The sequence below is a fragment of the Tachypleus tridentatus genome, chromosome 9 (assembly GCF_004210375.1).
Source record: "Tachypleus tridentatus isolate NWPU-2018 chromosome 9, ASM421037v1, whole genome shotgun sequence".
NCBI lineage: Eukaryota > Metazoa > Arthropoda > Merostomata > Xiphosura > Limulidae > Tachypleus > Tachypleus tridentatus.
The window spans coordinates 144,235,717-144,379,895 of NC_134833.1; the positions used below are offsets into that span (position 1 = coordinate 144,235,717).

Genomic DNA, 144,179 nt, shown 5'->3' on the forward strand with positions numbered 1-144,179 from the left:
AGGCACCGCTTCCCTTCAATTACTAGTCAATTTGGAATGAGCAATTTCATAACAAGCCTTTTCCAGATGAAACCCACTATTGTTGTTTGGACGCCCAGCTGTTATAATGAAAGGAGGGATGAAGTTGTCTCATCTTGGTCTCTGTTTCGTGAAAGACCAGCCAGTTTGTGGTTTTTATGACGCTCAACTTATAAGTGCCCAAATACTGCTTTCATGCCATCAATTAGATTGCAAGCAGTGACACTACTTTCGACATATTTGTTTTTGGGTGTGCCTTCAACATTGCATAATGTCATTGGGGATTGTTACTCTCCAGACTGATTGTGTTTTCACTTTTTGGAGGCCACTGGCTTTTTCATTATAATTTTATTTTGCTGCTCACTGTTTAGCTTTCAACTTAGTTTTATTTTTACAGTTTGTTTGTTTGTTTGTTTTTGAATTTCGCACAAAGCTACTCGAGGGCTATCTGTGCTAGCCGTCCCTAATTTAGCAGTGTAAGACTAGAGGGAAGGCAGCTAGTCATCACCACCCACCGCCAACTCTTGGGCTACTTTTTTACCAACGAATAGTGGGATTGACCGTCACATTATAACGCCCCCACGGCTGGGAGGGTGAGCATGTTTGGCGCGACAGGGATGCGAACCCGCGACCGTCAGATTATGAGTCGCACGCCTTAACACGCTTGGCCATGCCGGGCCTATTTTTACAGAGATTTATTCAGTTTTGAGTACTTAACAGTTACTTGGTGCAACAGCTGTGTTGATTTTTGCCAGTAAATTCCAACCAACTTTTTATTAATGTTTTATTTTTATTCCTCTTAGGACAGTAATCTTGACACAACTGTCAGTGAAAGGTGATGTAAATGTGGGATGTTATGGGTTTGAGCACCCACATTTTGTTCTGATATCTTTTTTTATTTTTTCTTATTTTATTTTTTTACATTGAATTTATCTTTACATGTAATTCTGAGTACAGAAGTTAAAACTCACAGCCAGTTTGTCCTCCACTACATAGGTCCCACTTCCACATTGACATCACAAATCAGGACACATCTTGTTCCCTACATTACAGCTCGTGTTCTAGTGATTTTGTTTTGCAGCATGTTGGTTAAGACATTGTATTATGAACACATTTCATTTAATGGTAGGCTCGGTCTTTCTGTTTATAATACATTCCTTTGTTTTTAAGGTAAATAATTACCTGTGTGGATAACGTTTGTTTACCTCATATTCATACAGGTAAGCTTTTAAAAATATTTCATACAGGTGTTCTAAAATCAATTAATGTCCACGAAAATATGATATGAATGGTAATAAACTTATATTACTCCTTACTTTTATAAATATTACTACAGTAGTCCTTCCATGGAGCTTATGCATAGTGAGCAACACTCCCATGGAATAATGGTCATACCCAAGGTGTGTACAACTTAATATGAGTCTATTTTATCTTTTGTGTAAAAGTGTATTGATCACTGGCGTAGGTAATCTAGAAACGTTGGATAACATATTACAAATCTGGTCTGACTTAATGCATTATAGAATCGATTTTCCTGCCTGAGACAATCCTATGTTTTGTAGAAGAGATTTAATTGTTGGTCTTATTCCAGTAGTTAATTTTATTTCAATAGCACTGAATCTAGTTACACAAAAAATGCACGTGTTAAATGAAAACACAGAACACTGCTTCTTCGTGTGTCTTTTTTCTTATTATTTTGGTTTACAATAGAATTCGCGATTTTCCTTCTTTTCTTTCTTCAAGTCCATATAAACACTATTGTTATTGCGATACTTCTTCATTGTTAGTATCAATGAACTTGAATATCCTATCCTTAAAAACTGAACAACATGGTAAATAAAGTAGAAATATAACAAAACTATAATTTTTGTATATATAAATTACATATTATAATCATAGAAATCTAGTAAATTCCTCGATTTCAGTAACAGTATTTGCGGGTCGATTCTAATAAAGTCTTGAAAGTACGTGTTTAGCTTAAACCTAAAGAGGAATAAATAAATCGGTATATACTTATAGCGTCAATCAAAGAACATTAGGGTACTTCAAATTAATTTTATGGTGTTATTCACCCACTTTTTACACTTTGCCTCATCAAACCACCAACTATGTAGTTCTTGAAACTTATGAAAAAAACGTCTTTCACTAGGTTCAGTATAGAGCTTTTCACACAAGTCACAAAACCAATGAAAAGATATTGATTCAACGTCGAACAGTTTCCTCCACTCGTGATAGCTGTGGATTAGTTGCTTACTTTTTGAGACGGTTAGTAAGTAGTTTGCTAGGTTACTTGGAGAAGAAAAATTCAGAGCATCGATGTATGAGTTTGGAGGTAAAAACGAACTGTAATTCGCACCACCAAACACCACAGGTATCAGACCCACGTTTAAAGCCATAAACAATTTCTCCGTAGCATAATCCTTGCAGATTGAGTTTTCAAACGACAAATAAAACTTGTATCTCTGTGCTAACCTTTTGTAACACTTTTCCCGAGGAATTATTGGGTAACACCTGTTTCCATAACACTTTCCGTACACGTCGACTGATATAAACCGTTTTAGCTGTTCAACAAACTTCTCTCTATTAGATGTGGTTTTACAATTACTCACTAGCCACACAACCAAGTTATTATTTGAAATATTCTGGTCATCCCGAGTATTCTGACCACTAATGACTCCAGTCATATTCTTGGGGATGAGTTTTCCATACGGAACAAAAACATCAGAATCAGTACGGTAGGTTATCGTCCAATTAATATTATCTCCTAAAGCCCTGAGAACTGCGGCAGATGTGTGAAGGGGAGACTCCAAATTAAACAGAGCCCATCGCTGAAAGGGTAGATGAGTGGATGGGAGATCATGTACATTGATATCTCTCCAGTGAAAAACCACAAGATCACTATAAGTAAAATGGTTTCGGTCTCTGGTTATTTTACACTGACTGAACGAACACTTCATATTTTTTAATGAAATCCTTTCCCATTCTTGGCTGCTGAAGTATGGTGTCCACAATAAGATCACTTTCTCAGGTTTCGTTGTTAAAAACTTTATAGATATATTCGTATCATTGGAACTGATCGAATGAAAGAAATGTTTGTTTAAATATGTCCATTTTGAACTGAACAACAAACTGCTTAGTGTTAATAGAAATAGAAAAAAGACTAAGCCTAGAACAACTGTAACACGCATGTCTTGTTCAGTGATGTAATACAGCACTAGGGAGAACATATACACTGTTACGCAGCTCATATCGAACTCGTGCCCTGCGTGAAACATGTTCTTTATCAAAACAGCTGAATGTATTTACGTGTAGTGTTTCGATTAGGTTAATGATAAATATCGAGCAACAAGTTGTATAAAAACAATTAAATCACTCTTCCAATTGAGTATAGAAGAAAATATTCTTTGTTATAGGTCGTACAACAGTGTGTAAATATTTTGATTTTGAGAAATACCTATCACATGTTTTGCTATGTAATGATCAATTTTGACGAGTTATTGTTAATATTCTAACGTTTTGTGAAAGTAAATAATTCATTGTTATAAATATTAATTTACTGTTCTTAATGTGAACTAATTCTGCTTACGGACGTCTGTTTGTTTTGTTTTATTGAATTTCGCACAAAGCTACTCGAGGGCTGTCTGTACTAGCCGTCACTACTTTCGCAGGGTAAGACTAGAGGGAAGGCAGCTAGTCATCACCACCCACCGCCAACTCTTGGGCTACTCTTTTACCAACGAATAGTGGGATTGATCGTCACATTATAACGCCCTCACAGCTGAAAGGGCGAGCATGTTTGGCGCGACGGGGATGCGAACCCGCGACCCTTAGATTACGAGTCGCACGCCTTAACACGCTTGGTCATGCCGGGCCTACGAACGTCTGTCTTTAAAGTTAGAAATGAATACTAAAATGATGTCTTATGAAAGTTTTATATATCTTATTAATGCTCTCGTAATCACATTATGACCATATGATAGTTTTAGATTTGATCATTGTTTATGATGGTGCATATATGGTTGGTAAACAATGAATTTTGTTTTTAATGTCACTAAGATAATGGGTGAGTCCTTATACAATGTACATGTACTGGCACATGTGGTGGCAGCTGCACGAAGTAAACAGTACATTCCTTTCTTGTTGTAGTACAACTACTTCTATTTGTTTAAATTAGTTGATTTTATCAACACATTTATATTAGAGTGTTGATAAAACGACGGCTTTCAATGTACCAGTTTCTGTACGGTTTTACAAAATATTAAAATTGTTATTATTATCTTTGAAAGTAAAAAAAATTCATATGGCTGTATAATCTGCTTCAAGATAAAATAATTGTTCAATGTTTTGCCTCCACCATTGTCTGCTTTACGCCACATGAGTAGTTTTATAAATATTCATTATATTTTATTATTGAACTTCTGTGATATAGTGTGAAAAGGCCCGGCATGGCCAGGTGGTTGGGCGCTCGACTCATAATCTTAGAGTAGCGGGTTCGAATCCCTGTCGCTGTAAGATGCTCGTCCTTTTAGCCGTGGTGACGTTATAATGTAACGGTAAATCCCAATATCAGCAGATAAAAGAATAGCCCAAAAGTTGGGTGGTGGGTGGTGATGATTAATTGCCTTCCTTATAGTTCTACACTACTAAATTAGGGACGGCTATCGTAGATAGCCCTTGTGTAACTTTGTGTGAAATTCTAAAGTATATACTGATATTTAGTATACATTGATATCCAGTATTCACTGATGTCTACTTTATACTGATACCCATTATACACAGATATCTTGTACATACTGATCTATAGTATACATTGATATCAATTATACAGTGATATCTAGCATCTGTGATTTACTCATGGACTCTGCCTTACATTATTAAGGGATTTTGGCTTTGCAAGAAGGCTTTCCACACTTCTCCAGTCCAGAATCTGGACATTTAGTCCTATAAACGTACTTCACCTTAGACATTCCTTGTAATATGCTGCAAAACTTCTTTCCATATCACGACCTAACGTTCTGTTTCCATACCCTGGTGGACTTTATTTTTTGACAATCTACAATCGGCCTTCGTGTATAGGCAGGGTTGATTGAAATTGAGCTATTGTTGGATTTCATTGCTGAATCTAATGATGAACCCATTCTAATGCGGTTTGTAATCACCCCTACGGGTTACAGCATCAGTTACTCCTGATTGGAAGCTGAATCATTTTTCTGTCCCAGTTTGATGAATGATTTGCTGTGATAAGAGATTTCGTAAAGAATCATCTCTCCAGATTTTGTGATAACTGCTGAGTTATATGCTAGTTCTCTTGCCTTCGAGCATGTAGAAGCTAAGATCGTACATTAACTATACTATTTATACTGACTTGCTTAGTTCTTTGACAGCTATGGAATCACCAACATGAGTTCTCAACCTGCGATCTTGTACATACAGAAACGCCTTCCACCACTACGAATGCCAGCTATTTCGCCATATAAGATATATTTTTTCTCAGAGTTTACCACTGTCGTTGGACTGCATCATTTGGCCATGATGATAATGCCCAAATCTATCGTGTTTTAACTTTTTTACGAGGCATTGGTCTGTTAAATTCTATCAATTTTTTTGTACCCTCGTTTCTAGGCAACGTAACGGACAGGCTGGGAGGCTAGCCGTTGAGTTCAATTATTACTACCAGTCACAATTAATATATATTAAGTGATGATTGAGTGGCAAGTGGCGTTCACAAGCACTATCAGAAAGTTTACAGTTAAAGTAATAAATCTTACTTTGAGACTGAGATTCAAGGCAGTGAAACACTTTTAACGTATTTTTCACAACATTCACTGTTACAATCGGTTGGTAGAATAACTTGGATCAAGCTAACAAAACTCTTTTAACATAACTAACGGGCGTTTCTGAATTACATTTCCAGTGCTATCGCTAAACTGAGTTCACTATTTGTTAACTATAATACTTGATGCAATGAAAATTGGCAATATGTTATTTACAGAGAGCTCAAGCGAGAAACTCTGGGTAGCTCCATCACAAGGGTAGTCATCTTTCATCTGTTGGAATCTTTTCTTAATACTACAAGTGACAAGACTTTGGCTTCTTTTCTCTACTGCAGTTTATTCTCGACTCTTCAACTGACTTTTGAGACTCAAACATGGGTTTTTATACTAAACCCTTCTTTTATTCTTAAAATCTTCCAAATAATGTACACAACTACCCGCAAGTAGGTCTGGCTTTTAATTGGTTATTTTGCTTTGATCGTTTCGTAATTCTCAAAACGAGAACCAAAACCACTTATTCATTGGTTGCAGGTAAAGCCGGTCAATCAGCAGCCTTCTCACTTGTATTCTCACACACATTTTTTGGTATGGATATTACATGAAAGTTCCGACTTATTCTTTCCCTGGTGACTTTTAAGCACGATAATGTAAACATTCGCCGTAGCTTTCTCACTGCTGCAGTGGCGAAGGTCTGCAGATAACAATTTAATTTTCCGTCTCTAATGAGGCTTTCTTGATCTTTCTCATGACCTTGGTAGCGTCATTTGGGAAATGTACAAACACAGATGTCTTTCAACAAGTCTTTCTTATTAATCAATTATCGTTATTCAATCATTTTTTCTCCCATATGAGCATGTATCACTCTTTTCTATATTGGGTATTATTACTCAATACTTGAAGCATTTGAAATGCCCAGAAATGCCAGCGTTCGGATCTGACTCCCTGTATCATCAACTGTGTGATCCCAGTATTGTTCTTCTGGTCTTTACTAAACTTGAAGGCCCGGCATGGCCAAGCGTATTAAGGCGTGCGACTCGTAATCTGAGGGTCGCGGGTTCGCATCCTCGTCGCACCAAACATGCTTGACCTTACAGCCCTGGGGGCGTTATAATGTTATGGTCAATCCCATTATTCGTTGGTAAAAGAGTAGCCCAAGAGTTGGCGGTGAGTGGTGATGATTAGCTGCCTTCCCTCTGGTCTTACACTGCTAAATTAGGGACGGCTAGCACAGATAGCCCTCGAGTAGCTTTGTGCGAAATTCAAAAACAAACAAACAAACAAAACTTCAAAGGCAACCCTTTGGGATGCCATTTGTTTCCGCTTATTATACCTCCCATGTATCCCCTGTGTGTTGAACAAATACGTTAACTATTATTATAATAGTAAAATTCTTTTTAAAATTATAGTAAATAATTCCTTTATTTTATATGAAGACTCGTTGTCGGTGGTTTATCAGTTGTAGAAGTGATTTCTACGATCTATCATACGCGACGAATCGAACCAGGGACTTTTAGGCTTCTGGTTTTAATACTTACAATTGGCCCACGGAGGTGAGGTGTTGCTTTTCTAAAGAAAAACAGTCCAGAAACTGAAACATCAGAATAACATTTACTTCTATCGCTTCCCCAGTTGGTATAACACATGGGTACTTCTTCTGGGTAGAGCACAGATAGCCCACTGTGTAACCATATGCTTACCAACCAACAACAACAGCAAACTTCTAAAACATATACAGTTGGTTTAACTTTTTGTGATTTAAAACATTTATGTAGATCAGTTTCTTAATTTTAGAACTATATCTCCAATATTTTCCTACCCTAAATACACCGATGTTATTGTTTTGAAATTCGCGTAAGCATACTCGAGGGCTATCTGCGTTAACACACTTGGCCATGCCGGGCCCCCCATGTTATTATAAAACGTTAATAAAATCGATAATAATAGATAACCGATCAATCACTTTATTTCCTAATATTACTTCCAACCACATGGTGTAAAAAGGTGACTGTTGTCGTTCTTTGTTATTAAACATAAAGCTACACAATAGGCTATCTCTGCTCTGCCCACCACGCGTATCGAAGGCTGACTTCTGGCTGTATAACCACGCAGGCATACCGATCTGAAACCGGAAAGCAGGGGTAACAAACTGTAGTTATTTCAAGTTAGACTGGTGGGCTAATGAAAAGATAGCTAGTCAACAGTAGCTCTTGTACTACTTTAATCTGATACCCAGTGACATAGCAGTATGTCTATGGCCTTACAATGCTAGAAGCCAGGTTTCGATACCTGTGTTGGGCAGAGCACAGATAGCTCACTTTTGGTTAACTGCAAACAAAACCTGTCTCCCACGGATTCTTACGAGATGCACTACTTAAACAACTTTCCACTTTACCTCATCAAATCTCTGATTTGTTCTTAATGATACTTTATTAAATTTTTAATGATATTTAGTCAAACATAAGATAATGGAATATGAAGAAAATGATCAAATATATTAACAAAGCATAGAAATCCTGATCTCGCATTCTAGAAAATATTTAGCATACTTTACTAAGTAAAATAAACGCAGCGCTCGCGGTCTTTTTAGCGTCCTGACAAACATTTAATTGCATTATGTAACAGAAGTTTCACTTTTTCTTGTTCCTGGGCAGAAAGTGCTATTTTCCAATTGCTTATGCCTAAAGTAAATGGAAAAGACCTATTTGTCTCTTGAAACTTTGCTTTTGTGACCTGGATAATGAAATTTTCACATTTACCCATTTTCCAGAACATTCCAGGTAGATTCAGTGCTGAGTAGCTGATAGAGAATTTTCTCAAACTTACAAGAATTTTGAAGAATTTTCTAGAATGTTGTAGAACTTACAAGAATTTTGAAGAATTTTCTGGAATGTTGTAGAACTTACAAGAAATTTCTAGAATATTATAAACCTTACGAGAAATTTCAAGAACCTTTTATAATTTTCTAGAACTTTCCACAGTGATAGATATATATATATATATACACAGAGGCTCACCATTCTCCAACTTTAGTTTAGTTCTAGCTGCCTAAATGAACACGTAGACCTATCTGATTTTATCGGAGATGGCATCAAGAAGCTGCAAGCATTCTCCAGACGCATTCTGCTATGTATGTGGCCAATTTATCAAGACAAGAGCAAAAAAGTACACTGTGACAGCATTTGCTGAAATGTGTGAAGCCAACAAGGCATATTTCGACATGCCTGTCGAGGATCAAGACAAACCCTGGGTCTCCAAGAAAGCTTTACCAGGTTTCCTGTTATCTTTGCCTTTGGGATAGCAGGGACACCACAGCGCACTACAATAGGAAGCACTGGCCACAACGGACCGAGTTCTCTGTGGGGTGGCACAATGTTAAGTGTGAGCCACTAGTGGACCTCCAGAAGATATTGTTTCTACCATAGCACATAAAATTGGGTCTTATAAAACAATTTGTCACAGCTCTTGATAAGGTGTCTGCAGCCTTCAAGTACCTTCGAGACTTCTTCCCTAAGCTGTCTGAAGCAAAAGTCAAAGCCGGTGTATTCGTTGAGCCATAAATAAAGAAGATCCTGGAGTGCACAGAATTCCCCAAGAAGCTCAGTAGGAAGGACAAAAGCTTGGGGCAGCTTTATTTTAGTAGTTCGGCGCTTCTTGGGTAGTCACAAGGCCGAAAATTATGTGGAACTGGTTGAGGCTCTGGTGAAAAACTACGGCAAAATGGGTTGCAGAATGCTCCTGAAAGTCCATATCTTTGACGCTCATCTTGATAAATTCAAGGAAAGCAATTTTAGGGGAACGAGGCGAGCGTTTCCCCAATGATATACTGAACTTTGAACGCCGCTACCAAGGAGCGTAAAAATGTATATAGACATAAATTAAGTTAAATTCGTAATTGATAACAATATAATAAAATTTTTACTTTTTCTTGTTCCTGGGCAGAAAGTGTTATTTCCCAATTGCTTATGCTTAAAGTAAATGGAAAAGACCTATCAAACTTTGCCTTTGTGACCTGGGAGCGTATAACGAAAACATGATGGGATACTATATTTGGGGGCTGATACGTGAAAATGATTTACATTACAGTCGCAAATCTCGAAACACTACTCACTTCTAAACATTTTTGTATAACTTTAGAATAAATACATGTAAATCTTGATTCATATGTTGTTTTATTCAGACCTTATGTAAATGAAAATGTACAAATTTTCCCGTTTTATATAGAAAATAGGTTAATTTCTAAATTTCATTATCCAGGTCACAAAAGCAAAGTTTGAAGGACATAATGGCCATTTTCTGTACTTTTACAAGATAAGCAATTAAGAAATAACACAAACTATCCAGGAACAAAATTAATGTTACATAGTGTTATGGAACATCGTATACTACTCGAATTAATATACATGTATATGTCTGTGTGGATCTCATCGTGCCTAGCTCAAAATTCTGTGTGCACTCTATTTGCAACTATACGTATAATTCCGTTGCAACTGTACATTGAAATTGGAGAAGGCTATTGCATTACTTGTGTCAAAGTTAAGACAATCACGGTACATGTTTAAACTATGTGCATATTTTTAATCTTGTTCCCAGATTGCTTAAATAAAATTTATTATCGAACCATATTACTTTCTAGTTTGATTTTTGCAAGGTTTCTTCGTGTTTGAGTGTTTTTTTTTTTTTTTAAGACAAGTAGTAAATCTTTGTAATTATACATATATATTTGTTCACATTTATTTTCGTATCTTATGCAAGATGAACAAAAACAGTTTCACTGTCCTGAAACCATTAATAATTAAAGTAAGCATTTCCGTAAGGTTTCATCACCTACATGTCAACCTCTGCAATAACATCCGGCATAACCAGGTGTATAAGGCGGTCGACTCATAATCTGGGGGTTGCAGGTTCGATTGTCCGTCATACCAAACATGCTCGCCCTTTCAACTGTGGGGGCGTTATAATCTTACGATCATTCCCACTATTCGTTGGTAAAAGAGTAGGACAAGAGTTTGTGTGTGTGTGTGTGGGGGGGTGATGACTACCTGCTTTCCCTCTTGTCTTACACTGTTAAATTAGGGACGGCTTTCGCAGATAGCCCTTGTGTAACATTGCGCGAAATTCTACAAACAAACAAACATCCGCAGTTAATATTTAGAAGTTTCATGTATTGCACGTTATCCGTTGATATACCAGAAAGGTGAATCTAGAAATATAAATATCTGGTTCTAAACAACATATGCCTTTTTTGTTCACCAAAATCTCATTACTTCTCGGAAAAATAAAACTGTTTTTAAATTATTTTCTTTTACACAGCACAGAAATTTGTCTAATATATTTCTAATTGTAAAATATGTCGCTTGGTTTTAGGTATAAAACTTTTAAGCACGCTTTGACATACAAAGTTTTAAATTATTTTCTTTTACACAGCACAGAAATTTGTCTAATATATTTCTAATTGTAAAATATGTCGCTTGGTTTTACGTATAAAACTTTTAAGCACGTTTTGACATACAAAGTTTTATTTTTTTTTTTTAAGCAACAATGTATAATCATATTAATGTAATTTCACAAAGATGTACACAGTTTACAAGAAGCAAGGGCCCGGCATGTCCAGGTGGTTAAGGCACTCGACTCCTCGTAATCTGAGGGTCGCGGGTTCGAATTCCCGTCACACCAAACATGTTTGCCCTTTCAGCTGTGGGGGTATTATAATATTAGGGTCAATCCCACTATTCGTTGGTAATAGAGTAGGGCAGGAGTTGGCGGTGGGTGATGATGACTAGCTGCCTTCCCTCTAGTCTTACACTGCTAAATTGGGAACGGCTAGCGCAGATAGGCCTCGTGTAGCTTTGCGCGAAATTAAAAAAACACACACAAAATGTTGTAATATTAATTATTGTATTTTCTACGAAAAGTCATGTGCACAGTTGTATTGTTACATCACCTTTCAGGTCCATGTTCGTTATATTTAAACATTTTCTTGTTACTATCAATTGTGACTTGATTGCCAAGAAAAATATATCTTTATTAGATGTAACGTTTAGCAAACATTTGGAAATCATAAGCTGTGCAAATACCTTTACGTCAGAATTGAACCTGTTTATCATGAATTGACTTCCATTTCTGTTGATTTTTATTGTTGTTGTTTGAAGTTAAGTTCTACATAGTGAGCTGTTTGTGCTTTGTCCACCAAGTAAATCGAAACTCGGGTTTTGCATTGTAATTTCGTATTCCTGATTTCAAAACTCAAGCGAGTTTCTTATAATTTTAATTGAAATAAAATGAAATGTGATAAAAATAGCCCATTTACTTGTTGTTGTTTTTGGAATTTTGCAAAAAGCTACTCGAGGGCTATCTTTGCTAGCCGTCCCTAATTTAGCAGTGTAAGACTAGAGGGAAGGCAGCTAGTCATCACCATCCACCGCCAACTCTTGGGCTACTCTTTTACCAACGAATAGTGGGATTGACCGTCACATTATAACGCCCCCACGGCTGGGAGGGCGAGCATGTTTGGCACGACTCGGGCGCGAACCCGCGACCTTCAGATTACGAAGCGCACGCCTTAACGCGCTAGGCCCTAAGAAGCCCATTTACTAATTAATTCTTATAGGTTACTGTTAGTGTATTTACCGCAAATATTTTAACCAACTAAAGCTCATGGTCGTACTGAATAAATACGAAACTTATTATATAACAGTATCGGGCGGACCAGCTAGAGAACGACAACAAAAGTACAGTAAACGGAACAAACTGTAAGAACTGTTGGTATCAGAGAAATTAATTTGGACATATTCTTGTCACGTTGTTTTATGGTAGGAAAACTTATCAACAAGGCGATCGATCTTATTGAGACAGTAGATGGCGCTGCTATATTCCATTTAATGTCTGAATGTTTCATGAGGAAGTCGTGACAATTTGATTATACGTTTAATTTAAAGTAAATATACTAAGAATTATGCATGTAAAGAATGGACAAATATGCAAATAAGTACAGGCTTATCGCGTTCAAAAAGTTCGAAAAACAATATTGTTTAGAACCTTCTTTTCCAACTTTGAAAAGGTGTAACTTTAGACAATAAAAATTTTGTTATGAAGGATGTTACGCATTTCGAATTTTGATGAAGGTGATTAGTCGTTTGTTTTTCGATGCCATAATAATAGTTTACCATGGAATACGACCCCTCCACAATTAAAAGTATTGATAATTTATATTATATGGCCAACACTATGCGGACACCTCTTCTAATTAATGGGTTTGGCTATTTCAGCCATATCCATTGCTAACAGATGTATAAAATCAAGCATACAGCCACGCAATCTCCATAGATAAATATTGGAAGTAGAATGGGTCGGAATGAAGATCTCAGTGACTCTCAACGTGGCATTGTAATAAGATGCCACCTTTTCAAGAAGTTAGTTCGTCAAATTTCTGCCCTGCTAGAACTGCCCTGGTCAACTGTAAGTGCTGTTTTTGTGAAGTGGAAACATCTAAGAGCAACAACAGCTCAGCCACGAAGCGGTAGGCGACACAAGATCACAGAACGGGACCACTGAGTGCTGAAGCGCGTACCACGTAAAAAGCGTCTGTCCATAGATGCAACACTCACTATCGAGTTTCAAACTGCCTCTGGAAGCAAAGTCAGCACAAAAACTGTTCGTCAGGAGCTTCATGAAATGGGTTTCTATGGCCGTGCAGCCGCAAGCCTGAGATCACCATGCGCAATACCAAGCGTCGGCTGGAATGGTGAAAAGCACACTGCCAGTGCTCTGAAGCAATGGAAACGCGTTCTCTGGAGTAATGAATCACGCTTCACTATCTGGCAATCTGACGGACGAATCTGGGTTTGGCGAATGCCAGGAAAATACTACCTGCCTGAATGCATAGAGCCAACTGTAAAGTTTTGTGGAGGAGGAAATGGTCTGGGGCTGTTTTTTATGGTTTGTACTAGGCTCTTTAGTTCCAGTGAAGGGAAATACAGCACACTGTAAGATTTTCGAGAGTTATGTGCATTTAACTTTTTGGCAACAGTTTGGAGAAGGTCCTTTTTTGTTTCACCATGATAATGCTCCCGTGCACAAAGTGATGTTCATAAAGACATGGTTTGTCGAAGTTGATATGGAATAATTTGACTGGCTTGCACGGAGCCCTGACGTCAACCCCATTGAACACCTTTAGGATGAATTGGAACGCCGACTACGAGCCAAGTCTTCTCGCTCGACCTCACTAATGCTCTTGTAGCTGAATGGGAGCGAATCCCCGCAGCCATGTTCCAAAGATATAGTGAAAAGCCTTCCCAGAAGAGTGGAGGTTGTTATAGCAGCTAAGGGAGCACCAACTCCATATTAATGCCTATGGTTTTGGAATGAGATGTTCTACAAGCACATATGAGTGTGATGATCGGGTGTCCATATACTTTTGGCCATGTAGTGTAGCTCATACTCTCGTATCTTCCCTTTCTTCAGCTTGTTTTTAATACCTTCCAAATGTCCATTATCATGCACACAAACCTCCTTTACCTCACCAGGCTATTTCTCTGGGACATTGGTCTGGTGTTTTATTTCGTTAATTTCAACATTTTAAAGATCATGTGGTCTTTAAACAGCATAGATACGAACTGCTCATAAGTTTACTGTTGCAGCAAAGGAACTAGAATGACAGCGAACATGCATCAAACTATATAATAATTCTCGGTGATGAAGAGAAAACCCACCTGTAGAGAAATATATATGTAAAAACGTCTGGTTTGGGGTGAGAAATTTTTTATGTAGAGGAACGAACAACGTTTCGACCTTCTTCAGTCATCGTCAGGTTCACACTGAAAGAAAGAGGTAACTGACCACATGTTTGAAAGGGTTTGTGTAACTGAGTATAGAAATGTAGAGGGCGTGCTTAGATTTTTGATTATATTTATTAATATAGGTATAAAGATGTTCCTTTGTGTTGGTTTATTTTGGGCTTGAGTTATTGTATAAATGAGGCTTCTTTAATTTTGTGTTTGTTTATGTTTGTTTCATTATTTAGTATTTGGGTATTTTCTATGGTTATGTTGTGGTTATTTGATTTGCAGTGTTCGAAAACGTGTTCTTTGTGAACCTGACGGTGACCGAAGAAGGTCGAAACGTTTTTCGCTCTTCTACATAAAATTTTTATCAACCCAAACCAGCCGTTTTTACATATATATATAATAATTCTCTGCTAAACTTATTTTAAGTGGTCAATTAGTCAATTTCACTCTTTTTCTTAACCCGTTGTTGATGATGACGTCATTTCTGCTTCTTCCTTAAAGAAGGACATTTTCTTAAATAACTATTTAAAAACTGTTTTGTTCAAACACCTACGTCTCAAGCTTCTGACATTTCCCATCTTGCAAGTATCTACATTCCACATCTTTGCAAAATATGGATGGGCGTATTTTATTTGTTGTTTTGTTTTAACAGTGTCTATTAGTGCCTTATATTCATTATGCTTTACATATGAATAAGTACAGTACCTGGAATGGATACCATTACACCCAATCTGAAATGTACAATTCACAAGTTCTACTCATGCCTGGTCATGTTATTATCATTTTACGCACCAGATTTATCCTTACTCATGGAAACCTTCGACAATTTTTTTAATTTCTGAAACACAATAAGCCTTTTTACAAATGACTTCTCATTGTTCTTTAAGTCTTACCAGTACTTTAAGCAGAGAAAGAATATTTTGTCCAGTTCGTAAACTGATTTTCAGAGTAGATTTTCTACTCTGGACAAACTTCTCATGCTATCACCAATCATTTCAATATCATTTACTCAATTTTTCTTTTGCTTTTTTACGCTGAGAATGCATTTGATGCTGACTGGTACCTTGGATTAATCTATGAGCTTTGCGTCATGAAACCGACTATTACTTTTGCCTGACTTGTAACTTCTTATCTTCATGACCATCAGGCTCACATCACTGGAAAACGTTATCTCGACCCTCCCACCTCTCTGGAGTTGTTCCATGAGATTTTGTTTTATCACCATTACTTTATGTATTTCTATATTGCAGATATACTACAACTTGGCTATCCTTGTTCATTATTCCTACATCGAGGGGAATATGTGGTTGGACTCAATGGAATGTTAATATTGAACATTCTCATGGGCGTTGTTGACATAATATTTGGTGCTGGTGTTAAGGAATAACGCCCACGAAATCTTGGAGTGGCTGCATTCTCCTAGTTTGACAGTTTGGCACATCTCCCTGTAAGAGTATGGTGGATGGTATCAGTGGGTATAATTTTTTTCTTATTTTTTGGGAGTAATTTAAAAATTAAAATAAAAATCAAATAAAAACTATAATTGGAAAACGATCACGAAGAGGAAACTCTGATCTACAATCATTATCTCTTTATAATCCTGTATTCTGATTTATAATTCTTCATTATTTCTCTAACAAATATTTTGGACAAATATCTTCTTTTTCTCTTTTAGAAATGATTGGGGAGGCACTTGCAAAATCCTGCTATGAAATTACATTATTGGGACATATTCGTTAAAATATTCTGACCATAACATAGTGAACTACTTTTGAGGTTGAAGTGCATCAGGCATATACCTGTTAAGGTTACTTCCTATGTTACTTTGAATTCCTCAAGACGTGAAATTGTTTAGATTGATTTGCTTAACATCCCAGAGTTGGAATTCCCACTGTTTATTTAGTTAAGGTGTTTCAGCCATGTAGCATATATCCACTTCAGAATATGGCCTCTCAGTGACCTTATTTTGATATTTACGTTGTCATGCCAAACTATTCCTGTAAAGGCAGGTTACCTGCACTTTCAGATGAGACCATATATTCCTAAATATCTTAGATGTTTCCATTTCTAGTGGCTTGGATACTCTAAAACATATTATTATGGTTCCATGATGTACACTAATTTTAGTAGTAATGGTCATGATAGCCATGAGAGCCAAATGGAATAATAATGTGTTAATTATTATGGTTTTCACAACTTCTACTTTCATTTATGACCCAAAGGGGTGAAGAAAAAAGATGCAGAGCAGTTGAGGACTGTAAATAGCATTTTTTAATCCAAAAGCATAAGAGTTATTGTCCCTTCTTCCGTTCGTACATGTGATGCCCCATTCTGTTCCATTGTCACAGTAGAAGTGCAAATATATCTCTCCGTTTCACCCACAGAGTCTTTCTTTCACCATTTGAAGAATTTTCCATTCTCTATGGATACAAAATTGACACATATGTCTACTCCAGTTTCCGTCCTGACTGCAACATCCAAGGAATGCTCAGGTCCGTCTCCATTGATCATATACTCACAGGTCCGTGGAGATTAATATTTTTCTTTCTAATTAGCATAAACACTATGGCTGTAAAAAAATAAAGTTTTCCACCTGGTTCTCCTACCCATTCTCAATGGAAATATCGAGAATTTCATTTTCATTTATACGACACTGAGACCTTTACTGAATTTTGCCATGCTGTGTCTCAATATTTCAGAGACATTCATGAGACCTGTTTCCATTAGGTTTCGTCGTACAACAAAAAATATTATGTAATGGACACATTCATAGGTGTGTGTGTGGCACTACTGGTTAAGCAGCTTCCATATCTATGATGCTCAATATATCACTGGAATGTGGTGACATTCATGTTTCCAGTTCATACCATCACAATTGGTTCTCTATACCAATGATCAAGAAAGAATTGTAATAAAGTAGATTGATATTGGTGACCTTACTGAATAGTTACCATTGCCATGCTTCATTTTGGGAAACTTTAATGCATACAACCCCTTTTAGGGTGACTTGTTAATATTGGGATCTGTCATTCTGTGGAGTATGTTTTCTCAGATCACAATCATTCTCTCTTCAGCATTGGTTCATATACATATTTTTTACAATGACTCAGTCTTTTACTACCAATGATCTAGCCATTTGTCCTCCTTCATTTCTTTTGTAGCGGACGTGTTGGCAGCTCGTGGGTTTAATCGTTGGGTTCGACTTCTTGCTACCTTCTCTCTGTATCGTTAAGACACTGCATGGGGTGTCTTGACAGCTATTTCAGACCCTAAGTTTGATCAGTATGTTCATTCTAGTAGGTCCCTTATCACATGCATTTGATATAAGTATGTGGGAATTCTAAAGAATGATAAGTATTCTCACCTTGGTCATTCAATTGTCAAGAGGAATCTGTGACGTTTACCATAGTGTTGAAAGTTACATTCTGTAACGGCATTTATAAAAGGGAAAGAATGACAAAATATTCTCTTGTCTCAACTCTTTAACACAGTACTGTACATTATACATTATTGAACCTTAAGTGAAACACTGTTAGACAAAATCAGAAATAAGATATTTACAAGGAGTTTATGCAGCGAACTTCTAGTAGATTCTGGATTACTACCATCTTCTTCTGGAGTTGGATCAGGTCTTCGGGAACAACTTGATAAGTGCAAAGAAGTCGGAATTATATACAAATTTGTTAGTGTTTTTCGGGTTGTTCAAGACGTTTAGTTGATATATTTTTTAAAAAAATATTTTATCACTATTTTAATACCTGTTTAGAAATAATTCCAGTTGTTATTCAGATAGGTAAACTGATTGGTTTACGTAATACACGTTCGAAGTAACGAATCCTGAAAATGGTTAGTTTATCCTTCTGCAATAGGTAAAGGTAAAATATTTCTATTGACCCAGTAAACTTTCGTACAAATAAACTGTATAAAATGTTTTAAAAATTAGTTAACAAAGTCTCAGGCAGTTCTAATACCTGAAATGTGTGCCACATAATACTGCTAATAATTCGATTAAGAATTAATGTTTTTCTTTTAATGATAAATAAAAAGTTTAAAACGCTTCCAGACTGTAATATCTTTACAACGTTTCTCTTTCAGTTCATTTTAGGTTCTTTGAATCCATACCTAACAATTTCCTAATTACGCTCCAAATTCTTTTATTTCTAGATTCAACCATATATAGCCTAGATTATTTCCTGTTCATGTTCTCCAAAAGACAGACTGTAAACCAAGGAATTTTTCTTCATTGAACTTTAATTCCTAATATGCCTCAAGTTCCTTTATTGTATTTTGAACAGCATTAAAATCTAACCTCTTTCTAATATGAATGTTTATATCGTCAGTTTAAGAAGATGTAATAAGTCTTTGATGATAACTGTAACTTTCTTAAATTATAAACAAAAGGTTCTATTAGTAGTGCAAATAAAAATCCACTTATTAGATTTTCTTACCTTACACCTATGTTAAAATGAGTAGCTGAAGTTAAAACTGGCCCAAGAAGTACATAAAATATAATATTTTTATATATTGTTTCAACCGCCTTTTTAAATATCCCCATCAAACCAAATTTACTAAGTATTTTTTAACTGATTTTGATTTACGCGGTCAAAAGCTTTTTCAAGATATAAATTAACAATAGCTAAACATTCGTTATTTTGATTTTCAAGATTTATTACATCACGCATATTCAAATATATACATCAATCTGACTGTCACCAATAAACTGCTCATAACAAGTTTCATTATGTTTGTTACGGCTTGCAAAAATACATTATAATAAATGTATAAAACTTATGCTGGTTGTCAATGTTTTAGTTCTGTTAAATCTTCTTTTTTTAGATATTAACTTCACTACTGCTTTTTTCATACTTATAAAATATTCGCTTGTCTCTAGAGCAGTGGTTCCCAACCAGGGGTACTCGCTTGGGGGTGCAAGATAATATTTTTTCTTTTCCAAATGTTTCGTTTTTGTTTATATATCATTAATTACAAATTATAAAAAATTGTTTTGGCCACCTTCACCTTTATTCTTAAATAATTACTGTGAGGGGCGCGAGAACATATTACAATTTTTTAGGGGTGCCGGGCATAAAAAAGGTTGGGAACCACTGCTCTAGACATTCGATAAAAATCTCTGGTAGAGAAATAAATCTTAGGCTAAAATTTTATTAACCACTCAATCGTTATACCATTAATTTCTGCGAAGTAGTTTCATGGACATACAACAGACATTAGAATTAAACTTTTATAGAATACTTTCGTCTTTTTAGTATTCTGTTAATTAATTAAACATTGTAGCTTCATGTACGCAAGAAACTCTCATAAATGCTAGTTAAACTCTTGATAATGATGTCAATTATTATACATTTATTTATTTGAATGCAATGGCCCGGCATGGCCAGGTGGGTTAAAGCATACGACTCGTAATCTGAGGGTCACGGATTCGAACCCCCGTCACACCAAACATGCTCGTCCTTTCAGTAGTGTGGGCATTATAATGTTACGGTCAATCCCACTATTCGTTGGTAAAAGAGTAGCCCAAGAGTTGGCGGTGGGTGGTGAAGACTAGCTGCCTTCCCTCTAGTCTTACACTGTTAAATTAGGGACGGCTAGCGCAGATAGCCCACGTGTAGCTTTGCGCGAAATTAAAAAACAAATAAATATAATACACTAGTACTGTCTGTTGTCTATGTAATTACTTCGCAGCATTTGGTTGAAACTTCACCCAAACTTTAAATAGAAGTTCATTAGGTTCATGTAGGTGTGCATACAAATTTTTAGTTTTGCATTTTGCTGGTTTTATGCGCTATTTTTACAATTATATATAAGGAAAGCAGCAATCGTGTTCTAAGATAAACCATCATTAATCATTAATTTACATAACTTCCTTCCAAGGTACAGGTGCTCTACCTAGTCCTGTAATAAAATTTATATTTATTTGTCATAAGCCTATCTTTTTTTTTTTTTTATAATACTTGAATATAATTCTTATCAAGAAGCATTTAGTTATTGTGAAGGACAAGATTAGTTTTAAATTTAATATGAATAATTTTAGGTGTATTTGTCTTGCGCAATAAATATCACCATAATAGAAATTATTTTCTTTTCTGAAGTCATGAGCAGGATCACATAGAAAAGTACACATGGCTGATGCACTTGCTACAGATCTGTTGAACATTTACCAGATTAATTCGTCTTTTACAATTCATCTTGCAAATATCAATACAAAGTTATTAAGATGTGATTTTTATGATAACACACCAGTTTCATATTCTGTTATATTAACCCCTTATCTTTAGGATTTTGCAACACACTATAATATGAACTCAACTTTCAACATTTGATTTAAGAATATGCTAAATTGCAACAGCATTTTTAAGGCTACACTGTTCATAAACTAATTTTTGCAGTTAAATAAGTTTTGCTTTCGATAATATTTAAATACATAGATAGCGTAACATTTATTTTCGTAAAGTTATGACACATTAAGTTATTACTTGAATCACGTTCCCTCTTCTTTCGTTGGGCTTTCATTTCAATAAATAATTTAAAGAAACCAACATTATTTTGTTTACTGTCAATGGTGTCGTTATGTTTAAGAAGAATGTGTCGTTGCAGCGAGCATATAACATAACATTTGAGGGACAACAAAAGGCCATTAGGCCAATCGTGGATTTTCTATAAATTTATCCGAAAGACTACTGCCTAAATCAAATCCAGATTTTCCTAAAATTCGTTTTCATTTTGTGGGTGTCAGTAAGAAACTTTGGTTCTATTATGGCGGAAGAGTCGATGTTTTCGGTGCAGCCTTTCAGAAGGACAGGCCATGTTGCTGTTACCTATAATAAATGTATGCTAGTTTGGGGAGGCTACAAGGTAATCTTTATGGTTTTAGTGATTTAATTTCCCTCCTTTGTGGTGTATTTTACTTTCTATGTTAAATACCAGTTACGTGGGACATTACTTTGCATTGTTATTGTATTGCGCCACGTAATTGGAAATTCGGGTAATTGTTGTGGGAGTGGGAGATTGCTGTAGTTGTGTAAATTTTGTCTGACGTTAGATTTAATATTAATTCATGTTATACATAGTTAACTGTAGGAAACGTTGAGCCTACAATTATAAAGGGCGAGACTATAGTTTTAAACGTGAAACAACAAATAACTTGTGTTCTCATTTTACTTCGAGATGTTTTTAACTTTTTACTATTTTGTGAAATATGACTTAAAATGTTTTTTATGAGTCTATACTCGGATCTTTATTCACGTCGATTGCGTCTTGAATATTTCAGAATGTTTTGGGCAAGGTAGCCCATAAAATATATCTATATTATATATGCAGCATTGTTTTATGACTACAGCAAGTATTATTTATTGAACAAGCAATTTATTATTTGTGCATGTAGTAATTACGACTTGTACATCATTAGTAACAGTACCACAATAAAAGATTCTTTCAAAGTTTCATTTACATTTGTTAGAAAGTTAGGATGGAGAATGAAGGTAACTTAGTGACAGGACATTTTTGAGCCTGTCAGAGTCACCAATTCTTTTATCTTAAAGTTAAATCAAATGCAGTGAAAAGATGTTAAGTCAGTAGATATTTAATGGTAATTATTCATGTTTGTGGACAACTATACCTCATTCCAAGGGAACCCTGACTCTGAGACTTAACGTTTAGTCTACTTGTTTGTAGTGTGACATTCGGGTTGCATTTCTAGTAAAAGCTCACAAGAATTTATGCTTACCACAGCATTAGAAATAACTTTCCACAAGTTTATAACTAATAGTAATACTGAAATAATTTTATCTTTAGAACATATGTGTATCAATATTTCTAAAGCTTAAAATATCACCCTGTATTAAAACTTGCATATTCACCCTTTATTCCACTACTAAACTTACCAGACATGTGCATTTTTAAAAAGTTTCATATAGATAAATAAAAACAATCCCAATATCCATAATTACTTTTTATAACTTTTAATTTCTCCACCCTGACAGACCATACCATAAGCACCCTTTATTCCACTACTAAACATACCAGACATGTGCATTTTTAAAAAGTTTCATATAGATAAATAAATAACAATCCCAATATCCATAATTACTTTTTATAACTTTTAATTTCTCCACCCTGACAGACCATACCATAAGCACCTATCTAAGTTTCAAGGTTGAAATAATTTTAAATATTATTATTAAGTCACTGCTTGTTCTCCTGATGACAATTTCAAATTTTATTGGTTACTTTAATATAGTGATAATATGTTCTTTGTACAAAGACATAGCTATCTATGTAGATAAAATAACCCATATATTTTTGTAACCTTACAATCCCTAATCATATTTTAATATAGTTAACTATTTTGGTATGGTAGCATGTTATATCTTTATTTTCTAATATATGAATTTAAAGGAATTATTTTATGTAATATATATTTTTGGTATTATAACTTTATCTTATAGGATATTTATTAGTAGTAAGTTTTTATCATGGATCAGTTGGAAAAGTATTTTAAAAGTTTCAATTTAACTTTTAAATTCTTAACATAGCTTAAGAAGGACATTTTTTTCTTAATAATCTGTTTGTTTTTTGTTTTTTTTCAAATAGGATTTTTACCCATCTTAATGTGTTTATTTCATATCTAGACTTGTAGAAGGCTTTGATAAAGTAGCCAACAACAGATTCATTAGTAACTTAGATTCTTACAGAATTGAGAGTAAAAACTCCTAAAACATGGATTAAAAATTGGGTTGAATGTAGAAAGTAGAGTTTGTTAAATTATTTCCATTCTAGTTGGGAACATGAGAGTTGTGTGATCATTCTTGAGATGTCAGCCTGCCATTATTTATTTCAGTGGTATATAACACTGTACAAGAAGTAAGATTTCTGTATTTGCTGTTGACAATAATCTGTTGGAAAAGGCTTCATTAATGCAGAAAAACTTGGAAAGCTTTCCTTAGTGGTCTAGTTTATGTAAAACAAGCTTCAACATTTATAAATATGAAGTGATGCACTTAGGGTATGGTAAATTGTGTGTAAGAGCTACTGGTGTTATAAAGACTGGAAGATTTGGGTATTATAAATGACAGAAGACAGTAGCCTTTGGCTGAATGTTTGAAAGGGGTGAATAGAACAAATAGAGTTCTTGAAGCTATTTATAGAAACACAGGTATCTGGAGTAGACAGGTAATATCTCATTTAAAGTATTGTGTTGAGTTTGTTCCCTTATTATGGAAACACTGCTGTCTTGCTTTCTAAAGTTTACAAGATAGGCTAATAAAGTGATTTGTAGTTGGAAATATTAAACTCCAAGGACTGACACAAAGGTTTTGGTTTGTCTTTTGGTCTTTATTTTGGTCTCTCTTTATTAGGAGAGTTATTGATTTATATCAAGCCTGTAACAAGAAATCAACATAACACTTAAAAAAATTCATTTTAGTTTTATTCTTTCTTTTCAAAAAAATCCTGATCAGAATCGTTGCACGTTCTCTTTTTTCCTCCTCCTGTTGTTTTATATCCACTAATCTGGTTTTTCATAATCTAGAAATGTCTTAAATTTAGTTTTGTTGATTTTGACTGCAATTTTTTTTGTGTGCTTCATGAATGACTATGTGAAGACAATGAGCTGGAACTATGCTGCATAAAGAATTTTTGTAGATAACATTTTTGTTTTCCTTGCAAGTATTCAAAATTTTTATGTGATGTGTGACTGAATATGGTATTTTATGTATGTGAAAACTGGCTACCAATTAATTACTAAAGTGTAACATCAGAGAGAGAAAAGAGAGAGGTGTTTGTTTTGCTTGTTTCAATACAACATCCATTGGCTTTTGAAGTCACTTATAATTTATGTATGTGCAAAATTGTGTTCCTATTCATGCATCTACTAAATAAAAAGAACTCCATTTTAACAGTTATGTTTAGTATTTTGATTACTTGGATCATTGGCATAACTGAAAATAGCAGTAACCAGAAACTATAGTTTTGATCAGTTGATTATTTTTATGACAGTCAATATTATCAGAATTTGAAATAATGAATTTATGGAATAATCAAGAACATTAATAATCTGGCATACTAATTTTGATTAATTAATTTAATCAGCATTTCAATAGATTAAACTGTTCACCTCTTGTGATGATCCTTTAAAATCAGTTTGAATGTTTATCTGATCTTTTACTGACTTTAAATGTTTGTCTAGAAATACTCAATGGCTAACCATCACAAGAAGCTGTAGAAACTGTTTTGTACCTAACATTTTCCTGTAAGTTAGTAATAGTAGTCATATCGAAGAAGTTGTATATCATCACCACGACTTGCATCAGCTGATGCAGTATTTATTTGTTGCATCATTCTCAAGATCAAGCTAAGGCAAGGTAGGTTCTAAGAGGTAAAATATCCAATTCATAGGGAATATATCTTGGGGTAATTCTCATGTTTAGCATTACTAAATCTGTGCTAGTTATGAATGTTATCTTCAATGACTAGATCTTCCACCATGAGGGTAAAAAAAAAAATTAAAAAAATACAGTAAACAAATTATCACACCAGACAAGGAGTAGGGTCTGATAATTAACTAAATCAATACATATATAATCATTTACATTGAATATTGTTACATAAAATTACCAATTAGGGTTTCAGGTTATTGCTGTTCCCAGTTATTATAATTCACTAATTAAAATGTTGTCATTATGATTTATTAAGTTTGATTGATGCAAGTTGATTTGACTTGATTGATTAGTGTTTTCACCTATTAATTTGATAATCTAATATAAATTAGGGTTTTTGGTTATAACTATTTTTTATTATTTAAACTATCCTTCTAATCAAACTATTGCTATTATGTTTGTTTCTATGAAGCACAAAGCTATTTAATGGGTACTCTGTGTTCTGCTCATAGTGGATATTAAATACCCAGTTTTTAAACAAATTTTTTTCTACCTATCTCATTGAAGTCTATGATAATTTGTTTAGTGAATTTGAATCATTGCTTAGCTCTAATTGACAGTTATATGTATGAAGCTGTCATTTTGTTGTCCCAAGTGTTTTTTTTTTCCCTTTTTTTGGTTATACAGTTATAAAAACAGATTTGTTAAATGAGACTTTATCATTTTGTGTTTTTTTTTGTGTGACTTTCTATAATTTTCTGAATATTGGACATTTGTATTTTACTGTTTTCAGAATTCTACTGACGACACAGATGCTCGCTATCTTCCGGGTTCAGAACTTTGGGTGTTTGATCCTCTTGCAGAAAGATGGTAAGTTGGAGAAACTTAAGCAATTGCCATTCTTTGGGAAAGCTAAATAAACTACGTTTTTAGCATTTTAATGTCAAAGAAAAACTGGTTTTTGTATTTCATTTACTTAAAATTTTCTATTTTTACAAATCTTTTATGTTTTTATTATGAACAGATTTCCATATTTCAATAGTTAATAGTTCAAAACTACCCTTTAGAGGCATGTGAGAAAAAAAGACTGATATTTAAAAAAAATTCAAGCTTGTAGAAAGCTAAAAGTGACTTTTTTTTTAACTTTTGAAGTGGCATGACAAATCATTTCTTTTTAATTATGTAAGTAACAATAATTAACATTGTTCTGTCTCTAATAAAATCTACTTGGGTTACAAAAATTTAAATTTTAGCACCTAGAAAAAAATAAGTAATAGAAATTGGCTTACACAGTTTATATCATTTTTAGCTAGTAATTTTAATTAGATAAATGTTCCTGAGGTTATGGGAGTTGGCATTAACTAAGTTGGAAAACTAGGAAATCTTTATGATGTACAAGTAACTGCTTGCTATCAAACAAACTTAATATCTTTCACTTCTGCCTAGGCAGCTGAAACCATGTGAGGGTAGTGCCCCACCTGGTACCTCTGGAGCAACAGCTATTGTTGTATCTGATTCTCTTTACATCTTTGGTGGGTATCGGGACAATGGCAACACAAATGACTTGTATCGACTAGATTTGGATTCTTTAATGTGGGAGTATGTGGTTGGTGAAAATGTACCTCCAGTGCCATGTGACAAACTGGTGGGATGGCATTATAGAGATAAGTATGTGTTTTTCAGTTATGTTATTACCCTCACACACACACACACACACACACACACACACACACACTGTTTATACTGATATATAGTTTTAATTTTATCAGTAAAATAAAAAGGCTTGAAATGTATGTTTTATAAAAAAAAAACACTTAAATTTTCATATGACATTTATATAAATACTAAGTGTGTGTGTGTGTATAATCAAGAAGCTATAGAGTTAATTAGGTAAAAACTTAACTATTGGGATATCTCCTTCAGTTTTATATATAATGAAGTGGTGATGACCACACATGTGGGGTTATGGTTAACACTGGTTGAAAGTAGATTTCTAAAATATTTTACCTGAAACAAATAATTTAAACTTATTTGATTCTAATTTAAATATTCAGTGAAATAGTATTAGTTTAATTTTCAAGTATTTTGAATGTAGTTACTTTTGATGAAAATGTTTTAATTTTTTTTTTAGTAACTAGATCACACACAAAATATACCATACATTTATAGAATTGTCCAAGGGCTGCACCTATACTGTATGTAGTTACAACAATAGGCTGAATTGTTGCTATTGTAATGCCTGAAGTATAAGAAATAAAATAGATGACTTTATGGCTCTGGTAGAAATAGAATACTTTAATGTAATGGTAATAACCAAAACATGGTTAAATGTAGATGATTTCAATGACAGATTTCTTTGAAGTACATGGTTATAGGTTATTTAACCATTTTGTAACAGGCTCAGTATAATATACACAAATTTGTCTACACATCTACACATGTTAAATATTTACACTATAACTTTTGATACAGCATGTGTATCTTTACAAAATTTAGTAGACGTTTAGTAAAGATTACAAGCTTTCTATACACAAAAAAATCAGATTATTTTTAATGAAATATTTTTATTACAGAATTGTTTATGAAAATAGTATGTTTTGTTACTAGTCTGAGTGCAAAGTGATTTCATATTATGATTAAAAAAAAATTTTTCATCCCAAAAATTTCAAATATTTGTACAATCTCTAAAACTTCCTAAATACATTTAAAAGGTTTGTTTTCAGTAAGACTTTATATTTTGTTATTTTATATGCTCTAATTATTTGAGGTTTGTTATTTGACCAACCTTGTAACCATCATAAAATTAGAAAATAAAAAAAATAAAGTATGCTATTTTCATGCCAGAATGATTACTTGTTATAACACCAAAATCTAAGTAGCTTAAGTCTCATAATGCTACATATGAACATATATATTTATTATTTTTATTATAATGATCTTTCAGTTACGCTTACTTAACATTACATAACTTGCAATGATGCAGTGCATGTGCAATCATCTCACCTATCCGGTAATATAAAACTGACCATTAGTCTTCCCTGTTTTGATCGTGTTTTAGTGGACTAGTATTTTGTAATATACAGTCACATTTTAATTATTATACATTATATATATATATATATATGTATGTAGATTATTACTATTTATAAATAAGTTGTTATACTTATTTTTCTTGAAATATACAACAATAAATCAAGAAGTAAAGCAAACAATTCTCTTCTTGCTACAACCTCTGTACTTGGTTGCTGCTGGACGTAGGTTTTTAAGCCTTTTAAAATTTCATACATGAAGGACATCGAACAAAAAATTTTTTTTAGATTTTATAAATACAGTTGAATAACCAAAGTATCTCAAAAACTACACTGATACCATGGAATTACACCATACTTTATTAAATGAGCTAACAATGAAACATCGAGCAGACTAAAGACACAACCTACCTCATTGAAATCTTGGATAAAAAAAACATGGAAGCTTTTTTAATGATTAAAATGGTGGGGAAAACCACTCTGGGGACTTTCTAAGCAGTTTATTGGTAATTCTTATGTCGTATATTGAAGTAAGCGTATATAAGAAACCATCTTGTTTGATTTGGTACATAAGCTGTTTCTCAACAAAATGTAAAACAAATGTGATGACATTGCCTTTGACCCCTAACCCATTGTGAAAGGGTTAATAAGGTCAGAGCAGTATTAATAGGATAGTAATGGCTCTCTATGTGAAGTATGATAATAGCTAAAGGATAATAGCAAGGAGTTTGAATCCATTTGGGTTTCTTTTTGTAGATATCAAGGAAAAAAGCTCTTAGTAAGAATTTACTATTGACCACCATAATGAATCTTATGAAAGTAATGTGAAACTTTATAGTGAGGTTAAGATTTCAGCTGTTATTGAAGTCATAATTATGGGTGGTTTTAATTTCAGCCATATTGATTGGAAATTCTGGAGTCAAACCAAGAGGGAGGTTTCTGGAAACTTTTCAAGATGCATTTCTTCACGAATTGATGAAGGAATCTGCTAGAAACAATGCTATTTTATATTTATTGTTAAGTTCCAATATAGAAATGTTTGAGAGAGCAGAAATTAGGGAAATCCAAGTACCAATTGATCATTGCTGTATGAGACTTGATGTTTTGATTCCAAATTTCAAAAAAGAAAACTTTGAAGGAATGCAAGATTTATCTGTTGTGAATTAAGGAGCTGAATTATTTGGATACACTGAACATCTGTGGAAAATGTTTAAAGAAACATTTTTGTATACTCAAAATAAATATATTCCTTGCAGGAAGAAAAAGGTAGCTGCAAATATAAAAACTCGGTTGGCTTACAAAGGATAAAATTAATGGGAAGCATAAAAATTTATGAAATTTAAATTGACCGGTATTATAGAAGATTAAGAAAGTTTGTCATAAAAGGAGATTAGGACATCCAAAAGGATGCATGAGAAAAATTTGTCTAAAACATAAAAATTAACAGTAAGAATTTTTTAATGTGCATTAGGGGTAAACAAAATGTTAGGATAGGGGTTGGACCCTTGACTGATGATAAAAGGCTTGGCGTGGCCAGGTGGGTTAAGGCATTTTACTTGTAATCTGAGAGTTGAGGGTTCGAATCCCAGTTGTACCAAACATGCTCGCCCTTTCACCTGTGGGAGATTATAATGTGAAGGTAAATCTTGCTATTTGTTGGTAAAAGAGTAGCCCGAGAGTTGGCAGTGGGTGGTGATGACTAGTTGCCTTCTCTTCACTCTTACACTGCTAAATTAGGGATGGATAGTGCAGATAGCCCTCAAGTAGCTTTGCACGAAATTAAACAAACAAGAAAAAACAAACTGATGATAAAGGAAGGTTTATTATCTGATGATTATGAAATGTCTGGGCTCTTAAATTCTGTTTTTTTCTAATGAAGTATTAGGCAGATGAACAAAAGAATTGCATAAATTTGGAGCTTGTTGAAATAAAATTGGGAAGTTTAAAGAATGACAAGTCTTTTGATCCAGATTATATTTCTCCAAGAGTTTTACAGGAGGTCAGAGATTGGGTATGTGGGCCACTTACTACCATCTTTCGTAAGTCCTTGAATGATGGACAACTATCAAAAGGTTGGAAATTACCTAATGTCACTCCTATCTCCATAGGAGGTAATAGAAGTTGCCCTAATAATTAAAGGCATATTAGTGTTACATAAGTTGTGGGAAAAGTTCTAGAAAGTATGATAAAGATATTTTGCTAAGTCATTCAACAAGGTTTAAAATTTTATTGGATAGTAAACATGGTTTCACTAAGGGAAAAATCTTACTTTGAAAATCTTTTGACATGCTTTGAAAATATTATTGCATATGGAGATGAGGGTAAGTGTGTAGATTTGATGCATCTTGATTTTTCAGAAATTATCTGACAAAATGCCACATAAAAAGCTTGTAAAGAAACTTATTTTTATAGGTTCAGAGGATAAATTAACTAATCAGATAGAAGAGTGACAAGATGGAAGAAAGTAGAGGGTTACAAATAAATTTTTCTCAAATTGGATTAATGTTGTAAGTGGTGTACCTCAGGGATCAGTATTAGGGCCATTGGTCTTTTTGGTTTACATTAATGACAGATGAAGGAATCATCAAACAATTACTTCAATTGGCTGGTGATATTATGGTCTTGTATGTTGCTACTTTACAAGAGAACTTAGATTATTTAGTGAGTTTGGCAAATAAATGGCAGATGGGTTTTAATTATGATAAATGCAAGACATTTTGTGCAGATTATCATAATTTGAATTATAAATATAATTTGAATGAGAATATACTTAACAATGTCGTGAAAGAAAAGGATTTTGGTACAATGATTGATTAGTCTAAAGCCATCTTAGCAGTTAGCTGTTGCTAGTGGTAATGCAAATAGTGTTTTATGTTGTATCTACAGAAATATTGAAATCAAATCTAAAGAGATTATAATTACATTTATTGGTCATTGGTTAGGCTAAATTGGGAATATTGTATTCACTCATGGGCTCTTTACCTTAGGAGAGACATTGAATTGTTAGAAAGGGTTGAGAGAAGGGTCATTCCATGTCAAATCATCCAGGGAGCTGCAGGTGACCCCCACAGAATGCCTTAAAAAATTCACATGTGCTCATCTACCCATATAATGAAAAACTACCAAAGATTAGCTCCATATCTCCAATAGTTTCTGATTTACAGCCCTGTAAAATTTAGTTAATTTTTTGTTATTTTTGGCAAATTCATTTTTGAACAATTTTGGCTGCTTAAAGCTGCAAGAGTAATGGTGGTAGAATGCTGAATGTTGCTACACTGAATGAATTAATCTCACAGAATTCAAAAATAGTCTCAAACCAAGTTTATCTCTCTTTGGATTTTCATAGTGAGGCTGTAAAATCACCATGAAAACCCAAAATTGTAAAAAAAACTCTAAGATTTAATATGATACAAAGCTGAATTTTGTTTTCAAATTTCCTATAACATAGCAGTTGATAAATCAGCAATTGTTGTAATTAAAAGTCTGTTAGATCTCCTGTAAAAAAATTTAGTTGCATGCAATATTTTATGATTTAGCTAAAAATAGCCCTACTTCAGGCCACAGTTTGACCATGTCACTAGTTATTCAGCCTTTTCAGATTTTTACCATATATTCTTACATCTCTGAATATGATCTACAAAAAAAAATCAGGATGGTGTTCAACCTACTTTTTGAGTTATAATTTTTAACGTAACCTCTGACCATACATTTTTTACTTGAAAAAAAACTTCAATTCAGGTGTGTTACTGTGTGCAAATATATCCATACAATTTTGAAAAAAATTATGAATCCCATTGAAATATTCTAATCAGCCTTTACCATATATTCTTACATCTCTGAACATGATCTTTAAAAAAAATCAAGGTTGTGGGCGGGGTCAGTGGGCACTGAAATTTCCTTTTTTTTATTATGGATCCTCAAAGTAAAACTTAAATAAAACAGTGAAAAACCATTCCATAGGTAAACAACCATGTCTTGAAGATTCTGAGCAGCAATTATCAACACCTGCACCTCATTTTCTTATACTACATTCTCATTTGGACAAAACTTTAGGGCAAATGTCTCACTTTTCATTCATAAGGGACTAGAAGGACTTGCTGGCTCTCAAAGGTCAGTAAAGAATCTTCACTCTAGTGACATATTGGTGGAAACATCCACATTTCAACACAGTGCATTTATCTTACATTCAAAGATGATTGGGGATATACCTTTTGAGGTTACACCTCATGGTACTTTGAATTCATCATGAGGAGTTATTGTTGAGAGGAGTTTGAAGAACATCCCTGAGTCAGAGATTCTCACTGTTTTCTCCACTTAAGGAGTTTCTACAGTGAGGCATATTTCCACTCACAAAGATGGAATTATGATGCCAACTAGCATCCTTATTCTGACATTTATATCACCACATCCATCTGCCACCATCAAGGCAAGTTATCATAATTGCATGGTACAGCCATACATTCCAAACACTCTCCAATGTTTCCAGTGTCAGAGGTTTGGTCACTCAAAGCTGTCGTGTCATGGTTCCTTGACGTGTGCTTGTTATGGTGGCAAGGACCATGATGCCTATGAGTGTGAAATGGACCCTTATTGCATCAATTGCAATGGCTCTCACCCATCCTACTTTCATTCTTGCCCTAAATGGTTGGAACAAAAAGAGGTGCAGTGTTTGAAAATTATTCACAACATTACTTATCCTGAGGCTCAAAGTTTGCTGTCCACCACTTCATCTTGGACCTATGCTGCTGCACTTCGTTCCACTACTACAGTGAGAGTGCAGACAGATCTCTCTCTGCCTTCAAAAGAATTGTTCTCAAAACAGATGAAAAATCTTATGGCCTCCATGGTTAAAAAAGGTTGAATCAACTTCAACATCCATCTCTGTCCCTTGCATACATTTCAACAAATCCCAAGATCCACATTCTTTGCTTCCAGGTATAGGCATTTCATCAGTTACATCTTCTCCTACCCCAAGATGCAAAATGATCATTCATTCACATCCTGAATCACTGGAATCCTCTTCCAACAGCAAAGACATGCCCAATCAACCCAGGGCAGGATCCATGAAGGTTGATAGACCTCCCTCGAATAAAGACAGTAAAGAAAAAGACGTTCTCATAAATAGAAGGGCTGTCCACCCAATTCACCTACACATAAATAAAAATGGCCACCTTGATACAATGGAACTTTTGAGGTTTATGTTCTAATCTGGATGACATCAAAATACTGATTGATTTCTACCATCCTATGTGTCTTTCCTTATAGGAAACATTTCTGAAATCTGCCAATACAGTCATCTTTCAGCAGTTTTGTTTGCACAGAAATGAGAAGCTTTGTGATGGATGAATGCATGGAGGGGTGGCACTGTTGGTTGATCAGCATGTGCCCACCCTGTCTTAGCCATTCGACACACCCTTGGAGGCCGTAGCCATCCGTGTTTCCTGGGATTTTGTCATCACTGGTTGTTCTCTCTATCTGTTGCCTGGAGAGACATATGATCAATCAAATCTTGATGCTCTCATTGAACAGTTGCTGTCTCCATTTTTAATCCTGGGGGACTTTAATGGACATCATTCCTTGTGGGGAAGTGCTGATATTGATAGGAGGGGTTGCTCTGTAGAGCATATGCTCTCTGATCACAACCTTTCTGTTTTCAAAGAAACTATTTCTTCTACTTATTTTCATGCACCTAGTCAGCTCTTTACTGCTGTTGATCTCTTGACTGTCTTGTACAAGCAGCTGCTCAATATATTCCTACAACCTCGACATGTTTTCCACAATATCCTCGTCTGTGGTGGAATCTTGCCTGTCACATGGCACGGAAGGCTCAAAAACTGGCCTGGGATACTTTCCATAGATATCCCACACTCTTGAACCACATCACTTTCCAGCAGGCCCATGCACATGTTCGGTGGGTAAGACGTCAAAGCCAGAAGGAAACTTGGATTAAGCCCACAACCAGCATATCTTCTACCACCAGTTCCAAAGTCATATGGGACAAGATTCAATAGGTTAGTGGGCAGTATAATTCTGTCCCCCTCTTGATCTTGCTCTCCGATGGCCAGGAAGTAGCTGATACCTGGAGCATTGCTGATACTCTAGGTGAAAGTTTTTGCTGGGTATCTAGCACTTCTGCGTCTTCCTCCACCTTCTTAGCCATCAAGACTCGGGCAGAGCGATCATGTCTTTCCTTTCAAGTTGATTGTCTTTATGACTGTAATTGTCCCTTTACTCTGGTGGAACTCAAACAGGCCCTTCATCGGTCTGGCAGTACATCAGTTTGATCTGATAAAATACACTATGAAATGCTGCACCATCTACTTCCTGCTTCTCTTGCTATTCTTCTGATTGGTTTTAATCAGATCTGTCAGGAGAATGTGTTGCCTGGTGCCAGGTTACTGTCCTACCTTTCTTTAAGCCTTGGAAGGATACCAAAATTCCTTCAAACTATTGTCCAGCTGCTTTGACGAGCTGTCTCTTTAATACCTTAAAGAGGATGGTTAATGCTCGTCTTGTAATACCTTAAAGAGGATGGTTAATGGTTGTCTTGTTTGGGTTCCTCAACTCAGAGAAGCATTTCTTAAATGACAACATCTTGTATCAATATTCTTGAACATTGAGAAGGTTTATGATACAACATGGAGGTATGGCATTTTGTGAGTCTTCCATATATATATGGGTTATGTGACCATTTGCCCATTTTATTAAAATTTTTGTAATGGACAGGAGATTCCAAGTTCATGTGGGTTTGAAACTTTCCCATTCTTTTCTACAGGAACTTGCCATCACTGAACAACTCACTCTCACTGTTGCAAATGGGTTCTATGTCAGTTGTCAAACATGAGGTATATTGAGCAGCAGCTGCAGTCTGCCCTCAATTGTTTACTGAAGTGAAACACAGCAAACGGCTTTAACTTCTCTTTCTCTAAAACTGTTTGCATACAGTTTTGCTGCCAATGGGGTATTCACCCTGGTCCTGAACTCTATATTGATGAATTTGTGCTACCTATGGTTCTTGGGGCTTATCTTTGACCATAAGCTGACCTTTATACCACAGATGAAGCAGCTACAGGCCAAATGTAAAGAGCACTGAACATCCTCTGTGTCCTCTTTTCCACTACTTGGGGAGTAGGTCAATGTTCTATGCTAAAGATATATCATACTCTTATTTGATTGAAACTCAACTGTGGATCACTCGCCTATAGCTCTGCCAGAACCTTGGCCTTATAGATGTTGAACCCAATTCATCATCAGGGATTTTCTGCACTTTCCCAGGTCAGAGCTCATGCATAGTCTCATGAACCTTCTTTGCACCTCCACCATTTACAACTGTCTTTACTATATGCTTTGAAACTTCGTTCCTTACCAAAGCATCCCACCAGGGGTTGTGTTTTCCTTCCTTGGTAGGCCATACTTTTTCAAAACAGATGATCTGCCATTGCTCCTTTTGGCCTTTATATCCAGGCGCAGTTGTATGAATTGGGTTTGTCCTTGGATAACATTGCTGTATCCACTGGTCAGCTCACCCTGCCAAGGCTTCTTACAGTCCCCAAATATGACCTATCTTTAACTAATCTGATAAAAGTAGATACTCCTGATTGGAAATACTGTCTGTTATTTGCTGAACATCTTTTGAACTATCCTTCCATTCCTATTTATACAGATGGGTCAAAATCAGGTGACTGTGTGGGTTCTGCCATGGTTTTTTGTTGTTCGCTATTTGCATGCAGAATCCCCTCTACAGCTTTTGTGTTCACTGCTGAACTGTATGCCATTTTTCTTGCCCTGGTTCACATAGAAGCTAAGCTGTACTCAAACTGCACTATTTATACTGACTCGCTTAGTTTTCTACTGGCCCTGGAATTGCTTCACATTAGCTTACACCCTGTTTTCGCCAATATTCAAAACCTACTGGCCCATTTCTTTTTAACATCTACTTCTTTCCAGTTTTTCTGGATCCTGAGACATGTTGGCATTCGTGGGAATGAGCTTGCAGACACTGCAGCAAATTGTTTATTTGAAAACAATCTCTTTCAAATAAAATTCTATATTGGACTTTAGCCATTTTGCTTTTGTAAGGATCAGAAAGAGGAAGTTGTTCTAACTAGACTACACATTGGTCACAGTTTTTAACTCATCTTTTTCTTTTATCTGAAACTGTTGCACCAGTGTGTAGTCTGTGTAACACTCAGATCACTGTAAGCCACATTTTACTTTCTTGCCATTGTCAGGTCTCTCAACGATGGCACTATTTTAAACATGTTCTGTCCCAAGGTTTGTCCATACCATTAGACATTGTTATTGGTGATGGTGACAGTCCACCTTAGAAATGTTGTTGGTTTTTTAAAGGCCATTAATCTTTTTAATGCCATTTAAGTTTTTTAATTTATACATTAGACCTTTTTAAATATGATTCCATTTTAAGAATCAATGTACATCTTGTTCAATTTGAAATTACAAAATGGCTGTAACATCAAATAACTCGAAACCGGGATTGGAAAGGCCAACTTCAGGTGACTAACACTGCTGTTTGAACTACCTGTTAGTCATCCTAGTGAGTTATTATTATACTGACAGTGGTTTTTGTACTTACCTGTTTGTCTTCCTGGTGAGTTATGGTAATCACAATTATGCTACATAAAGTTCTTTACAAAGTGTATTACTGTAGCTTTTTTCTTAACGTTGTAGACTAGATGTAAACATTGGTTTTGTGCTGCTTGTTTTTTTTAAACTTTGTTTTGTTTTACCTTAATTTCCTTTTATGAATTTTACTAAATTTAATTTTAACCTTTTACCGGATGTTTGGCACAGATAGCCTAGCTGCTTTGTGCCATAAAACATCAAATCAACCAACCAACAAAATTTCATAAACAAACATTTATTAATTTAAAAGTAATAGCATGAAGACTGTAACAAGCACAAAGTGGTTATGAGGTCTGTCCCAGGGAATGAGTCCATGCACAAAGGGTTAATAAATGGAGTTCTTAATGATTCTGATTGACTAATGCTGAATAACATTTTATTTGTCTGATTCCATAGGCTATTTTTCTTTGGTGGATTTGGAGTGATTCCAACAGCTGAGGTAAATCAACAAAAAGGATTCCAGTTTGTAGTGGATGAATCCACACCGTGGGTAAGCCAGTTATATTTCATCATATTTTATATCTTTATGTGGTATGTAATTTCATTAACCATTGTGCAATGGGTCGCAGGTCAAAGGCCATGTCATTGTGTTTGTTGACTTGCATTCAAAATTTTATTAAATTACTATTTTATGAATTTATGTCAATAAGTTTGGAATAAAGTTGTAGATTATAATTCAAACTTTAATATTATATGAGTTAATTTTTTTATTTAAAGGTAAATATTAAAAGAACACATCTAAATGTAGATTTTACTAAGTTGTGGTATGTTGAATGTAGCACTGTTTAAAATTAGATGTTTGTGATGTCAAAATACTAAGTCTATAGTTTTGTATAAATTAGAAACTCAATACTGACAAGCTAGAATATAAAATGAGAACCTCGTATCTTTATAGTTTGTTGAGATGTGGATTATGTACTGAATAAAACACAATGGCCCCATTCACCTCTTTCCATTTTTTGAAATGATTTCTCAGAGACACTTACTGAATCAACATATGACATGTGAATAACCAATCGACAACTTAGAATGTCCCCAGTGTGGTTTTCCCCACCATTTTTAATGATGGAAAAAGTTTCCATGTTCTTTAAATCCAAGATTTCAATGAGGTAGGTTGGGTATTTAGTCTTCTCAAAGCTTCATATTTTATGAAACCTAAATAAATCTTAGTTAGTAAGTTTAATAAATTATAGTGGAATTCTATGGTACCAGTGTAGTTATTCTAAATCCTAAAATAAATTTTTGTTTGATATTCTCTATGTGTACAATTTTAAAAGACTTCGCAATATATGACCAGCAACAACTGAGTACAAAGGTCATAGCAAGAAGAGAGAATTTTTTGCTTTACTTCTTAATTTATTGTTGTATATTTTAAGAAAAATATGTATAATAATTTATTTATAAATAATGATTATATATATAGATTATGTATAATAATTGAAATGTGACTGTATATTATAAAATATTAGTTCACTAAAATGTGACCAAAACAGGGAAGACTAAAGGTCAGTTTTATATTACTGGATAGGTAACTTGGGTGCTTGTGCATCACATTAATGCAAGTTATGTAATGTTAGGCAAGCATAACTGGAAAGTCAGTATAATAAAAAATAAATATATTTGTAAATATATTGCATTATGAGACTTGTGCTACTTAGACTAAACACCTTTATTTTAGTGTTGTAATGTGTAGTCATTCTAGCATGAAAAAACCATAATTTATATTTGTTTTCTAATTTTTTGATTATGGTTAGGATGTTGGTCAAGTGATAGGCCTTACATAGTTAGCTTATAGAAAATGGGTAAATCGGTGTTATGCATACTGTAAAATATTGTAAGTCATTGCAGCTAATCTCTATAACAACTATTGAGTCTCCATTAAGGGCAGCCAATATGAATATTTTTGAAATTAATATATGTAGACACTTATTTTGAACAATTCCTTACATATCCATACAGTTTAAATATGAGTAAGTGCAGTAAAAACTGAGGTCTTAACCCTCTCCCTCTGGATCCTTTTTCAATAACTATAGTTTATGTGTGTGTGTGTGTGTGTTTATATTTACATTTTTTAAAAGTATAAATAAGTTGAAAAAATAATTAATTTTTTATACTAAACGTTTATTACAGTATGTATTTTATTAATATAACTATGTTAATTTTTATTAAAACTGTAAATTTTAGTGATAAAAACAACTTTTTCTTTGTTTCTGGTGTAGCATTATCGACGTGGATGGAACAATCAATTTGTGATGTTTGACCCAGAAACATCTGCTTGGAAATGGTTAACATATGAAGTAAATATGTTTCTTAACAGTTCTATGAAAGAAACTGTATTGTAAATTGTAAAAACTTACTTTAAATTATACAAAATCTGCTTGCAGACAAACTTTTATTATTAAGATTTTAAATATAATAGAACAGTATGAAATAACCACTTTCTTAGGTGTAGTTGTTTTGTATTTGTTCATGACAATCTCCATTTTATGAAAGTGGGAGATTTATATTTCATTTTTGTCCATGCTCTCACTTTGCATGTGTTTTGTATCTAATGTCACTAAAACTTTTATAAGATCATGATATATTGGAAAGGAATTTTAAAATAGTTACTCAGACGTTAATAATGATGACTGTTAGTCATCTCTGATATTGAACCGAAGGATAAATGGACAAATTAGCAAAATCTGTCTGTGGGATAGAATTTTGAACAGATGTTACATAGGTAAGTGTGTGTGTGTGTGTGTGTGTACAGAAGTAAATTTTTCTAATAAAAGGAGGCTATATTGGATAGTATTTTAAAGTGACATGGTTTGAATCCCTGTCATACCACACATCGTTGCCTTTTCAGCTGTGGGGGAGTTATAATGTGATGGTCAATCCCACTATTTGTTGATAAAAGAGTAGCCCAAGAGTTGGCAGTGGGTGGTGATGATGAGTTGCCTTTTCTCTAATCTTGCTCTGCCAAATTAGGGACAGCTAGTGCAGATAGTCCTCAAGTAGCTTTGCATGAAATTCAAAACAAACAGACAAAATTCCCCCCACCCAAAAAAGTGGCATTCTTAGCTAATTTATTGAATTTGAAACATCCTATCATGGATGACATGGTCAAAAATGGACTGTAAAATTTGTCAGGAATGTTGCTGTTGTTAGCAAGTATTTTATAATGTGAAAGAGAGCTCAGTGATTTACTCTATTTACACAGGTCGTGGGTCAACAAGTGTCATGCTATCATATTTATTGACTCTCGTTCAAAATATTAATCAAGTACTGTTTTATGAATTTATGTCAATAAGTTTGGTATGAAATTGTAGATTGTAAATCATATTTTAGTATTATATATTAGTTAGTCTCTTAAATTTAAAAGTTAAAAATATATCTGAATATCTATTTTTGTGTGTTATGTGGCATGTTGAATGCAGCATTGGTTCAGATTAGAAGTTTGTGATTTTCAAAAACAAAGTCAATAGCTGTTTATGAATTAGGAGCTCAAATTGCTGGTATTGAGAAGCTAAAATAAAAAATAGTAGTCTTCTGTTTTTTCTGTTTGTTGGGGTATGTTTGCATGTCCATCTTAGGAATGATTTGTTTATGTACATCTACTTCTATGTATGATGTGTGAATAACCTTTCAAAACCTGAGAATGCCCTTTGAAGTTCTCTGAGCCTTTGCAAAGTATTTATATGGGAAATCCTTTTCATGGTAGATTTCAAAGGATAAGGTTAGACTTTAGTGGACTCAAAATTTTGTATTTGTTTAAAACTGGATAGAGCTTAGTTGAATTCTGTTGTACTTATGTAGTAGTTTATAGTCTTTGGTTATTTCAAAATATATATACAAGCAAAATAAAAAAAATTTTCTTTTCACATCCTCCATGTGCAAAAGTTGATAAGGCTTAGCAATCTACAGCAAACATGTACAAAGTTCATAACTAGAAGAGATGATTGTTTACTGTACTTTATTTATTTCTCTTTGTTTTAAGAACATTAAATTTAAGAATTTTTTGTAAATAATAATAATGTATATACATATTATTATAACTGAAATGTTACTGTTTTACAAAATACTAGTCCACTGAAACACAGCCTAGAGAAGTCACTTTCATATTATTGGATATGGTAACATGAGTGCACACGTGCTGCATCATCATAACTTCTGTAATGTTAGCGAGGCACTAGTAGAAAGTCAGTATAATAAAATTAATAAATATATACAAGTTTTATGAGATTTAAGCTACCTTGACAAACATTTGTGTTTTTGTCTTATAATTTGTAGACTTTCTGAAGTGTAAAGAGCACAATTTATATTTATTTCCTAATTTTATATGGTGATTATGAGGTCTATCACATTGACTGAATAACAGATAAAATAATGTTTTTTTTGTCAACAAATGTTTGATAACTATATGTAGAGTATAATGATTTTGCATGTGAAATTTGAAACTTTTCTGATATATAAAAGTATTTTATAATCTTAAAATTACTTTGCATGTTGAAAAGTCAACATTCAAAAAGAAAAAATGCACAAGAAAAACCGTGTTTAAAAAATCTTAATAAAAATCTAATATTTTGCATAAGAAAACTTTGTAATGTTTACTGATAGTCTGTAAAATTTTGTAGAGACACACTTACTGTGTTAAATGTTTATAGCGTGAAAACTAGAAGAAACACCAACTGGTTATGAGGTTGGTCCCTGAGACCAACCTGAAAGAAAGCTGGGTTGTTAATTTTGTTAATTGATTACCTGTAAGCATTTATTGTCATGATTTGTGTCATAAAAATAATCAACTAATCAAAATTAATATTTTGTATTATTATCATTCTTAATGGTTCTCTTATATAAGCAGTTAATGAACAAAAAGATAAATTGGTTGGTATGTTCTGTCAGTTGCCCAGCTGTAACATGAAACATTCTCTAATGGAAAATGCTCTTGACAATGTACTTAAAACTTGCCAAAAGTGTTGCAGTTAAGTAATAGTTTGTAATATGAAACATCCTATGTTACATGATATATGAAATAATGTTATGAACATTTCAAGACGTTTTATTCTCATTTTCTTAAACTAGAATAGAAGATATACTTCTGTTTTTAAAATGTTGTTTTCAGGGTACAGCACCATTACCTAGAGCAGCTCATGCTGCTGCTCGGATCTCAAACCGAGTGTACATCTTTGGTGGTCGATACAGAAACACAAGAATGAATGACACACACTGTATAGATATGACAACTCTAACTTGGAGTGGAAGGTGAGAAAGAAAGTATAGTCAAAAAGAACATTATGTGATAACTTGATGTGGATAATGTATTTTGGAAAAGCTTTTGTTTTGCAATGTTTTGAAAAGTTTGTTGCAAAAAAAATAATTGTGGACTTGAATGGGAAAACGTTTTGAGGATGCTACAAACGTAGACAAAAATATCAACAATACTTTGTTTTTTCTTGTTCTGCATAGTCTTCCAACTAGAGGACCTCAACCCAGAGGACGTTCTTGGCATAGTTTAACAGGACTTTCTTCAGAACGACTAGTTCTTTATGGTGGTTTCAGTCAGAATAGTGAACCTTTAAGTAAGTTGAAGAATTGTGAAATGACTACATTTGATTTAGTTGTTTAGAATGGTTTAATAACTACAAAAGTCTCATATAAACTAAAACTGCTGTATGAAAAATTTTGTTGCAAGGAGCATTGGTAATTTAAAGAATTCATGTTTCTCAAGATGGCTAGTATTGGTATTAAAACTTTAATTAAAATACAGAACAAGTACAATCATTTTAATTAAAGTTTTAATACCAATACCTGCTGTCTTGAGAATATATTTTTACTTAAATGGATTTCTTGCCATCACAAATTTATATATTGTATGATTAGAGGGCATTAAGAGGAAGAGAGAGAAAGATAACATTAGAAAGCCAAGCTGTTGGACAGTTTGGAATATTATTTAGTATTATCATTTGTAGTGATTTGAATCAAATAAGTTTGTAAATAAAAATATTTGGGTTAAGAATTATAGTAAAGCTTAGGATATGTAATGGTACTTTAGGCTTAGCCATAATTCAGTTTATTGGTAAATTGTAAAACATGTTAAATACATTGTTTTATTAAACATATTCAATATGAGTACTATTTGATTGTCTTTTTCATGGTTTGAGAATAAACTTTGTTACTTGACTTGGATCTATTAGTTGAAATTCAGATTAAAGGGTATTGTATTATGACATAAATATCAACTAAAGTAAAAGGTTAATTTTATATCATAGTTAAAGATAGACTTAACTGCTTTAGTGAGAAGGTAAAGTAGTGATAAAGAACTGTAATATATTCCATTCTCAAATGCTATGCTTAATAATGTTTAGGAACTTGGGACTGGTAGGTACTTTTTAGGAAACTAGCAACAAAGATCTGCAATTTGTTTATAGAGTTTGCAAGTTGAAGTAGAAGTTGCAAGCTATCATAATTAAAATAGAAGCAATAAATAAGAAGTGTAAACTGAAGGAAATAGTTACAAGTTTGCAAGGGTTATTAACTCAACTGTAAACGTAGTATTAAACTAGAACTATACAGTGGGAAGAACCAGGATAAACTAAATGCCAAAAAAATAAGATGTAGAGAAAAGTGTAGCAGAGGAACCGAGTGTGGAAGTAGTTCTAATGGTAGGCTTAATTGTTACTATTGTAATGTAAGAAGTCTGAGAAATAAAATAGATTACTTTAGAGCATTAGTAAGAATGGGAAATTTTGACATAATGGGAATAATCAAAACGTGGTTAAACATTGATGATTTTGATTATGGAAATATCTTTGAAATACATGGTCATAAGTTATTTAATAGGGATAGAGTATACTTAAACAGAGGGAAGAGTGACTTTATTTGTAAAATGTGAGTTACCAAGAAGATTGAATTCATTTGGGTTGATGTTAGTGGATATAAAGGGAATTTGTTGCAGACCATCAAATGGTACTGATGAAATTAATGAAAAACTTTACAATGAAATTATGACTTCAATTGTTAATGAGGTTATCAATATTTGGGATTTTAATTTTAGGTGTAGAGATCAGGAAATGTTAGTTAAACCAGGAGATAGAAATGTTTTTGGAAACTGGCAAATTGGTCAAGGGACTTAATTGAACCAATACTATTTTAGATTTATTGTTAATTCTAATACAGAAATTGTTTAAAGAGTATGGAAATTGAGGAACATCTTGGTACAAGTGACCACTGCTGTATTAGATTCAATGTTGTGTTGTATATGGATATTAGAATAATGATATTTGGTTACAAGTTTCAAAAGTGTACATTTTCCTACACTAAAAATGTGTTTCTGATAGATTTTTATTTTCCTTTGTAGAATACATTTTACTGATGTGTACTTTTCTTTTATATATACAATTTTTTGCTCACCACTAGCCTTGGTATTTTCACCTACCCTCACGTGTTCTCATGAGGCAGCTGTGTGATAGCATTCAAATGAACATAGGACACAATTCCTAACATAACTAACTCTCTGTATGTAGCTTAATCCAAACTCACTTTGAGATTGAACAACAACAACAAAAAAAAAACACAGGAAGAAGAGTGGAAGTGTGAGAAGCAAGATCTATTGGAAATATATTTTCATTGTAGGAAAAATGTTAACTTCTGATACAATATTTTGCCTCTTCTCACAGAATCACTTGGATCCCACCTTGACTTGGTGGAGAGACTGGTTTAATATTGCATAGACTAGCTGGCTAGGGTACTTGGTGGAGAGACTAGTTTAATATCACAGAGACTAGCTGGCTGGGGTACTCGTATCGTGGACAGAAGTTATGTAAATTCATGATTAATGAAAGGTTATCTTGGGACATGAAAAGTTGTTTCCTTTATATATAAGGACCCAACAAACCTTCTTGCCAAATTTGGTGAAGATCCATCAACAGGGATGAAGTGATAATAAAAAAAGAAAAAAATTGTGCAAAAACACTAATAAAAAAAACTGCAAGATGAAAAACTGAAAATTTTTGTGTATTTCTCTATGGAACTAATGAACCTCCATACCAGTTTTGGTGAAGATCAATCCACACCCTGTAAAGTACTTACATGGGCATACAACAGACATTACTGTTATATTTGTATAGATGTTGCAAATGCATTAGATTTGCAGATTTTATATTAATGATGTCACATCTGCACCTGGAGTTCTCTGTGACAGGAAGCAGATGTGAAATTGGAAAATTGTGACCCCTATAGCAGATCTACATGCACACTGGATAAAAATTTTGCAAAGTTAGGATTACATATCATGTAACAAAAAGGTGTTTTAAGTATCATATAAGCAAGAGTTCCATTATAGTATGATGGATCCCCCTTTAGAAAGTATGCATAAGAAGCTCGTAGTGTGTGTGAGTAAACAGTGTGGAAGACATGCCCAAGGGAGATCCATGACTTCTGAGCCAGATATACTCTTCACTCATTAAAAAAAAAAAAAAAATATGTATAGCAGGAAATGGTCAGACAATGAAGTTAATGTGAAATAAATGTTTGAAGAGTTTTGTATGCTGCCACAAGCTGAGGTGAATAAGGTACTGGGTGGAGAAGTGGAAAGACTTCTCCACCTTTTCTAGTCAACCTGCCCATGCAACTTCTTCAGGAAACTGAATGTGAAGGGAAGAAGTGGCATGCAAAAGAACTAGGACCAGCCAGTCATTCATATAATGATGAAAACATAGGCTCTCTTAATAGAGAATGGAGGCAAAGACCTTGACAAACAGATAGAAATATTAGAGAGCTGAAGCTAGCCTGGATAGAAGAGTGTGGAACTGGTAGACAAACCATAATGGATAAAACAACCAAAATACTGGGATGCTTGGGAGATGGGAATGTGGAGGAAAGCATCCAAAACATCTGACTTCATTATTCAAAGACCAGAAGTGAAAGCTCTCTATAGATTATGTGAGGCTTCTTTTCTCCATCTCTCGATGTTCCAGGCATCCCAAAGGTGTTAGAATCATGAATTTATGTCACTCTGTTGTTGTTGCCTGTTAGACATGTTTGGCTCTTGCTGGAAGTCATGGCACAACTACTTGTCTAGTGTCCTGGACTCTGGTTTCTATTCCTTGCTCTATGGATACTCAGAATAGATTCTGTCCTTAGTTTGAAGGATTTTCCACTCAGATAAACCATTGCCAATGGCATTGGTGACTATCCTGTACAGGTGAGGTCTGTGGGAGTTGAAGGAAACCTGGAATTCCTTCACCACAAATCCTTGGGTACTTTAGGTTTTGGCATTGAGTTGGTCATTCCATTAATTTCTCCACCTTCATTATTTTCCCAAATTGTGGTATTTCTATCCCCAAGAGATCCATAGAGTGTGAATCTTCATTTCAAGGTTATCAAATAGTTACTGATCAAGGAATTGATAGGAAGAGTTGATCCTGTTTTTTTTCAAGAATTTGACCCCATTTATTTGTTGTGCTCAAGAAGACGAGATTGGCACCCAATTGTCGATCATACTTATTTTTACAAATTCTTAGATCTACTCAGATTCATTAGTCATTTCTCAACGTAAGTTGACATTTTTCACTAGGTCTGTGGATGATTGAATTCAATGTTACTAATGCATATTTCCATATTCTCCTAGTGGAATCATCCTGCCACAATCTGAATTTTGTGCATAGGGTCCAAATTCTGTAGTTATGGGGTCTACTCTGACCTAGCATTAGCACCATATGTTTTCTGCAAAGTTGTAAGTTTTTCTTGTCGCCTTGATTGGTTTCTGCTGACACCATCTCGTCAATTGGTAGAACAAGACACCCTAATTTCTCTTTCAGAAGTCACCAAGTCTGGCTTTCTTTCCAAGATCAAGAAATATATTCTTTTGCTGACTTATAATACTGTCCATTTGGGTGTCTTTTTCAACATGTTTAGAGCCAGGTTCAGTCACCTTCTATCTGGCTCCAGGTTATGGAATGGGCAGTCAGCTTCTTACTTACATTTACAATTCTGTCCTTTTGGAGATGTGGGCATCCCTTGAATCTGTGATTCTTTCAGGATGAACATGCATGTGATCCCTTCAGTGGCCACTGTATGACCAGTGGATCAGTAATTCTGATCCATTGGAGTATTCAATCTCCTTCATCAGGAGCAACATTTTAGTTCTTCATAGGTGGATTGGATCATATCAGCACTACCATCAGTGTTCTTATACTACCCCCATGTTCAGAGTTTTATCTCTTCACAGATGCTTCACTTCAGTCTCCTGCTGGTACAGTGGTAAGTCTATGGATTTAAAATGCTAAAATCAGAGGTTTGATTCCCCTCTGTGGACTCAGCAGATAGCCCAATGTGGTTTTGCTATAAGAACACACACACACACACACACAACATCACAGATGGAGTGCATATATTGATGGTCAGAAATTCCAGGGCCTATATGTCCAACAGGCAATGGCTCAAGGTCTAGATCCTACTCAAGGACAAATCATCAATGTCATAGTGATGTCTTACATTTCACATCCTGGGAGCACACATTTGTAGGACCTTTGTTTTCAAACTTTGAATATTCTCTGATGGGCTTTCTCCCATCATATCAGCCTCTTGGCTTTTCATGTTCTGGGGTGATGAATTTTGTAACAATTCACCTGACTTGTCCTATTTAAATTCTTCCAACTTTTTATTTTTCCAACTGGAATATTAGGGTGGTATTATATGCTTTGTTTTGACATCCATTCAAGCCTTTAGCCTTATGTTCCATATATCACCTTTCTTATAAAGGATGTTTTTGTTGTTATTGATGTTGGCTTGCAGACATCATAGCTCTAAATTGTTTGAACAGTATGTGAATAAGACACTTTATCACTCCACTTCTGTCCCTGATAGATCATTTTTCTAAGTCTTTGGTAGCAGAGAAGAAGTTAAGTTCACTCCATAATTCTTTGCCAGCTATTTCTTACCTCTTATGACTAATTGTATACTGATTGATTATGTCCTGTGGCATTACCTCCTTTCATGGTGATGGAACTCAACTAATTATTCATTGGATCCATCATTTTCCTATGATGATCACCAGTTACTTCAATGAGGTGACTTCACAAATTGATCTTTATTGCTTATTGTGGACTTTCTTTACAGGCAAAGAAACTTCTGAGAGTCTCATCAGATTGGTCACACTTCTCTATCTTTAGATGCTCATTAAATTACCCAACGGAGGACATTGTAGGGTGTGGTATGTGGCCCTCACCTAATGCTCTTCTCTACGTTTTTTTCCCAATCTGGCAATTTCTTCTTCAGAGGGTTTTTGACTATTCCCTGTGGCAATTTTGACAACATCTACTAGGGTTTAACAAGGAGTAAGTATTTTTGTCTTACTCTTGTTTCTACTTTTCAAGGTACAGTGATAAAATTACATGATTGAGGTGCTTGTATACAATGTCAGATGGAGAATACATCATGCAGGGATATACAGTGGAGTATATATAAGACAGGAACAAGTGAGAAAAAGAAAACAGATCAATGTTCAGATGGGCAAAGTTGAAATCCTGGAAGTCAAAGAATAGCTATAAGTGTCAGCAGAGGTAAGTATTATTGGAAATATATTTTCAATTTAGGAAAATGTAAACACACAAGCTTCACCAAAAGAAACCATGAGGGGAATGATGAAAAGCCTCAAACAGAAGGTAAATCATGGAAATGGAACAAAGGAGGGAGGGTAACATAAGACAGAAATGAGAAAATTGAGGTTGGAAAAAATGTTACCAAAGTATTGGGATCAAACCCTCTATATGCAACTCCTGGGAGTCCGAGAAAAGGAAAAGCAGGCCTGTGAATAGCCACAGTATGGGATTCAAGGTATACTGCCCCAAAATGTAATTGGTATGCAAATTTTGGCATAAAACCCATAGTAGGGGGAACAAGACATTGGCCTAAATATGTTTCACTTGAAAGGGAAGGGGAGGAATGTTAGGAAATGCAGGGCAAAAACAAAATATTATAACATAACTTAAGGAGAATTAAAACTGGGCACTTCCACTGGAGCTAAATGTGTCAAAATCTTTATTCTCTTGTTCAGGTATCACCAAACACAGCACAAGAATACAATTTTTGGGTGAATTGGGTACCTGTATGAAAGTAGCCAAGTACTGGTGAGCCAAGGCTGTAGCATCTTCCATCAACAATTGTGGATGTGAAGTTACTGTAATTGAACTAAGATTAAATGTCGGGACATCAGTGGTTGTGACATGAAACTCATAATTTATTGCAACTATGAATGAAAGTAGAAAAGTCAAAACAGGAAGCTCCAAAGACTCGTACTAGAATAAAAGACACAGAGTGCTAACAAAAAGTTCAGAATACCAGTACAGCAGATGTAAAGAAAAAACTAAGTTCCCATAAAAAAACAAGAAACTGATAGAACATTATATATAAGAAAGAAAACACAAATGTCTTAACACCACAAGTGCCAAACAAGAAGTGAATTTGAGCTAAACTGCTCATTTGCAGTATATCATGCAGCTGCCTCAGATGAAACAAAGGTAAAAGTTACAAATATGATAAACTATTCCTCATTTTTGAACAGGAATTAAACTACTGTATACTAACAAATTTTACTCTTCACTGAGTGACAGTTTTAAAATATCACACAAAGCTAATTTTCCTCTTCGAATATGCATGTACTATTAAAGTACTGTTTGTGTAGGTGACTGCTGGCTGTTGGAGTTGTCTTCACTGACATGGGTACAAGTTGCACTTCCATTTCAAAAACCACGGCTGTGGCACTCAGCAGTCCTTAGTCCTTTTGATGAAGTTCTCATTTATGGTGGCTGCACCCAGAATATTCTCGACCAAGACATTATACCAGTAAGTTATTAAGCAGTTTACAAATACGTATTTTCCAGTTAATAAGCCGAGGCCAATTTTCAGTTCTGAAAATGAGGGTTTTTGCTTATTACCGCTCAATAAGCCGAAGCCATTTTTAAGAAGTGACAAGTTTCTTCAAAATGATTTCTTAGTCTCGTTTCAGTGTCAGCATGCATGTTGTGTGTGATCATTGGCGTTCTGTAGTAAAGCAGAACGTGTCGTATTGAGACAGAGATGGAATCAATATGTCATTTGTTATTGGCTCCACTCACTGTAATTAGGTAACCAATGAAATTCCAGAAACAACGTTTCACTGTAGTCTTAACGTGCTTTGCTGATGGGACAAAATTACCGCCTATGGTAATTTTCAAAAGAAAAATATTTCCTAAGAAGAAGAAATTTCCGAAAGGAGTGATCGGCCAATAAGCCGACCCCCAAAAATCAGATCCAAAATTTAGGGCCAGAAATTCGGCTTGTTAGGCGGAAAATACGGTAGTACCTTAGTTGGAATGCTATGGTGATCTTTTTTTTTTTTTTTAAATATTCAAATTCATCTTAACTGAATTAACATAAGCAGTAAGTTTTACCTTTAAATACTTGTAAGTGAAAGTTTGTTTTAGTTACTCTAAACATTGTGATTATGGACAGCCTGTTGGAATGTTAATTCATTTTTTAGGAGGTAATTTATAAGTTAGTTAATTTAGAAGCAGAACCTCTTTGTCTCTGTTTGTAGGTTTTTTTACGAACTTGCAATATTTAATATTCAGTTTCTTCATGACAATTGTTCATTACATTAATCTTTGTAATTGATATTAATATTTGATCACAGCAAGTTATGTAATTTAGAGCAACTCTAAAAATCAAGCTGACAGTCAGTACAGCTAATTAAATATATTTTTCTTGCACCTCTGTGTATAAAGATTAGACTTTATTGTCTAATCTGATGGGAATTCTTGCTCTTAATAATATGTTTTACCATAAACCTAATATTATCTTATGAAATTTGGCCAGCTTAGTAGATTTAGATTAGTTCTAAATACATATATCTAAGATAAAGATGCAAAACAATTTATAATAGAAGTAAAATAAAAAAATAACAGTAACATTTAGGGAACACATAAAAAAGAAGTTACTTTGAAAAAATGTAACCTTAGAATAACATGTGTTTTGAGCAGGAAAAACTCATTAAGGCACTTCCACTGTCTTATTTCAGAGGAGAGTGGCTCTTGTGAGAAATCTATGGTGACACGTTAATGTATACATTTCCAGATTACTAACAGTAAATTTAATAAAATACAACTATAAACAGATGTCTATGAAAAAACAAAGTAACATCTGATGTATCCATAAAGGTTATAATAATGTTAAACATGAAGAAAACAAAGTGGTTTGTTTCAACATTGTCAGTGTTACTTTAACCTAACAAACATGTAGAGCTGGATACATGAAGTAATAAAGGACTTAAATATCCTGTAAGTGCTGAAGAGGAAATACGATAAGTCTCTTAAAAAGGTCAATAAAAATATATATGAAACTGTTATATGGCACATATTAACCATATGTAATAACTAATGTTTGTCATTATACTGTTACTCTAAGCAGTATCCAAATAATATAAAGTTTAGGCATGAAAGGTTTAATGATATACTATAACCTTTCTAATATTATAATCTTTAACACAAGTATTAATGAATTTCCCCCACAATTGATTGAATTTTGTGTTTAAAATGCATATGATATGTTTTTTTTCTTTATTATATGTATCTGTGGTTCGTGATTATGGATTGAGAACTTTTTTATTTGTGTGGTTTTCTTCAGACTGTTAGTGTTGTGTTAAGTTCTGTTTGTTTAGGTTGATTGTTTTCTGCATCTCTGTCATGGTGGGAGAACCTGGTGTAGAAAACTCTAGCATGTAACAGATTTTTAATTATTTGTATTTTACTTTTTATAGCACATGCAACAACACAATTAATTTGGTAGTTTAACCATATATGTTTCAGTCTTTAAACCAAATTTTTATTTTGATGCAGGGGACAGCCATTTATAATATGTCAAAACCTGAGACCAGTAACTACTCAGGAGTTTCTTGAAGCTCCAAGATTTTTAAATAGCACTAACTAGTGAGTTATGTAAGCTTTAATGTTTCTAAATAGCACTAATGAGTGAGTTATGTTTTTGTTTAAACATTACACAAACAGATTGTTCAGTTAAGTTTTTAATTCTTTTTACCAGTTTAAACCTGAAATATTGAACATTAAAAACAGAATGGTGCTACACCAGTTGATTGTTTTTCTTTTTAAGGAACATGCTGGAGAAATTATTATTTTGAGATTCACACCCAAATCATTATTCAGGTGAGTGTACTACAGTAGTGACTTATTCAGGCTAGGAGTTGATTATAACTCAAGCTCTAGTTATGACAGCCGTAGCTTATTACAACTCAAACTCCAGTTATAGGATTTGTAACTGATTGTAATTCAAATTTTATCAATAGGTTATGTTGGAGCAGTAGTTTACTATAATTAAAAGTTCCAGTAGAAAATATCTTTGTATATTGACACATTGCAGACAGTTAATGACTTGACTTGTGTTTCATGCAGATCTTCAAAGGAGCCTGACAAAATTTTGTTTTGTTCCACATGGGTATTATTTTTCTAATTTTTGCTTACAATATTCATATCTTTAAAAATAGCTTCTTGCAGAAAATGTAATGTGTTGAGTGAAGGTGAGATAATTAATGAACTATTTGATGGTAATTTGTCAGATCTTCCAAGTGAAAGTGAAGATTCTGATGTGGATCATTCTGTTGGTGAATCTAGCTACTGTATGTTAGACGAATAAAGATGTGTAAAGTTGTTGTACTCTTAATTGATTCTGAATCCAAAAGTGATGGTGATTCTGTGGATGTTTCTGTCAGTGATTTGTTTTCCTGTTGTTATAATGATAGTTGGCCAGAAATAGATATTCTATTGAACTTGGAAATGTTTGAAGGAAATCGAGGGATCACCGTAACTCCATCTAAACCCAAAAGTATTGCTGCCATAGCTCATCTGTTTATACTACAGGAAAGAAAAATAGAATAACTGGAGAAGAATAAAACAAACCTGTGTGTTTTCTTCAATACAAAGTTCACATGGAAAGTGTTGATCATGTTTAAATTAGTACCTCTAATATAACACCATTCTCATAAAAAGATTGAAATGGACAAAAAAAGGTAGTACTGTAGCTAATAAATTGCAGACCTGAATCGATGAACCAAAAAGCACTCTTCCTCTCTGTGGCAAGAGAATGGATTACTGACAAAGAGAAAGAAGGCTTCCTGGAACTAGGAAGGAACAAACCCAGTCCATCATCTGAAGATACAAGAAGAGCCCCATATAAGGATCCCTCAGGAAGACTGTCTGGTGACATGAAGCAACATATTTCTGTGTTCATTTCATCTATTCAAAAAGGAAATTGTACAACTCATAGGAAAAGAAGCGAAATGAGGTATATATGCAAGTTTTGTGTGGCTCTAAATATTGTACAAGATACTGAACTTTAAAAATTTACTAAAAAAAATGAGTAATGAAAAAAATAAAACACTTGTAACTTCATTCAAACTCAACATTTTAATGAATGCCACACAAAGACGCTGTGCATGGAACACAAGCCAATTCATGACCTGTCTGCAATGTGCTAACAACATCTATACAGGTTTGATATATTAGCTGAACCTGGTAATCACCAGGTAAACTGTAACCTTGAATATATTTATTGTATTTTCACAAAATGAAAAAGTATCTTTACTAAAGATTTGTTTGTGCATTTATGGAGTCCCAACTGGGTACAAGTGAAAGGTGATTTTCATGGTGTAAGAGAACTTCTTTTCATCGTAGTTTTAATATTTCATTTGTATAACCTCTAGAACCTATTTAATTAGTCCTCTTTTGTTAAAACTTTATATTTTATTTTCTGTTCTCTCTACTTTAACATTAACTGTAGCAAAATCATCAGTGCACAGTGAAATTAAAAGTTTAGAAACACTAAATACAGTGCTTACCATTTGTTTGAGTGAAGATTGTAAGAGAGACTTCCATAGAAGTAATCCTAAGAACTTCAACCTCTAATTTTTACAAATGTACTTTAAATTATATGGTTCTATAGATAGGCTGCTACACGTGAAAAGCAACAGATGACAACAGGAGCCCATTATAGCTACTTCTTGTAGAGCTTTGTGTAAACTGTACACAATCTAGTCTCTTATTTAATACAACAGTTCCAAAGCAGATGTACTAATGTCTTTTTGAACATTTCATTTTAAAGAAGTTGTGTTTAGATAAACTGGAAATATTTATAGTTTTTACACTTTAGTTACTCTTGTTTAAAAAAATATTAAAAGTTAATAAAACAAACTTGCTTATTTCAAAATCAAAGCCATTTTCATGGTGTTAGCTGTTCTTTATTAACTAATTTTTCTCATAGATGAGGGTCCTCATAAAAAATTATTGTGGTTTTCAAATATGTATTTTAGGAAGTTAATCATCATCACTAGAATAGAATGTTTCAAAACTACTTGAAATTAATTTGATTTACTAAAGAATCCCGTTAGGTGTTTTGGGCAGCATAGTAATAATGTTCACAGATGAAGAAATACAGTGGAATGTTTTGGTAGTAAACACGGCCGTCATCCTTAAATTAACTATAAATCTTGAAAGACAGATGGTAGGAGCTTAAATGATAGATTGGACAAATTCAGTGATATCAAAACAAGAAGGTTCATATTTTATGTTATGATTGATTGGAAATTGTAGAAATCTGCTACTGAAATTCAAAAATGCTGCAGTGAACAATTCAGTGTCATGCAACACAGAAAAATAAAAAGTTTGGGAACTTTATAGTTTTAATTTCCAGATATAAAAAGGAAACATCTATCTTTTGATGCCAAATTTATTTAAATACATTGATAAAATGTGTAACTGAAATTTGAATGTAACTATTTTTTTTGTTGAGGTCAGTTGATGTGCCTACAATGACTTGGCTGTGTTGAGAGAGTTAATATGTGAAGTGTTGTGTTTGGGGCAGCTGAACACTACAGCTATTACTTGGTTACAGTATTTAACATAGAACTTTTATATTTGAGAATAAAAAATATTTTTCTCATATCTTGCAATAAAAACAAATTAGTTAGCTGATGAAAAATGTTTGACTCTATCAGTTTTCATTAAAGATATTGATTCTAGTAACTTTGTTAACAAATTAACTTTTTCACTGGTTTTGTACACACACCGATTCTTTGTCATTTTTCTTTTGGAGCATATGCTAAAACTTTCTATACTTTGATTTTGATATATATTCAGTTCCAAAACAGTAAAAGCTAAACTATCTTTGTAGGATATGCTTGGACCGTACTATCCAGTGTGAGGGAGTGCTTCGATGCTATTGGCCACTTCTTCCTAACAGTGTTCAGCAACTGCTACGATCTCGACTGATTGGGAGTCGCCACACGAGTCTTGGAGGATCTTGAGAGTACCTTAAAAAATGTTTTTTTTTTTATGTAAGCTTAAAGTTCATCAACATTTTGAAAAGAAAACCATAAGGTGTACATTGCTTGGAACTGTGATAGTCTATTTTTTTTTTTAAAAGTGTACAGATGACAATTTATGTATAAAGATGGGTTCAATCTTCCATACTTGTATAGATGCTTCCAGAAAGCCAGCTACAAAACTTTAATGTAATTATGGAGGTACACATTAGCTATATGTATTTGAAATCGGGAACAGATTGTTATGGACAATCATGTTATTGGTTGGGTTGTTCTGGTAACAATTTAAAATATAATCTAGTAAAAACAAACAAACAAAGAATTTTTGTGTCATATTACATTATAACTTAACAAATGCTTCTGTAGAACCAGTATTACATTACATCCCCTTTAAATTTATATACTGTACAAGAAATACTAACCTTAACTTCAGTAAACTTTATAATTTTTGTCTGTTAACATAAAATTAAGGTCAGTTGGAAATAGTTAACATTTTTTTTCTTTCAGGAAATTTGACAAAAAAAAGTCTTCCGAGGATGGACATTCTTGAATTTGTTATAAACAAGCACGAATGAATGTTTTCTTTTAGTTACACAAGAAGTGAAGACATTATTGTTACAGTTGATTTTTCTAGTAACAACAAAACAATAAGAATATTTTGTATTCAAAATAATAAGAAAAATAAATGTACTTTGAATTGAACATTGACACTAATGTAAAGCTTCACATAGCTTTCACATGACATGTGAAAATATTTAGCAGTTTACTAAAAGCATGTTAGGAAGTATTAATGAGATTGCTACTGTACTGTATCACAGTTGATAAAATTCTCTCAAGAAGAGTAAATGTACAGGACTTATTTAAACTAATGATTTTCATATTGAGATAATTATTTGAACTTTTCAAAAAATGTATAATAAACCTCACAATACATAATGTACTTTAAAGAATAGTACATTTTTTGTGACTAAAGTGTCATGTATGCGAGTGCAGTTTAGGTTCCATCTTACTACCAAAGTTATAATGCAAAAGAACCTATCAGAGGAAACTGCTTCACAAGCCATATTTTAAATATTTCTTTTTCACCAGAAGTGAAATTTAAGAAAGAGTCAACATGCATTCTAGTATGGAGTGCATTTTGGCTCAGCAAACCAAAGAAATACCATAACACTTCTCCTAATGAAGAAGTCTGTAACTGCTGTGAGATTGTAATTTAATATAGGGTATTATGTAGTGGAGTAAAACGGACTTTTAAAACTCCACAGCTGTATTTCAGGTTGGTTTCTAGGTATTTAAATTGTTGTATATATGCGTGTGACGTTCCAAATTTTTTCACTTGAATGTCTTACAACTTGAAAATATTAATTACCTTGTTGGGTATTCCAAAGGTTAACTTTCCAGGATTTGTTGTTCATAAATTATTTGGCAGCTAAATTAAATAATGAAAGACGATTGAACCTATCTGAAGCAGAAATAGAAATGTAATTCAAATAAAGGCTTACATTTACTTATGACTTTATTATTTTCACATTGTACAGATTTATTTTATAAGCTACATACGTCTAAGAACAACAGTTTTGTCACTAGAAACTAAGAAAGTTATCACTACTGATATATAAATAGTGTAGCTAAAACAAGAATGTTTGAACTACATGTATAACGATTTTGTTATCAATGTTTTGTGTGTATTTGGACTGAATATGTTTTAACCACTTTGTCTCAGCATTAAATCTCATGTTCAAAACTTGATATATTCAGGATTTGTTTACTTGTTAATTAGAAAAACAAAAAAAGGTAAAAGTATTTTATAAGAGTTCATGTCGTGGGAAAATTCAAACTCTTTCAATGAGATTTGTTACTGCTTTTTACTTTTAAAGAGAAACTATTTAAAAGATACTTGAACACTAAGTGGCGAGATGAGGTAAAATTTGAAAGTTTTCTCTCTTGATTAGTGTGCAATTTTAGACTAGATGTAAAACCACACTTACCTGTCTGTATGGGAGTAGAAATAAATATTTGTACTTTAATTTGCTTTGGTTTGGAAGTTAGCACCAGTATTGGTAAAGATCTTGATTTAGAAGAGTTTAGTTACCTAAGTTACTACCTATAACATAGAGTTCATTATAACATCTTTGTTGGTTGATTCAAAATATAGAAATAACTATATTATCACATCCATAAATACACTCAAACACAATACAAATAGATTTTATCACTGTAACTACAATAAATCTTGCACAACCTTCATAAACACTATTTACTATGACAACATTTACTCAAGTCAAAGTTTTGGGTCAGAATCACCTTCATTCAGCTACTTTCTAGTAGAACAAGAAATCTACATCAACAAACAATCTAAGAATCAGAGTTCTACAAGCCATTAACTTTGGCTAATAAAAGCTACAAGTTTCTAAAGTGTATTTGAATTAAACATTGAAAAATTTAGCTGTGAAAGTCAAAGTACCAGATATTAGTTCTATAAAGTGAACCTTTCAAATCAAAATTTAAATTAAATGGAGTATTTTACGTTCGTTAACACTGTCAACGAAATTTTCAAGTTATATAATTTTTAGAATAGCGGACGAAGATTAAACCATTTAATTGGATCATGCTTCAAATAAAGTTTCACCTTTTGAAAGTACTGGGGTTATAAGAGTTACGTCAAATAGATTTGTTGAACCCATATTTTCTTAACATATTGAATTACTTGTAGAAGAATTCTTAATAAGCATAATTACTTCACAAGTTAAAACCTAGAGGCTTGCTTTGACTTGTACAATGGAATCAGATTAAAGGAATTAATATTTTTTCTTAAGTAACATTATTTCAACACATATATACATGTGTGTGTAGTCCTGGCAGCAGGCTGAGTAGTATCTGAGAAAAGGGCAATTTTGGAAAAGGTAACCTAAATCAGTTAATTTGTGTTCACTAATATTATACATCACAATAATGACAGTGAATATAATGACAGTGAATTATCATGAAACATTTACACAAATGTACTTTTCCAAGATCTGTGTAAACTATTCATATAATCATTAAGGCATTAGAAACGTTTTATATCTTGTTTAGATTTAATTGTATTTCAATTTAATTTGCACATAAATTTCTAACCTGTCAGTGGGGATGGATGGGAATGGAGTATCTAAACTGGATTGGCAAGGTCCTCCCAGCTCAGTGTGAAACATTTTTTTCTTTTATTTATATTAAATTCTTTCTGAATAATACAGCATTTACTTTAAAAACATTTAGCTAAGTTAGTTACTACCAAAGTATTAATTAATTACACTTTCTTTATGGACTAGTTAAATATTTAACACAATTTTCATACATGTTAAAGTAACAAAACGTTACTGTCTAGTGTGATATTAAGTGAGCTAAGTATAGTTTAATCAATGTGAAATAAATGAGTACAGTACATAGAATACAGTATTACATTTACCATTATATATTAAATGACACAGGCCTAAATTGAATACATTAATTCAACACCATTATCATTCTAGAAATGGAGAATCTTAAGTCACTTCCCATAACGTTTAACAATATTTTCCTTTGCAATTTACCCCTTTTTTATTATAATAGCTAATTTGTTTTAATAAAGAATAAAAACAATTATCTATCTATATATTACATTGAAAATAACGAACATGTCAAGGTCATTCAAGTTCAGTAAAGCTTTCAGAATTCTACAAATATTTGTTTATCTATGAGTTCTCCTTTATCCATTTAGTAAGTTACTTTACTTCATTTATAGACAGAAAAAGGTGATTATGTTTAGCATGTCATTTCTTGGACAGTCTAGCCAAAATTAATGAAATTTAACTAATCAATTCTTTAGATTATGTGACTGAAAATGGATTAAAACATTGTTCTCAGCTGAACATGTCATGAACTGTATCTACAGGTAAAATACCTCATTTATTACTAACAACTAATTGTAAATAAAAACATAAGATGCTTACACCCACATCAAAATTCCTGGGAATAGTGGAGTTCTTTTGTAAAACTTTTTTTTGTTATTCTAAATCAACATATCTTTAAGAAACAAGTTACATATTTCCTAAGTTACAGTAAAATATCTGTGGTCTGATTTTCTCCACATAGCTAAATACCTATGATATTGAGATATTTGAATAATACATTGTGTTTTACTCATTGAATATTCAAAGGCTCTGTCCTATGCAACATCACTAAATATTAAGAAGCTAAATAATACACCCATGGTTTTAATTTTTCTAGCAATATTTACCACCAGAAAATATATTTTTCAAAAACAGACACCTCTATAAATAATTAACTACTCAGAGATGAAAGTTGTTCGTTATATTACTATTCAAAACTAAAATCATAACTTTTGGAAGTCAGTGATCTAAGATCCTCAGGTTTCCAGAGACAATCTTGTTTTCCAGGATAGCACCTGTTGGTATATCTATTCTGTCACCATGATTTGCAATGATGATCACAGTACCCTAAATTGGTGAGAAAGGGTTTAATTAGTGGCTGTTTTTAATTCTTCTAAAAAGGAACTGTTATCATTTTTATACTTCAAATGTCATAACTCATTAGTGAAAATTCCAAAGGATATTAAGAAAAAGTGAGTAAGTGTAACACTAATAAATACCACAATAAATTTAGAAAAAAACAAAACAAAAACCTCACCCGAAGTGAAACTCCTTTTCCAAATGTGACATCACCTGAAACTGTCAAGTGATCAAGCTCCAACATGTCAGGTATACTAGCAAATCGGCGTAGAAAGTCTCTAACCTGAATAATAAATAAAAACAACACAAACTTTTGATAACTTTCATGCATCCTTTTGTGGTACCTATAATGATTGGAGATTGTTGTTTTATCTTGTCATCAAAGAGTTGCTGTTATTATATCATGCAAAGATTTCACATTTTATCTATTCTAACTTAGCTGCTTGATGGCTGAGAAGCATGTCTGGAAACTTTTACTAGGTTTTGATACTTGAGGTGGGCAAAGCACAGCTCTTTGTGTAGTTTTGTGCTTATAAACATTATTTCTAAGAGATTAGCAAGCAAGCAGACGTTAGTGGAGAAGTCAAGTTTCAAATCAGGTTTTGTAGCTTTGTATGAGATTTCATACAAACCAGATCATATTAAACATTTAAAATGTTTTGGGTAATATTAAGACAGCATCCATTGTCAATGAGCAATATTTAGTATATTTAATGGTTGGTTGGTTGGTTGATTGATTTGGCATTTTATGGTGCAAAGCAGCTGGGCAATTTGTGCCAAACATTTGGTAAAAAGTTAAAATTTAAGTAAAATTATTAAATTTGTAAACAGTAATCAAGATAAAACAATGTTTAATTTTTGAATTAAAAACATAAATAGCATTAAATACAATGTTTACATCTAGTTTACAGCAGTAAGAGAAAAACTACAGTAATACAAGTTGTAAAGGACTTTTTGTAGCATAATTTTAATTATCATAACTCGCTAGGATGACTAATGGGTAAGTTCACACATCAGTGTTAGTCACCTGAAGTTGACCTTTAGCTGGTTCTGAGTTAGTTGATGTCATGGCCATTTTCAGAAAGTAATAAAAGTTTTAAAAGACTTGTAGCAAAATTTTAATTATTACTCCCCAGGATGACTAACAGGTTGTTCAAACAGCAGCATTAATCACCTGAAGTTGGCCTTTCCAGTCTTGCTTTCGAGTTATTTGATGTTACAGCCATTTTGTAATTTCAAATCGACTAGATGTACTTTGATTCTTAAAAGGGAGTCACATTAAAAAAGGTCTCATGTATAAATTAAAATCTTAAATAGCATTAAAAAGATTAATGGCCTTTAAAAAATTAAAAACATTTGTAGGGTGGACCAGTATCACCATCACCAATGATACTAACATTATGGATAAGCCTTGGGACAAACATGTTTAAAATGTTAGTTAAATTAATTTGTACATTGTTAACGACTCTCAATGACAGCAAGACAGTAAAATGTGGCTTATTGTGACCTGAGTGTCACACAGACTACACATTGGTGCATCAGTTCCCGATAAAAGAAAATGATGAGTTAAAAACTGTGACCAAGGTGTAGTCTAGTTAGAACAACTTCCTCTTTCCAATCCTTATGGAAGCAAGATGGCCAAAGTCCAGCAGAGAGTTTTACTTGAAAATATTGTTTTCACATTTCTCACTCCAAGTTGACTGCCAACTGGCACAGAGCTGAGCCTTGAATACAGGATGATAGTCCATGTATGGAACAGACAGCAGTGATAGTACTAGAGCAGACAAATTTAGCTGTAGCATCAGCAAATTCGTTCCCTTGAATACAAATGTGTCCTGGTGCCCAGACAAACTGGATAGAAGTAGATGTTAAAGAGAAATGGGCCAGTCAGTTTTGAATGTTGGTGAGAACTAATGTGAAGCAATTCCAGGGCAGTAGAGAACTAAGCAAGTCAGTATAAATAGTGCAGTTTGAATACACCTTTGCTTCTATGTGATTGAGGGCAAGAGAAATGGCATACAGTTCAGCAGTGAACACAGAAGCTGTAGAGGGGATTCTGTGCACAACCACAACAAATCATGAAAGAGCCCAGAGTCACCTGATTTTGAACCATCTGTATAAATACGAATGGAAGGATGGTTCGAAAGATGTTCAGCAAATAACAGACGGTACTTCCACTCAGGAGCACGTACTTTTCTCAGATGAATTAAAGAAAGGTCACATTTGGGGATTGTGATAAGTCATGGTGGGATGGGCTGACCAGTGGATAGAGCAATGTTATCCAAGGACAAACCCTATTCATCCAACTGCACCTGGATACAAAGGCCAAAAGGAGCAATGTCTGTTCTGAAAAAGCATGGCCCACCGAGGAAGGAAAACACAACCCCAGGTGGGATGCTGTGGTAAGGATCGAAGTTTTGAAGCGTTTAATAAAGACGGCAAATAACGCAAATGGTGGAGGTGTAGAGGATGTTTATGAGACTATGTATAACCTCTGGACGAGGGAAAGCTCTGGTGTAGAGCCGAAGTCCATGATGACGAATGGGGTCCAGCAACTTCAAGGCTGTGGTCCTGGCAGAGCCATAGACCAGTGATCCATAGTCTAGTTTTGATCAAATAAGAGCATGATATATCTTTAGTATAAAACATTGATCTGCTCCCCATGTAGAAAAGAGGACACAGAGAATGTTCAGTGCTCTTGTACATTTGATTCGTAGCTGCTTGATGTGTGGTATAAAGGTCAGCTTATGGTCAAAGATGAGCCCCACGAACTTTGTCTCAGGGACCATAGGTAACACAACTTCATCAACATGGAATTAAGGACCAGGGTGAATACCCCGTTGGTGGCAAAAGTGCATGCAAATGGTTTTAGAGAGACAAATTAAAACTGTTTGCTCTGGTCCACCTCAGTATACAACTGAGGCCAGTCTGCAGGTGCATCTCAGTATACCTCATGTTCAACAACTGACATGAGATGTGAAAGTCGTCGACTTAGAACCCATTTGCAACAGTAAGAGGAAGTTGTTCAATGATGGCATTAATGTTTATACTGAAAAGTGTGACACTCAAAATACAGCCCTGAGGGATTCCAAGTTCCTGTAGAAAAAAACAGGGAAGTGTTGAACCCACATGAGCTTGGAATTGCCTGTTCACAAAAAAAATTAATAAAAATGAGCAAATGACAACGTAACCCACATAAATGGGGGTCTTGTAAAATGCCATACCTCCATGTAGTATCATGAGCCTTCTCAAGGTCAAAGAATACTGATACGATATGTTGTCACATGAAAAAGGCTTCTCTGATCAACATCAGTTTGAATCAGGTTTTCCATGGTGGAGCGCTGTTGTCAGAAACCACACTGGCTGGGCAAGAGGAGGTTATTTGGTTCTAAGGTCTTATAGAGACAGCTCATCAAAGCAATTGGATGGTAGTTTGAAGGAATCTTGGGCTATTTCTTAGGGTGAGAGAAAGGTAGGATAATAGCCTAGCACCAGGCATCAGGAAAAACATTCTCCTGCCAGATCCAGTTAAAATCAATCAGAAGAATAGCAAGAGAAGCAGGAAATAGATGGTGTAGGATCTCGTAGTGTACATCATAAGGTCCAACACTGGCCTACTGACAGACCAATGAGTGGCCAGTTTGAGATCCAGCATTGTTAATGGGGAGATTATAGTTATAGAGACAATCACTTCAAAAGGAAAGAAGTGATTGCTTTGCCTGAGTCTTGATGGCTAAGAAGGTTGAGGATGAAGCAGAAGTGCTAGATACTCGACAACAACTTTCACCTAGAGTATCGATGAGTATTGAGCAGCTGCATGTATAATACAGTCAGTCACTGCTGCCACACAGTTGTCTACTGATGGCAGGATCAAGTTCTGCAAGAGCAGTGAAAGAGGGCTAGTTGGCTTGATCCAGCTTCCACTTGGACACATGATTTGGGTGGCATTTACCCCACCCAGTCTCTCTTAAAATTATAGGAAAATGATCATTGTCTCATGGATTATTGTCAATCCTCCAAGAAAAATGGGAGAATAGTGAAGGAGATCAAATTGAAATCAGTAGCAGTAAAGGACTGACTAGGTGCATGAAAATAATTAGAAGAACCAGTATTGAAAAGAGAAAGGTCGTGATTAAAAGAGAATACGCTCTACAGAGCAATCCCTCCTATCAATATCAGCACTTCCCCAGAGGGGATGATAAAGTCCCCCAGGATTAAAATGGGAGACAGCAACTGTTTAATGAGAGCATCAAGGTCTGATTGATCATACGTCTCTTGAGGAGGCAGGCAGAGAGAAGAAACAGTGATGGTATGATCAGAGGAAACACGGATGGCTACGGCCTCCAAGGGTGTATCTAGTGGCAAAGACAGGGTTGTCGCATGATGATCTACTAACAATGCCACCCCTCCATACATTAGTCCATTACACAGCCTGTCATTTCTGTACAAAGAAAACTGCCGAAAGGTGACTGTATCGGCTGGTTTCAGAAATGTTTCTTGTAAGGAAAGAGATACACAGGATGTAGGAATCAGTGTTTTGATGTCATCCAGATTAGAATTTATCCTCACCAGTTCCATTGTATCAAGGTGGCCATTTTTATTTGTGTAAGCGAATTGGGTGGAAGGCTCTTCTGTTTTGACCACATCTTTTTTCTTTATTCAAGGGAGGTCTATTGACCTCCATGGATATTTCCCCGGATTGACTGAGCGCATCTTTATTGTTGGAAGAGGATTCCAGTGACTGAAAACATGAATGAATGATCGTTTTGCATCTTCGGGTTTGCTGGAATGTATGTTAGAAACAAAGATGGGTGTTGAATATTGATTCATAAACTTTTTTAACCATGTAGGTCAAAAGACTTTTCATATGTTTTCAGAACAATTCTTTTGGAGGCACAGAGAGAACCATCTGCACTCCAACTGTAGAAGTGGAATGAAGTGCAGCAGCATACGTCCGAGACATGGACAACATTTTTCAAGCTTCAGGGTAAATAATGTTTTGAATCGTCTTCAAACACTGCACCTCATTTTCTTCCAACCACTTATGGCAAGAACGAAAGTGGCATGGGTGAAAGCCATTGCCATTGATGCAACGAGGGTCCATTTTACACTCATAGGCATTGTGGTCCTTGCCACTGCAAGGAGCACACATCATGGAACCATGACATGTCTTTGAGTGACTGAACCGCTGACACTGGAAACCTCTGAGAGGGTTTGGAATGTATGGCCATACCTTGCAATTAAGATAATCTGCCTTGATGGTGGCAGGTGAAAGTGGTGATATAAATGTCAGAACGAGGATGCTGGTCAGCATCATAATTTCATATTTGCGAGTGGAGATACACCTCACTGCAGAAACTCCTTTGGTGGAGAAACCAGCAAGAATCTTTGACTTGGGGATATTCTTAAAATCCCTCTCAACAACTCCTCATTATGAATTCAAAGTAGTATGAGGTGTGACCTCAATAGGTATATCTTCAATTGCCTTTGAATGCAAGAGGAGTTCACTGTGTTGAGATGTGGATGTTTCCACCAATATGTCACCACAGCAAATCTTCTTTACTAACTTTGGAGAGCCAGCAAGTCCCTCTAGTTCTCTCTGAATGAAAAAGGGCAACATCTTTTCAAAAGATTTGTCTGAAAGAGATTGTTGTACAAGAAAATGAAGTACAACAGGTGTTGCAGATGTTGAAGATTGCTGCTCAGAATCTCAAAGATGTGGTTGTTTACCTATGGACTGCTTTTCACTATTTTATTTAAGTTTTTAATTGAGGATCCATAATAAAAAAAAAGAATACTTCGGTGCCCACTGACCCCACCCACCATGGAGCCCTACGAGGGGAACACACTACAATGCCAAACAAGGGCACTGCAGCAACACCATGGTTTCATGAGCACTATACCCAAACTTCAGCATCTGATACAATGTCCACAACACCTCTTGAGAACATCCAACACTGGTATTTGGTTGACCCTAGCCAAAGTGGACCAGCCAACTGACCCTAGGGGAGCCACCCAAAGATTGCCCATCTCCAGGAATTCTAGGCCAAAGTGGTCAGACCCCTCAACCACCAGGATCCTCCCCTTCACTGGTCACCATGCACAGCAAATACATGGGTGGATGTTTTGATCCCAGAGGAGGTATACTGGAAGAACAGAACTTTCCCTGAGAGGTCTCCTCACCATGTACAGGAATTCATACCGATGGGATATTTTATGGAAAAGCTATTTAATATCATGACTGAAAATAATCATTACATCCAGAACAAATACTTTAGCAAGATAAAAATTCTGGATAGATGTTATCGGCATGCAAATTAAGATTCTCATACAACTAGATGCTAAAGATTAAGGTTATATAAAGTTGGAGAACAGAAAGCTGCTATCCATTGGAATTCTTCTTCAGTTGTCAGGATTACATACACTTTAATAATTACATGTCTAATCCAATGAAGAATAACAACTAACCTTTGCAAAATGGTTTTCTCCCAGTTTCACCAATGGAACTGTGGGAAAGGCTCGTTTAGGGCTCATCTCTAGAGTGCCATTCTTCATCAAGTAAAGATTGCTCATAACAGCAAGCAGGTCAGATGTTTTCTTAACAGGGAGAAATCGTTTTCGAGGGACATTAATTCCTAGAAAAATTAACTATCTATCATGGAGGGAAACTTCATGACAAACTCAGGACATAAGGGTAAAGATATTCCAAAAAGTATATTTCATAAAAAAAAAACTTTAACATAAACTAAAGAACTACATCTTGGTCAAATTATAGGTTTCACAAGATAAAAAACACAGTGAAACATGATAAAACATTTTCATTATATCCATATTACTAGATACTCACCAATAGCCCTAGCAAAGTCTTTCATTGCAGCACCAGCTGCTGTCTCTAGTTGGATAACATTTATTCCATAATCAAGATGCTAGAAGAAGTGAATTTGTTCAATAAGTTTTGTGCTTTCAAGATATACACTATAAGAAAAATTTAGATACATACAAAACAATTACACTGAACAGATGTATATATATATAATATGTTGTGTTAGCAAATGTTTCTCTGAAACTTGAGTAAAAAAAATAATTGAACAGATTTTAAATTTTAGATTTCACACAGTTATGGGTTTCAGTAATTAATAACCCAGAATAAGTTTCTATCAGTAACAAAACATATAATACAAATTAATGCTTGTGTTTTTGTTTATAGCATTATTGAAATCTCAAAACACTAAATAAAAAAACAGCTAATGTGCTTAAAAGATGTGTAGATTCAGATCTACAAGTACACAAAATTGTAACAGCAAAAATAGACGTGTGATAATTTATAACGGAAAATATGCCTAGAAAAATTGTTTCATTATCCACTTTATTAACACGTAGTGATACATAGATACATAAAAGGTGGTCTTTAGTTTAAAGCCATGAGTGCAAGTCTACTGAAGTAATTACACAACAAAACATATTCATACTCTTGTACTTTAGCTAACTTACATAAAAGACACAACTCTCCCAAACTCTTGAAACTGTAATGAATTATTTTAAGATTTGTCTCAAATGAACAATACCTTTTTTATAAAATCTAACTATGCTAAAAGTAAAAAAAGAACAACATGCAAAGCTAGTATAACAGAATAAATATATTAAAATCAACAAAATCTACATTTTATTTTTCTCAGCCTTGCATTCATGGCATCAAGTTCCTACAGCACATTTCATTTAGAACTTTAGTGTAAAAGTTATTTTATGGTTGAATGTAACTTCTGTTTAACCTCCCCTCTTCTATCAGTTTCATTTAGAACATTAGCATGGAGGTTACCTAATAGTTGATAACACAATAGTGTGTAAAAGTGTTAGGAAAAGAGAATATTTTGTCATTCTTTTTATTTTATGGGGTATAGTGTTTCCATGCTATGAGAGAATGAACATTTCAACACTATGGCAATGCTTCATTTGATCCCTTGCTGACAACTGAATGAGCCAGGATAAGAATTATTATAATTCTTTAGAAATCCTATATACTTGTATCTATGGAATGTCATAAATGTTCTTTTGGAATGAACTTACTGGTTAAATTTAGGATCTGAAATAGCTGTTAAGATATCTCATGTTGTGTCCTAACTGCATAGAGAAGAGCTAGTTTATGGTTCCGATTTAAGCAAGAAGAAACCAATTTAAAATAATTCCACTGATAAAATTGACAAAAACAGTATTTAACACAATATATTAAGTTTTGTGGTCATGTCACAGTCCAATAAGTACAGAGAATTCTCGGTAAAACAGAGTTTGCATAAACGCTTTACGTGATGCAGGTTAGACTATAACAAATTGCTGCAGACTTGAATTGCTCCCCAAATACTGTTACGTACACCCTAGATCGTGAGAAAGGTGAAAGATACTTAGTTCAGTTCATATCAATTGCCATAAAGCATGAGGGAAGCAGTGTGATGGTTTTGGGGTATTTTTCTGCTGAGGTAACAGGAGATATTTACAAAATAGATGGAATAATGGACCAGAAAAACTACCATTAGATACCAATCTGTCACACTATACTCAGTGGTTTAAGTATTATTGATAAAGAATTCTACTACTAAGATAATGACCTCAGACACTTCCAATCTTTGCAGAAATTACTTCTCTAAGAAAGAAGCTGCTGGGATCATTCAAATGATGCAATGGCTCCCACAGAACCCTGATCTCAATCCAACTGAGTAGACCTAGGATTTCATAGATCAAAAACTTGACAAATCAAAACTTACTTCCAAGGAAACTTTGTATGAGCATATTAGAAACTTTTGGAGTAAAATGCCAAAGGATTAAATATGTTGCAACAATGCCTTAAAGACTATCTGCAGTTATAAGTGCAAAACAGGGACACATAATATTAACTGTTTCCTGAACTTCCACTGAGTTTTTTTGAAAATTAATAAAGTTATGATGTTTCACCTGTAATTTGCCTTCCATTGTTCTTCCAAAGTAGTCTAAAATCTAATTTTTGACTTTGTCTTAATTTTGCACAGTTCTGTAATCTCAATCTCTAACCTTCCATCTAGTACTACTGTCATTTAGACTGTTGGTGTGGTAATTTACCTTATGATTGACTATAATTTCCACATCTAACCTTTCATCTAGTACCACTGCCATTTAGACTGTTGGTGTGGAAATTTACCTTATGATTGACTATAATTTCCACATCTAACCTTTCATCTGGTATTATTTTCATTTAAATCTTTAATGTGGAAGTTATACCTTGTAGTTGACAATAATTTCACTGTCTAACCTCCCATCTAGTACCAGTTTCATTTAACACTTCAGTTTTGGAGTTACCTTATGATTGACTATAATTTCCATGTCTAACATTCCATCTTCTACCAGAGATGCTATACTTTTTAGGCTCATCCACAAGTTGTTGGTGTTGAAAATTCTTTAAAAAAAAAAGGATATGAAAAACTATAGTACAATTTAGTACAGTTTTTTTATAAAAACTTCTGTGACTAGTTAAACAGACAAAAGATAGACAAAACATATTTAACTTATCTTTCTATGCTGAGTATATATTTGTGATAACTAAGAAAACTTCCTGACACATAGATAACATTTTCATGTTCAATCCATATACAACGTTTGTGTAAAGTGACTTAACAGAATATGCATTTCAACCAACATGACCTGCATGCTAACCATCATGACCACAGCTGAAGCTTCAGCTACACTGTGTTTGATTAGACATTGTAATAATGAACTTTTACAATACATACTGTAGAATTGATTCTAGCTAATTAAAAAAGACTGAACCTTGTTTTCTTTCTCAATACTTCCTACTATCCATTATAAATGAAAGTAAAGAAAGTTTGGTTTGAATTTCACACAAAGCTACTTGAGGGCTATCTGCACTAGCTGTCCATAATTTAGAAGTGTAAGACTAGAGGGAAGGCAGCTAGTTATCACCAACCCCGCTAACTCTTGGGCTACTCTTTTACCAATGAATAGTGGGATTGACCGTAACATAATAATGTCCCCACGGCTGAAAGGGCAAGCATGTTTGGTGTGACAGGGATTCGAAACTTGCGACCCTTGGCGTAAGAGTCGAGTTCCTTAACCACCTGCTCATGCCAGCCCGTAACAGTAAATAATAATGTTAAACATGTTTATCATACTAGCTACAACTAGTCATAATTCAACAGGAGTCCTGGCATACAAGTAAAATAACCACTTTAATGTGTTAATTACTGTTATTATAGACATTTATGACAAACATGGTTATTAAATAAGTAAGTGATTTCAGCAATCAACATTTTTCTGAAGAAATAAAAAGTAGTTAATATTAACTCAGTTCCTAAGTAATACTAGTTATTTTTGTAGCTTGTAGTAAGTACAGTTTTCCAGGAATTGTATGCAAGTGCATTATCATGTTACACTGGAGTGGGTGAGCTAAATTAATTGAACTATAGAGTGTAGCTATAAGAATATGCAAAGCAAGAAATCATTACTTACTTCAATATTACTATTTACTAGTGTAGGTTGGATTTATGTGACAAATAAAGGGTATTCACAACTGAAAACTCAAAACAAAATTGTATATATATCAACATATATATCAAAAATGTTACAGGCCAAATAAAAAGTGTATTTCCCATTGGTTTAAAACAATTCAGATTAAAGATAAGTACTCATATATCTAAATATGACTTTTCTTAGTATGTATTCTTGGCAATAATTTTACTTAAATATTTATGCACAGGCAAAGGTTGCTATCAGGCCCTCCAGCCCCATCTTTTTCTTCTACTTTTTTTTAATATGTCCAAAGTAATGTAACAGCAGTTATGTTTGTAGTGTGTAACAAGTACACAACATAATAGTTTAAAACTAAAACACTGTTTAGTTCAGAGAAGGTAAATACAAACAACAGGCATCACTGTGATTAGTCATTTAATCAATGACAACAGTGCTACACCAATGGAATCAGTACAAGCTATTGTGCTATTTGCAAGTTCAGTTAGTATGTATCTTAAGCTTAACAAATTTATCTGTGTTATGTGAAAACCATTAAAGCTTTCTGCTGCTGTTCATAATTTTGAATTGTCAACCAGAGAGAGATGGCTGGCAGAACCCATGTACTCCAAAATCTTAGGCTATTCTCTTTATCAACTAATAGATTTAACATAACTTCAGACCAACATAAGCTGGTGGTTATCTCACAAACTGAGAATTGTAGATTTGATATTCAGTACCACCATATGCTCTCCTTTTCAATTGTAAAGACATTATAAGGTTATGGTCAATTCCATTAATCAATGGCTGAAGAATTTGTACTGAATGTCAGCAGTCAGTTGCCTTCCCTGTGGTAGTCATAAAAATTATGGATGTGACAGAAAATAGTTTCACCACAACTCATAAACAAAGAAACAAACATCTAAAACAATAAATATGTTAAGTGGCAATGGGAATCAATAATAGCCCCTTAACTAACAAGATAAGTAACCAGATCATGCTAGTCTGAGGCTGAACAAACCTGAATTAATGAAAAAGATAAACCTTAATGCCAATATTCCTTCTGATTGGATGGTTGGGATAATTAATAATATTAACTGGAAATCCAAATTCTGATTAGTTGGTTATTTTTACATCTCGTGACATTAATCGAGTTGAACAAACTTGAATTAATTGAACATGATAATTAGAAGTCATAATAGCAATATTTTGATTACTTGAATAATGAACTGTTGGAAGTCATAATAGCAATATTTTGATTACTTGATTAATGAACTGTTGGAATCATCAAAAACCACTTGTAACAAAAGAAAACTATAATTTTGATTAGATAGTTATTTTCATTACACTAATCAAGAAAGCTCAAGAAATTTGAGTGAATCAAAAATTTTAATGGCAAATCATAATGGCAATACTTTGAAAACTTAAAAAGTTGGAATAATCTAAAACATTACTAATTAGAAACATTTAATTTGGTTTACATATTATGTCACACTATTCAGTGTAGCTGATGCTGAGTTAACTACCCAGTTCTATTTAATAAATACACAAATTAGCTGCAATATATCTCAATGTATTGGGTTGAGGAATAATTCGTGAGCGTTTTTTCAAGTTAACAAAATATATTCATAAATGAAACGCTTTTGCAAAATATTTTATGTCATTTGGTAGATAATTTTTTGCTCTAACAGATGGTGTGTTTGATTTTCATATGTCTTTAATTTTTGCTTTCATTTTCAGCTCATTAAATGGAATGTGAAGTGGACAAAATCGAGCATTTTCGACACCATCTGCTTTTCGCATTTAATTTCTTGCAATTTCGTTTAAAACAATGCATACTATATACCTAGGTATTACATGAAATAAAGTATCATAATAAATGTTTTGGGTGTAATGTGTTCATGCATTGAGGTATTGTATAGTCTTGGATGTAATGCTTGAATGAAATTATTTAAAAACGCTCACGAATTATTCCTCAACCTAATACATAACAAGAAGTAAGGCTTAACTTTTAAGAAGCTAGCGCACAAATGGCTGTTATTTTAACAGCTAAGTTACAATAACTTTCAATAGTCAAATAAAAGCCATTGTCTACATTCATAATTTATTAGTTGTAATTTTATTAAAAATTAGTAACTTGTTTTACAAAATAGGCACACATTAGGCACACTAAGTTCTTAGTGTGACATTTGCAATTATTAAACCATTGTAAATTTGTAATGGTTCCTCATCATCAGTTCAATACAGTATAGTAAAATTCTCTCTAGTAATACATATGTTATAATATATGATGTGAAACACTCTACAACTTTGAATTTTTTCAGGTGTATGCTTTTTAAAATGTTTATAAATTTGTACTCCTTCTGGCCCTAGCGCCATGTTGCTCTCAACTCATGTAATAGATCATCTGAATACTGTCAGTTGATGCTGAGGAGCTGTTACAAATCTGAGAGTATAATAATTACACATATGAAGTCACAAATTATACAACAAAACTTTGACATATCATTTCCCTTGAAATTGTAAGTAAAAAGGCAATATGCTTAAAGAAACTTACTTGAACGTTTTTACACTTTTGAATTCATCAATCTGAAATAACGAAAAACAAATCACTTACACTTACAATGAAATATTGCTTTCCTTTTTTGAACTTTTCCCAAGTTCATACGAGTAATTACAGTTAGAAATTCCACATATATGAAGCTGCATTGTTCTGTAGGCTACATCTCAGTACATTCAATGAAAAACATTGAGAAGTTATACTTAAATGTTAGTAGGAACAAAAGTTCAAATAATACATCAGAAAAGCTTATTTATTTACATTCTCATAGAACTTTGGCTATTTCTAAACAAAGTATACACTGTATAGTAATTATACCATATTGCTGCTTGTTCTATTCACTAAATAAAAAGTTTCTGTAAAAACATAATTCTGACATGTTCTCTTGGAGCTTCAGATATTCCCAATGAAAGCCTAAACCATATAACATTGATATATCAGTACTATTTGTTCTATAAATGAAATGAAAATTTTCTTAAAAATCACAATCCTTACATGTTCTTTTGGAACCTGGGCTATTTCTAGTAAACGAAGTTTTCCTTCATATTGAATCAAAGTACCACCCTAAGAAGAATGAAATAAGAAAACTTTTATAAAAACATAAGCACGGAGAAACTTCAACAATCAAGTTAGACAAAAATATCCCTTAATAATAATAACTTTTTATTTCAGCCAACTTTATGCCATTGTGACTTCATCAGGGCCAGTAGTACAAGTTCTTATATCATCAAAATATGTAAATCTCTGAAAAACAACAAAATACATTAAGAATAATAAATGTCTAAGAAACCATTTCAAGCAATTTAAGTGATTCAAAGGTTCCTTATAAATTTAACTAGTAAGTTTTGTTAAAGGTAACTAATCATATTTGTAATAGGTAAATACATGAATATACATATAAATATATACTTATTAATAGAAATTATTTGATTAAATGACATTCTTTAATGATCATATGACCATTCTGCATTTGTTAATAACTACACTTTACTGTCCTATGTTATAAAAGCATACACATGACTTAACTTTGTTACTATTTTAATTAGTTAGAGATGTTGTTTTGTAAATGTCATTGTTCACACTTCTGTGAATATAACAATTTTGATAAAGCTCAAGTTGAGAAAATACTGAGAAATGTAGTTTGTAGTTGAAGTGCTTACGTATTTATTTATTATTTTAAATGTGTTCTAAATTCTGAAAGCTGTGCCAAGAAGTGTGACATTTCTGAATTTTACTTTTTTGTATTTTCGTTACTGCATCACAGCAAAAGAATTAAACTTATGAACAGATTTATTGTTCTAAAATCAAGAAGTGTAAGAACAGCAGTTCCTCACCTTAACATCAGCAATCGTTTTGTCTGTAACTTCCATAATAAACTCAGGGTGAGGATCAGAAGAGTCATTCAGCATCGTGTTTAAGATGTCTGAAGAAAGTCAAGACCGTTGTATTTGAAGCTGTTTTCCTATTGAACCTTTTACATCTAGAAATTCAATCTTACAAAAGTACAAGTAGATGAGAGAAAAGAATAATAAATTAGTGACTTTGGAGATATGGAATTAAAACCAAGATAAAAGAAAGTTAATAACAAATATTGGTAATAAAAAATTTGATTTTATATCTTCTCAACAGAATCTTTAAAGCTGGAATAAAAAAACTCTGATGTTTTCAGGTGAAACCTACTTCCTGACAAGCGTCAGTCAGGCAAATCCACAAATAGCAGCAGATTTGATCAAGAAATAAGGGAGGTGGGGGTGTTTTTAATTTGATGGCTTAACTGAATTTTATGCTGCATGAGAAATAGAAAGATTGGAACTACTTTAATAACAGTGAAAACATTCTTAATTGAACACAATATAAAAATTGTGCATACCTGTGTAGACAAGCACAAGATAATCTCTCCTATATCAATGAATAGCTCACCACTTTTACATCTCTGCCAAAATAATCATAATGAAAGCCAAGTAGACCTGAACAAAGAAAGTGTTTGAATCCATAATATTAACTTGTTTTTTGGTCCAACAAATGAAATCACCTCATGACCTCTACGTCTTCCCTTACAGCACTACTATCTATTACCAGATTTAGTCAACATCTCAATGTGCCAACAAAGGATATTTCAGTGCAAAACTCTTCAATCTTAACTCTACCTATGATACTGATAGAAGAGGACACATCAACTGCTGAAAACCAAAGGGCAAAGTACCTACAACAAGATAATGATATAAGCTTTGGATCATAGGTTGTTGCTGCTGTAAGAGTGGAAATTATATAATAATTTGGAATAATTTATATAATAAATTGGAATAATTTCTATTATTATGGAAAGCAGAAAACCATATCATAAAACTATTAAGTATTTTATTAAAATTCATTTTTTGTCAATTCTTTTTATTGTAACTGTTCATATTTCTGACTACCCAAGATTTCTATCTTTAAATACATTTTTCAATACAAATTAGCTTCACAACTTGAAGGCTTATTTATGTTAGTTGATACTAGTCGGCAGATTTTTTTCAAAGGATACTAACATCAACAGTGGCTCCGAGGTTGTCAATATTTGAAACAAAGCAAACTTCTTTTCCTTGATTAATAAACTGCTGTAAAAGCCCAGATTTATGAAACGACTCATAGAAGTCACCATGGCCTGGTGGATACCACCTACGTGCACAAAAAACAGAAGCTATTTCTTTAAAGTCTATTTATCCATAAACAGCTTGTACAGATCTATCATAATGAAAACTAAACAACAATTAAACATTGTGAACTCATACCAAAACCTTATTGGTACAAAGTCACACAGAAAAACATACATTTAGATATTGTACTAAAACTTCATAACACTCATTGGTTAGAAAGCTTTATTTCAATAAAATAACATACTAAGAATAAATATTAAGCAGCATTATATTAATCTTGCACAAAATTCAGATATTGCAGTAGTAATAAATATCAATCACCAATTTCTTTAAAGTGCTACAGACTATAATGAAAAAAACACAAAATTTTAATAAAATTTTAGGAACTTTCAGTAGTACAGTGGTTAAGGCTTTCACCTTGGGACCAAATCTAGGGATCTCATGCTAACTCAGGCTGCACAACAATGTGGGTGCCACAACAAGGAATCCAAAAGCTTAGTGTGAAGAGAGAAGATCCAAGGTTATTATTTAATTAAAGTGCACATTTACCTATAATGCAGTTTATACATAAATATATATTAGTCCAAAAAGTTCAACTTCATGAACAGTGATATATAAATGACTGAAGCAGAGCCATGTGCTGAAGTAACTAAAGCATAAATTGGTTGGTTTGTACTTTATACAATTGTAAATAGAATTCTTTTAACAATTACTATTTACTTTCACTTGATTTTTCAATAAAACTTTCATGTTACAGGTTGATAAAGTTGTTCATACTTTGTTTTTGAACCTTGTGATTAGTTCAACACAGAAAGAAAGTCAGAATGCAGAATTTTTACTTACACATATTGCATGAAGATGTTTCTGCACATGCAAGTTTTTGATATCTACACAAATATATATGTATACATACATTTGAAACAGCCCATCTCTACAGTGAGCCATTTTAGTGTAATCAATGAATGGTGCACGTCTGAGGCAATGAATATCTTGCAACAGAATAGGATCCCATCATAAGGGTTAAAAATGAGGGTTGCTAAAGATAAAAACATAACTAAAAGGAGGTGAAGAGATGAAACCTACCTAGTCAAAAGTGAACAGACATGTGTAAAAATGTTAGGTTGGTTGATTTGGTGTTTTACGGCACAAAGCAGCAAGGCTATCAGTACCAAATATCCGGTAAAAAATTAAAATTAAATTTAGTAAAATTTATGAAAAGAAATTAAGGTAAAACAAAACAAAGTTTAAAAAAAACATAAATAGCATAAAACCAATGTTTACATCTAGTCTACAATGTTAAGAGAAAAACTACAGTAATACAAGTTGTAAAGGACTTTCTGTAGCATAATTGTGATTATCATAACTCACCAGGAAGACTAACAGATAAGTACAAAAACCATCATCAGTTACCTGAAGTTGGCCTCTCCAGCAGTCTGGACAAGGGTGGCAGAGTAAAAACTGAGACAAAAATACAAATAAAGGTCAGACTGGAAGAAACCATGAATGCATCAGCCAATATGGAGCCATTAGTAGGACTAGGCCTAGAGTTGTTTGGACTAGGAATAGAACTCTGGAGAGTTGTCAAGTAGGAGGGTAAGTATAGATGTGAAGACCCCTTCAATCTTGACTGAATGCATTCACTTCCAGGTTCAGTGGGTGCAGAATGCAAGACCAAAAGAAGGAAATTTGGAGTACCAGTGGGTAGCATATGCATATATGGTGTTCCCATCTAGTAACACAGCCATTTAAAGACCTGTGATGCAAGGGGCAACTCTATGGGAATAACCTTGCTGGGACAAAATAATTGTTCTGCATCCAGATTCAGGGCGCAAGGAACATGGTAAGCAAAGATCATAATGTGGTGAATGTGGACCCAGAAAAGGAGATTCAAGTTCTAAAAACACAGACCTCTGGGAATGATCTACCCATGCTTGGTAAAATAAGTAACTACTGCGGAGTTGTCAGAGTGTACCATAACCACCTTTTCCTTCAGGAAAGTGAGGAAGTGAGACATAACTTGGGAAAGGTGATATGACAAAAGACTGGAAATCTTCTGGAATATGATGTAAGAATCTCAACTCCATGAAGATAAGTCAGTGAACAAATGTAACTCTGGATGGGGCAGAGAAAGTTACTCCCCACTTCCCCTTGTGGTCTGATCATGGTCTAATCACCAAGCCAGGTTAGCTCTAATTAGGAAATGAAGGGTAAAAGAGTGTTCCAAGGATTCTGAGTAGTAGTTTCACCAACTAAGGAGTGTCCACTGAAGGGATTGATTATGAGCTTGGCCCACTGAAAGGAGAGCTTCCAAGAAAGCCCACATCCCCTCCAAAACATGCTTGAGCTATTAGAAAAAATGACGTGAATCATACGCAACATATAATCTAACACATGCCTATTGAACAAAAGGCTTATGACAATCGAACTGACAATTTAAAGTTACCTGTTAGTACAGAGTAACTATTGTGCAAACTAACTACAATTGTCAAGAAAACAAAGTAATGATCAATAACTAACATAAAATTAACTCGGATAGAGGATACATAAATCCAACAATGACAATAATTAGGACTAACCATAAGCATCATGTATTAAAAATGGTGAGAAAAACTTAGTCAGATAGAAATGAATTATATGTGATCAGTAGTAATGATACATTACATACAAACTATGTTAACTTGACATTAAGAGCACCCTTCTGCCTGCATCTAAATTCCTTCTGTATCATGGTGCCTTTAATATGAAAAATAAACAATTCAAGGCTGAATTTCATATTGACTATATTAAATTTCTAAATTTTAAGGTCCCCATTTTGTTTGGTGTATGCATTTAAAGCCCTTTTTTACTAGCATGTAAGCAGTTTTTATGTATATTGTTCAAACATTAAATAAATGGAACAAATAAATGTGTTTTTTGTTTAATTTATTTCTATTCTATAGGTATGAAAATACATTTACAGTACATGTAAAAAGTTACCCACACAATAGGTCATTAGCACAAATAGATGAATAACAAACTTAACTGTTATTCTTTCCATTATTGGCTATATGTTTAATTTGTATAAAAATCACAAATAATTATTTGTTACACTTACACTGTTGGTGCTGCAATTGACACTTTAAGAGTTATGAATGTGTCTAAAATGTTTAACAAACCTTGCTCAAGGGTAAATTGTTTTAGATCAAAAGCATACTGTCATGCTTGCATAAACATCTTCATGTTGGTGGTGCTGGCTCAGGTAAAGAAGTTGGCTTCTTATCATCCAAAGTGATGTGATCACTCTGAGAAAAACTTTCCTGCAGTGCCACTTGCAATTCATTGATCTAAACCTTTGTTTAATAAAATTTTGAAAATAATTCTCTAAAAGGTCACAACATGCACACTTTTCCTGCCCACAGCAAAAGGGTTAATGTCTGCTTTATCAAGTGCCTGTATAGAGAACAAAACAAAAAACACTACTCATAACCCAGAATATCAAAATGCCCAATATTACAAGATTTATTTTAGTTAGATACATTAGAAGAAAACAGAAGAGACAAGGAAGTCTGCCTTTAACAACAAGGAATCTGTTGTTTCAAGGTGTCTGTTGATCAAGGCTCTACTGTACATAGCATTAATGAACATGTAACAATGACTGAAATTACCCAGAAAAACAAATCAGTAATCAATATCTAACTTACAATTCATCTAAGTTAACTTAGATGACACATAAATATCTAACTTACCAAAGTCTGGGCATTGATGTTGGGAAAACACTTAATTTTCCCATGTGTAAAGAAGGACAGATCAACACAAAGGGCAGCTGAGTATTGCCTTCCACAACTACATCCACTAGGTGTGATGTGTGGAAGTAAAAAAAATTACCATAGGTCTGCTGATAAAGAACTGGAAGCAATATGAAGAAAAGAGAACAAACCTTCACAAAAGTAGCAGCATGGCAATTGGAGCAGGAAAAAGAAAACTAGAGAAATTGTCCAAATCTTGAATACATAGCAAAACCAAACTACATTTTAGCCTATAACCTGAGTAACAAGCTGTAAAACATTATGGAAGGGAAAACCTCATAAAGAGGTTTAGAATGTGACATATCAAATTAAGAAGGTGCCAGTAAAGAGAGTCCAAATAGTCTTCTTGAAAATCAACATCGAATTGAAAAGAAGAAATCACTGGTTGAATATATTAATCTAGTTCTCTGCAAACTGAGGACTGTACCTTCTCTACAGATAAAGTTGAACCCAATTCCTTGGAAGTCATATCATTGTTTTTGACTGTAAAAGGAAGTTCTGGATTCCATACATTGAATTGTGAATTCATTGAAAGATTGCTTTTAATTTAGTAAAATGAAACAAATCCCTAAAAAATTGATGGAACAAATAAATTCAACCAATAAAATAAAACTGTACAACATATTTTGTGAAATGGCAAAGAAGTACAACCATAAATGATAGACACGTGAAAAAAAACAACATTTCTAATCAATGCTGTGCTAATTGAGAAAGAGAAGATTGAGTGGAAATAGCAGAGGGAGCTAGCTGTGTCAATAAAAATGGTGCAAACCTATTGGTGGAGAGTATTCACATGATATGTACATGTTCACAAATGGTATAAAAATGATAGGGTATATAGAATGGGCTGAGCTTGAAATTTTTTACAATGCTTAGAGGGCAGAAGAAAGATCGATAGCTTTGGGTGACAGAAGATAAGACAGTATTTGAAGATCAATTACTATAATGATCATCATATTTTCACATATAATGTTTCCACTTTCCTCAGGAGTATTTAAAGTAGTTGAGCATCATATTTTTGCATGAATTCGAACTTGGTCATAATGCATTGCAAACAGCTCGCAATATCAACCAAGCATGGGACAAAGGAACCATCCAAATGTACAGTACAGTGTTGGTTTCAAAAGTTTCATAATGAAGACATGAGTCTTGAAGATAAGGAGAGCAGAGGATGTCCTTCTGCCATTGAAAACAACTGAGAGTATTAGTGGAAAGAAACCCATTTCAAACTGTTCCAGAAATGGCATAGGAATTGGATGTTGGCTTTTCCACAAGTTCGGACCATTTCGAGCAAATTGGAGAGAGAGAAAAACTTGGCAAGTGGGTTCCACATAAACTCAGTAAAAACCCCAAAAAATCGCCTTTTGAGCTGTACTCTATGCTGATTTTGCACAATAGAAATGACCCATTTCTTGAGTGAATTGTCACCTGTGGTGAAAATGGATCCTTTATGACAAAGAAAGCAGTCTGTGCAATGGCTCAACCACGACGAAGCTCCAAAACACTTTCCGAAGCCAAAGTTGCACCAACAAAAGATTATAGTCACTGTATGGTGGTCTGTAGTCAGTATTACCCATTACAGCTTGCCCAACCTCCAACATTGTGGAGGTTTATTGTCAAGAATAGGAAGAAATCCATAGAAAGTTGCATGAATATAAATGTTAGCATTTGTCAATCAAAGAGGACCAATCTTGCTTCATGACAAATTTGGTCACGAGTTGCTCAAATGATGCTGCAGTAGCTCAACAAATTGGATTACAAAACATTGCCTCATCATCCTCCTTACTCCCCGGACCTGTTGACCATTGAATATCACTTTTTATAAGCATTTGGATAACTTTTTACTGAACAAAATATTCAACAACAGAGAATGCCTTTTAAGAATTATTTAGTTCTAGGACTTCAGAGGTTTATCATCATGGTATAATTAATTTTGTTTCTCGTTGGCAAAAGTGTGTAGATTCACTGAGTTCCTATTTTGATTAATATAGTTATTTATGAATTTTTTTTATTTCTTATTAAAGTTACAATTTAAAATCTGCCATTATTTTTTGCACAACCTAACAGATGGAGTTGTTAAACTGTAATCTATACTGATTTTACTATAACTGGATTAATTAATTTTATTAACTACTGTCTATATGTTTTAACACCAAATAGTTTGCTATTGATTTTACTTATTTTAATTAACATTACCAGTAAGCTGATATTTTTTCTAATCCCAGAATAGGTCATATAATCATAGTATCAACAGGACAATATTATATTAGTATTTATAACAGCCTATGAGTTAACATAAAGTAGAAGGTAACAGTATGTCAATCACAGTATATCTACTTATTCAGTGTCAATGAGGCCTTTCCCTCAGTACCAGTGCTAATCAGGATGACCTAGTAGTGGTTAATATGCTATTTATGTCATCAATTATTTGAAGAATTGCTTCAGTGTGGAGAATATTAAGCAGGTTAACCTCAATTTTTTGTTTTATTTACACTATTAAATAGAGAATTAGGTTCAGGATTTTATTAACATCAAATTATTTAACATGGAATTGATTACAGTAACTAAGCATTAATTTTGAGCTACTGAACAGAGAAAAGAAAGGTAGCCAACATCATTCACTATCAAAAGAGTTTCATTCAGCTCTATGAACCAAATAATGAAGTTTAGTGTCACTTACATAGCATGCTCATAGATGAAAGTGCATGTTCAGTGGCATCATTTCTTAAACCTAATTAATACATTAACATATAAGCCACTATATAACTTTCTTCAAACATTACATTCTAACTGTTCATGAAAGTGACACATTCTGTTTTTCCACACATTTGAAATAACAAAATAACTTACATAAGTGACATTTTATTCATGCTGTACGTTTTTCTAATCAGATAAAACTAATTGTAACAAGTTTTACTGTTTATGTTGCACACATTTTTAATCACACAAAATAAAACATTTACTACTAAGGTTTTAAGCCAGCTCACATTGTGCTGCACAAACCTACACAGGCAAAACATTAACAATTCAGGATGTAGACTAGGTTACTCAAAAGGTACATAACCAAAACATTAATTACTCAGGTTGTAAACTAGTTTACTAGAGCAAAACATTAGCTGTTCAGGTTATAAGTAAGCTCACATGAAGCCTATACAAGCAAAACATTAATAGCTCAGGTTATACACTAGCTTACATGAAACCTAGGTAGTACAATATTAACTGTTCAGATTGCATAGTAGCTTATACAACACCTATGCAGTAAAGAAATTACCTACTTAGGTTGTACATTAGCTTATGCAAACCTATACAGTTAAATATATAACTGCTCAGATTGTATACTAGCTTATATAAAACCTACAAAATAAAGCAGGTTTCCAACTAGCTTGTACAAAACATACACGTGACATACATGTGCTTTAACTATTTAATTACACCTTTACTTTAACTATACAAAACCTTTAATGACAAATTTTGAGTGTTTACTCTGTAAATTTACTAATTACTACAATATTAAACAAGTGATAGATTCAAATAGCTTACTTTCTACACTTTGTTACTATCGTGACTAAACACTATCAAGTACAAAAAATATTTACTGCTCTTAAAATCAGGAGCATTTGCCACAAGCTATACAACTATAATTCTGAAATTTATGGTACAAAAATGGTAAAAAGTCACATTAACAGATATAGTTTCAAGTTTAAGCTATTCACAACTTACGCCTCAGAATCGGAGTTTTCTACAGACATTGCTATGGGAAGCATGCTCTCTCGATTTATCCTTGGATATCTGTAAGCCAATTTACCAATATTAGAACATTGTGAAATAACTGTGCAAAAAATGTTTCACCAATTAATTAAACAGCATCCTCTTCATATCTTAAATTGAACTGAAATAGAATTAAAGCTGTAGTTTGTATAACACTTCATAAGTACTTAATCTGACTTAATGGTATTTACACTGAAACATTAACATTTTATAATATTATAAAACCACATTGAATAATTAGTTTCACAAACAGCCTAACAGTCACTAACACAAATCTAATATTTCTACATGAGAAAACGTGCATATTGTCCTCTTCATATCTTAAATTGAACTGAAATAGAATTAAAGCTGTAGTTTGTATAACACTTCATAAGTACTTAATCTGACTTAATGGTATTTACACTGAAACATTAACATTTTATAATATTATAAAACCACATTGAATAATTAGTTTCACAAACAGCCTAACAGTCACTAACACAAATCTAATATTTCTACATGAGAAAACGTGCATATTGTCCTCTGTATTATGAAATCCAATAAAGCCAATGGTTGAGTGTAGTTGGTTATTTATTTTCATTGTTATGTATTTTATATATGAAATATGAATATATAATGACCTATATTACAAATTAATGTAACTCATACTTTTTTTATATTTAAAGCTTAGAAAATATAAACTGAAATTATAAATAATAAAATGTTTTGAAGCGAGTACAGTTTGTTCACTAGCGAGTTTAATTTGAATTAGAAAACAATTATGTGCGAAGTTGAAAGAAACACAATTTGGAGGAAAGATTATTAGACTATTAAAAAGGCAGTGTTTACACGTACTTGTTTTGTTCAAATGTGTAAATTTTGACATTAAATCCCCTGTATTTTTTCAGTACTTTCTGCGTATCTTCTTCAGTATTGAAAGAATTCATTAGGACAAGTGGAACATCAATATTATAAGTTTTGTTCAGATGCTGGAAAAAATTCAGAAGGAAAAATCTTATCACCAGTAAAACAATTTGAGATAAGAAAATAAATTAACAACAAACTTAGTTACACAGAATTAAAGATCTTTATTGTGTGAATGATTTATTATTATTCAGTAGTTTCCATAAGTAAATGTTTTTTGTTTTTTTTTAACAAAAACTCCTGGCAAGAAAGCAGCTAATTATTAGTATTCTTACTACTTCGTTACAGAAAGATGGCTTTGAAATAAGAACATATTTTACTGCACAAGGGTGAAAATGATTGTTTATAAATCTGGGAAAAATTAAATGAAAATTGGGACTACTGGTAGATCAACATACAGAGCTAATGTAAACTGTTGATTTAACATGAAAAACTAGGGATGGTTTTTGTCATTTTGGAGTCTCGGGCAGAATTCATAATGAGAAAACTTAGAAATAGATTAAAAGTCATAGCAATTGCCCAGTTTGCCCAATACATAAAACTGTCTATGAATACAAGTAATGCAAAATTCCATACAAATTTGTTTATCATACATGCCGTACACTCCTTTAAGAGCTATACCAAAATTGTGTATCACTCATTACAACTTCACAGTATATACAATCACCAAAGTTAAGTTATAACATCATGTTTTGAAACCTTGTACATGATGAGGAAATTACATCATTGTATTACTGGAAATCTGAGAGCGAAATATATTGTTATAAATCAGAAATATTAATTGCTTTTATTCCTTATGTTTCATTTTTCCTGATAATGTGTTCAGAATTACCTTCCAACACAATTTTTTGCAGCAGATCAATATGTAACCATCATTAAAAATAAACCCTGATTTTCATTCAGTCCAAACACAGAATAACTGCTTTTATGAACTTATGACATTTTTAAATTTCATTACAGATATTTTCCATGTGAGATGAATTCATGTATGTATTTTTACATGGATTAATTATTGGAAATGTATAACAATTAAAAGTTGCTCAGATTGAAAAAGTAGTCAAATCACGATTTAAAAAATTACTAATTAACGTGCCTTTCAAAGAGGTAAAAGTTTTTTTCTGAATGAATTGTGCTTGGTTATTTGTCTTCTTTTATTAATGAAAAGTTTTGTTTCAACCAATACATTTCAAGCATTTTTACAGTGTTAAATTATTATAAATATAAAATATAAATATTAAAATATTTCAACTTACTTATTTTTACAGATAATTTTATTTTATGATCAAGCTGAAATAATTTTTGATGGACAAAACCTACAAAATTAATAGTATTTTATGCCATCTTTAACACAGAACTACTGAGAGATCTTAAACTTTTTACTTCTGTAGCTGTTCTACCTGTCTTTCATGAACTTGTAATAATTTCTAATTCCCCTGTTCACTTCAAACATTTTACTGAAAATATGCTTAAAAATCATTATAGCATATTCTCAAGACACATGAACAAATTATTGAATAGTTGTCTTATTCCAACACAGGTAATATTAAACTAGAAGGGAAATTATTAAAAGGTTTGAGGCAACAAGACATTATTTATCTTCAGTTTTTGAACCATATTTTTGTAGATTTCACTTTTTGTAGAACTACAGATATATTTGAAGTGTTTATATGTTACGAAAAAGGTTTAAAGAAATGAAGACCAAATTAATTAATCAAACCTGATGAAAACATATGAAGTAAGTTGAAAGCTATTTCTAATAAAATAATTTGGATTTCTTTTTGGGATCTTCATAATAATAACAACTTAATTCACATGCCAGTTTCTATACAAGTACTGAAGCAACATTTGGATAAAAACATGCAGAAATATTTTATATTTGCAAGCTTAGGTATATGATATTGTGTTGAACATGATACTAGAATAACTTAATACACAGTCAAAATAACTGGAAATCATTTTGTATATATCCAAAACTATAATAAACTTGCTACTCCAGAAAATAATCCTGGAACTAAAAAAATAAATTTTAATTCAGAGTGGGATATTGAATTGTTCTGAACAAATATTCAAAAATACTAATTCCGAGTTTTTTTTTTTAAGGGACAGGTGTAAAAATATACATACTTCAATTTGTTGAACTGTTAAATCAAGAAAGGTCAAATCACTTCGGACAGGGATAACAGACTTTGGTCCAGTGCACCCCATACTAGTTCCAAGTCCTCCATTCAGTTTAATCACAATAAGTTTGTTTAACATATTAGTCAGGACATCTTGAGGAGGTTCCTTGAGGTCAGAATAGTTCTTCACCTAAAGAAATTTACACACTTTATAAGTTATGAGTTACACTTGTATCTTATGTTTGAGAAAATTACATATAATGCGTCTTCAATTTTTGCACCTTATCATATTTGGCAAACTTAATGAAAATATTTGACATCTTTGTATTTTGGGAAGAAAGGTAAAAGATGGAATGAAGTTAATTATGTAAAGAAAGAATCTCAAGTTAAATCTTTTAACCTGAACTATGAAAGTACACTTGCAGACTAAAAACTTATTTTTCATACATTCAACCCATATGTAATTCCTAATCTAAAGAAATAAATTTTTTCAAGAACAGTTAAAGTGTCATTCTTCACCAACCTACTGTAACACTTACACTACCAATAGCTTGGAATTAAATCTGAAATATCTTCATTGGTTTCAATATCTGCTTAACAACAAAGAAACAAACAAAAGCAATACTTACAGCATTGTCTGGTAGTGTTTCTATTTTCTGCCACTTAACTGATGGCCCAACATCCTGTAAGAACTTGAGAAATAGTTTCTGGAAGCCTTGGAACATACAATCCGTTTGCTGTAATAAATGTTTTAAAATTCGTAATTGTTATTAGAAACAAGCATATAGCTTATAAATACTGCAGAAAAGTTGAAGATAACTTACATCCCAAAATAAAAGGTGTTCCATTTTTAATAACATTAATAACAAAACTGGTGTGTCAAGATAGACTCTAAAACTTAGGACTAGCCACCAAATATTGAGTTAAAGGATATAAAACTAATTATAAAGTATACAGTTCAAAGTAAATATATCCAAATTAGTCCATACCACTGGTACAATAATAAATACTGAGTTACAAATTAAGAGCTTCAAAAGCACAAGATAACATTATATTACTATTTTACTAATCAAAAGAGCCACATCTGCAGAAATACTAGAGCTAGTTGAGGAATGATGCTCAGTGTTTCTGTACAATGGTAATTCTAAGATTATTTTTAAATGAGACTGAATTAAGAAAACTTAATGTTTATAACATGCTGAAGCAGAAAATCTTTATGCCTTATTGGGTAATTTTGTAATTTAAACTAAATGTGCGTGTATGTCACTGTTACATCATTACAAATAATACATTTAAAATTTCTGTTTTGTTACAGGTTAAAACTTTTTCACTGCAAGTTACACAAATAAGCCATAAGCATAGAATAAAATAAGTCTTAAAAACTACATTGTATGTTCACAAATGTATATTATTATAAACAATTTTTAGTATACCCATAAACTACTGCTAAATATCAGTATTCTGCACTGAAGAAAAACGATTTTCTGAACTCCGTAAAACATGACCAATATCCAGTTTACTGAGTCACGAGCATAATTTGAAGCTTTGGTTTAAGCATCTGATTCCTTCTTGAAAATATAAAAAACATTGATTCTTTTTCCACTGACTAAAGAAGGCTAGATGACCATTTCTTTTTCTTTCTATTAATCCAAAAGTTTAGTTAAGGTTACTTCTAGGTTAATTTACCTGTTGTTGATATGCAGGTGCTGTAAGGAGCAGCTTGCTAAGCTCGTGGGCGAGCTGATTTTGAGCATCTCTTTTAGTCAGTTCTTTGAATTCTGTTGTTTCATTAGGTGTGCGGGAATGGTTAAACAACTGGAAAAAATATTATTTAACTTAAAATTCAGCATAAGCTATAAATATTATCACAGAATATTGTGACAAAGGTTATCTCAATATATCATCACCATTAAAAATAATTAAAAGCAATAAAAACCATTGTACAAGTATGTTGTTAAAATATTAATATTTTTGAAAACTTTAGAAATAAATGTACCAAAATGTCCTCAAACAAGTCTGATAAAGGAGTTGGTGGTAGATGATGGCTGCTTTCGTTATTTTTTGTTGTTCCCAATGGGAGGGAAAAGTTTCTGATGACTGCCTGCATCTTGGTCGAATGGATGAAGAAGATGACAGAACAACAGACTAGGTCAAGCTTGCACACAGTGATAAACCCACACCAATCATGTAACATGTTTTTACTCACATTTACCACATGTTCATGTGTTATATATAGTACACCAAAAAGCTGGCTCTACCATATGTTACTATGTGTTCTATTTCAAATGATCAGGAAAGGGTTTGTGTGATAAGACTTTTCTTTTTATCTCTGTACACGAAACAATAAACATACCAATGAAAAATTCAAAACTTTTTATCATTTTAACCCTGTGATATTTGTACTCAAGACTAACAATGCTGAAAAAATATATTTTATGTTCTTCAACCTTCAAATAACTGGTGTTATCATAGAATATACACAAGTCTGAAGATGACTAGATAAGACAAGCAGAAAAAATATCCAACAGAAAAAAACTTGACTTGTACAAAAATAGACAAACACCATTTAAGTTAAAACACAGGAGACAATCACAGATAAAGAAATGCTGCTCACATAAGGAATTACGATAAATTTCTTGACTATTGATAAACAAAATATAGAGAAAGATCAAGTTTATTACTTGAAGTAGAAGAAACTAAAACCTTCATTTCGTCCTGCTCAATATCTACATAATCATATTAAATCTGAAAAATTTTTACCACTACAGTATGTGACAGATTCAGAGAGTATAATTAACCAATTCTAGATCTGCCAACCTTCAAAGTTATATAATCCTTTATTGATTAGAAGAACATTATTAATTTTTCAATTGTATAAGTTTAATGATCACAATTCAGAGTGGTGTGGTCCAAATGCCAACCATAATAACAGACATGAAAGGTGGAAAGTAACTTAAAGTCCTAGAACAGCAAGGGCTTACAAAAAACATTTTCACTGCTTTTTCTATTATTTACTAATTACTCCAGTTTCTATATTCTAATCAACAGGATTTATCTTTATACTGTTTGTAAATATACCTTTCTGATTGATTTATTCATTCATGTGATCCACATTTACACTGTCCTATTTGTTCACGTGATCCATGTTTACAATCTCGTATTTGTTCACGTGATCCATGTTTACACACTTGTATTTGCTCATGTGATCCCCGTTTACAACCTTGAATTTGCTCACGTGATCCATGTTTACACACTTGTATTTGTTCACGTGATCCATGTTTACACACTTGTATTTGCTCACGTGATCCATGTTTACACACTTGTATTTGCTCACGTGATCCATGTTTACATACTTGTATTTGCTCACGTGATCCCCGTTTACAACCTTGAATTTGTCATATGATCCATGTTTACATACTTGTATTTGCTCATGTGATCCCCGTTTACAACCTTGAATTTGTTCATGTGATCCATGTTTACATACTTGTATTTGCTCATGTGATCCCCGTTTACAACCTTGAATTTGTTCATGTGATCCATGTTTACACTGTTCTATTTGTTCATGTGATCCACACTTACACTTGTCCATTTGTTCATGTGATCCACACTTACACTTGTCCATTTGTTCATGTGATCCACACTTACACTTGTCCATTTGTTCATGTGATCCACACTTACACTTGTCCATTTGTTCATGTGATTCACACTTACACTTGTCCATTTGTTCATGTGATTCACACTTACACTTGTCCATTTGTTCATGTGATTCACACTTACACTGAGCTATTTGTTCATGTGATCTACAGCAGATAGCCCAGCATGACTTTTCTATAAGAAAAATATGAATATACCAAAATAAATGTGATCTATGTTTATAGTATTCTATTTGTTCATGTGATCCATGTTTACACTGTTCTATTTATTCATGTGGTTCATTGTTGGTAACTGATGTTTTGAACTGGTATATACCCTTCAGTCCATATGCACTTTTGTCAGAATGAATTTATGTATAACCTATGGTTATTTCCCATTTCATTTATTACAAATTGTAATATGTTTATAGGTATGTTGTTAATACTGCATTTACAGTTATCCCATTTTCTGAATATCAAATTTAATGAATCTCAATTTTGTTTGTGTTATATATATGTTTATTCATCCAGTTTTTGCCTTCCACCATTGTAAGTCAAGTTCAACCTCTGTAGGCACGCTAGTTTTGTAATCCACCAGTTTCTTTAAGTTAGAAGGATACATATAATTAACAATATGTTTGTAGACAGAAACACTAATACCTAACAAATGCATAAAATCTGGTAAAAACTGGTTTACCTCCAAAGTCTTTAATTTATAGATAAAAATAAGTAAACTTGTATGCAAACAATATTATATAAGTTACCACTTAAGTTATATCAATTTTTCCTGAAAAATCACATGCCAATAAAACTTACAGTTTCTGCCATGATAGTCACAACTTTTAAAGCACAGGTAAGAGACAGTAGTTGGCAACAGCTGATGTAACAATCGGTCTATAAATAACACAAAAAACAACTGTACAAAGTAGGAAAACATTCTTGGCAGACAAGAGAGAGAAAACATTATTCCAAAAGACTAAAAATGGTATGTGAATGAAAAAAATAAGAACATTGCAATGAGACTTCCAAACAGCTACTTCACACAGTTTTAAGTAACAAAATATTTACAGCAGTTGGTACCATCAAAAGACTTCTTCCAATCTGCATAAACACTAATTTCATTAAACATATGGCACTGTTTCTGACTATCCAATACAACATAGTATGGTAACAGTAGTCTTTATACTATTAGTAAACACAAGTTAATAAAAATGCCTTAAATTAATATCCTGAGACTTAAAATCTGGATGTAATCCTATTTAGAATTTGAATACATTAATAATATTTTATAACCATAAAATTTTCAAGTCATGAACCAAAATGCATTAACATGAATTTTTTTAAAATACACTGCACATATAAACATTAAAATGAATACATATACGAAGAGGAAAATATTTGGGTTACATATGCAGTAAATATATTTACAGGTAAATATTATTGGTATGCGAGACAACATTCAACACAATATGTTATTCACACCATTTACACATATTATGTAGTTGTAAACACATTTTCTGAATTTTTATAAACTCTTTATAATTCAGAATAGGAATTCAAATGAAACTACATGTAGTTATATGTACTGTAGCAAAGGCATACCCACAATTTATTTGATTTCTGAGTTAGGCTTTTCTTTAGTACAGCTGTGCTCTACTGGAAAAATAGTTTTGAAAAACACTTGAGAAAACAAAACTTTTATTGTTGACATCATGATTCACATGCATATCAAAATTCTTGAAAACAAATTATAGTTATTACAGAGAAAATCTGAATTTATTTCAACTTCATAACAGTTAATTAACTCATTTAATTATGTATTGATTTACTCAAATTATTTAGAATTTATTCTTCAAAATTTTCACTCTGATGAAGTAGATGTGAAGAAAAGAATGAAGACATATTGTATTACTGATAATGAGTAGGTATTTTGTTGTTGATAGTATTCTACCAAGAAATGAAAACATGAAGATATTATACTATTCAACTTTTATTTCATTACTTTTCATAAAACTACATATCAGAAAAATGTGGATAAACCAGTTCCACATTTTAAGAAAAACTTCACTTAAACTAATACATTATGACTAGAATTTTAAATAATGTTAATGTTTTAAGATTCTGCATTGATTTACATGTTTGTAATTAAGCATTTAAGCCAATGACTGCTATTTATTTTCACAATAATGTATGAACTATCTTTCAAGAGTCTTCAAACAAAACATCTTATTCTTCTAACGTGGTATAATCTATGCCAACAAATAATTTTAACTTAATTTGTATACTGATCAATGTGCTTTAATGACTTTTCTCTGTATATATGCTGGTAAAGTTTGCAACTTTTAAGTCACACCAAAACTGAATTGGATTAAAAACATCTTTACATGCCCAGAACAAAAGTAAAACCTATATAGAGATAGCATGCCACTAATTTTAGTAATTCTTTTGTAACAAGATGCTTTGCTTTAAGTGTGTGTGTTTTTGTATAGCAAAGCTACATCAGGCTATCTGCTGAGCCCACTGAGGGGAATCAAACCCCTGATTTTAGCGTTGTAAATCAGTAGACTTACAGCTGTACTAGTTGGGGGCTTGCTTCATGTCTTTCTATTTGTAATTTTGTGTAACCTGCTGTTTATTAAATGAAAACCTGAGATCATTGTTAGCTACAACCACAAATTAAAAATAAGTCAAATCATTCAAATGTTAAACAGAGTACATGATTAAATGTCCTACTCATCTCAGGAGCTCGGTTCGAAAGAAACCGTAAAGCTGTTCTCACACGATTACTCTTGTTTTTCAAGAAACATTTGATATTTTTAGTATGTCAGCTATAAATACACTATATTCCTCTCAACTTACACCTGGTAAACGTAATTATATTATTACAAAACAGATGGCGTTGTTGTGATAATCTATTTATATTCTATTTTTAATCCTCAAATTTCTTTTACTTATTGATATCTTACTCTTACTCTAGTCTTTGAATACGTACACTGAACCAGTTACACAAAACACCTAACTTTTAAAAATAAATAACTTAATTTGTTGAAACATAATATACAAAGGTAAAAAAATAATTTTCACATACTTTTTTCAGTTACTTCTTAAAAACGTAAATGTAATGAGTGGCTAAAATTGCTAAATCACTTCATCAAAACACACCATTGCTTACGACCACCCTCTTCCCCACCTGATTTCAGATGTCAACGAGGTCAAAATCACTGTCAAAACTCTCGGCCCGTGTTAGTTGCAATGCTCACCACGAGGCGAAAAGAATGATATATTTATAATTAACTCCCCTATAAAAATTATAATGTTTGGAGAATAAACGTATAACAAAATTAAATCAAGAACTGTCAATATAAAATAGCTAGGACTGCTTACTGTGTTTCATGAGGTTTAAAGAGGTACACAGGCAATTTGCATTTATATATACATCACTAATATTATAATAACACGTTCGATTAGATGTGGCACGATATAATCTGTTTTATTTATATTTTTCTTACAGACGAGATTGATTTTTGAGAAATGTGACCGTTAGTAGAATTTTGGGGCATAATTGGAAAACCAGACGTTTCAGTACAATTTAAGTATAATGAGTCGACAAATAATGGTTATCAAGTATAATTTTGAGTTTTTGACCCTGTAACTGACGAAAAACTAAATGTCAGTTAAATTACCGATTTTTGACACATTGTCGTGCTCTGCATCACTAAACATTTCTGTATGTGTAATTATTGAACTTATTATGAGAATATGTGTATGCTAAAATTATGATTTATTCAATGTTTAATGTGTGGCTCATAGCCTGGATTTTTATGTTCAAGTGCTATAACTCGACATGGTCTGTAAACTATATTATACCATTGTGTCTGCATCCATTAACTCTCTCCACATGGGCTCTTTCAATTCAAACTGGATGTGATGTGAGAGATACCCTTGTTAGTAGACTTAGAGAAATCCAGAATTATCACTTTTTAATCAAGTAAACAATAATGATTCCAAACAATACTAATACTTGTTTGTTTGTTTTTGAATTTTGCGCAAAGCTACACGAGAAATATCTGCGCTAGCCATCACTAATTTAGCAGTCTAAGACTAGAGGGAAAACAGCTACTCATCACCACCCACCGTCAGCTCTCGGGGTTCTCGTTTACCAACGAATAGTGGGATTAACCGTCAAATTATAATGCCTTCACGGTAAGGGGAATTCGAACTCGCGACACTCCTATTACGAGTTGAACATCCCCTAAGTACTTGACCATGCTGGGCCTATAATGCTAATGCCATCTCCAGACATAACACTCAAAGAGAAAACTTGTCTTAAAAATCACCTCTGTTTTGACGTTGTTATAAGTCATCCATATATAATTTTGACAAAATATGATCATGGAAAGAATGGCTAATATGATTACATTGACCATACAACTTCACGTTTAAACAATATTTATCATTACGTCATTTTTCAAAAAATAAAAACTTGCAATTACAGTGTTATACTTATAAGGCACCTTATTCTGATTTTCTCTAACTGCATTTTTACAGTCTTCATTTACACAAACTCCTCAAAAGAGCTTCTATCAATAAACCTTATGTGTACAAACAGATTTATGGAATGTCAAATTGTTTGTATGAAACAACTACGCTGAATTCATATAAAGATTTTGTTCATCACTCTACTGTTTACAAGCATAGATCGCTGTACATCTTAACCTATATTTACGGCATTTACGATGGGAACTTCTGCACTACGTTTTGAATGGACAAGAAGACATTTCCAACTGTTTGGCATGAGATACAATGACATCAAAATGGGTTGTTGACCTGAGTCACTATGTCTTCATCCTATATTTAGCGCAGGAAACTCTGGTATGGTATAGGTACCACGTTTCCATATGATGGATTGATAGTGCAAATGCATCAGATGTAAATGAAATGCATCACTTGTCAGCGATATGGCTTCAAGTGTACCATTCATGAAAAACAATATATGCCTTGCTGCATCAACAGATTCTGTTTGATGTAACTTGAATAATCGGTAGAAAACTTTCTCGGCAGATTTGTTGGTTTTCTCTGTGAGCTCTCAAATTCTTATGCCCTTCAACAATTCACAGTGCCCTTTGATAACTTTCCTGATGTTTACTTGGTGTGATGTAAGAGGTGGTCTCACAACCTGTTAATGCATGTAATGGTAATAAAGTTGTTGCTGAATTTTTTGGCATGTTATTGAAAACAGCATCAATAGGTATATACTGCCATTTCTTTCATGTATCAAACATCATCCACAGGTGTTCGCATAGTGTATGTGAAAAATAAGATATTAGAAGCAGCAGAACATTAATGTCTCTAGATGGCACAATAACAGTATTAAACTGATTACAGGCAGCACGCTGCACCGGTCACATGTAAGCTTCTTCATGTGTGGATATCAGAGAAGTTGCATCAGTTATTCTCTTTGATGAATTATCTTAAAGTTCCTCCCTGAATCACGTAGCAACAACAATCTCTTTATTGTTAGATGCAAGAGAAAGTAATTCTTCAGACAATAAATATGCAAGATCTGTTGCTTTATTATTTGGAAAAAAGAAGAAAATTTGTCCAATGTTTTTGGCAGGAGCACATTATGGTCCTCAACAAATCGTCTACTTTGGTGCGTCGTGTCTTGGTGGTAGCCTTAATGTCTTATTCTATACATCTGTTGAAGACTGTTTACTCCGTGATACTTAGAGCCGGTCTGCAGTACTGCTCTAACAAATGTATCCACCAGATCCCCAAAAGTCATTTAAATGGCAAATTTTCCTATAGCAATCGCCAGTTCTTGCCCGTCAATGACGAGAACGGTCAAACCCCATATTTTAATAACATCGATCCATAAACCTACTGCTTTATTAACTTGTGAGTTAAGTTTCAGTTTTGAACTATAAACTAAGTTTACCTTTCCCCATCACTTATTGACTGTTACCTATTGTTAATAATAATTAATTGGTTATTAACATTCGTTTCATTTCAGTAATCTAGCCTATATAAAAGCCAATGTATGTTACGTCATGTCATACTTGATATCTTGAAATAGCAAAAGGTATAAGAGCCAGAACGCATTTGTCCAAATATAATAGTTTGAATTTAGTGACCACGATCGAAAAGGTTTGTGAAACCTTATAAATATAGTGAGTATTGGTAGAATAAACCTGAAGTAAACATTTAATATGGGATCACCTCACCTAGAGCCAAGTGCATAAAATGTAAAAATATCGATTCAATTTTAAACTTAAATTATTTTTGAATTAAGCTATTTTCTTAGCTTTTTTTTAATAAAACAGGATTTTATTATGATACATAATATAAACATGAAAAAATCACGATTTTTATTTAAGGAATGTAACTTTATTACGTATATTATACCAGCAGTCATCATATTCATAAGATAATAGTAATGGGCGGACAGTAATCGAACTATTCTGTCTTTTATGATTCCTCTTTCAAGAAATCAAGCGTGATGTAACACACAGTGGCATTTAAACACATTAAATAAATTACTTAATATTATCTGTCTTCCACCACAGACGGTTGAGTTAACTTGAGTTATGTAATTTGGCCAGGTGAGTTAAAGCGTTCGACTCGTACTCTGAGGGTCGCGGGTTCGAATCTCCGTCTCATCAAACATGCTCGCCTTTTCAGCCGTGGGGGCATTATAATGTTACGGTCAATCCCACTATTCGTTGGTAAAAGAGTAGCCCAAGAGTTGGCGGTGGGTGACTAGCCGCCTTCCCTCTAGTCTTACACTACTAAATTAGGGACAGCTAGAGAAATTCGAAAAACAAACAAACAGTTATGTAATTATTTTAAGCACTTCTAAGAAATATTTTGTTTAGTTTGTTTTCAATTCTAAGTAAAGCTCTTAGACGACTAAAGAAAGCAGCAGTCTACTAGAAACTGATAATTTTGTGAGAAAATAAAGACAGAGCTTCATATATAGTTACGTAGAGAACGAATGGAAAGCCTGAGTCCATAGTAGACAGCAATTAAATATTCGATACCGTAAAGACGTTATTGAGTAATGGATGTTACCAATATTTTGAAACTATTAATCAATCTTTCATTTAGTTTTTCTGTACATTATTTCAAAGCTATTAAGAATAATTTCGCTTTATTTCTCTCGCTTTTAAGTAGTAACACAAAGTTTGAGTTGAATTAGTATCAGGACTTACGGATAGTAAAACTTTTAGTCAACTTAAAGAACTTCTATATTATCTCTTCTCTTTCTCCGAAGAGCTGCTTCACAGCTGGTCAGTGTCTTTTTGATTATATTACTGTACGTTGCCACAAATGACACGAACTGTATATAACTACGAATGAAATTAATTTACTACGCTAAATTATATGTATATTTTTGTTTGTTTTTTGAATTTCGCACAAAACTACTCGAGGGCTATCTGTGCTAGCCGTTCCTAATTTAGCAGTGTAAGACTAGAGCGAAGGCAGCTAGTCATCACCACCCACCGCCAACTCTTGGGCTTACGACCCTCGGATTACGAATCCAGTGTCTTAATCACGTGGCCATGCCGGGTCCCTTTGTCTGAACAGTGCGGTAAACAGTGTGCTTCTTAAACTTTTTTCAATACGCGACACACTTAAATATTTCTGTGGCACTTGTAAATAAGTCCGTATAGTAGACCGAGTAGCACCCGCTTGACTAAGTGAGGCAAAAATTACTGTTATACCGTGTATCAAGGAGAATTTCAAATTTACAATTTGAAAAATGTATTAAGTTGATAATAAATTTGTATTACTAAATAGAAATTAGTTAATAATTACAAAAATTCCGCAGTACAAAATTTGGAAGCACTGGTCTAAAGAATCGTAGATTTTGTGAAATTACATCATCATTACACTAATAATAATTTTTAAAGTCAGTATATTCCAAAATACTTCTCTTTTCCCTTTTTATATAAGGGGAGGCCCGGCATGGCCAGGTTGTTAAGGCACTCGACTCGTAATCCGAGAGTCGCGGGTTCGAATAGCGGTCGCACTAAACATGCTCGCCTTTTCAGCCATGGGGACATTATAATTTGACGGTCAATCTCACTATTCGTTGGTGAAAGAGTAGCCCAAGAGTTGGCGGTGGGTGGTGATGTCTAGCTGCCTACCCTCTAGTCTTATACTGCTAAATTAGGGACGGCTAGTGCAGATAGCCTTTGTATAGCTTTGCGCAAAATTCAAAACAAACCAAATATAGGAGGACTATTAATATCCTCTGACTTTATTTATCTCAAGGTGAAAATTGTATGACATTATGCAGAAATGTACTAAACTTTCTACATATTTTGTTTTAAGAAATTCAAAAGTGTTATCCACTATTTCTTTAATTGTCTAGGTTGTTGATTGTCCAAACTTTTGTCGTGGGACAGTTTCGAAAATGAATTTAAATACTTCCTTTAGTCTAGAAATTACAGGTTTTGTTGTTAACCACAAAAATACATTGTATATATCCAACTAGTTTCAATTTGATTTATTTTAATTAATACATTTTCGGAATCTTCTAAATTTTCCATTAGAGTCCTTTGTTCTCATTCTCAGGTGTTCCAAATAGTAATTCCCCATTAAATCGTAATTCACCGCTCAAGCCATTTCATTAATTCTTTTATTTTAAAGATATTACTGGTGAGTAGAATCCACGTATCGAACTTATTTAACTGGATATTAATATTAATCACTCTTTTAAACCCCATAATGCTTTGCATTATGCTTTGTAGAGTAACAAGACCCGAACCATGAATTCTTAGTCTTCTGTGCTAACTTACCTAAAGGATATTATATAATTTAGAATACATTTTTTTTTGCGGCCTCTTGAATTTCTCAATTCTTACACAAGCCCTTACGGAAATATAATTTTCATACTGAGTCTCTGGGGAAGCCAGAGACGTGTGAGCGTGTTTTCTCAGCTGAGAGACAATTATATGGTCTAACATGTAAACCTTACACTATTTCCATATATTTGAACTTTATTATTTGTGATATTAAAAGTAAAAGAGTTTCATATGAACACGAAAATCCTCTGTCGTTGCCTAAATATAAACCATTATTTTTACCTTTATACAAGAGTTTATAGAAATTATTTTATTAGGTTTTGTTGAGACGTTGTAATTTTGTTTAATAACGAATAACACTTTAAATAATACATCAGAGTTATACTCTTTAATATAGAATGCTGAAGTCAATTTTTGTTTAAGTATACAAGCATGGCAATGTGTTTGTCAAATATGCTTGCCTTTTCAACCGCGGGAGCATTATAATATGACAGACACTTTATGTTATCCGTTAGTAACAGAGTAACGCAAGAGTTGGTTGGTGGCGATTACTAGCTGCCTTCTCTTCAACCTTTCATTGCTAAATTAGAGACGACTCACGCAAAAACTCCTAGAAGACCTGGCATAGCTTTGCACGAAATTCAAACCAAACCAAAATTATGGAATAATCTTATGTCTTCGTTATTCGTTTTGAAGAAATATTGTTAATAAATTAATTAACAAAGAAGTTCAAAGGTGACTCTACGAACCTAATAGTGATATCATAAGATGGTAGCATGGTTAATCTTACAGATCATTGCATTCTCAGTAGGCTGGTATGGGTATTAAAACTTTAATTAAAATAAAGTACAGAACAACGTTTCGATCTCCTTAGGTCATCTTTTAGTTAACCTTTTGCTTCAAGGGAATTACCAATCACTGGAGAATGCAGTACTGTTTCAGACGCCACCTACTGAGTTAACACAGTATCAACTTAAACGACATCAGGAACATTAAATATGTCTCGATCAGAATACGACATAAATAGTCACTCCGTATTTAATCCACAATCATTATCATATTTCATGTTTTAAAACTACACACAAATAACCTAAAACTGTGGAAGTATTAGAGGTGACAAGAATCAATAGTATCACCGTATAGGATCAAAAACAGGAAAACATAACTCAGACCAAGTACAGTTAAATAACACAAGTACTGTCAATATCTATATAGTTCAGTTAACAAGACAATAGCACCTTTAAGACAGACTGAAGAAAGAAAAATGACAGACACACAGGACCTCCTTCTGTGATTGGACATAAGATTACATCAGCTTATACTAAAAATTACAATGTTATTCACAGAACATTAACCTGGAAAACAAGAAGTTGGAAGGCCAGTAAAAAACCGGTGCCAAAACCAATAAAAACAATTATCCTTGTTAATGAATCTTATCTGGTGACTGTACGAGGGCTGTTCAAAAAATACGCGGACTGGCGTCATAAAACAAAATGCACTTTATTTAGAAGTTACAGGTCTGGGACCCCTTCAAAGTACTCTCCTCCCCAACGCACACACTTATCCCAACGGTGTTTCCACTTGTTGAAACAGTCCTGGTACGCTTCTTTTGTAATGTCCTCCAGCTCCTTCGTCGCATTTGCCTTAATCTCGGGAATCGTCTCAAATCTTCTTCCTTTCAAGGGTCTTTTGAGTTTGGGGAACAAGAAAATATCTCAAGGAGCAAGGTCAGGTGAGTAGGGGGTGGGTGGGGAAGAACAGTGATCGAGTGTTTGGCCAAAAACTCACGAGTTCTGAGGCACAAATTTCGCAGCAATGCGGTGCATCTTCAATTTTTCAGTCAAAATCTCGTAACAAGATCCAACTGATATCCCACACTCTTCAGCAAGCTCCCTGACAGTCAGACGTCGATTTGTCCGCACCAGGGTGTTGATTTTGTCGACGTGTGAGTCGTCAGTTGACGTGGAAGGATGTCCAGGACACTCATAATCTTCAATGGACTGTCGACCATTCTTAAAACGTTCATGCCACTTGAAACATGCCGTACGCTTCATAGCAACATCACCGTAAGCCGTGTTAAGCATAGCAAAAGTTTCAGTCGCAGAGTTTCCAAGTTTAACACAAAATTTCACAGTGAGTCGTTGCTCCTTCAGGTCATTCATTCTGAAATCCGCCAAACAAAAAAATCGCACTTCACTTAAAACCGCGTAGCTAATACACAAATGAAGATATCTGCAATCGGGAAATGGCGTCGTAATCAGCTGATCTGTGCGAACCTAGCGACACCAAGCGGATTCCCCTGGAATCAACTGGACCCGCGCAATTCAAACAGTCCGCGTATTTTTTGAACAGCCCTCGTTGGTGTCTTATTTGAGTTTATTTATCATGATTCAACTAGTCTAAAACAAAGAAATGCTACTGTAACTTCATATACAGACCAATCAACTGTCACATTACATGATTGTTGTTCACATCCAAACATGTGACCAGTCTCAAGTCAACGTCTACGAGTTTTAAGTGGTTGTATCTACTTCAGCTCCTCTTTGGGATTCTTGTGAACTGAAAAAGAACCTGTACATTGCCCTTGTTGAGCAACCGGATATAAATAAATTCAAATCTAGAAAATTTATAGACTATTTTTAAAACAATAGATAGCGTGTGAAACAAAATGAATATTCTTCAGAGAACGGTAATATTAGTCATTCTTCGTACTGTCATTATCAGATTTGCAGCGCTGTCTGTGAACGTCTCTATTAATTAATCTATTAACTGTATTTGTTCGAAACAAACAACTAAGACATAAATTTATTCAATAATTTAATAAGTGCTAGAGTACGACTTATTTTTCAACAGATTTACTTAGGTTAAGAAGGTCCAACTATATTGAAATTGTACCAATTGAGGCAGCGTGTTAGAAATGTTATTTTATAAACCAAAATACTCCAGTTTTTTAATTGTTTTGAAATACAGAAACCAAAAGTTGTACAAAAATGTTTCTTATTTTCATACTTTACATTACTGGAATGTTCGAAGCCGAAATCAAGTGTTACAAAATGAACTATGCGATCCTGAGGTCAACTATTATTGCTATTAGTGTAAGGTTTACATGTTAGTTCATATAATTGTCTCTCAGGGCTGGGCTTCCATACATACCCGATATAAATATTATCTACTTTGTATAAGTTTATGTTATAACTAAGAAATTCAAGAGGTCGCAAAATAATTTGATTGATTTGTATTGCCTCTTTACCATTATCTCATTATTTCACTACAGTTCATGAATGCTTGGAATTATTATCTTATGGAAAGATTAACCTCCACTCAGTGAGCCGTGTTCCTGAAGAGATTATGTGAGGGATCAGAATTGTCTGTACTTAGAATCATTATCTTGAGGGAACATTAACCTCCACTCAGTGAGTCGTGTTCTTGAAGAGACGGTGCGAGGGATCAAGAATGTCTGTACTCAGAATCATTATCTTGAGGGAACATTAACCTCCACTCAGTGAGTCGTGTTCTTGAAGAGACGGTGTGAGGGATCAAGAATGTCTGTACTTAGAATCATTATCTTGAGGGAACATCAACTTCCACTCAGTGAGTCGTGTTCTTGAAGAGACGGTGTGAGGGATCAAGAATGTCTGTACTTAGAAACATTATCTTGAGGGAACATTAACTTCCACTCAGTGAGTCGTGTTCTTGAAGAGATGGTGTGTATGAGTATTACATTTTGTGTAATGTTCACCTGCAAATTACCCGTATATTGAATAGTGTATTCGCTTTCCATTCGAATGCCCTTTGATAATGTAAATACATTCACCATCTAGTTTCTCTTGCTTACTGTGTCTGACCCCAGAATTAGCACCGTTCAACATACAAGCCTCTAGCCATTAGCTGGAAACCCACGGGATAATTGTGTTTTTTTCAAAGAGCTTTAGTTACATTAAAAATATTTAAACATTAGATCTATGAGAACACTACTTCATGTAATGTCTACTTAAAACAACCTCAAACCTTCATCCGTAAGGATAGAAAGCACGAGTTTACATTAATTTCTTATTCAAGTTAACAGTTTATATAGCGTTCACAGAGGTATAGTTGGAGTTTTGTACATACCATTCACATTAGTAGTTTCCACTCAAAGAAAAGTTAATGGAAACAACAGAAGTTTCAACAAATAAAGTTTCGTTAACGGATGTCAGTAAAACTAGACCAGTCTTGTACAACTCCGCTGTACACCACGATTAATCATCATGACAACTTTACTTTTGCTTGTGATAATCTTTAGTTACAATGTCACATCAGCTAACAGATCCTACCCAGCAAAATTTCAACGTAAAGAGTTGAATGTTCAATCACTAACACACCTGATGTTTGTTTGTCTGTTCTGAATTTCGCGCAAAGCTCCTCGAGGGCTATCTGCGCTAGCCGTCCCTAATTTAGCAGTGTAAGACTAGAGAGAAGGCAGCTAGTCATCACCACCTACCGCCAACTCTTGGGCTACTCTTTTACCAACGAATAGTGGGATTGAACGTCACACTATAACGTCCTCACGGCTGAAAGGGAGAACATGTGTGGTGTAACGGGGCTTCGAACCCACGATGCTCAGATTATGAGTCGAACGCCTTAACCCACCGGGCCAAAACTTGATGTTGTGGCTGACCTTATAGAATGTTCGAAAACGTGTGATGAGGATGAAAACTGTGAAATCTTTAACCAGAAACCATCATCCAAAGTATGTGAACTGTTGATCGAGATCCATGCACATTATAGTCCACTCTAGACAACAATCTTTACAGTTTGTATCTACTAAGTTGTGGCAATTATCTATTTAAGTTTTATTGCAAACGAATATTTATTACTGAAGTCACGCCAAATGAGCAGCTAATGAGTAAGAATACTGGTTAATAAAAGTAAAAAAAATGTCCCCCACCTTAGTAATTCGGACGCTCTCGTCTCAGAACTTATTTTGTATACTTGAGCTTGAATAGGTTTGGCTTGTTTTGAACTTCACGCAAAGTTACACGAGGGCTATCTACGCTAACCGTCCCTAATTTAGCAGTGTAAGACTAGAGGGAAGGCAGCTAGTCATCACCACCCACCTCCAACTCTTGGGCTAATCTTTAAACAATGAATAATAGGATTGACTGTAACATAATAATGTTCCCACGGTTGAAAGGGCGAGCATGTTTGGTGCGAGAGGGATTTAAACCCGCAACCCTCGAATTACGATTCGAGCGCCTTAACCATTTGGCTATGCCGGACCTTCAGCTTGGAAGAGAAGTGTTATGTGTTGTTACTTCTGTTTCCAGCTCTTTCTAACACATTGTAACACACTTCCCAGGCTTCTGTAACCCACTTGATATTGTGCGTAATATTTATGGCATTCTCATTTTCATACTACTTCCCTATCTATATTGTTCTATTTTAAGGATTTAGTTAAACAACAATAATTATATGTTGTGTATGTCCTTAGACTTAGGTAGCTCACATATATCCGTGAATTCTAACCACTGGTACTTGGGTGAAACAAAAACCAAAATTCTGCTTATTTTCAAACAGCACAGATATCTCATAAAGACGGTAAAATGGAGCAATTTTACATTATTCGTATTATTTCATCGTATTCATGTGCTGCAAAACCAAAATTACATTAAACTCCACTCCTTCACCATATCACATTTTGTTAAGTCAGTAATGATTCTTATGTGACTTACGAATTTTAAGCTGCTTTCTTTGCTATCACGTGTTTGTGTTTTTATTATAGCAAAGCCACATCGAGCTATCTGCTCTGTCCACCGAGGGAAATCGACTTCCTGATTTTAGCGTCGTGAATCCATAGACTTACCGCTGTACCAGCGGGGGACCCATGTGTTTTATAATCACGTAAGATAGCTTAGGTAAATATATATTTATCGCATAAAGAATGAAGTACAGTTAAAACTATGTGTAACTTATTATGTACAATTTTTTATTATAAAGTTCACTTCTTTACTTATTTAGCTCTTGATGTGTGATTCGAATCTCTGTGAGTACGTAGGAACCTGTCAAAGCGTACGTTAAACTTTATATATAGACTCTGGCAAACGCTGTAAAAATCGATAAAACCCACGTCAGGCTTGATAACCAGCTTTGGGAGCACAAAAACTGTTTTGACAAAAATAGTTTATTGGTCAGTCAAGGCTAGATGCTGACTGATATGTACCAATAACTGTACAAATGAAAGAAGTTGAGGTGTTGGTACAAAACAAAATTGGCAAGAACAGTAGCAAACCTTCTAATGAAACCACTGATATAGGCATTTGTAAACAACTTTGCTCTGATAAATTATAATTAACTAGACATTAATGATAGATGACTCTCTGATTCAGTGTAGGATGTGTTGCTCACAGAATGAAAGTAGCCAGTTCCAGTCACTGTCTGAAATTGGCATCCTAAGGATAGATATGCCACACTGCTTGACTTACAGTTTATGAATGTTTAGTGAAAACTTCATCCATTGTCAACCAGACTCAACCCTGGGGCAATAGACTGCAGAAGTGTATTTAGTAGAATAACAGTATCTCCATGCAGACAAGTGATGTTCTGTGGTTCAATAATAATGAAGTATAATGTGCCATGTAATTTAGTTATAGAAGCCATGTATGAGATGATCTATTTCCAGAAATCAAGTATCTTTGGTTTGGAAAATTATACATCTGGGAAGAAATGAACTTTTGGTATTACTTTTTAATTATGAATGATTGGCTATCCAGCAGAATACTGGAATGGTTGTAGGTACAATGGGTGAAGTGGAGATTACTGATGCTGACCACAGCTAAAAGCAAATGTATAGCTGCTGACACACCTACAATTATTGTTTGATGATTGTGCTGACATTCTACTTTCAATACAGTGAAAGAAACTCAGTGACTTGTTGAATTAATAGATAAAAGTATTTATAGGACTAGATGATTGACTGGATAGGATCACAGTGACTCAACATCATGTTGTTCTAGATGACAAACTTCTAATAAAGTAACTGCTGTACTGTCTTTCTTGGAGCATTAGAAAGGTTGCAAATGCAAACATATAGCAGATGCAGTAGGATGGAGTCATAAAAGGCTTAAAATTCTGCGTTGATTTTGGATGAGTGAATCTGGTAACTCACACTGATCCCTTTCCTTTACTATGGAAGATGAATATCTGGATGCATTAGAAGGTCTCTATTGGACTGATACCTTGGATATAACATCTGGATTCGTCAAGACCAAATTACGATGAAAGACTGTTTGAATAAAAGTGTTAGTTTGTATAAATTCTATAATATACTATTTGGTCTGAAATAGGAGAGATGTCTGGACTGCAATATTCCAGTATTTGGCCACACTTTTGTGTTTATGTCTGAAGATTCCAGTGTACATAAAAACAAACTTGAAACTCACGCAAACAGGGGGAGAGTTTTCTATCAGAAATAAAATTAGGCTGAATAAGAGTATTGGTGAAAGATTGGCCTAGATCAGTGACTAAGCAACATAATTAGAATTTCAATAGGTTTGCATCACATTCCTGATTATCTATGGCCACTTGTTGAAGACAACAGCACGATTGTCAGCTTTCATGATGTTGAAGCACAATTTTGTTGGAATAAAAAATGTGACATTTTGATTTATAAAGCATGTTTTAATGGATACTCCTTCTGGCGTATCGCAGTCAAGGCTGTGAGTTTTTGTTGAATACCGATGCCAAAGAGAATGGAGTCAGAGCAGTGTTATCACAATTGCATGATGAAGTAAAATGTTTAATTTTTAATGCTAATCTTATGTTCACTCCTTCCAAATGTAAATACTGCACAACTGAGATTAAGGTGATTACAATTGTTGTCATTATGAAACACTGTTGCTAGTACTCTTATGGTAGAAAGTTTACTATTTTGGTGGGCTACATTTTGCTGAAGTGATTAGTAAACTTTAAAACTTCAGAAGGGATGATACATTATGTTCGATAATGACACTGAAAGAAAATAATTTTGTTATAGTTCATTACATAGAAATGATGATGTGCTATCTTATTACATTATGAGACCTTGTCCATTTATGGAATGCACTGACTCTGGATGCCATGCCCGAGTTCAAACATAACCATTTTCACCTTAGTAAATATAGACAATGAAGAATAAGACTCCACCATAAGACAGATGTCAACACTGGCTTTTCAGAAAATCCAAGATTAGAAACTACAGGATCTTGACCTAGCTTGGGTGCAAAATGTTGTCAAGCACAGTCAGTCTTGTCTAACATTAGTAGAGGAATGCAACATTCATGCAAGTAGCATGTAGCAGCTGCACAGAGAGTTAATAGTGTGCTGTACCATTGCAAATAATTGACAGCACTGCAACTAGTGACCACCTCACCTCTGCAGCAATAAATTTGTTAGACTTTCCACAACACGAAGAGTGAGAGTTATCAAGGTGTAACCCATACTTATGTTAACATTTGATGCTGCTTCTTAAAGTCGTAAGTGGATTAAGACATTCAGAGCTAATGTGAACGCTGTACAGTGTGTGCTACATAGAACGAAGAGGGTACTCTTCAATAGAGGGTTTTGTGTCTTCTGTAGAGGATAGTCCTGAATGCTATGGTTCCACTCCTGAATACTGTAAGAGGTCATCAGTACATACTTACTGCAGTCAACTACTTTATAAATTGTGCTGAAACCTTTTGTTAATTATTATGCTCAACAGCCAACTGTTCAATGATTTTGTATAAATGTTTTTTTAGGTGGTGAAGACTTGTACTTCATCTTATTAACCCAAGTTAATAATTTGGCAGAACATGTAATATACATTACCAAGTAAATTTTTGTGAAATGTGTTAATTATGATGGAACTGACCAAGACAAACACCTGATGACAAATAGGTCAATAACATAAAGATCTATAGGCTTTTTGCCAAACATACTGCTGTTAGGATGGGAAATGCTACACTCTGTAGACAAGTACATGGTCCTTCCCCACATGGAGAAGTTCTTTAATGCCTCAATAGAATATATAATAGCTAAGATTAGTGATGGGTTATGTACATAAAAGCACCTGACAAAAATTTGAAAAGGTGGAATGTCGACAGAAGAAGTGCTATGGTCAAGAGTGAAAGAATGTACGTTCCAATGTGGTGAGTGGAAGTAGTTGTGATACATACCAGTGGTGCAAAACAGTTTGGGTCTGGCTGAATTTTTCCATACTTTAAACTCTGACAAACTGGTTTTCTAAGTGTTACAAAGAATATCAGTTATATAAAAGCATGTGGAGCACACTGATAAGCTGAGTCTACACATGACAGATGAACAAGCCTCAAGTTATAAGTTTGAGGAGAATGAGGATACCTCCTTAAATCATGCTTACCTACCTGATGAGGAAGAAGTAGTTACAGATGTATAGGATGGTCTATGACTAACCAGATGTGAAGAACTGAAAATAGAAGTAGCAACCAGGTCCATCTGGCATTCAAGATGCAAACCTAGGCCTCTCATTCAGCTTGGATGGGAATTAATTAGTCATTACCAGCTGTCTAGATTGTTGAAAGAATGCCGACTGAAAGTGAGTTGTGACTCTTGTTTTCCAAGATGTGGTAACCAGAGGGTAAGCTGTATAAACTAGTGTAACAGTTGCATATATACCCTTTAGAAAACACTTTATGGTGTCTTCATAATTTTTAGAAACAATTACACACAGAGTATAATAATAAATAAAAAGATAATAAGGGCATGAAGACAAAGTATTTTATATCAAGTTCATGAGTATGAGGTTAACTGTAATAACTGGCCTGAAAAATGTTATTTACATTAAAACTAGTGAAAAAATATTTTAATTTTGACATCTAAATGACAAGTAGCTGCAAAGTGTTGTAAAAGAGATGCAAAGGGACTCAAACTATGGCTACAAAAATCCAGTGTTTATTTGGTGTTTTTCATAAGCATAAGAGAGAAAATGTTTAAACTTAATTAAATTTAGATAGTGAGGAGTAGGCTTAATTATCAGTAGTTCACAAACTTAACAGATAATAGCTTAAACACTATAAAAATATACATACACATAGCTGAAGTCAGCAAGGGCCTGTGCCTGGCTTGGGCCAAAAAAAATATCTGGATTTGGACCAGGTCAGGCTTGAATAAGGTAACCCTTGTCAAACTTGTTTGTAAAAATTTGGGCTTTGTGTTTAGTTTAACTTTTCAAACTTTATTCTAAAAAATTAAACTTATTAAAAAAAGTGAAACTATACCTATAGTTACTGCCAAACATTGATAATTTGACAGTTTCCTCATGATTATGCTTGGTATTCAAAGACACTATTTTAAGAATTTTCTAATCTTACAAATATTCTCTCACACACATATTTTTTATCAATTGCTAAGATGATGATATTAAATAGCAACTGGAATGTTGATAAGTACACATATTACTATTATTGCCCTTTTCTTCTTTACCTTGGTAGGCTGTAATATAAAAACAAACCATTCAGATCTTCCTACACCCACTTGTTGATGTAGATCCTGTGAGCAATATTTCACTTAAGCTTTGGGCCTAATTTAGGTTTACTGTGAAAAAAATCAGATACTGGGGAGGCTCGAGAAAAATACTCTAAATACCCATCAAGTTTGGGCTAGATAGCTGCTAGGCCAAGTGAACTTAAAAAATTGTGGCCCATACTTTAACACTTCACACTTCCAATGTTTTCATTGTTATGGGAAAATTTCAGTCACGCAGGTCAAATTATTTTACTAAGCAAACAGTTTAGTAAATATCTTCTTATCATTGTTTAATTATAAAATAGTTTTTAAGCATTAAAATGCTGGCTTTACGTATACTAGGAAGGTATCATATGCATGGTTAAAGACTTATCCTTAACTACAATTTTTACAATTCGTAAATGAAAATAAGTTATTAGCATTTGTTTGTTTTGAATTTTGTGCAAAGCTACACAAATGCTATCTGTGCTAACCATCCCTAATTTACCAGTGTAAGACTAGAGGGAGAGCAGCTAGTCATCACCACCCACCACCAAGTCTTGACCTACTCTTTTACCAACAAATAGTGGGATTGACCTTCACACTATAATGCCCTCAGGGTTGAAAGAGCAAGCATGTGTGGTGTGATGGAAATTTCAACCCATTCTTTCCTACTCAAACAAAGTGCTTTCTATCGAATTTTGACTTTCAGTACTTAAGGCCAAGTACTATCCACAGTCAGTGTCTTGCTTTGAAATTTGACCTGACCTGACTTATTCTAGTGTCCTTGCATTTCTGTTTAGTTCCTTTTTTGAGCTAGCATTATCATTGGTTTTGAATAAACTTTCAAAATATTGTAGCCCAAAGCCATCGCTGTGATAGAGTGCCAGACTAACATTTACAGTTATCAAGCTCATGGACGAAACGAAATTGCTTCCCCTAAGTTACCTGTGATCTCTGATGAAGAATCTAGGAAGATTCTCAGTATTAGATCATTATATTCAATACTTTTACATTCAGAGGTACCAAGCCACAAATGGTTAAACAGTTGGAATCTATATCACTGTTGACACAATTTAAGGGGGGTCAAATCAAGGAGTGGCAAGGCTTAGTAACATATTTGATTGTATATTGCACAACCATGAGGAGGAGGAGTCAACAGATGTACTCACAGTTTCAATGGGCCACTACATATGAAGTAGTGTCCAACTTTGTGAAGTTAGGGGTGAGGTGAGTTATACAGTAATTCTGGCATTAAGAACTAGGCAGTGGCACTAAAGATGAGTCAACCCACTCATCCAACTATTCCTGCCATTAATGAGAGAATTATACCCTTGACATCAAGAAATGAAAAATCCTGAAGGACTCACATCATAATGAGTGAGGCATTCTCATCCTTTAATGAAGATACCCCAGGAGATATTCCTACAGAGTCACCTTGGTGAATTACGAACTGACCAATTTTAGAGCAGATTCCCACTATACTGTCAAGAGAGGAAAGCAAGAGGAGAGATGTCTTAGTTCTTTACATTTGAAAAGGAGATTGGCAGTGGTAGAGAGCCACTAGCCCATCATGAAACAAAGAGTTGATCTGGTACCTGTGAACCAAAGCAGCTGAAGCTGATCCAGCCAAAACCAATCTCCACTCATCCATGGCTACTAATTGAAATCCATTGGCAACTCTCAAATTTTGCTGACAGGGCTAAGACAAGCAGAATAAAGTCTCAATTGATCTCAGTGATTGTGTATATTTTGAGAAAGTAAATTCTAAATTATTGTCTTTTATGTTTACATATTTGAATTTCCTTTTTTTTAAATTTAAAGTCCATTGCCTTTTACAAACACAATCATATGATGGATACAGTGAATAAATATCTCTCTTACAAGTATTTTGGAGGATGCCTTTGGTCATCACTCATTCTTGAATTTGTCAGATATAAAAGACCATTTAGTGGAGGTGTTATTATTATTTTATTTATTTTGTGAGTTAATATTCATCATTGTTTAGTTTTGTTATAATAAGAGGGATAAAAAGTAGGAAATTGCTGGAAGTTGTGTATTTGTAGAATACCTCAGTGTGAGAAATAAACAGCAGTGATCAGATGAGAGACTATAGAGTGCAAAGAGAGTTCAAAGTAAAACTGAGTAAAGGAGAGTTTTGGTCAGAAAAAAATTAGAAAAGGTAAAGCTAACCGTTGTAGGAGTGAATAGCCTAACAGTTGGTGTGCTAAAGTGAGATTAATAGATTTCTAACAATTTACAAGAGTAACTTCTCTACTGAAAGGGTGTTTTAAAGCAATTAAACATGTCTGTGTAGACTTTGACAAAATGCAGACAGTTATTTGGAAGTAGGCCTATATACGAAAAAGCACACTTGTAATTCATGAGGAAGGGTAAGGGAAATATACACTGATAAGAAAAGAAAAGGATTAAGTGAATTATACACCGATAGTGTTTAAGATACAAATAGAAAAGAATAGTTCAGCTTGTGAACTGAATTGGTCTAAATGGATTTTTGACAAGAAAAAGAAATTCTGTGTGGTATTTAAGATATAGCTATGATATACCTGGTGTAAAGAATGTTCATGTATATGGTTTGTTTTGAATGTATTAAATTTAAAACAAGCAGAATGCATGCTGTCCATTTATTGTTGATTTATCACCAACAAGTCACAGACACTTACTGTAGAAGAATTCTTAGCCCAACACACCCATATATTTTAATTTACTATATATGCTATATAAAAAGTTTCTGAAATCATGCATATGAAGAAAAAGGACAAGGGAGCAAAATCTTACTTTATGGTTAAATAGTGTGTAAATATTATAGGTGAACCAGATTTGTTTTCTGCATTTTATGTTTTACCTTTTATTATGATTACAAATGATTATTAAATTATTAAATGGTTAACCTCTTAAAGAATAGTTTTTGTGTATTTATGAGAGTTCTTTTTTTTTTATTCATAACTGTATCCTCTCTTAGGATTTACAATACTAGAAAATGGCTTTTGACACCTGTGATGAGCAGAGTACATGCAGCTTCTTGTGCAACTTTGTGCTTAATTACAAACAAACCAAACCAATTTTATCTGAAATATTCACCTATGTTTAACTGTTTCCTTTTTTGTGAGAGGGCAGTTTTAGATAAATCTATGTTAAAGTTCTATTTTAGTATGCATTTTATCTTTGTTGAAGTTTGTTCTGAACATGTGTTACCATTGTTAAAGTGTTTTATTTATTTCTTTAACAAATTGTAATTATTTGTTCTTAAAGCAAACAATGTATCTCTGTAAATCTGGTTCCTTTTTTTTAATTTCTGTGACTGTAAAGAGAAGTACTAGCAACTTAGTCACTGAGTGACTCATGTATGTGGTGTATTCTAAAAATAAAAATGTATAACTTTAGTAAAAAACAATTTAAAATTATAGTTAAAAACATAATTTATAATTTCAGTTTAAAATACTTAATAAAAAACCCTTTAATAATGATCACTTCCTAAAACTACAAAATGTTCGTTTAGGTATGAATTTAAATGAAAGTTTTTTAAAATACTTACATACATAATAGGGTGTCTCAAATGGAACTTGAATTTGAGTACAATGTCAGTTCTGATTTATATTCACATAGTTATGCTAAAAAGCCATAATTTGCACCTCTATGATGATTACAAGTGAATGAAGCATTTCATAAAGCATTACCGTGGATTTTATTGATTGTACGTGTACTGTCCATAACATATAAAATAAATATTGTTATTGATTGTACTTGTACTGCCCATAATATATAAAATATTAATACCGATTTTCTCCATTGTACTTGTACTGCCCATAACACATAAAATATTATTACTAATTTTATTCATTTCATTGTACTTGTACTGTCCATAACATATAAAATATTAATACTGATTTAATTGATTGTACTTGTGCTGCCCATAACATATAAAATATTATTACCAATTTTACTGATTGTACTTGTACTGTCCATAACATATAAACTATTATTATTGATTTTATTCATTTTACTTGTACTGCCCATAACATATAAATATTATTATTGATTGTACTTGTACTGTCCATAACATATAAAATATTATTATTGATTGTACTTGAACTGTCCATAACATATAAACTATTATTATTGATTGTACTTGTACTGTCCATAACATATAAAATATTATTATTGATTGTACTTGTACTGCCCATAACATATAAATATTATTATTGATTGTACTTGTACTGTCCATAACATATAAAATATTATTATTGATTTTATTCATTGTACTTGTACTGCCCATAACATATAAATATTATTATTGATTGTACTTGTACTGTCCATAACATATAAAATATTATTATTGATTTTATTGATTGTACTTGTACTGCCCATAACATATAAAATACTATTATTGATTTTATTGAATATATTTGTACTGTCCATAACATATAAAATATTATTACCCTATAAATAGGAATCAAAAAAGCACCCACAGTTTAATTAGGTTTTTGTTTGATTTGGGACACTCTAATACACACTGTCAGAACTAAGTACTGCACATGTAATTTAAACAGATATCAAGGATTACAACTGAAGAAATGTACTTAATCCTTTCGGCGCATTTGGTTGGCGACAGCAGTTGACTTGAAGGCTCAGCGCGGCAGACGATCTTCCTTTATTCCTGTTAATCTTATGTATTGAATTTAACATATATAGTATTGGGTACAATCACTGAATATTTCAGAAACTTTTGTTGAGTTATTGCCGAGATATCATGCGTTTAGTAATTAGTTGAAGTATCAAGAATATATATTTAGTGCCATGCCAAACATTAAAAGTTGTTATTCACTGCCGAAAGGGTTAAGGTTATTTTATGTTGTGTGTATAGTATACCTCTTTAACTATAACATGTTTGTTCCTAAATAAATTCACCAATACTAATATATAAAGACTTTCAATATAAGTTTTAGTTATCTGTACAAGTTACAAAACTCTTTCACAATGGCACACTTCCCTACTTTGTATGTGACACATTTTTCAACCATTTGACAAAATATGCTCCAGAAATGGTAACATGCTTTGTGAAATGAATTGCACTTAAGCTTATATTTGAACAAAAAATAGAATGTTGCATTGCAGAAAATATTAAAAACACTAACTTACCAAGTATTAGATATATTTATGTTCATTACATTTGGTCTGTAAAGTGAAAAAAATACTCCTCAGTTGGTAAAGAGACTTCAAACTTAAGTTTCTGCTACCCAGTTATTGGGTTTCATTAATAAAATAATTATCTCTTGTTACAAACAAAGGAAAACTATCTTCTTTCCAAAACTCTTTAACCTCTCATAAAGCATATACAGTGAATGATCAAAACAGTATGATGAAATTTCTTATTGCATTATTAAACTCTTCAAGGCCTGTCAGCTTTACTAGTTGTGAACATTTTTGAACCTGTATGAGATTAATGTTGAAATGGAGGAAAATTTCCTAGCCTTGCAACACCAACAGTTAACAGTCCTGCAGAAAAAAATGAGTAATGGAACTTTTATTTTACATATTGTAAGATTCACTGAAGAAGTAATTAAACAGAAATATGAAGGAATCCATAAATGCAGAAGTTTTATGTTTGAGTAATGTGTAAACACTTACAAATAAACTACGAGAATCCTGAAATCCTTACAAATATTAGTTTTTGCTGCAGTCCTCACACAAAACTCAATTTCAAAGCCATATTAAACTAGTCAATTATAGTTATGAATTCTTTCTATGCTATAATTTCTTGAAGAAAAGAGTCTGATTATTAGCAAATATAATAACTTAGCCAGGTATATAAACTTAATCTCAAATATTGAAGTATAATACGATTAAAGATAAAACATAGCTTTATAAAAATAAATAAATGGTTCTGTTCATTAATAATTACATGTGCACTTTCTGATTAAAAAGTTAATTATGTTTAAGTAAGAAGTAATACTAACGTATGGCTATGCAGTCAGTTAAAAAAACTGTATTATATATAGAAATCTTTCCCTGAAAATATTACATACAACACAAATGTTTAGCACCATGTGTATATATTTTATTCTGTATTGAACTATTAGAGCCAATGTTAAAAACAGGTCACAATTTTCTGCATTAAAGACAAAATATTCAGAAAAAAATGTTTGCATGTAACTAATGTATTTATGTACCGCATACCAAAAGTTGTCATATTTTGTTTCTTTGTGACAAAAAAGCAGTATTTCTAAAATAAGCTTTCATTACTTTTATCCATATATGCATTTATCTATACCATGCTATAATTATTTTTAAAATTCAAATAACTCACCAATGCCAAATGTTAAACCTATCATTTTACTGTATACTTGTTTGGCTTGCCTCGCATGATAGAGTACATAGGTCCCAGCACCAAAAATTCCCAAGCCACTAATTACTTGACACTGAGTGCACTTCATCTGCTGAATCTCTAGGCCTTCTTGTTCTAACTGGTTAGTAGCAGAACTGTGTTTACCTTCTGCAGCATGTATTGACATGTGGCCACTTCTGAAAAGTAGGTACATACATTTCTTCACCTTTGATTTACACAAAAAAAAGAATAAAAAAATACACAAACATCACAAAATAATATATCTTTAAATATCATTCAAATTATCTGATACAGAACATCTATAGCTCCATCCAATAATAATATATTCTTATATAGTTCACTATAAGAATTTAGACTTCCTCTAACAGGAAAATCTACTTAAAAATATATATCAAGTAAAGATATATTCGTAGAACACTATATTGTAACTGCAGTTATCTTAATGATAGAAATAATTTTGATTTGAAAATACAAGTACATATGAAACATATAAATACATATGAAGAACAGTAATGTTATTACTTTTGACCAATATTAATCCCATTTTCAAAAGTGGGGTCAAAGTGCACACATTTTGGCTGATATTAATCCCATTTGCAAAAGTGAAGGTCTAAGTTCACATGCTAAGACATTTTACAGTTTCCTTCAACAAGATATTATCATTTTATATTAAAGTTATCAAATATTCACTTTATCCTACAGTTTGTGGGAAAGTAAATACCAGATACAATTTACAATAATATTGAAGAAAAGCCAGAGGTTATGCAGTTGTAAAACACAAACTGTACAATGGACAAACATATTTTTGTTCTTCTTACAAATTTCACCTTGTATTTTGACTTATCAAACTGACACCTGTTTTTGTTTTCCTCAATTCTGTAATTATGGAATTTCAACAGGTTTCCATGGCTTCAAGTGTTAATTATATAATTCTAATTGTGTACAATTTTTGAATTTATCATTTTTGAGGAGTTACTTGTTATCTTAACAAATGAAAGTGACATAAATTCTAGTTTTATTTTATTTACTTTTCATTCATTATTCCTTCTATTGTTTAACTGGATTATAAATGTTTAGTTACATTAAAGTGCTCAACCGTTTATCAAAATGAGGTTGATTTATGATTGTGCATGTATTTTGACACTAGTTGTGATGTACAGATATTAATATGTAGATTTATAATAATAGCTAGTAACATGAAATGTAACCTCATGGTCTAATACCAAATAAAAAGTCTTCTTTCACCTTGGAAATAGATAAATTCACAAGATACGGTGAGAAAGTGTTATTGTTAATTATTGGTAAATACTGTTCTTAATATTGAGAAGTTGTTAAATTTTGAAACATTGTATTATCATTTGGCAAGTTAGGTTACTTATTTTTCTTGCTCTTTTTACCTAGTTTCATTGATATTGTAATTCATTACACTAAGGTTTATGTTCTATTGTTTATTAATATTTATACCTAGTCCTGTCCATGTATGGGTTTCGTAACTGTTTGTTTTTTTTTTTTTAAGTGATAAAATTTGTATTCTAGTTGTTTGAAAGTTATATACTCTTCAAAAAAAGAAACACAAAAGGCAAAATTTGAGACACATTTGTTAACAAGTTTATTCTGGGTAGTTCTGTATGACATGTATGAAACTTTGCACATTCACTGCTGAGCATCCAAAATCTGCAAAGGCAAAGTCCACTCTCACTAGTTGAAGTTTAACGTCACTCAACGCCAATAACGAGTATGCCCCCCGTGAGCATCAATAACTGCTTGGCATCTCCTGCCCATGGAAGCGATGAAATGACGAATCACATCCTGTGGAATGGCTGTCCACTCAACCTGCAAAGCTGCTGCAAGCTGAGGTAGAGTCTGCAGTTGAGGTTGTCACCGTAGCAGACGTCGGTCAAACTCGTCCCAAAGATGTTCAATGGGGTTTAAATCTGGTGATCTGGAGGGCCAGGGAAGAATGTTGATATTGTGGTGTCTCAAAAAGACAGTGGTGAGTCATGCTGTTTGAGGATGGGCGTTGTCATGTTGATAAACGTCAATGTTCACCATGATGGGTTGCACATGGGGCCTAAGAATCTCGTCAACAGTTGCGTACGATCTGATCGGAAATCCTACACAGCCCTGGTATGGTTGAGGCAGTAGACATCGCAGTGGTGGTCCTATCCCGAAGGTGACGTAACTGGATATAGCGATCTTGTGTGGGCGTGGTCACACGAGGTCTGCCAGATCGTGGACGGTCACAAATTGATCCATGTTGTTGGTGACGATTCCATAGCCTTGTGATGGTGCTTGGGTGGACATTCACAGCTCTGGCAACATCTGATCAAGATTCGCCTGCTTCCAAGCAACCAATGGCATTGTTGCGTTGTGCTTGAGTCAGTCTTGGCGTAACTGTATTGCGTGTCAGTGGCTTAACACTGAGCTATGGAAACTGAGAACCCGTCACTTTTATAGGGATTTTGCACATGTTGCACTTGCAGAACATGCAGATCTCTCAAACATATTTATTGGACATGAATGCGTTTTGGCAAAAAATTCGATGTTTTCCTCCGTTTTCAAAGTGCACAACTTTTATTGTCATTTTGGTCTGACAATCAGTGCCTTAACACATGTAACATCACATACTCTAAGCTTGTAACATTATTACATATATTTCTCTTTAAAATAACATAAATATCCCTTTTGTGTTTCTTTTTTTGAAAAGCATATGTTTCTTTTGCTTTATTTAGTACCGTTTTTGTTTGACCCTGGTGACAGCAACATTTTGTTTTAACTGTAACACAATTAGATTTGCAAAAAGCTTTACATAAGGTCTCACTGTTACACAAAATATTTTTTTAAGAAAATTACATCAGTTAGAGACAGAAAATGATAAGTTGACTGGATTTAGAGTGGTTGAGGTAATAGAATCCAGTCAAACTTGACCTTCATTACTGGTCAGTGCTCGAGTCTTTCCCCTTATTTGTTTACATTAATGATATTGATATGGGCATTTATAATCAATAAATCAAATTTGTTAATGAAACTCAACTCTTTAGTTTCTCTCTACCTGTACTGAAGATACTGAAGTACTAAAGAATGACTCAGATCAACTGGCAAGTTGTATAGCTAATAATTAAGGTAAAGACTACACTTCAAATGTTTTTCAGTATGCATACAAAAGGAATTAGTGTACATGCTAAAATGCTTCTCCAACACATAACACATACTTATATTGTTGTCAAAGCTGTCTTATAATAACATATAGATGTGACACAGACTAATGGATCTTTGTCTTTAGACTATTGCTACTGAGCAATATATGGAAAAGGGTTGCCTTGTTGGATTTTTCAAAGGAAAAGAAACAAGTTATTTTTTGTTTATAAGTGATGAAATGTCTAAGTATAAATTATTCTTTATGTGTTTTTTTTTAAAGTATGGAACCATGTTTGATATTATGACACTTCTAAATGTGACTGACCCTTTGCTCAACAACCAGTTTTCATAAGGGAGAGAGTGATAGTTACAACTATAACACTACATGTTGATAATACTGGTAGCTGTAATTTTAGTCATTGAAAATATCACAATGATATAGAAATGAGGATTCAAAATGAAAGTATATAAGAACTATTTCTAAAGTACACTTGCAGGTAAATATGCAGATGAAATTAAGTTTTATAAAGCCATGTTAAATGTTTGAACCAGTGAACCTGCAGACTATCATTATGAAACCATAATTACAATAAGTGCAAGGTAATACATTCTGGTTATCATAATTTTAATACAAATGAGAACCAACTCAATAGCATAATTAAAAAAAAATCTTGAATTAGAGTTGGATGAGTTACTCAAGCTATTGAAGCAATGTTCTGTTGCTAGTAATGAAATCAATCAAATTTATAGTGTATTTACAGACACTGATTGCAAGTGAATTGAGGTAAGTATATCTCTGTACAAAGCACTAGTTAGGACTTATGAAGGATATTTGTTATACTGTGTACAGTTTCAGTATCTATCTAACAAAGGATATTAACTTAGTAGAAGGATTCAGAGGAGAGCTTAGCATATTTCTGGGAATGGGATATTTTCTATGTAAAAAGGGGTTAAGTTAAACTTATCTTCTCTTGAGAAAAGACAGATAAGAGATTTTTTTTTTTAAACTGAAGTTACAGCTATGTTTTACAAAATTATTTGAGGAGTCAATAAAGTTGCAACCTCAAAGGTATTTCTACAATGTTTTGATAATTATATAAAGTTAGGTCACAAGTTTGATATTTGAGAAAGTCAATCTCGATTCTCATTAAAACAATTTTGTGATAGGAAAATTTACTTTTCCTAAGAGTTAAGTGTACAAAGACAGCCTTGATAGACAAAATGGTTCTATGTTATGCAAAAGTGCAACATATCGCACATTAATAATAATTTATGTATCACTTGTACTTTTGTTATAAGTAACAGCAAAGTGTAATAAACTGTCATTATACAAAATCAATCTACAAAAATAGTTTGTATTGTAATTCATCAACGTTTAATATATTTTCGTTAATCTCATAGTACAAGGGCTTATGGTTTGTATTAAGAAAAAAAAAACAATATCTGTTTTAAATTTAAATAAAAAACATCGGTCATTCACCTTGCAATGTGTATTATAATAATAATGGTAGTGCATGCTACTGATACATTACTCTAGGCTTACACTGTTTACAGTCTGTATATTAATTATTATTAATAATCGCTATAGACAAAATCCAGTAATATAATAACAACATATATATTTATATATACTATTATAATTATTTGTTATTCGCTAAATGACTCTAAAGACACCAAACTGGGTTAATACTGATATTTTGTACTAAAAAATGTATTTACATCACGGTTACACTTTTCCTTTTACACGCTGTAAGTAAGAACATTAATTGAAAAAAATCCAGAGGGCGTATTCCTTATGCTTATAGATGAAATTCCATTATTTGGTTTTTTTCTTCTTTCTCTCACTCTTTTTTTCTTTGCTTTCTTGTTCTTTTATTGAATTTCACGCAAAGTTGTTTGAGAGATATCTGCACAAGATCTTCATCATTATCACATATGTAAAATACACAGTAGCATAAAAAATTGTAACTATCTGTTTTATGGCCAGGTGGTTAAGGCACTCGACTTGTAATCTGAATAGCGTGGGTTAGAATTCCCGTCACACCAAACATGCTCGCTCTTTCAGCCGTGGGAGCGTTATAAGTTTCGGTCAATCCCATTATTCGTTGGTAAAAGAGTAGCCTAATAGTTGGTGGTGGGTGGTGATGACCAGAGCCTTCTCTGTAGTCTTACACCGCTAAATTAGGGAGGGACAGCTAACGCAGATAGCCCTCGTGTAGCTTTGCGCGAAATTATAAACAAACAAAAACCTGTTTTGATACCATGTAAACATGGGGGCTTACATTTTTGATTTATTTTACAACACGGAGACTTTTCTACTGCCATAAAGAATCGCCCTGTGATGGATAAATGACCCTTCCTTTATTTCCGCTTTAAAATAATATGGGATTAACAGTGAGCGTTTATCATATGCTTATAGATAAACTCCAATATAGAATACATCAGAACAAGTAGTTCCAGTTTTGGTGCCACTTTGTGTTTTACAAAATATATGATTGTTATCTCTGTATTTCTGTATAATAGAGCTGGAGTCTTTTTTTTTTTGAGTTCAAGCTAGAATTTTTTTGTCAATATAATTACATGAAATAATGTCAGATATTCTTTGGTATGAGTTTATGAAATCACATTAAGCGAAAAGTAGTCAATAAAGTTACAAAATATAATCATCTCTCAATTGTAAAAAAAAAAAGTGATTATATTTTGCTAAATTATTTTTATTTTAGTAAAATAATCTCAATAGATTGTTGTTTTTCTTTTTGTTTTTTGTACATGCTAAACTGCTGCTTGTCATTATAATCAAAACACATTTCTCAAACCCACATCAAATAGCTCCCTTCTCTTCTGACTTTGCACACCAGTTTGGATTATAACTTTTTATAAGTATAAGGGATTTTATAATTTTCATACTAGATTAACAAGAAAGGTGACCACTTCCTCGAGTTCGAGTGCTTTAATCCCCTGAGCTTTCAGAAATTAACAAAACAAACAACTCAGTGATGACGAGAAAACCCACTTGTAGAGAAAAATATATATGTAAAAACGGCTCGTTTGGGTTGAGAAAACGTTTTATGTAGAGGAGCGAACAACGTTTCGACCTTCTTAATTCATCGTCAGGTTCACAAAGAAAAAAAGAAGTAACTGACCGATAGCTGACCACATGTTTGAAGGGGGTTTTCAACCAAGACTAGCCGTTTTTACATATAAAACAAACAACTACTTTATCACTTCTCTGAACTTTACTGATGTTCCTTACACCGAAGTGTAATTGAAGTACTTTCATTACAACTCAAGCCATGTCACTACCAAGTCATGCTCCAGAATTTAGCTGGTAAGTTCAATAACTTTTCCCAATCGAAATATTAATGGATTATGATAAGATGAATGTTATCCTTCATTCAAAATAATTTCCAGAATGAAAAGGTGGAATAAGGAACAACAAACTGTTCATTTTGCTGCCCGCTTAATAGAATTAGCTGAGAGACACAATTACAATCGATCATTGGTAGTTACCTCATCTAACAGTAATCTTACAAACATAGTCATTTTGTAATAAATTGAATATTCCAATAATAGTTTTTCATACAAGCTGTATGTGTAAAATTTATTAGAAATCCGTTTTGTATTATACTATATAAAAAAAACTATTCTATGAAACCTGTAAAATAGGCAATTCACTTATCGACAGCGATGGTTTAACGTATCTACTATGACAGAGAAAAGGTTGGAAGTACAGATCAGTTTGTCAAGACTATGCAGCTTTATTTATATTAAATTTTAGGGAAAATTCGGCACTTGTGTGGTAAGTAACATTTAACTTATTTAATAACAGTTTAAGTGAAAACAGCACATTTGTTTTTAAGTGGCAGAATTTCTATTAAAACCAAAAGTACTTGTATATTTATTGGATATTAACATGTTTGAGTCATCATAATAGTTTTAAAATATTCTTGCTAAAATATAGTGAAATGCCATCATTTTTATTGAAAGAGTTATTAATCGACAAACGACACTGTAAATTTCACTTTACACTGAGTTTTTACAAAGTAGATAGACTCTTAATTTGTTGATGTACGTGAAGTAACTTCATTGAAATACGATGGTTAACGAAATACAATAACAATGTACGATATAAAATGGTGATCTATGCAATGTCATAGATAATGGAAATGATGTTACAAACACGTGCTAAATCAACAAATTTTATGACTCATTAATTATCTACACATTTCTATGAGCATGTGTTTGACATGTATATTGTACTTTTTCGTATTTTACTAAATGTATCAGTTACTAAAGTACATTAGTTGTAATTATACATTTCTTTCAGTGCTAAAACAACAATTATTTGCCACAGAATTGTTTCTTCTTGTCCATCCATGACAGAGTGACACTTTTTTAAATGCTTACCCAATTATCTTTCTTACTCACTAGCGTGCGCATTTAAAGGAAGTTCAATAGTTGGTAAAGAAACTTGAATATATTAAAGTTGCAGATAAAGAACTACAGACACCATCAATAATTTATGGGATCGTCAGATTAAGTAGTTAAACGATTTGCTCCCTCTGATGACAGTCTAGAATAACTTGGCTTAGTTTTTGAATTTCGCGCAAAGTTAGTCGAGGGCTATCTGCGCTAGCCGTCCCTAATTTAGCAGTGTAAGACTAGAGGGAAGGCAGCTAGTCATCACCATCCATCACCATTTATTAACAGGAAAACTACAAATATTTAACCAGGAACTTTTTATAGATTTCGAAAATTACAAAACATTTAAATTTATTGTATTAACTTTGGATGTTAGTATTTCTACAAGAAGATTATATATTTTCGTCAGAAAAAGTCAACTTGTAAACAGCATTTGGCTAGCCATTACACAAAAATATCAACACAGAATTAATTCGCTAATCGTGAACCATTGATACAAAATATTCATTTCTAGACCAGATAGAAGACTCAATGTTGTTTGTTAGTTTGTAAAACTTTTGTACATATATATATTATAAATTGCACTGTGTATATTAAAATATATTTGTGTCAAGAAAGAAAACAGTGTGTATTACTCTTGTTAATAAATCTCATAAATTCGATACATATCGACATTAAATTAAAGTTTAAATTAAAATAAAAAAATCAACTATTTCAAATCGTTATACATTAACTTACGCAACATAATAAATTGTAATATTATAATACGCAACATGACCTACTGTATTTATGACCAAATACTATTTATTATATATATATTAGTTTGTTATAACTCAGAAAACAAGCCGAAACTAAAAGAAATTAAACAAAAAACGCTGCACTAACTGAAAATAACCCAGGGTACAAGATATAATGTGCGATTATAACATGTACCCTAAGTTTTGAAGGTGACTGAAGAAGTAGAACTCACAATGCGGTGGGAATATACTATCTATCAGTTTTAACTTCCACTCGCCAGTCTCAGATAAGAAATAAAATAGTGGTAATAGATATAGTATTAGAAATAGAAATTAGGAGAACGAGATTTGGGTGCTCAAGCCCACAACGTCCCACGTGTATATCACTTTTCACTGCCTGCAGACAGTTGTGGGAAAGTGACTGCTCTCCAAAGTAAAGAATCAATTGAAATAAATAACAATAATAATAATAATAAGGAAATAAGATACTACCATTAAGGGGTAAGTAAGCTCAAAACTTACCTCTTCAAGTTAGCATTCCAGCCCCCAATGTGGTAGAAAGGCACTAATTGACAGCACACCAAACGAGCATCACCAGCATGAAGCGTCCCACCCAGCTATCCAAACACTCTCGTGCAGTTCCCAACCACCACCCATCCACCAACTCTACTGTGACTATCATGTTGCCACCCAGTGGCTCAGCGGTATGTCTGCGGACTTACAACGCTAAAAACCGGGTTTCGATACCCGTGGTGGGCAGAGCACAGATAGCCCATTGTGTAGCTTTGTGCTTAATTCAAAACAACAACAACTATCATGTTTTAAACAAGCCTTTATATGCGGCAAGGTGTACATCCACATAATGTAGTGGTAAGTTGTTAAATGACCGTACTCATAACTAAAAGAACTTCAAAAGTTAGGGTACATTTTATAAACCCATATTATAGTTTGTACCCTGGGATCTTTTCAATTAGTGGAGATTTTTTTGTTTAATTTATTTTTGTTTCGTCCTTTATACGTTGTAACAAACTAATATACTTAGTCAGAGTTGGAATTTATTGTCTTAAAGCAATCTTTCTTTGTGATTTTGCTTATTTAACCTCATTAAAATTTATTAATTTTCACTAAAATACACATACATACGTATATATATGTATATATTACAGCGTGCCTATACTCTCTTTACATATGGAGTTATAAAAAAATGATAATCAATGTGTGTTTGTGTGTGTTTTCTTATAGCAAAGCCACATTAGGCTATCTGCTGAGCCCACCGAGGGAAATCGAAACCCTGATTTTAGTGTTGTAAATTCGTAGACATGTCGCTGTACTAGCGGGGAGCTAATAATTAATAGTTCAAAGTTAATTTATGAAATAATTATAGTTTCATACTTTGTTAGTACTTAACACAGAAAATAGTAAATATTCTTATTTTTAATACTTGTTATTTTGTTGTTAAAATATCTGCGCTCTGCTAACCACACGTATCAAAACCCGAATTCTGGCCTTCAGATTTGACGCTAAACCATTGAGGGGCTCTTATGATATGTATTCAATAGTTCCATACTTTTAGTTTAACTGTGATAAAACTTCCGCATCGTATGTTTCTTACACTTAATAATAACCTAAAACATGAGACACCGAAAACAAGACTATCACTTTTATTTGAACTACAAGTGTCAATTTTTAGGTAAAAAATGTTATATGTGTACATGTATGTGTGTATTTATGTTTTTCTTAATTTCCTCTGTAGAAATCCATAAAACCCAACTCGTTCATAATCGAGAGAATCAAAATATTGAATTACCAACAATTTATATCATCACTGCAACTTATGCACTAGCTAATCAGATTCTAGAAATAACAAGGTTTACCCAAAGTTTAATGCACGTGCCCAACATTCATTGGTTGGTTGTGGAAGACTGGTTTGATAAAAATCCAATGGTAGAGAAAATCCTGAAAAAACGAGGTGTTCAACATACTTATCACTATCAGCTTAAATATCCTTATGCTGTCAACTGCCACTATACGGTTTTCAAATGGATTAGAGAAAACGTCGAATCTGGAGTTATTTTTATCATAAATAATGTCAATGTTTTTTGTTTGTTTTTAATTTCAGTATTTGATCAATTAAGACTACACCATTTGCCATGAATAGGTAGCACAAAAGATGTAACTACATCATAGATGCAACTTATAAGCCGTTAACATTGCGATAATGATTTTATCCGTTCTGTATTAAGCGCTAAAGTGTTTTGCAATTAGTGTATAACAAATGTAGATCTAAAGAAACGTCAAACATAACATAAATTTAATGAGCTATATTACTGTGAATCTTTCAGGTATCAGTTTAGTTTAAAATGAAACGGTTTAGAGAAAGCGTGTTTTTTGTTTAAGATCAGGGCTTCCCGAATTCAAACTTCAGTTATATTTATTTTGAATTGGTCAATATCGCAACGTTTAAAAGAGATTTCACCTTAACTAGATTGAATTAGGCATGGTAAAACTGAAAACTATATATATATTACACAAAGATTGTTTTTAACATTTAAAATATAAATCATTTTCCATTACTCTGTCTAACTTTGCATTAATAAACTATTAGAATGACAACGTTTAAAACATACAGTTTGTTTCAGAACAAAAGCTTTTGTTGTACACACCGTACGGAACAGAAACTTGGGTTTTAGCATTGTAAATATCAAACTTACAGCCATCTCATTGATACACGTATTACAGTAATCGTAACATGCGTAATGTATTAAATAAATATTAAAAAAAACAATCAATTCATACTTGTGAATTAAACTTCGCCCCCAGTGGCTCAGCGGTATGTCTGCGGACTTCCAACGCTAAAAATCGGGTTTCGATACCCGTGATGGGCAGAGAACTCATCATGCAGCTTTGTGCTTAATTTGAAAACAACAACAACGATTAAACTGCACTCGGACATCTGCATATTTAACTGTTTTCAATACATTTTATGCAGATATATTTATACGGTTGATAGCTGCTAAGAAAAACAACATATTCAGTATTTTTGACTTTGTAAAATCATGATTCGAGACCATTATTACAACATCAGAATAAAAATAATATGATTTAAGGAAAACAGTCGTGGTTTAAAGCAAAAGGTGAATTACCACAATCTGTGAGCTATTTATACAACGACCCGGTAGTGTACTGTAATGTAAACAATGTAGTAAACATTTCTTTTGTTTCGCAATACGTCAACCATATGTCACTATCTTTCCGTCTGAAAAGGAGCAAGCACAATCCAGGGTATACGTGAATATATTTTGATCTCCAGACACGTGTGGAACATTGAGGTAGTCATCCCATTGTTTTTATGGAGCCAGAGTAGCCTTATGATTGTTAATCATAAAATTACAGAGTAAAAAAAAATCTCGCAGCATTCCTCTAGAAATGTTGAGATTTCGAGACAATTAGAATACTTTACAGCGAAAGAGCTCGTCAGAAAATAAACTTGCCGAGTGGATCCCAACACGTCTTCTCCAGTTGATAATCTAATATCTTCTTGACTTATTGTGTTTGTGTGTTTTTCTTATAGCATAGTCCACCGGGGGAATCGAACTCCTGATTTTAGTGTTGTAAATCCGTAGACTTACCGCTGTACCAGTGGGGGACTCGACTCATTGTCTGTAGAGTTTAGCACAAAGAAATCAGGTTTTGTTCTATCGATCCAGCCCTCCCAAGTGGCACAGCGGTATGTCTGTGGAGTTACAACACTAGAAACCGAGTTTTGATACCCGTGATGGTCAGAACATAATTAATCCATTGTGTAGCTTTGTGTTTAACTTAAACTGTTGATCGAACAGGTAGTCTTGTAAACTTTAATAAGATCATCTCTTACTGATTTCTTTTTATCAAGAGAAAATAAGTAATCTTTAATCTGACCCTATGAAATAACCATTCTTTCCCTCACCCATACACTTTTCAAGAAGTCCATATATTTTCTTAAGTTAACGCTATCTTCCATATCTTGTTCTTTCACTTGTAACAGAATAATAAATGTATAGATGAGCTCTAAAATTATATTAGCTTTGTCAATGCCTCGATGGTTTTAGTGAATTACCTGTCAATCTACTAGCAGTACTTTAACATCCTAAGTACAGCTAGAAATACTCAAGAGTTTACTAATTTAGCGATTATATCACTGTCATTAATGTAAATGATAAAGAGCAAAGAAGAACTCAGGATGTCCGAAAACATTCAAAAAATGCTGACGTACGAGGGCGTGAATGCAAAGGGATATGAAGGCAAAGCTACAGAGATCTATCTGCGCTCGCCGTTCCTAATATAGAAGTGTAAGACTGACTAGAGGAAAGGCAATTAGTCATCACCACCCACCGCCAACTTCTGGGCTACTCTTTTTACCAACGAAATATGGATTGACAGATAACCCATTGTGTAGCTTTATGCTCAACAACAAACGTGTTGACATATGTCTGTCTTTCAAATAAACTCTTGAGAAATATTCACAGCTGGTAACTGACCTGCAAATTTCCATCCAATGAGGTTAAAATCCTTTCTTTTAGATAGATCATTGTTGAACAGACCTATTACATTACTCTTCTGGACGGATCTACCATTGAATGTTGATTCTTGACGGTAATTCCATAAGAGATAAGTACTGGAACTAGTTATGTTACTTACAACTTCAAATTTATTTTTATATTTCTAAAAGACGCTGTAAACAACACCCAAAATAATATAAGGTGAATATTGCATTTTTACATTAAACATGGGAGTCTCTCAGACAATTCCTAGTATAGTGTGGTGGGTGGGGTAGGTAGTGGAGTCGTAATATGAGGATATTAGATTCGAATCTCCTTCAATACACAAGAGTATAATATAAGGGGACGGCTAAGTTTAAAAATAACAATAGTTGAAAGTGGGTGGTGTTAACTAGTACCATTTCCTATAGTCTATACTCTATCATACAGGTTTGTGAGAAATTCAAACCACATTTTCCTAAAGCCTAGGTCGGTAAAGCAGTTGTATCATTTCTTCAGAAACAAAAATAGTTAGCTTCGTCTGTTCCATTTTTTTACATTCCAACGGCTTTTTAAATTGCCATACTTGCTAAACCACCAAGTAATACATAAAGTAAAGGTGGGAAGTCCATTTTACGAACTCTCACTTTGTTGAAACTCTCATGGTTATTAACTCTTTCAGTAATAACGTGTGCTCACTGAATTTGTGTTTTTGTATGTTCTTTTTGGGAATGTTGATATTTAAAATGATTTAAAGCATGTTCACAATTCCTCAAGAGGGATTTATCTACGTGATGAGGGAGAAGATTCTGTACTTTTGATTTACCTCCTTTGGGACCTGAACATCCACCCACGTGTTTGCTGTGCGTGGCAACCCATGAAGGGGAGGAGAGGTGGTTGAGGGGTCCAACCCTAACACATCACTTTGGTCTTGAATTCCTGTAGGTAGGCTGCCATTGGGTGAATAGTCTCGTCTGTTTGGGCTAGGGTAAACCGAGTAGTATGCTGGACGTTCTCAACGGATGTTGTGGGCATTGTGTCTGATGCTGATTTTTGGGTATAGTGTTCACGAAACCCTGGTGTTGTTGCAATGTCTTTGCTTGGTATTGCAGTGTGTCGCCTCGTAAAACTCCATGGTGGGCGGGGACAGTAAGCACTGAAATGTATTGTGTTTATTATGGATATCCCATCCAAGTAAAAAATACAACTGAAAAATATGAAAAACAAAAACATATTATCAGAAAACACGTCGTATAAACGACTCCGTTCAGCAATAATTATCTTACTCGGCTTCTGTACCACGATTTCTGAATATACATTCCTTATACGAGAAATCTTTTGGGCAGATGTCTCCATTTTTCATTCAAAAGGGATTAGAGAGGCTTGCTGGCTCCTCCGGGTCAGTAAAAAAGATATGCTCTGGAGACATTTTGGTGGAAACATCTTTACCACAACACACTAAAATTCTCCTGAATTCAAAGAGCGTTGAGGATATATCCATTGAAGTTACTTCCCATGCTACTCGGAATTCCTCAAGAGGAGTTACTGTTGAGAGGGATTTTAAGATCATCCACGATTCATAGGTCCTTGCTGGTTTCTCCACCCAAGGCGTTTCTGCAGTGAGGTGTTTCTCTACTCGCAACGATGGAATAATACTGCCTACCGATGTTTTACTTTTAACGTTTACATTGCCTTAATCACCTGCCATGATTAAGGTAGGTTACTCAAACTTAAGGTACGGCTATGTATTCCCAGTCATTCTAATGTTTCCAGTACCAGAGATTTATCCATTCAAACAGGTTTTGTCGTTAATGTACATCGTGCGCTCATTGTGGTGGCAAAAAACACGACGCCTATGAGTACAAACATGAACCCAACTGTGTTAACTGTAGTAGTTCACACCCCTTCTATCTTAGTTTCTGCCTTCAGTGGGTGGAGGATAAAGAGATGTAATGTTCAAAGACTGTAAATAAAATCTCCCACCCAAAGCCTCGAAAGTTACTATCCTCCATTCCATCTTGGACAAATGCTGCTGCACTCCACTCCACTGCTACAGTGAAAGTGTAGACAGATTTTTTTTGTGCCTTAGAAAGAGTTGTTCTCCAACCACATGAAGAGACTTTGCCCTTCATGGTTAAAAGAGTTAGCAAGTCATTGTCTACTCCTGTCTCTGTTCCCACCAATACTTTCAGATGTTCCCCAGATCCAGTTCTATGGATCGTGCTTTTGACATTTTCTCGGGTCCATCCATTTCTTCGGTCTCGAAATGAATAATTATACCCTCGATCCAGGGTAGAATCCATGAAGGTTAAAAAACTTCTTTCTAATGAAGAGAAATGACATGTTCCTAAACCAAGGGCTCTCAACCCACTTCACCACCTAAATAAAAAAATTGACACGTTGATGCAGTGAAACTGTCGAGGTTCCCATCCTAATATAGATTACAGTACAGATTTTATTGACTCTCACCATATTTTGTGTTTTCCTTACAGAAAACGTTTTGAATCTGCCGATACAATAATCTTTTCACAGTTCTCTTTATACAGAAATGATAGGTTGTATGATGGACGAGTGAATGGCCTTCAAGGGTCAGACCTTCACTGTTTGTTCTGTCTACCTGTCTCCTGGAGAGACCTATGATCAATCAAACCTTGATGCTCTCATTGAACAGTTTATGTCTCCCTTTTAATTCTAGGGGACTTTACTGGACATAATCCTCTCTTGGGTGATGTTGATATTGATTGGAGGAGTCATTCCATACAGCATATGCTCTCAGATGCAACTTTTCTCTCTTTAATGCTGCTTCATATACTTATTTTCATGCACCTACTCAATATTTTACTGCTATTGATCTTTCTCTCTCTCTGCTCCCCTTCACTTTTCTCTCACATTTCTTGGAGAGTTGACAGTGACTCACGGGACATTAATCATTTTCCTATAATTTTGACAGAGACTGACCATGGTCGATGTCTTCCGACCTGCATGCCTCGGTGAAAGTTGGACAAGCCCAATGGACTCTCTGTCACTGATCTCTTGGAGCTTGATCCTACCATTGTCTGCTAGCCATCAATAGACGACTGTATTGTCTAGGCAGCTGCTCAATCTATTTCCAAAACCTTGAAGTTTTTCATGGTATTCTTGTCACTTTTCAGTGAGCCTGTGCACATGCTCAGCAGGTAAGACGTCAAAGCCAGAAGGAATCTTGGATTAATTCTCAAAAAGCATCTCTTCTACCACCAGTTCCATAATCACATGGAACAATATTCAGAAGGTCAGTAGGAAGTATGCTTCCATCCTCCTTTTGATCTTGCTCTTAGATGGCCAGGAATTTACTGATGTTCACAGTATCGCTGTTACTCTCGGCGACAGCTTTTATCGTGCATCTAGCACTTCTTTTTCGTCCCCCACCTTCTTGGCCATCAAAACTCGGGCAGAGCGATTATCTCTTTCCCTTCGGAAAACTTGCTCTTCATTGATCTGGATGTACAGATCTGATGATATTCACTACAAGTTGCTGCACCATCTCTCTCCTGCCTTTCTTGCTATTCTCCTGGTTGTTTTCTCTGAATCTGGAAGAGAATGCTTTTCCTGGTACATGGCAATGGGCTATTGCCATCCCTTTTTGTAAGCCTGGAAAGGATTTCAAGATTCTTTCAAACTATTGTACAATTACTTTGACGAGCTGCCTTTGTAAGATGTTAGAGAATCATCTCTAATTCAAACCTGTCATTTGAATTACAGCTTCAAAAAGCTAATTAATGATTGTCTTGTTGAGTTTCTCGAATCAAAGAGCATTATCTTGCCCACTTCGTGTGGGTTCTGACGACAGAGCTCCACCATGAATCACCTGATTTGATCAAAGAAGCCTTCTTCATATGACAACTTCTTGTATCTGTATTCTTTGACCTTGAGAAGGCTTATGATACTACGTGGAGTTACAGTATTTTGAAATACCTCCACTTATAACGGTTACATGGCAATTTGCTCTATTTTATAAAAAAAAATGTTTTAAAGGATAAGCGATTCCAAATACGTGTAGATTCGTGTATTACCCTTTCTTTCCCACAAGAACTTAGAGTTCCTTAGAGCTGCGTCTTGAATGTCACACTTTTGAGTATAAAAACTAGTGCTATCATTACACAACATCCTCTTACTGTGGTAAACGAACCGTATGTCAACGACATCCACATCTCGTGCCAGTTGTCGCGAATTAGGTTTATTGAGAGGCAGCTTCAAACTGCCTTCAACTGTTTACTAAAGTGGACCACAGCAAACATTTTTATGTTTTCTTTTTCTAAAACCCTTTGCATACACTTTAGCCACCAATGGGATATTCACCCCCATCCTGAGCTCTTTCTAGGTGATTTTATTATTCCTGTGGTTCCTGAGGCAAAGTTCTTGGTGCTTATCTTTGACCGTAAGCTTACCTTCATCCTACACATCAAAAAAGCTATGCGTCAAGTGTACAAGGGCACTGAACAAGCTCCGTGTCCTCAGATTCATTTCTTGGGGAGTAGATGAATATTCTATGTTAAGGATCTAACGTGTACATTGTACAGTATACGACTGACCATTCTGTAATATGACATTATACATTATACGGTATACGACTGACCATTCTGTAATATGGCACTTTACATTATACTGTTTGTGGTTGGCCAAATGAGCAAACAAAAAGTACTTTTGATTCAAATTCAGTACGTTCTGTGTTTCACTATTTAAAAGACATGATATTAAATATATAATACAAAATAGAATTACAAGTTGCTTATATAAGAACATCAAGTTACCAGGATGGATGGAACGGGGAGTAAGTATGGATTCCCCCCCCCCCATCTTCTGTAAAGTAAAACAAAAGGGTAGTTAAGTAGAAAGATCCTTTGTTTGAGGTGGAAGGTAGAAGATTAATCTAGTTTATTGGGTAGAAAACGTTAAGAATTATTTTATAGCGTTTTTATTTTGCTTATCTTTTTCTTTTCCTTCTTTCTTTAACAGCGCTTCCTTGTGTCCAGATGAGTAATGTGAACAGTTGAACACGAGGGCTATTTGTGTTAGCCGTCCCTAATTCTGCACTGTAAGACTAGAGGCAAAGCAGCTAGTCATCACCACTCACCGCCAACTCTTGGGCTACTCTTTTACTAACGAATAGTGGGATTGACTGTAACATTACAACGCCCCCACAGCTGAAAAAAGGATCATATTTAGTGTGACGGGGATTCGAGCTCGCGACCCTCGAATTGCGAGTTAAGTGCCTTATCCACCTGGCCATGCCGGGGCCCCGTTGAACTGGTTGTTTGTAAAGCAATTTACTTTTCACGTAACCTCCAGTTACTGAATACGACAGTCCAAAAATAAAACCAATCAGAAACCATCTGTTACATTACGTCAGTCATTGTTTTCAGCTTTGTTCGTTAGGTGTATATATATATATGAGAGGTTGTTTCACCAATTCATGCGTAATATCAGCGATCACTGTTATTTTATTTTTCAAATAGGAAAAAAACACATTCTAATATGAAATAGAAAAATTTGTGAGAAGCATCGTTCTGCAAGAAATATTAAGTATTTTTCATCAGTAAATTTTGAAGGCAAGGTTTATTACTGTTTTAAGTAACATATAATCTTTGTTGTTTTCGTGAGATGAACTTTGTTAATGTCCTGTATCAATTGAAACGCTAATATTGTTTTGATTCGCAGTAAATTATCAAATGTTGTATTTCTACCACTTAAACCCAGATGTCGCTAAAAAATATCTTTCAAATATTATGTGGATCGTGTGTCATTCGTTTCTGTTTCTACTTGTTTTACTCTGGATGTATAAACAGTAAGTGAAAATATGTTTTCTCATATCTTGATGACAATAATGTAGACTAAAGTAATTCCATGTTGTAATAATATTATATTCTAATATTATTAATATGAACCTGTACGAAGTAAAAACACTTTATTTTCATTTTGTGTATTTTATATACATTTTTGTGTTATAAAGATACAAACATTTAGTATTTCTGTTAAAGTAGTCCACTAATAAAAAAAAGTAATTTATTCTTTAAAAACGTAAAATCCCTTGTTAACTACAAAGCTGCAAAATTAGTTATCTACTGTGTGCTTAACACGGGTATCGAAATCCGGAGTTTAGAGTTACGACCGACTCTTCAGACTTTCCGCTTAGAGAGAAAGAGAGGTGGATTATGACAAGATTGAATAGGAAAAAAGTTAATGTTAATTAAGAACGTACACAAGGGCTATTTTCGATAGCCACAACTAATAGACTACGGTGAAGACTACTTATGTTCATGACTACGTTCGGCCTCAAATAGAGGATATTCCACTATAGTTTATTACGAATGTACGTGACCAAGCTGAGATTAACAGATAGTTTCAATTAACAAAGATCATATATTAACGAAACAGGTTTGTCTGTTTACTCTTGTTCTAAATGTGAAGGACAGTCGTGTGAGTTTATCATATAAACATCTTCATCATATATATTTTATTACAACAGTAAATCCTAACTCGTACATTATCGGATATATAATCTTTGTTACTATGTTGTTAAAAATAAAACAACATAAGCGCGATCTGTGCTCTGCCGACCACAAGTATCAAAACCCGGATTCTAGCCTTCAGACTTTACGCTAAACCTATGAGAAGCTCTTATGATATGTATTCAATAGTTCCATACTTATAGTTTACCTGTGATAAAACTTCCACATCATATGTTTTTTGTACTTAATAATAACCTAAAACATGAGATACTGACACAAGACCGACACTTTTGTTTGAACTACAACTGTCAATGTCTAGGTAAAAAATGTTATATGTGTACATCTATGTGTGTATTTATGTTTTTCTTAATTTCCTCTGTAGAAATCTATAAAAACCAACTCATTCATGATCGAGATAATCAAAATATTGAATTGCCAATAATTTATATCATCACTGCAACTTATGCACGAGCTAATCAGGTTCCAGAAATAACAAGGTTGGCCCAAACTTTAATGCACGTGCCAAACATTCATTGGTTGGTTGTGGAAGACTGGTTTGATAAAAATCCAATGGTAGAGAAAATTCTGAAAAAACGAGGTATACAACATACTTATCTACTAGGACCGAGACCACCCAATCATCTGAAATATCCTTATGCTGTCAGCTGTCACCATGCAGCCTTCAAATGGATTAGGGAAAACGCCAAATCTGGTGTTATTTTTATGGCGGATGACGACAACATTTTTGAGCTTCGAGTATTTGAGGAAGTAAGATATTAAGTAAAACACGTGCAACACTTGACAACAACATAATTTATGTGAATAAAATATATATGGCTTGTCATAATCATAACAATAAAATATAGATCAAATTGTTTTCTATCATATTTTAACAAGTTTATCTTTATTTAAAATGGCTATGATTTCATACGATATATTTTTAGAATATCACACGTATGATTTTTCGATCTTACTTCATTTCTAACCAGATGGGTCACTATTTCAAGTAGATTAGATATTGTTTTCATAAAGTTGACAATGTCAGTATTTATTATAGTCGTTTGGTTTTTAAAATAATTGACAAGGTCTCTAAGTTATAATACAGATAGATTGAAACTAATTTTCTGTTTATAATCCATTTATCTTTCATTTTTGTGTTTTGTTTTTTTTTTACAGATGAGATCAACCAAAAATGTAAGTGTTTGGCCAGTAGGGGGCATGTTAAGAGAAGAGTTATCTAGTCCAGTCGTTAGGAATGGAAAGGTAATCGATTTTTACGACGGTTTTCGGATAAAAAGAAAATTTGCTCTCGATTGGGCAGGTTTTGCTGTAAGTGTTCAACATTTCCTCAGTACCCCTGGAGCTACAGTTCCATATCGAAATGGTTTTGAAGAAGATCTATTCTTACAAAGTCTGCGTTATGAGCTAGATGACTTGGAACCGAAAGGAAACAACTGCTCGGAGGTAAGGAAAGATTATACTCAAAAATAAAGGCTTTCAATGATTTTTTAAAGTTATTTCAATTTCTGCCTTAGAAAATAACCGTTAAGTAACAGTGGAAGTTAGGGCTGTTTTAGAAATTAATAGTCCCTGCTTGCACTCGTGAAAGAGTTAACATGTATCGTTGAAATAACATAAATAAAGATAATATATAGCAAAAGAGGAAAGACTGTATCTTTGAATGTTTTTTCTTACTTATGGAAGGACACAAAAATAGTGAAATACTTTGATCCATAAGTTCACGGAAAATTACACAAGGGTTATGCATAGCTGTGCCTAATATTGAATTGATAAACTATAAAAAATGTGGCATCTCCTGAAACTCTTGAGTTGTTGTTGTCTAATGAAAAAAATGGGTTTGTATCCCTTTTTTAATAAACGTACCATTTCCGAATTTTTTTGTTTTGATGAAGGGTCGATCCATGTATACATCTGCCCAAACGCGTTTTGATTCTATATATGTATATATATTGGTTATTAACATTTTGCTTTCGTATTGTAGTAATTTTAAAACACAAAATAAATAAGTTTTAGTAACAGTGATTTCATTTAAAATATTAATTCCACTGTAGAAACATCTCTTGTAAGTATTTGCTATATTGTATCAAACTTGTCAATACTTAAAACGAATCTGGAAAAGTCAGTATTGAAAGAGTAAAGATTCTTCTCATGTAGTTTATGAACCTGTTCAGTTATGTGTTTAGTTATTTACTTTTTACATTACATAGCTTTATAGTAACTTTATATTTCATTTCAGGTTTTAGCGTGGCACACCAGGACAACAGTAAGGACTTACCCATCTTTGGAGAATATGAAGAAAGAACCTGACTACGAAAACACAAACCTTCCCAAACTTTACACTTCTATGTTAACTACTGCTCGTAACAAAATATAGAAAACGTGTTTATTTAAAGATTTTGAAAAATCACATAAATTATAAAAACAGATTTGAGCATAGAATCAATACTATTTGTGTTTCTCCATAAAACGAGATCACTTTTCAGCGTTTTATTAGTGAATGTAGAAGTAAAAATACAATAAATGCGGGACTAGAAACCATATAGACACCCGAAAAGGATATATTTCAGCTTCATTATTCATAAAACTTAAAAGTAAAAAAAGAGAAGCCTATCAGCTCATCAAGGATGTCCATTCCAGCTCTAACCATCCCTTACTACTCATGCATTCATCCAATCTTTCCTTGAACTTACCACCCCCGAAGTCAGCTTATTCCAAAGGCCAACCACTCTGTTTGACAAGTAATACTGTTTAAAATACAGATGACTCCTATGGTACCAATATTTGAACTTATGATCCCTTGTTTTATGGGTTTCATTGATAAACACAAAAATATCTGATGGATCTATGTTATTAATACCTTCAATAATATTAAACATTTCAATCAAATTTCCTCTAAACCATCCTTTCTCTAGAGAAAACAAGTTTAGACACTTTAGTCTGTTCTATATGACAATCTTGTCATACCAGGTATCAACCTAGTGGCTCTTCTCTTAGAATTCAATGTTCTTCTTCGGGGAAGGAAGCTCTAAACAGTACACTATAAACGTAATCTCTTCAACCACAGTAGTTAATGTATTTCCATTTAAGTTGTAATACTAATTTGAAGTGTATAAATATGCATGTATCACCTCACATTTAGGATAATTAAACATCATCTTCTACGTATTGGCCCAGTGTATCAAATGACCTAAATCTCCCCTGTAAATTTACATCATCTTTGGTACAATTAGCCACCCCACAAATCTTAATGTCATATGCAAACTTCAAAATTGTGTTAATCATTCTAGAGTCAATATCATTAATATATATTATAAGCAGCAAAAGACCCTGATGTACATCACTTGTAACCTCAATACAGTCAGGCCTAATTCCATTTATTACCACTTCATGTTTTCTGCTCTATAGCCAATTTTCTACCCAATTTAATAACATTTTCCACACTCGCACAGATTTAATTTTTGTAACAAGTCTTTTGTGAGGCACCTTATCAAACACTTTCTGAAAATCAATGTAAACCAAATCCACGGTATTTCTTTTATCAACTACTGCTGTAACATCCTCAAAGAATGTCAGAATATTTATTAAACAATATTTTCCCTTAGTGAAACCATGCTGACTCTTTGACACCATGTTGTTTGAAGATGGATTAAATTTATTCAGATTCTTTGTGTCATTCAAAACGTTAGTTTGAATAAAAGACTTACCCGTGGTGACAAAAATATACCCGTATCAAATAAAGGGATTGTATAAAACGTTAAAATGTTTTTAAAATAAAGTGAAATACAATTAGGTGTACTGTCATTACACGTCCTTAAGATATAAAGAAAAGGCTAGAATAAACGTTTCATTAATTAGTTTCCTTAGTTCAAACTTTGGTCTTGCGTATTTCAAGACAGTTTCAAACACAAGATACATACTATGAATCAATAAAGCATGCTTAATACGATAAGTACTACATGGTTCCGATATGAGCTGAAGTTATTGTATATCCAATACCATTTTATTAACGTATCAGTAATTTAAATGATAAACAATTAACAATCTGACTAATGCCCTGTGCATTTTACATGATAATTTGAAATCACTTGTGTAATGTTAATACACAACAAATATTTTATATTATTACAGTTCTTAACAACAACGTTCTTTCTTGTTTAGTTTTGTTTGTCTCCTTCTTTCTCAATTTGCCCTTTTAATTGTTTTTACTAAATATAGTTGTCCGGTTAAAAATCAATTTCTCAACTAAGGCGCCATTTTTAGCTAATCAATGCAGACCATAATAATAATAATAATATGAAAACAAAATATCATCTGTTTTTTATCATCCAAACACAGATACATATTTGTATGAAGTTGCTGAAACAACTGTTGATTTGGGAAGCAGATTTATTTGTACAGAACTTTCGTTTCTACAGCTATATGATCATGTACAACACAGAAAAAATACCTCCAATGAAATAATCTTAGTTAAGATTATACTGACTGCATCTGTTGTCTACTCTTATGGAAATATAAGTATTCCTTATGTTCTATTTATGCTAGATTTTAAATAGATGATTGTTAATTGTTTCAAAAGTTTTTTTGTACATGCAGTATTTTTATATTCTTGGAATTTGCTTTGAGTCGTATTTTTCATTATATTTGATTATTTACGTTTCTCTTGTTCCATGCACCTAGTTGTTACTTTTTGCCTGTTTCTTTTGTACAGGAACTTTCGTCGTCTATGTATTTTTATTTTATGCATCATGCCACTACCACATTTTTTATTACTATACATATACATGGCTTGCTTGTTTGTTTTTTAATTTCACACAAAGATACACGAAGGCTATCTGCGCTAACTATCCCTAATTTAGCAGTTTAAGACTAGAGAAAAGGTAGCTAGACATCACCACCCACCGCCAACTCTTGGGCTACTCTTTTACCAACAAACAGTGGGATTGATCGTCACATTATAACCCTCCACGACTGAAAGGGCGAGCATGTTTGGTGTGAAGAGTATTCGTACCTACGACCCTTAGATTTTGTCGAGTGCCTTAACCACCTGGCCATGCTGGCTCACATGAGTTGTGCAACTCTGACAGATGCGTCTGTCTGTTTGCTCCTTGTTTAACCAGTTCTAGGTCACGAGGCTAATTTTAACCAAACCTTGTGGGATGATAGTCTGGAATGAATGGCATGTTAATGGGTGCTCAAAACCGCTTCTACCCCTATTACTGCTGTTGTTGAGTGTTTAGTATCTTTGACTGAGTTAAAGTTAGCTACATTTATGTCCCCCAAAGGCAAAGCTACAAACAAATAAACTATATTCATATATAATGCCACGTTCGTACACACAAAAAAACAATTTTATAAATGTTTCAGTCCTTCGGTGGGACAGCGGCAAGTCTTCTGGTTTAAAACACTAAAATTAGGGGTGAGATTCCCCTCGGTAAACACAGCAAATAGCTCGATATCACTTTGCTATAAGAACACACACACGCATTAAAATTTCTGTAAATCAATATACACATACAAAATAGATGAGGAACACAAACGTATTATATACGTATATATATCTCACACAATGTACCAGCACTCTTTCATGAGAAACACAGTGAAAAATGGTCACAACCATTGTAATATTATATAAATTCGGTTGAAGTTTCTACTACAACAATCACCATAATGTTGATATGGGAAGACTGCTTCTTGAGTTATACCCACTTCTTACTTCAACCAATGAAGTTTCAACTTCAGCCCGTAAGTCACTTCTATGCCCAAAGGAAATCAAGTAATTAATCACGTGAAACTCTGTATGTTTAAAACAGATAACAGGAAGCATTTCTACCGCCACTACCTCTTCCTACAAAGCCTTCCTGACCATCACATGGTGTATACCATGTTTTAATTGTGTATATAGTGAGTTCTTACAGTTTATACACAACTTATTGTGAGGTAGTAATGAATAGCTGTAATAATATGTTATAAATATATTGTATGAAAGTTAGGATTTTTGTTTTATTTAGCATGCAATCTTCTCCAACATTTTCGTATATTCATAACTCTGACAAAGGACTGACACCACAGCTTGTTGTTTCATAATTTCGATAAAAAGTTTTAACACTGGTTCTTGGATTAGTTAGTATTTTATTTTGTTATATGCAATTTTTGTCTTAATATAATTAATTTTCCTCAAATAATACCTAATCCCGGCTTCAATTCTAGTTCGCTAAAGGTCATGGAATGTTAACTATAAAATTTAAACTCTTAGTTCATCGCCTAGACAGCGGCAAGTCTTCGAATTTACAACAATAAAAACAGGGGTTCGATTCCCCTCGGTGGACACAGCATGTAGCCCGTTGTGGCTTTTCTATTGGGAAATAAACACACGTACACGTTAAACTCTTAAATGTTGATGACTGGAAAATTTTTGGTTGTATATCATGAGATGACTGGACCTTCAAATGTTCGTTTTTCTTCTCTTGTTACAAGAGATGACCTGATCAATATTCCCAACCCTGATCATTTAAACAGAAATACTGCAATTGACACGGTTTGTTACTGTAAGGATATACAGTCTTATAATACAGATCTCTCTTTTAAATGTTATAAACCACTCCACAAAAAAACAGTTTTCGGCTTTTTCACACCAAATTTAATAAAGTAGAGCATGTTTTAACATCATAAGACGAATGTAGAATTTAAATTTGAATTCGTGAAGAACTAAGACTTACGGACAGAAGTTTATTTACCACATTTAAAAGTCGAAAAAATGAAACCGTTATTTTTAGTGGAGTAAAAACTGCGTCGATTCTGTGAACAATTCTTTAATATAATGTTTGCTGATTTTAAAACAAAAAGATATGTTTTCTATGTTTTGTTACGAGCAGTAGTTAACATAGAAGTGTAAAGTTTGGGAAGGTTTGTGTTTTCGTAGTCAGGTTCTTTCTTCATATTCTCCAAAGATGGGTAAGTCCTTACTGTGGTCCTGGTGTGCCACGCTAAAACCTGAAACAAAATAAGCAAATTTAAGTAAGGTTTATTTTAACATTCAAATCAGGTAAGGTAACAAACAACTTTAAGTAAAGTTTATTTTATGATTAAAGCTAGGTATGGGAGAATTATTACGTTAGGTCCTTGATTTTTTTCTGCCTCTGCTTTAGAGAGAAAAATTATAATTATTCATCATGGGATACGGCATAACAACAAACTTTCTCAAATTTAATAACCAGAAAGATTGAATATGTGGATAAGAACTATATAAGGATATCAAGACAATTAGAAGGATCTCAGTACGATGTAAAGACGTTAGCACAAAAATTAGTCATGGTCCATTATCTCCATTAAGACGAACCAATGGAGCGAAAAACCTTGTTGTTCGCTCTTCTATGTAAAGTGTTTCTCAAAAACAGAAGCTTGTCATCACTAGTCATGGTCCATTATCTCCATTAAGACGAACCAATGAGGAAGAAAGAACAGAGCACAAGCTAGTTGAAGCAACCTCTAATATACCTCTAATAATATGAAACAGATGTGTAGGAACTACATGGGTGATTAGAATTAAAACATATGAGTGGTGAAGAATAGATTAATTGACTTGTCACTATGAGTAGAATTCCCAGAAATTATTAAAAATACAAATTACAAGATAGTCTGTATGAACTACGTTATGTGTATACTCATATTTATTATATAATAAACTACTATTACAGTAGCATAATAATTGTGTTAATTTCTTTGACATTAGCAATCGCAAAATAGACGTTTATTTTTTATTGTAATTTCTACTTTTTATCACTTGGACATTATTTCTTAAATCTAGTAAAACCATTCCTTTCGTAAGTATAATTCAAGCAATTATAATTCATAACCTATTGTCCCAAAAAACACGCTTTTCACTATGGGCCCATAGCTTTATTATAAGAGTGATAGTCAAAACCTAATATCCAATCAGAGAAGAGTAGCCAGAGAGTTACTAGAAGACGCTGCCTTTCGTTTAGACTATCACTCCAGAACTATGGACGGCTATATGTAAAAAGCCTTTGTGTAACTTTACGTAAAATTCTGAAACAAATTATGCTGTATTATTTCCTTCGTGTATACTCTCTATATGTAAAGAAGAATATTTAAAAGTAGATTCTTTTTCTTTAACTCCATGTTGTTTTTCTCTCTCTCAGTTCACTGGTACAATATGTCATATTTATTTAATATTACATCATTCAGTAGTAACTTAATTATATTTAATCTCTACACATGACAACAAACTACAAAAAGCATAACTTCCACTGTTACTTAAAGGTTATTTTCTAAAGCAGAAATTGAAATAACTTAAAAAAAATCATTGAAAGCCTTTATAATTTTTGAGTATAATCTTTCCTTACCTCCGAGCAGTTGTTTCCTTTCGGTTCCAAGTCATCTAGCTCATAACGCAGACTTTGTAAGAATAGATCTTCTTCAAAACCATTTCGATATGGAACTGTAGTTCCAGGGGTACTGAGGAAATGTTGAACACTTACAGCAAAACCTGCCCAATCGAGAGCAAATTTTCTTTTTATCCGAAAACCGTCGTAAAAATCGATTACCATTCCATTCTTAACGACTGGACTAGATAACTCATTTACGAACGTGCCCCCTACTGGCCAAACACTTACATTTTTAGTTGATCTCATCTGTTAAAAAAAAAGGAAAAAACAACTGAAAGATGAATGGATTATAAACAGAAAATTAGTTTCAATCTGTCTGTATTATAATTGAGAAACCTTATCCATTATTTTAAAAACCAAACGAGTATAATAAATACTGACATTGTCAACTTTTTGAAAACAATATCTAATCTACTTAAAATAGTAATTCACCTGGTTAGAAATGAAGTAAGATCGAATTATAATAGTGATATTGAAAAAAATATATCGCATGAAATCATAGCCATTTTAAATAAAGATAAACTTGTTAAAATATGATAGAGAACAATTTGATCTAGATTTTATTGTTATGATTATGGTAAGCCATGTATATTTTGTTCACATAAATTATATTGTTGTCAAGTGTTGCACGTGATATATTTAATATCTTACTTCCTCAAATACTCGAAGATCAAAAACGTTGTCGTCATCCGCCATAAAAATAACACCAGATTTGGCGTTTTCCCTAATCCATTTGAAAGCTGCATGGTGACAGCTGACAGCATAAGGATATTTCAGATGATTGGGTGGTCTCGGTCCTAGTAGATAAGTATGTTGTATACCTCGTTTTTTCAGAATTTTCTCTACCATTGGATTTTTATCAAACCAGTCTTCCACAACCAACCAATGAATGTTTGGCACGTGCATTAAACTTTGGGCCAACCTTGTTATTTCTAGAATTTGATTAGCTCGTGCATAAGTTGCAGTGATGATATAAATTGTTGGTAATTCAATATTTCGATTATCTCGATCATGAATGAGTTGGTTTTTATGGATTTCTACAGAGGAAATTAAGAAAAACATAAATACACACATATATGTACACATATGACATTTTTTACCTAAAAATTGACAGTTGTAGTTCAAACAAAAGTGTCGGTCTTGTTTCAGTATCTCATGTTTTGGGTTATTATTAAGTACAAAAAACATATGATGTGGAAGTTTTATCACAGGTAAACTATAAGTATGGAACTATTGAATACATATCATAAAAGCCTCTCATAGGTTTAGCGTCAAGTCTGAAGGCTAAAATCCTTCAGATTTAAAAAAAAAAAGGTTTTGATACGTATGGTCGGCAGAGTACAGATAGCCCTAATATATACGAGTTAGGATTCACTGTTGTAGTGAATTATATATATATATATGATGAAGATGTTTATAATGATAAACTCAC

The 144,179-nt window shown here is 33.5% G+C and overlaps 6 protein-coding genes across 14 annotated transcripts in view; 2 read left to right on the forward strand and 4 right to left on the reverse strand.

Moving 5' to 3' along the window:
* Nucleotides 1-874: 874 nt before the first annotated feature.
* Nucleotides 875-3,269, reverse strand: LOC143226574 (4-galactosyl-N-acetylglucosaminide 3-alpha-L-fucosyltransferase FUT6-like). The gene has a single exon (XM_076457723.1). It carries the CDS (start codon nucleotides 3,264-3,266, stop codon nucleotides 2,064-2,066), a length of 1,203 nt encoding a protein of 400 aa, XP_076313838.1. The 5' UTR covers nucleotides 3,267-3,269; the 3' UTR covers nucleotides 875-2,063.
* A 17,782-nt stretch (nucleotides 3,270-21,051) lies between these two features.
* On the forward strand, nucleotides 21,052-57,017 carry LOC143226585 (kelch domain-containing protein 2-like). 4 transcript variants are annotated; one of them, XM_076457755.1, is made up of 11 exons: nucleotides 21,052-21,448; nucleotides 25,763-25,839; nucleotides 26,416-26,637; nucleotides 37,038-37,131; nucleotides 38,861-38,938; nucleotides 41,746-41,885; nucleotides 42,090-42,202; nucleotides 49,306-49,466; nucleotides 51,768-51,820; nucleotides 54,840-55,002; nucleotides 55,498-57,017. In XM_076457755.1, exons 1-10 carry the CDS (start codon nucleotides 21,350-21,352, stop codon nucleotides 54,970-54,972), a joined length of 1,170 nt encoding a protein of 389 aa, XP_076313870.1. In that variant the 5' UTR covers nucleotides 21,052-21,349; the 3' UTR covers nucleotides 54,973-55,002; nucleotides 55,498-57,017. The 4 variants fall into 4 exon arrangements, with proteins under 4 accessions (XP_076313870.1, XP_076313868.1, XP_076313871.1 ...); XM_076457753.1 differs by having other exon boundaries at nucleotides 54,840-57,017; XM_076457756.1 differs by having other exon boundaries at nucleotides 21,184-21,448; nucleotides 26,420-26,637; nucleotides 54,840-57,017.
* On the reverse strand, nucleotides 56,489-92,640 carry LOC143226584 (UTP--glucose-1-phosphate uridylyltransferase-like). Of its 4 annotated transcripts, XM_076457752.1 has the most exons (17): nucleotides 92,455-92,572; nucleotides 90,973-91,022; nucleotides 90,183-90,260; nucleotides 87,421-87,549; nucleotides 86,364-86,471; nucleotides 85,742-85,924; nucleotides 83,549-83,682; nucleotides 82,667-82,735; nucleotides 75,050-75,183; nucleotides 73,860-73,948; nucleotides 73,021-73,089; nucleotides 72,523-72,554; nucleotides 68,802-68,898; nucleotides 66,325-66,403; nucleotides 65,946-66,112; nucleotides 59,656-59,760; nucleotides 56,489-59,465 (listed from the first exon to the last, which is right to left on the reverse strand). In XM_076457752.1, the coding sequence occupies exons 3-17, from the start codon at nucleotides 90,192-90,194 to the stop codon at nucleotides 59,358-59,360; spliced, it is 1,515 nt and encodes a 504-aa protein (XP_076313867.1). In that variant the 5' UTR covers nucleotides 90,195-90,260; nucleotides 90,973-91,022; nucleotides 92,455-92,572; the 3' UTR covers nucleotides 56,489-59,357. The 4 variants fall into 4 exon arrangements, with proteins under 4 accessions (XP_076313867.1, XP_076313866.1, XP_076313865.1 ...); XM_076457751.1 differs by lacking the exon at nucleotides 90,973-91,022 and having other exon boundaries at nucleotides 92,557-92,640; XM_076457750.1 differs by lacking the exon at nucleotides 90,973-91,022 and having other exon boundaries at nucleotides 92,455-92,621.
* A 21,331-nt stretch (nucleotides 92,641-113,971) lies between these two features.
* Nucleotides 113,972-120,030, reverse strand: LOC143226586 (uncharacterized). Of its 3 annotated transcripts, none has more exons than XM_076457758.1 (3): nucleotides 119,877-120,030; nucleotides 114,981-115,195; nucleotides 113,972-114,169 (listed from the first exon to the last, which is right to left on the reverse strand). In XM_076457758.1, the coding sequence occupies exons 1-3, from the start codon at nucleotides 119,918-119,920 to the stop codon at nucleotides 114,114-114,116; spliced, it is 315 nt and encodes a 104-aa protein (XP_076313873.1). In that variant the 5' UTR covers nucleotides 119,921-120,030; the 3' UTR covers nucleotides 113,972-114,113. The 3 variants fall into 3 exon arrangements, with proteins under 3 accessions (XP_076313873.1, XP_076313874.1, XP_076313875.1); XM_076457759.1 differs by having other exon boundaries at nucleotides 114,981-115,192; nucleotides 119,877-119,988; XM_076457760.1 differs by having other exon boundaries at nucleotides 119,638-119,928.
* A 13,256-nt stretch (nucleotides 120,031-133,286) lies between these two features.
* On the forward strand, nucleotides 133,287-138,915 carry LOC143226587 (galactosylgalactosylxylosylprotein 3-beta-glucuronosyltransferase S-like). The gene is made up of 4 exons (XM_076457761.1): nucleotides 133,287-133,657; nucleotides 134,704-135,089; nucleotides 135,498-135,785; nucleotides 136,579-138,915. The coding sequence occupies exons 1-4, from the start codon at nucleotides 133,570-133,572 to the stop codon at nucleotides 136,714-136,716; spliced, it is 900 nt and encodes a 299-aa protein (XP_076313876.1). The 5' UTR covers nucleotides 133,287-133,569; the 3' UTR covers nucleotides 136,717-138,915.
* Nucleotides 138,916-140,991: 2,076 nt separating this feature from the next.
* The window catches only part of LOC143227504 (galactosylgalactosylxylosylprotein 3-beta-glucuronosyltransferase S-like), a 6,272-nt gene continuing 3,084 nt past the window's right edge, over nucleotides 140,992-144,179 (reverse strand). The window contains exons 2-4 of the mRNA XM_076458946.1: nucleotides 143,399-143,784; nucleotides 142,706-142,993; nucleotides 140,992-141,332 (exon numbers count right to left, since the gene is read on the reverse strand). Coding sequence (XP_076315061.1) covers nucleotides 141,195-141,332; nucleotides 142,706-142,993; nucleotides 143,399-143,784 — 812 coding nt within the window. The 3' untranslated portion in view covers nucleotides 140,992-141,194. The remainder of the gene's footprint in view (nucleotides 141,333-142,705; nucleotides 142,994-143,398; nucleotides 143,785-144,179) is intronic.

Bases quoted from the DNA above. Each gene is read 5' to 3' on its own strand.
- LOC143226574 (XM_076457723.1), bottom strand. From the start codon at position 3,266: ATGAGCTGCGTAACAGTGTATATGTTCTCCCTAGTGCTGTATTACATC.
- LOC143226585 (XM_076457753.1), top strand. From the start codon at position 21,350: ATGGCGGAAGAGTCGATGTTTTCGGTGCAGCCTTTCAGAAGGACAGGC. The intron at 21,449-25,762 runs GTAATCTTTATG...TACTGTTTTCAG, and splicing joins TAGTTTGGGGAGGCTACAAG to AATTCTACTGACGACACAGA. The intron at 49,467-51,767 runs GTAAGTTATTAA...TTTCTTTTTAAG, and splicing joins TCGACCAAGACATTATACCA to GAACATGCTGGAGAAATTAT.
- LOC143226584 (XM_076457749.1), bottom strand. From the start codon at position 87,841: ATGCAGGCAGTCATCAGAAACTTTTCCCTCCCATTGGGAACAACAAAA. The intron at 87,550-87,730 runs GTACATTTATTT...TATTTTTTCCAG, and splicing joins ACTTGTTTGAGGACATTTTG to TTGTTTAACCATTCCCGCAC. The intron at 68,899-72,522 runs GTAAGTTTCTTT...TTTTTTTTAAAG, and splicing joins AAAAGTGTAAAAACGTTCAA to AATTTTCAACACCAACAACT.
- LOC143226586 (XM_076457758.1), bottom strand. From the start codon at position 119,920: ATGTTCTTACTTACAGCGTGTAAAAGGAAAAGTGTAACCGTGAT. The intron at 115,196-119,876 runs GTAAATACATTT...CCTACTTTTCAG, and splicing joins AGGAAAAGTGTAACCGTGAT to AAGTGGCCACATGTCAATAC. The intron at 114,170-114,980 runs GTGAGTTATTTG...TTTTTTCTGCAG, and splicing joins AGGTTTAACATTTGGCATTG to GACTGTTAACTGTTGGTGTT.
- LOC143226587 (XM_076457761.1), top strand. From the start codon at position 133,570: ATGTCGCTAAAAAATATCTTTCAAATATTATGTGGATCGTGTGTCATT. The intron at 133,658-134,703 runs GTAAGTGAAAAT...TTTCCTCTGTAG, and splicing joins TTACTCTGGATGTATAAACA to AAATCTATAAAAACCAACTC. The intron at 135,786-136,578 runs GTAAGGAAAGAT...ATTTCATTTCAG, and splicing joins AAGGAAACAACTGCTCGGAG to GTTTTAGCGTGGCACACCAG.